Consider the following 144,179-nt stretch of genomic DNA (forward strand, 5'->3'; position numbering starts at 1 on the left):
ATTGCGCACCCGTGCCCGGTTGCTTAGCTCTTGACATTTGCCATCTTTTTAACGCACGGTTCGCTGAGCTACACAACCCCCAAAGTGGCGCGTCCTTGACCTAAGCCCGGGCGGGGTTTCCAGTGGCTAGCCGAGAACTCACGGAGCGCTGAGCGACGAAGCTGCCGCCACCGCTGTTTGGGAGACGGCTGAGCTCCGGACCTCTCCCGCTGCTCAGTTCTGGTCGTCACTTTGCGGAGCTCGCGTGGGCCAGACGGGACCGGGAAAGGGACTGAAATGCAGCTCCGCGTCGCCTCCATCCACACCCCCACGGAGGGACGACTCGTCCCAGCCGCCCGGCTCCAGGCTCGCCGCTACCGTACCTCCCACCCTCCCACCTCCAAGGTATCGCCAGCTTTCCCCCATCTTCTGGTCTGTCTGTCTCTCCCTGGCCAGGAGGGCCCCGCATCACGGGGGAAAAATAATAGGTTGGCGAAGGAAGTCGAGTCCTTGAGAGCCCCGAGGAAGAAGACGAGGCTGGATGGAAGGGGTAGTAGGCATACCGGTAAGAGGAAGACGAATCAAATATCCTAAAGAGGAACAGGCCCGATCTTGCCCAGTAGGATGTTCCTCCGGGAAACGGCCTCTAGGCCACATCCAGAGGCGCTCTGGTTTTCCACGACTTCGTAGGGGCTCGGCGTGTTGCATCTTGGCGTCGAAAAGGGGCGAGGATGGAGAATCCAACAAAGCTTTTATCGTCTTATCACCATAGCCAGAGCATAGGAATTCACCCTTGTGGAACTCACGGCCACAAGGTACAGCGACAGCGCACGAGTTTGGGGTGGTGTTGGTGTTGGAATACAGATGCTGTAATGGCATCTAAGGTTAGGCCGGCGGCACTTTCCTCTCTGAATCACATTTGGCAGAGGAAATACAGACTACGGGGGTTTCCCCGACACTGTCCGAACGGCACTCCAGCAGACTTTACAGAGTTGGGCACGGGATCGGTAGACTTTTTGAGCCCAGGACTGCTCAAGGCGATCTTTCTTCTCTCCCACCTCCTTACGGATCACTCTGCCAAGCAACGGCGAAAGGGCCACTGGCAGAAACAGCCCTGGTGCAAAAGGGGGCTCTGGGAGCAGCAGGCGAAAGGGCCACTGGCAGAAACAGCCCTGGTGCAAAAGGGGGCTCTGGGAGCAGCACTCACGGATTCTCGTGATCTCGCAATGGGGGGCACCCGACATGCCCCTCCCAAACAGGAAAGTGCGGGGTGGGGGGCAGTGGTGTATTAACCATTAAGCAGACTAAGCAAGTGCTTAGGGCACCAGGCCCAAAGGAGGCACCATAAAGTTGAGAAATTAAAAAAAAATAAAAACAAAGCAGCTTTGTACAGTATGTACAAAGGAGGGGGACACCAAGATTTGTCAGTGTTTAGGGCACCAGTGAGCCTTAATCCGGGGGGGGGGAGGCGAGAGTGGAATATTGGGTAGGACAGAGGCGAAGACGCGCGGCTTCGCTTACTGTTCCTTCGCTCCGAACCATGAAAACGAATTTCACCTCGCGACGCCTTTCTCGGAACAAGGTCTTCTGAGATCTAGCTGTGGCACGTGTGGGGGAGAGAAACATAAAACATAAGGGAGACAGGGAACATATCCCGAAATGGCAATGCTCGGCTCAGAATTGTGTCGCCCAGGCTCAGAAGTTTGAATATAATTGTATATAGTATCCTATTAAAGGAGAGCTCGAAACAGGGCAGTGGGGGAGTGGGGGTAAGGGGTGGGGGAGAGCAAACGCTTTGAAAGCGGGGGAGGAGCTTGCTGGTCCCCTTGAATACTCTCCAAAAGGTAAATGTCCCTATTGACTGGCTTGGAAAAATTGCCCTGCGAATTGTATCCGGCTGCTTCTTTCCTGTCTCTTTGCTCAAATGCTGAAAATTCAGGACTGGTCAGATTCCAAAGGTAGAAGAAGCTCTAAATCGCTGATGGGAACTAACCTTTCAGGAGATCCGAGGGGATTCGGGACAGCATTTCTCCACCCCCAATCTGGGAGGAGAGGACTATCGATCAAAACATTAAGGATTTGGCCTATTTGTATCCAAAATCACACAATGAGGTTGTTCAGGATGAAGGTTGAAAGCTATACAACAACGAATAAATAATTACACCACAAAATTGTTAAGCTCTCAAAGCAAAGGGCTACCTGGTTACCCCAGGTAAATTTTATTTTTCTTTCCAGTTAATGTTAATTATTCTGGAATCACCCTTGGAGTCGCCTGTTCAGAGATCTACCAACAGATTTGGATCTCTCTTTTTCTAATGCCTGTGCTATTGAAATGTCCTCCAATCGCATTCACTCCAGATACATTGGATTACAGCCCCCATAACCCTCAACCAGTGCACACTTCAATTTTCCTGGAGGGCAGTAAATGGACTAACAGAGATGGCGGCCAAGCACCACTGGAAGCAGAATGCAATGCCATGCAGTTTCCTCCAGAAATATTGGGTTGAAGTCTGTTTTATGCTTTCCACAATCCCTACTCCTTTCCAAACCTTAAAGGAGCTAGTAGGAATGATGAATCAATGCATTTGGTGGGCTTCTGCAGCTGGAGAAGACGGTTTTGCCACTTCCAATGCAGACATATTCATTACACTCTCTTGGAAGCTGGTCCAGAAAAGAGAAATTTTGGCTTGGTTAGTGCTCCAGCAGAGAAAAACAAAAACAAAGGTCCACCAGCTAAAAAAATAAACTTGCTGCAGACAAATGAAAGTTAGAGGTGGGTGTGGGGTGAGCGGACTGATTACTGGTCCATTTGATCATTTTTCCCCCCCATTCCATCTTGATTTTCTTCTCTCTTTCTCTCTCTCTCCTGATCTATTTTCTAGTTCTGTTTTTAATAGAAAACATCATCTGTGATGAGAGAAGCAGCATGGTTGATACACAGAGAATTCTAAACAGTGACATTGAGGCACAGAAATGCCTTGCACAAGACAATTTCACTTACCTACCGTAGAAAATGAATTCAGACCTGTTATAAACCCGTGTTATTTCAGTCCAGAATGCCAAGAATAAAGAGTGACTCAGGGAATCATCCAAATTTCACATGTCCACAAACATGATAAAGTATGTTCCAGTCTGGATTTTCCTACTGTAGTAATGTCTGCGCCCGCATTACAGGAAGTAACCCTTTTGATTGTAATTAGATTTATTTCTGACTGCTGTGTACAGTATTATAGATTTGTTCCTAGTTGGTTATGACTTTGTGAACAGGAGAAGATGCAGGAAGTATTTGGTATTTGTTCTGTTCATAAAAAAGTGTTATAAAAAAGTGCGTTGTATGAATGGTGTACCAATTTTGCAGCCTGATTGATCATTTCTAATAAAATTGACTAAAAGTGCTCCACTAAAATTACTTTGTGACTGTTGGTTTGTTTTCAGTGTTTATTCTCTACTCCATACAAGGCACCGGAATTATACAGACCAGAAACATTAATATTCTAATAACTATTGGACCTCACTGCCTACTTTGTTGTCTGCCCTTGCCCTTCATCAAGGCAGTTCCTCGGAGAACCACTCAATGTCCAGTTGAGCTTTTTTTTCCCCCTCCACGTTTAGGAAAGTGGGCAGATAATTGCACCCTAAATCTAATGTTTTCAAGGTAACAAAGATTATCTCTTTATGATGAATTATTGGATCCCTGAAATCTTGCATATTAACATTTAAACCTTCCATTGCACTAATAAAAGTAATCTCTTAATCAATGGCCATTGATTTTCTCTTTTCCTTTTTCAGAGTGAACACCATGGATTTCACCTTTCCTCAGGTTTACAAACTTTTTCCAGCCCAAATTTTAATTCCTCCTTCTTCCTAAAGGCTGGAAGAGGAAAATTTCAGGCTCAGATTAGGAGTAATAAGAAACACATTTTCCTCACCTAATGCCTAAGACAACAGAGCCCCATTGACAATAAGGATAAAGCCTCAACCTCTACTGCAAAACTTGGAGGAGTTACCTCAAGCAAAGTACTGTTCAGATCTGGTGGAAAGCTCTCCCACACAAGATCAAAAGAATTTAAGAAGTCAGAAATCTGGAACATATACTATTTGGTATACTATTTGATATACTATTTGAAATATCCCCCCTCTCCCCTTGGTCTGATAACGTAGTGAAATTAGATTGTCCTGAAATACAACCATCTTCAGCGAACGTAGATGTGGATTGATTTCGGGGATAAGTGAAAGTCCAAGAAAATAAAAGAAGTACCGTACAGTATTAAATCCCTGCAGGTTAGAACAACCCTCTCTCGTCTTTTATTATTATTCTTTTGGGGCAATTTCGAAGTATCCCTCTGAGGCTTGCGATCAACAGCCTAGTTCTCCGGGAGAATCACCCGACCACTCGATGGAGACGGGGCTGCTGAGAAGTCTCCTTACCAAAAAACCCCCCACAACACAGAGACGCAGCCTGCCTCGCCAGGAAAGGTCGCTTCGGTAAGGAAGCGGCGCGGGTGATGCCTGCCCTGCCGATCCGCTTCCCAGCGGGGAAGCAGAGGCCGGGATCTGCCGAGGTATCTCGCTTTCTGGCCCCTCGACGCAGCCTTCGAGGAGCGACCAGTTTCTGGCGGTCCCACCGCGAAGAGAGCCGATAACGGGGGAAGCGGGGCGATCCGATGCGAGACCGAGTCCTTAAGGTCAGTCAGGCTTCAGCTCGGGACAAACGCCTTTCGCTCTCCAACCCAGGGACTCTTCCTGGGAGGGAGGGGGGGGGAAGAAGAGGCGGAGGAGGCTCTCGGGGCTATTTCACCCCAGCAGAGCAAGCAAAGCCGGCAAGGCTGATTTTAGCGCTGGGCTCTTTTCTTCGGAGCTGGGATCCGAGCTTGGGCACAAGGCCGCCCAGAGCGGCTCATAGGCGGGCCTAGGCCGGGCCGGGCCGAGCGTCCGGCTTCAGAAAGGGTGAGCTCCTCGACGCCGCCAGGACGCTTGCGTGCGTCCGTGCGTGCGTGCGCGCGCCTATTCCTCCCCCCCACCTCTCCTCCAATCCCCTCCCTTCCCCCTGACATCAAAAGCCCCGCCGCTGTATAAAGGCCGAGCTGAGGGGAAGGAACGGAGCAGGGCCGAGGCGGCGAGCTAAACGGAGCGGACAAGCCCGGTCGGGGACTGGTGTGTGGAGGCGGCCGCTCGCCCGCTCATGGCTTCGTAACGCCAGGCACTCGCCATGAACGTGGTGGGGAGCTACCAGGGCCACCACCACCCGCACCACCACCCGCACAGCGCTTTGCTGCACGAGCCGTTTCTCTTCGGGCCGCCCCCACCGCCGCCCCCGGCGCGATGTTTCCCGGCGGCAGCGGCAGCGTCCGACCGGCCCTTCGCGCAGGGCTGGCTGTTGAGCGCAGCGTCGGCCGAGCTGTCCCCGCCGCCTCAGCCTCCTCCTCCGCCGCCTCCGGAGCTGGTGTGCGCTGCGGCCGGGCTGGCTTCTTCGGCTTCTCCCTCTTCGTCCTACGGCAGCAGCCCCTCGGAGCTGGGCGGGCGTCTGGCTGGGCGCCGGAGGGCCGGGCCGGCGCCTGGAGCCCCGCGCAAGGAGCGGCGTCGCACCGAGAGCCTGAACAGCGCCTTCGCCGAGCTGCGCGAGTGCATCCCCAACGTGCCGGCCGACACCAAGCTCTCCAAGATCAAGACGCTGCGCTTGGCTACCAGCTACATCGCTTACCTCATGGAGGTGCTCGCCAAGGACGGGCCGGCCGCCGAGGGCTTCAAGGCCGAGCTCAAGAAGGCCGAGCCCCGCGACGCCAAGAGGAAGCGCGAGCAGCCGGTAAGAATCCGGGATTTTTTAATATTTTTTGGGGGGTGGGGGGTAGGGAGATGTATTTATATTGACTGTTTCCCTATGTCTATCATTAAGTGTTGTACCTTATGATTCTTGATGAATGTATCTTTTCTTTTATGTACACCGAGAGCGTATGCACCAAGACAAATTCCTTGTGTGTCTAATCACACTTGGCCAATAAAGAATTCTGTTCTATTCTATGTATGATGCTCACACGGAGCCTTGGAGGGAAGGGCGTTTTCTTAGGATCGGCAGGATGCAGACTTTGGTCGGCACTCTGCATACGCTTAGAGGAGATCGCGTCCTTAATTGTAGGTCAGAACGTGGGTACCTCGCCTCCAAATCGCTACCCGTCAAAGCAAGCGCATAAACAAGCCGCGGTTTGCCAAGAGCGGGTGTGTCCTCTGGTATCGGGATCTTGACACGTGTGCGGGAGGCACCTCTGCATTCACTCCTGTCTTGAAGAGGCCTCCCAAAATTCCAGATTTGATCCCCTGGCCTCGTTAAGACAAAGCTACAAAATTTGCTTAGTCTTTTTGAAAGAACTAATATCCCAACCAACACTTTGGCGGTGGAATGGCACTAGATATAACATTGTTTTAAAACAATATATTTATTTTTTTAAAGAGTGGAATCCCTTTTGTTATTTCCCGTGTGGCACCTTTGAGATGGAAATATCAGCATATGCTTCCTGCCCAGCTTCAGGTGGTTTGGCATTATCCACCCACAGATTTCCCCAAAGATGCTTTTTTCCCAGAAAGGCTATTGGACTTTCTTTGGTTTTTTTTCCTTCTTTCCTTTATAAACCTTTCCCTTTCAAAGAACTGAAGAAGCTTCTTGGATGAGAAAGGAAACGTTTTCAAAGGAGAGGGGGGAAAAACGCACACAAAGTCCAGTTGCCTTTTGGAAAAAGTATAGTTGGGACAACCATGATCTGGATGATTGAGAATCTCCATAAACAGCCATAGTATTGGCTATTGCAATAGTGGTGGCTGTGTCTGAATAGTACAGTTAAACCTGGTGCTTAGATACTGACTTTGTTTACAAAGCATGTAAATCCAAATTGTGATTTGCTTGTTTGAGATGCATTGTGTTTTGTAAACCAAGCTTTTTTAAAAAACATTCATTTAACAACTTGAGAATTTTGTAAAGATACTCAGCACCCCATCATTCTTCTGTTGTAGTTTGAAAGTAAACACTATGAAATTTTAATGGCCACCCAAATGAAACTGTGGTCCATTTATATGAAATTTACAGATGAGCAACCATAGAGAACTACACATTTCCAACAATAAAGGATGTCAGATCCCCGGAGTTCCAGGAGAAAGGGCAGAAGTGTGACTTTGGAGGTGGTTGGTGGTATTGTTTGGAGGTATGGGAACCAGCTACATAAATAAGCTAGTTATTTAATTGTGGATACACATATATTAGATTAACACAAGGGGAGACTGCGTTTGTCCAATAAGCCAAACATTAAAAGAAGTGACGCTAATCTTAACATTTACTACGTTTATCAAATACAACTGCTAGGTTTTTATTTCACCAGTTTTAACTGAATTGGATGAACTTAGACCATACATGTGATCTACAACCCTATAAAACCAGTAGTAAAGCTCACTCACACACATTTTTATCTTTGAAGGTTTTGAAGATGCAATAGAAAACCCATGAACTAATTTCCAAGTGAATATGGTTAAGCATTCTAATGACCTTGGAATGCTGATTTTTTTAAAGTCTTGGAGACCAATCCTATGCCCCCTATTTATGTTTCATGAGACATGACCCAGAAGAAAAGTTCTTCTTGAATTGAGGAATGATGTAGCTGGGAGATGTTCAGTGAGTGAAAAGACTGTAAGTGCAAAAGGAAAGCCAAAGAGACAGAAAGTCCATATATGAGGTTTATGCTCGTTCTTGAATTAACAATTTCCTACAATATGTTGGATTATAAAGTAGCTGATGCATCTGGGTTCCTGCAACATACTGTCATATTTTAAAAAAAGAAACATGTGGAAATGCAGTTTTCCACCACATTTAAGAGTCTTTAGCTCTGATTAAACTTGTTGTGTGAACACAGCCACAGAAGTCCTCTTCTCCAATTTCCTTTGTCTCTGGAAAGAATATTTCTGCAACCAGCAATATTTCTATGAGAATTCACCAGGCAAAGGTGCTCTCTTTCAGTCTTGGCAGGTTTTTGGTTTTGGTTTCCTTAAGACACGTACAAAAATTCCCCATCGCTTGGTGGTTTCATCCTGCCAGTAATCTCCTTAGGCACTGAAGGCTGTGCAGCACCAGTTCCTTCAACGGCCACCGAGGGTTCTTCAGCCCTGTTAGGCTACAGCTCCCAGGCACTTAGTGAAAGAGTGGCTCAAGAATGTAGGATTCTAAGGCCCTCTGGGTCAAACGTGGAGCAGTGGCAAGGAATATCTTCAAGGCAGAGGCTGAAAGTCCCGTTGAGTCCTGCGTCAGAGAAGTGATTCTGTAGTGGATGAATGCACTACAGTGGATTCATACTGCCAAATCAGCCCGGGGCCATTAGTTTACTATTCGGTATGTTGTACAAAACCTGAAAACTAGTTAAATCTAGGTGAGTGTATTGTGTGAGCCCCACTTATAGCCAAGTATGGCCCCAGTCCAGCACCCGCTTGCTCTGCAGTAAATCTGCTCCGTGGGAGCAGCCGGAAAGCCCTGGGCAGAGGATTACAGGACCAAAATTCTTTCCCCTGCCCGCTACAAGTTCCCCGCCTCGCCTCGCCTCACCTTATTAGATTTCGGGCTGCCAAAAACGTGACTACCCCAACCCCTCTGGGTCAGGTCTTTCAACCTCGATGCCCTTTGGGAAAGCCGAGGAAGCGGTAGCCGAGGTGGCGTGTTAAGAGGCGCTTGAAGCGCTCCAGGTTCGGGGCCGTCTAGCTAGAACCAGTGGCTCGTGCGCAGCCTTGGCTGAAACCAAGCGGCGCTTCTGTTCGTGAATTCCCTTCGAGAAGGAGCCGGACCTTCCAAGCTGCGCTAGCGCGACCAGGGTCCTTTTCTGCCGAACTGCCCCACATGGTTCGGGGCGGAAAAGGCGTCTCTTTCTTCCTCACAATCTGCGGTGAAGAGGCCGGAGCTGGTCCAACCTTGGCCCTTTTGCACGGAGCATCTGAAATCCCTGGGCTCAAGCGTGGCAAGCGGGAGCTCCTGAGACACTACTTTCCCTGCCCAAAGGCACTTTTCGGTGAATTGACCTCTGCAAGGTGGTTGATAAGCGCCTGACGGCTCCGCCTGCCTGAGCGCCCGAAGCCTCGGGCAGCGGAGCAAAGCCTTCTCCGTTCGAGAAAGGCGACGTCTCTTCCCCCACGCGAGGTGATTTCTTTGGGAACGAATTCTGTTCAAAATTACAGCCCGCACAAACCCGAGGGAGCTGGAGATGCCGATGTTTAGAGAGATGGGGGAACGGGACCGAAATGGAGGAGAATATTGAAGAGAACGGGATGAGGTTCCCAAAAGGCTGCAACAAAGCGTCCCCTTTTCTCCTTCTCTCTCTTGGAAGCTCCAACTCCCCACATTTTTTTCAGGGCGTCCTTTCCCATCGTCCTTAGACAGAAAACCGAGGAAACTAGGATTTATGATGCAGCACATTTGGCAACACAAAGCGTTGCCCGCCATCCTGCGATGCAGACACAGCATCTGCACAACAAATGCATTTGGGCCGGAAATACTGGGGATGATGTGCGGTTTTGAGGTTACTCCGAAAGCTTCCAGCGTACCTCAAATCCTTGTTCTCCAGTAAGACACCACAACACTCGGAAGGGAGACGGCGTTGCTGTATCTCTTGCTTGCGCGGAATTAAGTGGGGCTAGGCTCAGCCGGAGTCTCTGCCGAATAAGATGGGTAGAGAAGACTTAAAACTGCTAAGCTTTTGAAAACTCCTTTTGACAGATTGCGAAAAGCTTTTCTCTCCCGGGCTCTTCCTAAAGAATGGACCTCACTTTTAGTGGGGTTGGGGGTAGAGGGGAGGATTTTCTAGGTGGATTCCGAAGTCGGAAAGCTGTCAGATTTAACACGGGGGAGGGGGGAAACAAGATGTAATGCAATCCTTGAAGTTTTTTTAGCCAAACTTAAGACTTTTGGACCTCAACAATCGTTTACTCTTTTTTTGTACTTCTTCTTAAGCCATTGCATTTGCTTTACCCTTTTTTTTTTTTCCTGTGCGGCCGAAACTCCCCACTGTAGGACCCGCCACCAAGACTTTGTTTTAGTGCTTCAAAGGAGATTAAAAGTTTTAAAATTCGTCCAAAGTTCCCTGCATGGATTTTTTCCCCCGTTTTTGTTTTAAATGCTGCCGATATATTTTTCTGGAAAATCTCCCCCCCCCCCCCATATATATACACACATTGCAATTTGCGACCAACACTTATATGCTCACAGAAGTGGAGTCTTTCCAAGCAAAACAATAGTCGAAGCTCTCTGCGGATTTGATTTGATTTCTTTTTTTCCCCTCTCCCTCCGTTAAACAAAACAGACCCTGGTCCCGTGTTTTGCTAAACTGTTCTGTCCAATGTCTACGGCTGTCTATGGCTTTGCCGGAATGGTGAAAATGCAGCTTTTGACCTGGGATATGAAAGGCAACGATCAAACCTTTTCCTTTCCAGTTAGCTTGGCTGACTGAGGAGGATGAGATTCTAATACAAGCATCAAGTTCGAAACCCGCGATTGATTTTGTAAGTCTGTGTTGCCTGTTGTTGAGGTTGTATCACTCAAAGCTCATACAATTACGGAGAGATCAGTCCTAATCGCTCTTTCACCAGGTCTGCTTTTTGTGTATATTATTTATATACATTGTATACGTTTATAGTACGATAGTGTTTTATATACATACTTGAAGCGACTGTCACTTGTCCATTTCGGGATCCCGAGGCCTGGAGATTCCCAACTGAGGTATGCAACGGGTGAGAAGTATTTCGCCTCCCCCCACCCCTTTTAAATGAACTATATTCCGTTTGAGATCTCTTGAATTACCTTTGGGGGGAAAAATAAGGGGGAAGAAAGGACTGAAAAAGCACATTTCAAAATCCAGCAAATGAGTTGTTTAAAAATAAGCCTTTCTTTTTCTTTAAAAATTTAAACATATTCAACATTCTACGTTTACATTTTCCAAGAGCCTGTATAAACTTTCTTATTTATTCAGTGCTGTTGCCCAAACTTTTACTGAAACTGCCTTGGCAATTAGAGGCTTAATAAAGGAACATAATTTAGTAGGCCCAGTTGGGTTTACCAAACACGGCCTTCGATATTTATAAAAAGGCAGTTAATAAAGGCAAGGAATTTATTGCCTTCCTCCTGATAATCTAATACTCCAAAAGAGCGGGAGAGCGCTGGGTTCTTATTTACAGCCTCTCGAGGGAAAATTGCAAACAGAGGCATCAGGTAACCAAAAAGCAGTCAGGCGCTGCCTCCTGTTTTTGTAGCCTGCTAAGGTGCGGGCTTACTGTGTTTATACCGATTAAGGACGATGGGCCTCTGCTCCGGAGTTAAGCCTGGGTTTAAATGCCTCCCATTGGCGCCTTCGTTTGGGCTGGATCGAGGCTGAGAAAGACGGATCGCTTTTTCTTGTATTCCACCTCTCCGATTCCCACGTCTGATAATCATGGCGAAGCTTTCTTTTAAAATAACTGTTTTTTGTCTCTCTCTCCCCCCTCCCCCCTTTCACTTTTCTGCAGCAGCCCGTGGGATATTCTCATGTTTTAGGTCAAGGCGAAAAAAGGCTTAAGGGCAGGACTGGGTGGCCTCAGCAGGTCTGGGCGCTGGAACTGAATCAATGACCCTCCGGAATTCCCGTTTGCGACAAAGAAGAATCTAATAACTGCGGTGGCAAACCGAACCCGACGAGATGGCCCGGCGGGATTCTTCGCAGCTCGCCTTCTCCCTCTTTCCTGCCGTGCCAAAGAGCAGCCGTGCAGCTTTTCCCTTCATTTGCTATGGAAACGTCGGGAGGGCCTGTGCAATGTCGGAGCCGCGGTGGAGGATACTATAATAACCCTACAAAAGGAGGAGGCGAGGCCGAAAACTAGCATGCAAGCCCTTGGCTGAACTTGGATCCGAACCTATTCATACACACGTGATTCATTGTCTGTGGAACTCTCTACTTTCTGTGAAACTCGTCGGAAAGCCAAGCGTTTGTGTCTCCCACTCCCTGTTTTAAATTTGTCGGTACCAGGGTGCGTCTTCCTCCGCGTAGGTCCGAAGCGCCAGAGATGATTTCCCTTCTTTAAAACAAAACAAAACCCCACAGCCCTGGAAAAAGTGGATAGAAGCGGAGAGGCGACTTTCCAACGGTCTGCTTGGATTTCCGGGACGCCGCTGTGATTTCCGTGCTTGGAGAAGGAGAGGACTCTAACGAGCAACGGAAAAGCCGTCTAGGCACCTCTCCTCGGAAGGAAGGGAGAAGGGGGAGCAGCACGGGACCGCCGTTCCTCGGTCAGCAACGGGGCTCTTCGTCTGTCCCTGGATTTCGCCAAGCAGCGATCCAAACAGCTTCCCCCCCGTTTCGTCACCGCGGCAACCTCCTTCCCTACCACCCTCCCCAGCTACCACTGGCCGTGCCGCCCCGCGCATGATGAGGGGTCTATCCTTTTCTCTTCGGCCGGCCCAGGTAGGCGAAGAGTCTGGGTACCCGCCTCCGTTCCTTCCCTGCCTTCTTCAACCCTCCCTGCAGCCCCAGCGCCTCTGTGCAGAAGAAGCGCCGCCCGGAGCAGGTTCCCGTCAGGCTGTCGGTTCTGCAGCTGATCCAGCTAAAACCGGTACCGTCGTCGATCTGAGATTGGATCTGGGCGCTGTCGCGGGAACGGCAATGCCTTCCAGAAGTCACAGCGGCTGGTCGCTCGGAGGTTTCCGCTTTTCTGAAGGGGGCGGGAAACGTGCCCGGTCGGCCACCGTTAAGCACTTTCTAACCACCCATTGATTTCAGCGGGAGAGTTAAGCACATTACCATAACCCTCCCGTTGAAATCCATGGGACGTAGCCATGCTTCCCTTGGGCTGGACGGTGCTTATAGTGCTTTAAAAATATGTAAATAAACAATACATCGAAGTCCTCCTCTCTCCCTCCCCGTTTTTTTGCCCCCCCTCCCATCCCCTTTGTTTTTATGTTGGATGTATTTAAACTACCTATGTGGGTGAATTTGATACATTGTCTGTACCGGGTTTTCTACCTCAGATCTGTATGACCACTTCCTAAGAGACAGGTTTGCCAAGTCAAGTATTTATGAGGATTTTAAAATATTATTATTAATAATAATAAAGAAAAGCTTTATGGAAAAAGAACAACATACCACCTGGCCTCTCTCCCTTCTCTCATGACATGTTGGTGGAGTGCAGAGAGGCAAGCCTCATTTTTTAGGCCTGGCCATAGTTCTTGGGGTGTTTACTGGGGAACCCAGAAATTCGAATTATACAAGAAACCTTGGTTAGATTCAAGCAGCAGGGAAGGAAGCTGTAAAGATGCCAAAGCCAAACTAACTTAAAGAATTGGGTTTTCATGATTTGTGCAGGTTGTTAGCTCAGCTCCTTCTCTTCCTCCTCGGTGACCGATGCACCTATTTTTATGCTACTATAAACTATCCAGCAACATGAGGCTGAGGTATTTCAAAGAAATAAACATGATGTCAATTATATTTACACAAATATATACAGTACAGAACACAGATTTATTTGAAAGAAGCGTAATATTAAAAAAATGCTTCATATTTATTGATCTTACCAAATGCCAGCTTGGTATCTTAAGCGCATATGACAATCCTATGAAGGAAATTGTTTATAGTTGCTTGATAGTTTGCAGACCTAGCAGTATTTTTTTTTTTGAAAGCCCTAGGCAGCACCCCTCTCCCTCCTCCCCCCAGACATCACACAGACGCTGATTCACAACCTCCTTAAATGTTAGCATATAAAGAAGCTTTTGAGTTGTTCTCTTGCAGTTTTAACACAACCAGCACTAAGTTAAGCACTAAGTTTGGTCTAAGCTATTTAACACAGATTGTAACAAATGCCTAAACATATCTCACTGAAATGAGGGGAATTTAAAGTTATTTCAGTAGGAGAGATGTTTAGCATTCCAGAGGAATCAATAGGTTAATACAGAGTTTTGTCATGTTAAGACTACCCTTAAGTAATAATGGGCAACTAGAATCCCATTAACTTGTCTGGACTATTAAAAATGACTGGTGCTACCAGACTCCTGATTTATTGCTATCATAGATCGACATGACTCTCTTCCTGCAATTAATCCAATCCAGTGATTTTAGAAAAAGCAAACAAAATTAATTCATGCAACACCAATAATTTTATATAACTGGTTCCATAGCCTTGGCTGTCTTCCCCCACCCCTCTCCAGCACATCCCATGGCATAAATGGTGGAAATTAGAAGATACATTGTTGATTATAATATAAAACTTTACAGGAAAGTTTTGCCAGGACCAAAGTTCAGCAAATTGAACGTCTTTTTATTCCTGCAGAATCATGGTGTTCTGTTACAGGAATAATTTCTTAAAGGGTTTTTATGTGCCTCATCCTAAATAATCCTTTCCTAGCTCAGATGTATTGGGCTACTATTCCCCTCATCCCCAGTCAGCATCTGCTTTTCTGTATCCTGCTCTGCCTTTTCAGGAAATCCATTGCAGCTGCTTGGTTGATTGGCAGTTCTTGTTCTGTGATCAAGAGCTAACATTATAGGCATTTTGGAACTGCATCATTGTATTTGCCACAAACTTTCAGGGACCAGACCTCACACAACAGCAGTCTCCTCTAACTTTAGATGCAGATGTTTGATGCCACTCAAATGCTGACTACATGTGCATAACTATTACATGTAATCTGTTATCTATCACAGCTTTTCCCAGCCAAGAACCTTCCAGATTCAGAGAGTTAAAGCAATAGCAACAGCACTTAGACTTATATACCACTGCATAGTGCTTTACAGCACTCTCTGGGTGATTTTCAATGTCAGCATATTGTCCCCAACAATCTGGATCCTCATTTTATGACCTCGGAAGGCTGAGTCAACCTTGAACTATTGATTTTCAAAGAAATGTCAAGAGAGTGTATAGTAGGGGTCTGCCTTTTGTGTGTTTTGCATCAGACTCTGCCTAACCCCACCTATCCAAACCATGCATCTATCCAGGATTAGAAGAAGATGAAATAGCCAGGTCCAGTGTGAAACCCCTCCTTTGGAGTGACTATTGCATTGGGACCGCTGAGAATCCAAGATCCAGATCAGCTGTCTTATGTTATAGCTTTGTGGGGGGGAGGGGTTTATGAAAAGTGAGCTTGTAGTGAAGAAATTGCCATTGAAGTAAGGCTAATGTGGACTTCCACTGGATTCCGAGCTTTCAGAAACTTGTTGGGCATTAGCTCAGTAGTTTTCCATAAACGTGAGCATAATTTTCTCCTCCCTATGTAGCAAGTCTATCACTTCCCTGGAAAGCTATGCAGCCACTTTAAACATGCATTACACGGTCCAACTCAAGTAAACTTTGGAGAAGATAACCTCGAAGCAAACATGAAGAATGCTAGGTCTGATCATAACAGTCATCTTCTATGTCTCATAGCTTGGGAAAAAAATGGAGAATTGGGAGTTATGTATCAGGTGTCTGTGTCCTGTGTACATATAAAAAGTACAAATGTCTGGGATCTGGATCATTTCACATCTGTATATTCATGGAGACATACAGTAGCTCCACAGAACTTCAGGGGAAGAACAAAAAGAAAGAAAAGAAAATCCAGTTTACTGGTTTGGCCAAGAAAAACAGTCCCTTTAAATTGGTTTCTATGACACAGTAAGTAAGTTCCAAGACGTCTTTGCTATTTATTTTCCTCCTTCTCAAAAGTTAGTTTCCTAGTAAGAACAGACTTTTCCAATCTGAACACGATGGCAATATTGACTGGGAAATTCTGGATATTTTATGTTCAGCTTTCTAGAGGATAATCAGATGGAAGAACTGATTTCAAGAATGAGTCTTTCAAAAAGGCAGATATTTTCAATCATCCATTGCATGAAGACAGGAAGCATGCTGAGGCAGACAGACACCTGCACACACCATTAGGGTGCCTAACAGTGATTATCATCTTCTTTCTGTGTACAGGTAGTCCTGGACTTACACAAACAGTTCGTTTAGTAACTGTTCAAAGTTACAATGGCATTGAAAAAAGTGACTTATGGCCATTTTTTATACCTATGACAATTGGAGCCTCCCCATGGTCATGTGATCAAAATCCAGATGCTTGGCAACTGACTCATATTTATGATGGTTGCAGTGTTCTCGGATCATGTGATCACTTTTTGTGACCTAACAAGGAAAGGCAATGGGGAAGCCAGATTCAGTTACCATAACAAACATGTTACTAACTTAACAGCTGCAGTAATTCACTTTACAACTGTGGCAAGAAAGGTTGTAAAATCAGGCAAATCTCACTTAATGAATTTTTCACTTAACAACAGAAATTTTGGGTTCAATTCTGGTCATAAGCCGAGGATACCTGTACTGATTTTTTCCCCCTACTTTATCATTTGGAATTATATCGGGAGACCAGGATATTTGTTTAATCTACTGTACTCATTTTCCAGTGGTGCAAATACAGATCTTGCTCAGAAGCAAAAATATATAAAAGTGGTGTACAAATGCATAAGTAAGCACACTTCAGAATTTTTCTGTTAGTGCATTCGTTGCATTGATGTGAAGTTGCTGCTAATTTCATGATAGGGATTGCTGGCAAGGCATTCTCCTTAAAATGTAAATCCTTAAGAGAATTCATAAAAATATTAAGATACAGGAAATCAGTACGAATGTTATGCATTGGCTAAACTTTCAAGGAATTCAAAAATTCTGGAACCAACTGATACAGAATCCGTGGGCAGCTGCACTTTTCAAGTAACAAGCCCAATTGTTGTTGTGCTTGCTCAGTTCGGTGCTCCATTATTTTTCTTCTCTACAGCAACCTTAGAGGGAGGGTGACAAAGGTCCTAGGCATCATTTAGGCCAGAGATCTTCAACCTTGGCAACTTTAAGACTTGTGGACTTTGCTGGCTGAGAAATTCTGGGAGTTGAAGCCCACAAGTCTTAAAGTTGCCAAGGTTGGAGACCCCTGATTTAGGCAAACTACTAAAACAAGAGTGTCAAACTCAAGGCCCATGGGCTGGATATGGCCTGCAGGGTGCTTAGATCTGGCCCATGGGGCTGCTCCGGAAACAGCGAAGGACCAGCCCACGGTGTCTCTGACAGCAAAAAGAGGCTGGGAGGACCATGCGTAGCCCTCCTGAGCTCCGTTTTCACTGGCAGAGGGTTGCAAGAGGCTGTCGCAGCCAGAAACGGAGCTCAGGAGCCAGTTTTTGCTGGCAGAGCACTTGGGCCACCACAAGCACTCCTGACACAATGTCAAGCTGGCCAAACGTCCCCTCTCCCCTCTGAGGTCAAACACAACCCTGATGCGGCCCTCAACGAAATCAAATTTGACACCCCTATACTAAAACAACTAACAAGTGAAAGCTGTAGAAACATGCAGGTCTAGGAAGCATTCTCTTTTTCTCCTTCCCACCAAAGAAAAGGTGATCTATTTTGACTTTTGCAGTTGGCAGTGAGCTCTGGCATGGCCTAATGGTGGAACCGGGAATACAAAAACAGTTCAGACACCAGTAGGTCACCTTAAGCAAGCCTGTTTCTTTTAGTTTTAGTTCATTTGCTCCCTTGGATGTATCCTCCATACAGATTCCAGATTATATCGAGATAATACATACAAGCTGCACCTTGAAGTGTTACATGTTCATTTTTCCTCTAGAAGAGCACCCTCTCCACAGGTTGGCCTTGGAGTCCCCCCAGTCAATGGGTCCAGTTGAAAAAAGTCTTCTCTACAGTTCTAGTCAATATTTTTGCATTTTCTGCCTGAGCCTGAAAGACCTGGGGCAGGAGGGTGGGGGCAGAAGGAAATAGAAATAAAATCATATGGCTGGAAGGGATCTTGGAAGTCTTCTAGTCCAACCCCCTGCTCAAGACAGGAGTCTTATTCCATCCTGGACAAATGGTTGTTCAGTCTTTTGTAAAAAACCTCCATGTAGAGGTAGCTCCCTTGAAGGCCAAATGCTGAGTGTAATTGGTCAGCCAGCAGTGTATTCATCTGGAAGTGGTAGCATCAGATGGAGATGCAGTTGGTTGACCAACAGGACTCAGCATGTGGTTTGAGCTGCATTTCCAGAAGGGAAAAGTGCAAGACAAAATCCAATTGTGTTTCTGGTAAAAGTGCACAAACCAGACCTTAATGGTCTTCTGATCCTAATGGTTGTACACCAATGCTACCAGTATCAGGGCAAAAAGAGATAAAAGCCTAATATTTTTAGAATACTTTCTCCTGTTAAAATGCATCTCAGGATAGGATAACCACACGCTTAATTGGAAACTGGAAACTGAATTGGAAAGGGTTGGGGTTTTTTTTTTGTTGTTGTTGTTGTTGGACAGGAAAGAAAAATTACCTTTCCCTCTCCCTCATGCAGGAAAAGGGCAGAGGGATATGAGATGTGCTTCTTTGATCCTAAAGGCTAACCCTTGCCTTATATCATGTCAACACTTATCCCTGCACAGTTTAAAGACTTGTCACGGCATTTCTCAAAATCTTAGTAACCTTCTCCACCCATATTGCTTAATTCTCTATTGAGAAACTGGAGGGGGGGGAGTTCAGCTCTCTTCCTTCAGGTAGATTTGAGCTCTGCAGTGAGCTGTAGTTTAGGGATTACTTGTATGTTCGGAATTAAACGGACTGGTTTAAAAATAGCGGAAGGAGAGGCCATTGTTAACATCAATGAGATTAAATTTTGAAGATTCTGCTCCTCCTTTATGACTCTCACCTAATGCCATAGCACCTTACTGTACAAGATTAATGACTTCAATTAACCAATTACTTATTTATTATTTATTTGTTTATTAAAGTTTTATGCTGGTGAATTTATCAAACTCATAGCAGCTCACACCATATAACATGTGGTGTAAATGTGCCTAACATTTACAAAGTAACATATAATAAAGCATCTTCAGGGGAATAAACCAACTTTCAACTCAAATAATAGTACAGTTAATGGAAAAAGGCAGCTTTACTTGGAACAGCTTACATCCTGCAAGGATACCATTAACACCATCAAACATCCCAAGGATCTGTCTATCCCAGGTCCTTGGGAAACACTAGATAGGTGGATAAAAATACCAAATCCAGTCTGAACATCTGGTTGACTGTGCAACAAACCATAATATAATGTCATCAAACAGTAACTGCAGCCGGTAGCAAAAAACAGTAATAGCATCTGGTTCTGGATGGTACACAATCGGGAAAGCCTCTGAAAGTATTCAATTTTCAGGCTTAGCCTGACTTCTGGAGGAAGACTGTTCTAGTCATTTGAAATTGTTACTGAAAAATAGTATTTTCTGGCTATTGCCCCTTTATGCCATGAAAGGGGGTTGCTACACAGGGCTTCTCCATGAATATTTTGGAAGAAATAGTCCCCCACTCTTCAGAAATATAAAAGATGAAAGATGAGACATGAAGAAGCAAAAGTTGGTTTTGTGCAGCAGGGTATTTATAGTATTTAGAACATATATAAATGATACATAAAATTATAAATGATTTTATAATAAATAATTATAATTTATTATAACAATTTATTAATAATTTTGGAATAGAATAAAATGGAATATAATTTTTTATTGGCCAAGTGTGATTGGATACACAAGGAATTTGTCTTGGTGCATATGCTCTCAGTGTACATAAAAGAAAAGATACATTTAGTGCATTGCATTCTGAACTCCTGTATCTTCTTAAACTGAATGCCTCATGCTTCACATTCATTCCGCATTATATAAGAACAAAGGCAGCCTGAATATTTTGATAACTGCTGAACCAGATATTTGCCCTTTGACACAAATAGCATACAATAAACATATAAACCGGGTCTAATCTCTAGTACCTTTTCTCTCCACAATTCAAAACATTGCTGCTGCTTTCCTATTGTCACAGAGATTATTAGCAATTCTTCAACTTTATGTTAGTACCTCTATTCCTAAATTTGACTGTACTGCTTTTTGTGGAGCTGTGTCACATATTCTTATCATCACCTCCCCAACCTACTTTCTCTCTCTTTAGTAAAGGACAATGTCCCCAAGTCCTACTTTTAAGCACAAACTTTTATCCTGCTCCCATATAATATATTTTTGTTAGACGAATCTAAAAGTAGATTAGAAGATAAGAAAGTCAGTTTGATGTAGTGGCCACTAGGACATCAGTCTAGAACCCTGGACACTGTGAGTTCTAGTCCTGCCTGAGCCACAAAGCCAGCGGAATGACCATGGGCCAGTCATGTTCTCTCTGCCCTAGGAAGAAGGCAAGGCAAACCACTTCTGAAATCTTGCCACAAAAATTCTAGAGACTTGTCCAGGCAGTCACCAGGAGAAAAGGCTGATTTGATGACATACCAGAGGTCGGTTCTACTTACCTTTACTACCAGTTTGCAACAGGGCTGCTGATGACGTCAGGGTCGATGGGTGGAGCCTCCCACTGGTTTTACTACCGGTTCTATAGAACTGGTCCGAACCGGGGGCAACCCACACTGTGGCATAGCCCCCCAAACTCTTGGAACATACAAACGTTCCACATTGTATTTGTGATACTCTTCAATGTACTCATACGACTTTACGCATGTGATCAATAACAAAACTCTTACAGTCTTGTTTTAAGTAGGAGAAGGTTACTTTCCATACTACATATAGGAGGCCAAAATAACACAAGTGGGTTAAGGTCAGGGTGAGGAATCACTGAGTCTCGCAATCCCTAATTCATTATCTAGGCAATGAAAGCGCACGTCCTTATCCCTTAACACTACTACACCACAATGGGCTATTGTCAATTTTTCTACTGCAAGCCTGAAGGCAAAAAACTTAATTATTATTCCTTTAAACTGGAGCTGCGAATCTTCCCCCATCTAATGGTTCCACCGCATTGGCTAATCACTCATCCCTCTGCCCTGACAGTGTGCCTAAGCAATGTAGAGGTAAGCAGGGAGCCCTGCAGGGAGCTCCATGACTCATCTCTGCACTTATGCGTTTGGCCTTTTGGCAAATTATCTTGTCTGCCTCTTCCCCCTCTCCTCTCCCCCGCCCCCTCCCCGCCCATCCTTTACACTCCAGCACAGTGTCGTTCAAAAACCACAGGGCCTTCTTGTTGTTTTTCTTGGTATTTATGAGACTATTTATCTGATTTCAAGGGAGCCAATTCTTATCTTCGAGGCAGCAAGCAAAGGGTTAAGTAGGACCGCCCTGTAGACAGCACGGAGCCAAATAAAATACCAATCTGACAAAGTGGGGGGGCGGGGAATAGAAAGAAAAAGCAGGGGTGAAAAGGCACATGGAAATAAAGCTGAAATTAGAAGGGGAATGTTTGGCCTCTGAGAAAGCTGAAATCTCTGGGAAGGAGATATGGTTTCTTTTGCCTTTCTGCTCCTCCTGACTTAACAGAATAAAAGAGTTGGAAGGGACCTTGGAGGTCTTCTAATCCAATCCTTATGCACAGTCACTCATGCCCTCGTCACTTCCCGCCTAGACTACTGTAACGCTCTCTACATGGGGCTCCCCTTGAGGAGCACCCGGAGGCTCCAACTGGTCCAGAATGTGGCCGCGCGAGTGGTTATGGGAGCGACATGGCGCTCCCATGTAACACCTCTCCTGCGCAAGCTGCACTGGCTCCCGGTGGTCTTCCGGGTGCGCTTCAAGGTATTGCTTACCACCTTTAGAGCGTTCCATGGCTCAGGACCTGGGTACCTACGAGACCGCCTTCTGTCACCGGTAGCCTCTCGTGAGTTGGCAATAACACAAAATGAACATATAGAAAGAAGGTGAAGTTTCTTGGGTTTTAATTTTCCATTTTCTTCTCTTACATTAGACATATTTCAGGCAGGTTTTTGTATTTCCTGCTTCCACAGGCAAAGACATTTATCCACTCAGTTTTGACAGCCAAGGTCAGAAGGGACTTTTGGAACTGGATAATTAAAAAAAAAAGGTTGGAAGCCACAGATGTTCTTGAGTTTTTCATGGTTTAATCATTTATATGATCTTATTTGCCTGCTATTTGCCTTGCTAAGTGGAATCCTGAGGAAATTCTGGGAATTGAAGTCCACACATCTTAATATTGCTGAGGTTGAGAAAAACTTCTCAACTACCCTCTCCATAAACAAGCTACTAGGAAGTCACAGTAAAAGACATCTATGCTAGTCAGCTGACAGGATGCATTTTGTCTACCACTTGGATGACACCAAATGCTGGATGCCTTGGCCTGATGCTTATATGAATCCATATGATTGGTAACTTATCAGGATGGAAATGAAGAAATAGTGGTAACTCATCCCAAGATAAATGTAAGGATATTTTATATACCTTAAATTAAAAAAAATAAAATGGGGAAACCATTCCTTTATCACACCCAGCACAAAATGTAGAGTGGATGGAAAGTAATTTGAATTCATTCAATTTAAATCAGTTTATTTACTCCCATTTTTGTGGTTAATTTATTTCTGAGGGGAATTTTTCTGGAATGATATTGTATGTGCAAGCTTTTAGGAAATCTATCAGTTGTCGGTTTATATAATTTTTTTTAAAAAATAATCCAGCTATAATATTATATGCCACTTATAACAGGTTCTTCAAAATGGTTAATATCGGCCCACAAGGATCAATGGGACCATCTAAGGTAGAGTAAATCTATAGAAGAAAATGTTAAAATTTACTAGATTTAAACCCATTTTTATTTCACATACTTTTTTCATAAAAAGAAAAATCATTTGATTTATAGAAACCTGTTCCTAATGCTATTTGCCCATCTAGTTTTGATGAAGTTGCTGGAGCCTAGTCTAGTGTACATCTTTTTAAAAATTAGTAATACATTCTGATATGAAATTTCTGAGACACCAGGAGTTATAATATTGTTAGTTATCTGAATGGCTAGAACTATAGTTGTAGAAACTGAGAAACTTGAGTTTGGAGGTAGTATCATGTGGATTTTTATTAATGATTTGGTTGAGGGAGTTGAAGAGACAATCAAGAAGACATAAAACTAGGAAGGAGGTATTTGTATATAAAAGAGAAAATATTAAAAACAATGTCCACACAGGCTTGAACTGTGGACATCAGTGGCTTAGAATTTAACAAGTAGAAATGTATAATTTTACATCTGGGTGGGGTAAATGTAAAGCAATGTAAAAGACCTGACCTGTGAAGGTTCTCCACACTTCTCAAGGGAAGGACAAATTCTCAAACCACCTCCCAGGGTTGGGATTTCCCCTTAGCTATGACAACAGTAGGGTTCTTGAAAGTGATCTGTAAGAGGAGGCATTTCTCTTAAGATTTAACTGAAACATAAGGACCAAGGGAGTCTAGCTTGCCAGAGAAACTATTGGACAATGAAGGAGAAGACCTTTACATATACAGTATACACACTTTGCCCATCTCATGATTCAGTAAGTGCATGAACACCACTCTCAATTCACAATAAATTTTATTCTCCTTGAAATGCATTTTCCTTAAACCAGACTGAATGAAAACTAGAAAGAAATAATGTAGAAGATTTGTTGTTCTTCCTGACATTAGAATGAAGCAGATACAAAGGAATAGGCTAACCTCTTTGGAAACAGTATACTTCTTTTAATCTGTCAAGTTTTAATATGCTTCAGTTGAAAAGCTCCATCCCTCAATTACAAAAAAAGCAAGGATTGATAACTTGGTACCCTGCAGGGGTGGGTTCTACTTACCTTTACTACTGGTTTGCAACGGGGCCACGCGCGCACGCTTGCTTCGCTTGTGCGCATTTGCGCTCTTCTGCACAAGCACAGAAGCATCTGCGCATGCGCAGAAGCGTTTTCATCATGTCAGGGTCAGTGGGCAGAGCCTCCTGCCAGTTTTACTACCGGTTCTATAGAACTGGGGGCAATCCACCACTGGTGCCCTCCATAAATTTTCAATTCCTGTCATATCATACCATAAAGCCAGCAAAATTACCAGTGGGAGTTAGAGTCCAGAGCTTCTGAAGAACTGCAAGATGTCTACTTTGGGACTTTAGGAAGCATCTGAAAAGATAAATAGAACAGATTTGTTCTTGGGGACACATGGAGACTGCTTGAAATGATTGGAGACAGCAAGGCTACTGAGTATATGTGTATATGGATAGTTATGCCAAACTAGTTTTAGGATCATCATTGCATCATTGCTTTTCTTTCTTTACGTTGTCTTAAGGAGGTGCATGACAGTTCTTGTCATTTAAGGTGCCCCCACTCCTAACTTTTTGGATGGCTCCTTTGGTACTTGGGCCATAATTTGTTTTTTATGTCAAGATGGCGTCAAAGATAAGGAGTATGTTTCTGAGTTTGGGGTCTAAAGAGACTGGAGAAATCCTGACCTGGCTCTGACCTCAAAGTAATGGCTATAAGCTTTAGTAAGTAACAGTTCCAGGTGAAAGATTTACAATCAAAAGGTCTTTGATCGTAGTCCAGCCTGCCAATATTTCAAGTCCTTGGCTGGGTTTTAAAATAAAAACCACTTGAAGGCCTTTACTTTATCTGTCCAAACCTTTCCCATGTTTAAGGCTAATAGAATTTCCATGCATGACACTTCTCCTAGACTGAAGTTTTCAAAACTGTCCTCTCAGCTGCTGGATACAGCTGCAGAGTAATGAAATTAAAATCCAGTAAAGCATACATGTGTTCATATGTATTTATGTGTGTTTGGGTTTCCCTGTCTCTCTGTCGCTCTCTGTCGCTCTCTGTCTCTGTTTTTCTCTCTCTGTCTCTCTCTCATCAATCTATCATCTGTCATCACTATCTCTCTATCATTTATCTCTATCATATATCTCTCTATCTCTCAGAGATTAGATGGAGATGAGATAGAGATAATTTATCATCTTTCTAAACTCTCCTTCCTTTCAGCATGGAACCAAAGTTCTGTGAACCTAGTTGGCTAGTCTTCATGAAAATCAAATGATCTTGATTGGATCAGCATGGGACGTTCCATTGTGTTCTTAGTTTGACTAAAGGTTATATAATACCTTGGAGGTATTTTCCAAAATGAAGTAGACATTTCCCCTGTCACACACATATAAATAAATGCATTTCAAAGGTACAAAAGCTATTGCAGGAAGCCATTATTATTATTATAACCTTTGATTATTTGTAAAGGGTACGAGATTAATCTTGAGGAACAGCACCAGTCAAAGTACTAGTCAGATAGGACAAAACTGACTCCAAAGAAGAATTGTATTTTGAAAAAGTGACTCAGATTTTGCCCTCTATTTTTCACTTTAGAAAAACATGGGGGAGGGGGGAGCATGGATGAAACCCAGCAGGTTCTGACAGGTTCTGGAGAATCAGTAGCGGAAATTTTGAGCAGTTCGGAGAACTGGCAAATACCACCTCTGGCTGGCCCCAGAGTGGGGAAGGAATGGAGATTTTGCAATATTCTTCCCCCAGGAGTGGGGAGGGAATGGGGATTTTGCAGTATCCTTCCCCTGGAGTGGGGTGGGAATGGAGATTTTGCAGTACCCGTCCCCTTCCCCTGCCACGCCCACCAAGCCATGCCCACCAAGCCATACCATGCCCACCAAGCCACGCCCCCAGAACCGGTAGTAAAAAAAATTGGATTTCACTACTGGTGGTGGGGGAGGCATATTCAGAGTTCCAAAGTTTTTTTTACTGTAACTCTATAATAAAAGTAATTTTAGTATTCATGACTTTGGTATTCAACTGGTCTATCATGAAGGATTAACACTATTCTTTACGAATGACTAACCTCTGAAAGAGCAATTAATTAGCAGTAATGAAAATATTTTTGGGGGGGCGAGGAGGTCAAGTCAGTATTGACTCCTGGCAGCTGCCTGGACTGTAGTTTTCTTGGCAAGGTTTCAGAAATGTTTGCCATTATCTGTTTCCTAGAGTGGAAAGAATGACAGGCCCAAGATTAAGTTTTGTGTGTAATGCAGGACTAGAACTTATGGTGTTCCAGTTTCTAGTCTGGTTCCTTAACCAGACCAAATCAGGGCTCTTTAATATTAGTGGTGGGAATCATTTGAATACAAGCATCTCACTTTTATATGAGAATTATAGCTTCAAGCTTAAGATATAGTTAGTGAGGAGCACCATGAAATCAGAACCACTAAAAATGTATTAGGATCTAGAGCACTAAACCAATTATTTCTGCTAATTGGTGTATATGTTTGTGTGTAAGAGAGGTATAGATTTGTAAGTAAGTACTCGGTGCAGCAATCTTTAGCTACATGTTCATTAAGACTATCTTCATGTTATATTTTCAACTTATCTGTTGAAAAACTTAAATAATAAAATTCAATCTTACAGCTTCACTTAAATGTCCTCTTAACAATGAAAAAATCCATTTATTTTGGTTTTTCTTTCTCATTTTTATAAATTGTATGCTTGTTTGCATGTGTTACTTCTGTTCCTAGCACATATTTTGTCCCATTATATTAGCTGTAGCACTAGGATAGAGATACCAGCATTTTAGAACTAATAAACACATTGTAGCTAAAGATTGCTGCTCCGAGTTCAAGGATATATTTGCAAATGGCTGCCCTTGTAGGCATGTTCAATTTGTATATCAAAACGCAAAATATTGAGGTTTCTTTTCATTAATCTTCTTCTAACTCCCCTCTCTAGCTTTCTATCACCTCAATTTTTTTAATCTGGTGAGATGGGTAAACGTTCAAACAAAACATTGGGCTATCATGTTTTTTAAAACATTTCTAGAGTCTATGAAGGACCCAGAAGAATTTCTGGAAATGGAGCTGATATTTGAAGCTTAATCAATATATGCTTATTCTTTTTCTTTTACATTCACAGCATCTAAATGAAATAACATAAAATGTAGCCTAATGGGAACACCTGACAGCATATTGATTCCATGGCTTCTGAGGAAAAAAAGCCTGGAAAATAACTCTAAGCTAAGAATGCTAATTTTCCCTCAGTTCTAGAAAAACATTGTCAAGGACTATGTAACTTTAACCCCAGTTCACATATTAATGGTAAGAAAAGGTTAATTTCCCATTTATTTTGACCATTATCTTCTAATCTGTCATAAGAATGTTGAAAAATAAATCAAACCCTAGTTTTTATCAAATGTTATGGGATAGATGGAAGGGAAGAAAAATCTCTTTCAAGGGTCCAATCCACTAAAAGTGTTCCATTTTCAACCTGTTCATTAAAAAGTTAGCAAAACATTTTTTATAACATCTCCATCCCTTTATAGCGTACAAGCCTATTTCTGGAAACTGACAAGAATATTGTCTGTATAAGAGGGTGAGAGACAGGTACCTTGGTTCATATATTAAACAAATGGCCCATTGGGAACCCCATATTAAAACATCATACCTTAAGTGCTGCCAGAATTTGAAAACAACATTTAATACCGCACAGTACCTGAGTGAAATGGTTTGGTTTAGATTGGCATAGGTGGGACTGATTGGGGTAGATTGTAGGGGTGATACTGAAATATAATTTTATCTTATTTTACTTATCTACATATTAAATTATTGTATATTATTCCAGTTTCGTTTTGAATTTTTTTTATAGGATTTTAGTAATAATTTGTGTTTGGAACTCTATATTTTGATATGGCCTATGGGCTAATCAATAAACTAAACTAGACAAGAATATCCACTTCTAGAGAAGTAGCAGATCCCAGCAGAGCCTCCACAACTGAACACTTGTGACAGGGCTGTGGTCCTCTAACAGCTGTGAAAAATGTTCCTTATTCAATCAACAAATCATAGAAACACCAACCTGTTCTATTGCTTAGATTATACTGCCCTCTTACGGTCATAATGCATGCAGCAAAATTCTAACATTCAAGATGCTTGGAATAACTTCACAGTCATTAAAACTAAAAGAAGTTAGTTTTATCAATATTAACTAGGTTGACAACTGCCTATTTAGCACTTACTTGAGGAATCCCAGGGACTAATTTGCATTGGTGCAATTGTGAGAAAAACTACCTTGCAGGGGTGGGTTCTAAATTTTTTACTACCGGTTCTGTGGGCATGGCTTATTTTGTGGGCGTGGCTTGATGGTCATATGACAATTATTTAGGATTTAGCAGAGGTACTGGTCTACCAGGCTTTTAACTGCTTGCAGAGCTGTACCGATCTACCCATTTATTTTTGCATGCACTGATCTACTCATATATTTTTGCAGGCACCGGTCTACTCATTTGTTTTCTTTTAACACTAATCAGCTGTAGGGCGGCCCATTGAAGCCCCGCGGCAAGAGTTTAAACAGTTTTTTTTCCCTCTAGCCATCAGCTGGGACTCAGGAGGCAGCAATAGATTGGGGGTGGGGCCAAATAAAAGCTACAAATAACGCAGGGGGTGGCGGAGGGTGGAGGGTCCAGAACTGGTTCGGTGACATCATATCATCACCGCTACCGGCTTGGCGGAACCTGGCCAAACCGGGAGGAAGCCACCACAGTTGCAGTTTCATCACAGAATAACATTCTATGGTAGATGAACTGGAAGTGAAAGCTGATTATAAATTGGTTATGGAAAATCTTATTCAACTATTCCTACCAATTTTATTAAATTGCCCATCTTGTTACAAGGCGACTCATTCCTATTGATCTATGCATTTATATTCTGCCTTTTCTCTTGCAACTCAAAACAGCAAATATAATCTTTTCTCTCATTCCCCCCCCCCACCCAATAATTCAGAGATGGTTGACTGATGTCTAAAAGATGATTGATTCAAAATTACTCATATACCATATGGCTGACAGTAGACACAAACATCCTGTAGAATAGATCATACCTATGGTTAAAAGGTAGGCATTTCGTTTAAACAAAATGTTAAGTGTTGCCCCCTCATTCCCAAGTCCTGCTCTGCTGCCTCATTGTGGCAGGAGTGTATTCTTGGGAGGAAAGTGTGAAGAGCACCAGGAGGGTATGCCCAGAGCAGGGGTCAGCAACCTGCAGCCCTGGAGCTGCATGTGGCTCTTTCATCCCTCTGCTGCGGCTTCCTGTCACTCAAAATATGTGTCACAACCGCCAATGTGCAACACCCGCCGGCACGCAATTTATTGAGCTTTTCAACCCCCAGTAGACCAACCATGGATAAATCCAAAAATGTTTCAGAAGAAAACAGAATGTTTAATTCAATTACATATGCTAATTTTGTAGCCACTCAAGAAATAGTCAGGCATGGGAAGGGTTTTGTGGCTCCGGTGTTTTCTTTTCTGTGGGAAACGGGTCCAAATGGCTCTTTGAGTGTTTAAGGTTGCAGACCCCTGGCCCAGAGTATATATTCTTGGCAAGTCTATCCCAAGTGTGAAGGTCATTCCACTATCCATATAAAGCAAGAAGGCGCCTATTTTGAACAACAGTGATATAGGAAGATGTTGGAAGCATATTATCACTTTAGCGTCAGTGATGAGGGTATCAATTAATACTGTGCAAGAGAAGGCAATGATAAACCACTCCTGTAGTTTTACTAAGAAAACCACATGGATAGAAAACATAACATGACTGATGATATAGGGTTAGATGATGGGCCCCTTGGGTTAGGTGGCACTGAACATGCTACTGGGGAAGAGCTGAGGATCTTTTGAAGTACTCATGATGTTTATTTGGGATGTCTATTTATTTGCTGATGTTGCCATGCAGGGAAAGAAATCTGAATTGTAAAGCCTGAATTAGAGTAAGATCATGGAACATAAGCAGGATAAATACGGAAAAGCTCAACACAATGAGTGATGAAATGAAATGATTAGGCATCAGCAAATCAGGATGGACTGGACTAGACACTTTCAGTCAGCTATTCACACTGTTTCATTATCACATGAAAATCAAATTTAAAAAATATTCAAATGCTATGATGGGTTCATACCTATAAAAATCAGAATTGTACAAGACATGGTACGCCCTGTGACTCTCTATAGAAGCTAGAGTTGTACTTTGAGGAAGCAGAATAGGAAGAGTATTGATAATTTGGTGTTGCAGAAGACTCTTAAGAATTCTATAGACAGTTAAAAAACACATACACAAACAAATAGATAACTAAACACATCAATCCAGTGTTCTCACTTGAGGCACAAGTGAGCCTCAAATTCTATTATCCTACTTTGGGCACTTTATGTCTCCCATCTGGAGATGGGAATGTAATCCTGAGAAAGGTGGAAGGAAAGAGAAGAAGACAACCCACAGCAAGGTGTATGGATTCAGTTACAGTGGTGGTTGGGACACTACTGGAAGAGCTGAAGGACCAAGATATGGATAGATCATCATGGATAAAATTTATATGCGTTTGTTAAGAGTCGACAATGACTTATGGCACATATTCAATCAGGTGGTAGAATTTGTCTATGCATAAATTTAGCAACTATAAATGTATTAATCATTGTGGTCTGCTTCAGGGTTCAATTGCAGACACTCAAACAGGGTTGCTATGGAGATTAGCAATTTTATTTCAAGGCTGAAAAGATAACAGCAAATAAATAATAAACAAAACCGAAGTTTGCCTGAAGAGTTTGACTTTAATAGGAGCATACAGACAAATGGTCCAAATCCACTGTACGGTTCCAAGATCCAGGTTAGGTTTGTCAGCCTGTCCAGATTCAAGTTTTCTTAGATAAACAGTGGGACATCATGCAACAGCCAGAGATCAGATGTTGTCTCCAGCAAAGGGAACATGGATCAGAGCTGTTTCATAAATCAGGTTGAAATCAACTGTCATCAATCAAGAGATTTGTTTCCTTGCCGGGCAAGAAGCCTCATAGAATGACTGTGTTTTGCTCTCTCTTCTCCAGGTGGGGGGGCTGCGAAGCTACATCGTTATTTGACTGGTCTAGTTATCCAGGTGGTACCTGTGTTATTTGTCATCCGATTCTTGGCTTGACGTCTCCTGAGGCTGACATACCACAGGTTTAGTTGAACAGATTCTTCAGATTCAGAATCTGAGTCCTGAGCTTGGGTCTCAATGACACACTGGTTATTTCCAGTGCTTTGAATAATAGCGTTTAAACACTGTTTTATCATCTGTGCGACATGATATAGGACATTTTTATTATTGAGGAATTCATAAAATGGTCACTTCCTGACTGAATTGATTATATATAGCTGGGGCACAGGGGCAAATAGATTGCTCAAGAAAGGTAATTTGTATTGTGTGAAGACAGTCATTAACTTAATTTAGAAGCCACTCAAGGCGATATCAATTCCTGTTCTCCTCTCACTTTATGGCAAGTAGCTAGCTACAGTAGCCCTCGACTTTAAGACACAATTGAGCCCAAAATTATTATTGCTAAGTGAGGCATTTTAAGTGAGTTTTGCCCCATTTTACAACCTTGCTTGCCACAGTTAACTGAATCACTGTAGTTGTTAAGTAACATAATGGTTAAATGAATTTGGCTTCCCCATTGATTTTGCTTGTCAGAAATTTGCATAAGATGATCACATGACCCTGGATGTTACAACCATCATAAATATGAACCAGCTGCCAATCATCCAAATTTTGATCATGTGACCACAGGGATGCTACACCAGTTGTAAGTGTGAAAAATGGTCATAAGTCACTTTTTTCAGTGTCATTGTAACTTCGATCACTAGATGAATGGTTGTATGTTGGGGATCACCTGTAGTCCAAAGGAATGAATGCTTCTCCATCATCCAGTGAATTTAATCAAAGATTTTATATTCCTCATCTTCTGTTGCCAGTCAAATGAAATAATAGTAACTGCTTTAGGTAATAATTAAGCTATAGTTCTGTTATAAAACTGAGATGATTACACTTTTATCTGTTTTATTATACACTATCTCATCTGTTTTCACTACTATGATACTATTAAAGAGAGTGTAAGTTTGGTGTAATGGTTAAGGCATCAGGCTAGAAACTAGGAGACTTTCTCTTAGTTCTCTCTTGGGCATGAAGCCAACTGTGGCTAGGCTAATCACTCTCAGCCCTGGGAAACAGGCAATGGGAAATTGTTTCTGAAAAACTTACCCGAGAAAATAGTAGGGACTTGTCCAGGCAGTCTCTAAAAATATTTTGTGATTGAAAGGAAGGAGGAAAATAAGGATTAAACTTTTTTTAAAAGTAAATATTGAACTTGTCTTTGGTTGATGTAGTTATGTAAAACAGATTCAGCAAAGATACTATATATTTTTATACTGTATACAAAAGGTGAAATATGTTTGCGCTATTATGTACTGTATATTCTTACAGAGTTCTATTGCTGGTTGCAATACAATTTAGATCTCTACCATAGTCCAAAGTTCCAATCACAACACTGCTTTGGAATCCTACTACTAGTATCAGGTTCAATAAACTAGGGACTAATACTTCAGACAATGGGTGAGAAGAACGTCAACCCAGTAACAGTCTGTCAATGAGGCAGACTACCATTGCCTCCATTTATATCGTCAAATTACTGGGTTCTTTTCTACCCACTAACAAAGCAATAATGCAGGAATTTAATAATTCATTCAAAATATCAAAGCTCTGCTAATTACTAAAGTGTAATTTGAAATAAGCAGTTTGGAATTCATTCTGCTTAATCTATCACATGGATGATGCAGATAAGATTAACTAAAGTTCATACTAATCATGATAAGAGCATGTATAATTTGTCTTAATGGCTCTGGCTCTAGAGTTCTTAGTTTTGTCTCATACAGTTATTCAAAATCAATAGAAAGTAATGCAACTGATTGTTGAACTCATCATTTATTAGAAATTCAGGCATTTATAGTTTTTCCCAACAGTAAAAGATTTAACTATTATACATAGTGGAAGGAAGGATGCAAGCTATACATCTTGGAGAAAAGAACTCTAAAGTTGCACTATAAATTTACCAGATTGCTTCAGGATACACTGTTATAGTTTACAATTAAAATCAAGGTTCACCCAAAACATTTGCCTTAAGGATCAAGACTAGCCATGAAGATCCACAAGAATGAATGAGGAATAAAGAAAGTTGATTTTTTCATGGTAAGATTGTGCTCTTATAAGTCAAAAGGGAATAAAACACATTTGTCAATGTGTTGTTTAATTTTTTTAATATTCAGCAGGACAAAGCAGAGAGAATGAAGGCAATGTAATAAATGGCGATTTCTATATAAACCTCTGCTTGAAAAATGTACAAAAAAAAATCAACGGCAGAAAAAAACTATTGCTAAACATTTAATAACTACTTAATTGAAAATTGTGAGTTTAAGGCATGAGCCCTTTCCCTTATCAAAATTTTAAAAATTTAACACCCAATTAAGTGATGAATAAATGAAATTGGATAAATTATGTAAAAGGATTACCCTGCATCATTGAAAGAGAAAAAAATCATGCACGTAGAGCATGTTAGGTAGCACAAATGAAGGAACATAGATATATTATGCTTTCATAGCACCCTTTAAATCTGGTAGCACTGAAAGGCTTCTTTTGTGAGCAGCTATCTATCCCTCATCTTAATGTACAGGGTGAAGTGACAGTAGTGTGCTATTCACAACACTTTCCCTTAGAACAACATATTTATCAAAATGCTTTCTTTAATAATATCAAGAGTTTCCATTTTATTTACATTAGGATTTATCAACACAAGATAAAGTGCTAAGTTCCCAGTCTCTCCCTCCCTATCCTCAATATTGTATTTGGCTAATTTACATATTATAAAATTTGAATACTGCTTCATAAATGTCTCTGAAACAAGTCACCAGCTGCTTTGTTTCTTGAATACAACTTGCTCTTTTTATTCTTTTATCAAAGTATGAAAAATACTCTTGCCCTGGACTTTGGCTTTAAGATGTTTTCCTGACCCTTGCAGGAAATTTTTATTGGCAAATCTGTCAGGTGGCAAATTTACAGCATTCTGTAAGAACACTGAGGCCTCTTTTTTTCAACCATAATTTATGGCATTAGGTGCAAGAGAAAACATTAAATTTAATGTATGAATCTGATATGTAACATTTATATTACAGAACCACACTTGGAAGCTAAACCATCAGACTGAGACACCTCCAAAACACTCCAACTGCACCTTGCACCAGGAATTCATAAAAATGTTGTTCTAGTACTAATTGTCATTGCACTTCCCCTTCCCTTTGCTCTTTCCTTCATTCAAGGGATGAACAAAATTTCTTGTGCTATTACTACTATCATTACAACTACAACTAATGCACAGAGGACAACCATCTTTGATGAAGTTAACATCATTCTAGAAGATGTGCCATATTAAACTCTTCGGCTCTGATGCAAAGCCCATTTAACAAGTATAAATCTTCTCCTAGCTTTCAGTGGGTTTGAAGGCCTTTGGTTTTGAGTAAGCTTTATTCAGTACTGCTAAAGTCAGCAATATTATCTACAACTACTAGACAATATGGGAAGTCACTCCCAGGCCAAGATTTATTATTTAATAGCTTAAATCCAATGTAAAATTGATATTTAACAAGAGTCAATAAAATACCACCCACCAGTTTCTATGAATAAACATGCCAATCTGACTCTTTTTTCACATATACTATTAATGTTAGATACTGTTTTAGGATTCAAATCCTCTGAAGCTCAAAATGATGATCAAGGTTTTATTAAAACCACTAGGAATTTGAAAGTTTCCTTAAATGGCATGTAGCATAATTTGCCATTATTTTGAACTGCATGATGGTGTTTTTGGTGATGCAATACTAGATGTTCAAGAATCACAGGCAACTCCCTGACTACACACACACACCAGTGGTGGGTTGCAACCGGTTCGCCCCGATTTGGGCAAACCGGTAGCAGCAACGGCAGGAGGTTCTGCCCACCCGGCCGGACATAATCAAATATGCTCTGCGCATGCGCAGAAGCTTCTGCACATGTGCAGAAGTGGTGCAAGTGCATGTGAAGCAAGCATGCACATGTGAGTGAACCGGTAGCAAAGGTAAGTGAAACCCACCCGACAAACACACACACACACAATTGTATGTTTTTAAAATTAGCATCTAATACTAAATGTCATGAAAAACTAACCACCCTTTCCTTGTGCCAAGACATTTGTACAATTCTTGGTCTAGCTGAGAGTAAGGCAAATAAAGATATATCTAAAACACATGTCTCAAGGATTCTAAGTTATTCTTCACATCTTACATGAAAGTCTTCAATTTCCTCATATAATCTTTTGTTTTTATAAAGTATGACAGCAAACCTGTCATACTTTCCTTAATCTGATCTCCAAAGCAACTATTGAACAGATTGCTTGGTTAACAGCTAGTTGTTGCAATTTTTTGTAGTAATTTAGTTGCTGAAACTTTGTTATTTGCATTACAAGTCCTAACAATATAAAATTAAAAGGTTTACCTTTTTGATCTAGAAGGTGGTCATAGGATGCCAATCTCTATTGAGAAATTATGTCATGATCATTGTATTTCTAATGTGAATATTGAAGTTACAAATATTCAAAAAAAATTGTTACACATTCAGTTATAAAAACCATTTAGCATATTTGATTTCTGGTTTAGCCTTTTAGTGAAGGAAGCAGTGGGACTTGGTGAACTTTAAGATGCAAAGCAGCACTCTGAAATATTTTAGTTGTTTTCATTATATATCCATGTCTTTTTAAATCTAAAATGTGGATTAAAAGGACATATCGTATGATGAAACAGAAGTAGATGAAAATATCAACTTTTAAAGTGGCATTCAGTTAATTGGAGGAATATAAATTGGTGATCTATTTGCAACAAAAATAAAACATGGCTATATAAATGTACTTTTGCATTTGCTGAGATGTGCATTCTAGGTTTTCACATCATTAAATTTTGGAAAAAAAACTACCAAAACTTTGTCTCTTAGCATCTTATAGAACACATCTGATCTTTATTTGGAATTTTTAAAGAAAATGTTTTTAAACATTTTTAAACATTTTTTAAAATGTTTTTTTAGGACAGCAGGAAAGTACTAAGATTACCTTAATTCAATATTAATACTAAATGTAATGTGAAAACTGCTAATGTAGTGTAGTTCTATGCCTTACTTTAGACAACTGCTGAATAATGTCAAACTTATCCAGAACGTTTACTATATAAGGTACAGGACATTTTAAAATGTATTTATGTCTTTCGGCATTGCAAAATGTGGCAGTTAGAGACCAAAAAGATGTTAAACTCCAAGCAGATTAAGACTTATAGGAAGAACTATTTAGACTATAATGTCACCTTCCCCACATAAATAAATGAAGAACAAACTTTGTGCGTGCACACTGATTATCGGGTTCTGGACTGTGGGCGCAGATAGAGAGAACCTTATAGTTACTCTGCATTTTAAAACATGATACCTAGAACAAATAAATGGCCCAACATGGCATTTGTTCTCACTACCAAAATGAAAATAAATTGAAGCCACTGCCAACTTTATTCATTATTACTGTAAAGTGTTTGCTTTGTAGCCTCATCAGGACTAGACTGAGATTACAATTACTTAAAAAGAGCTCATAGCAACTTGAAATTATTTTTAGCTTCAATGTCTGTGTATGTCCAACCAATGTATCCAATGAATCCATCCATCCATCCATCCATCCATCCATCCATCCATCCATCTATCTATCTATCTATCTATCTATCTATCTATCTATCTATCTTCTCAGGTATATATATCTCCAACCTTACAAAAATCAGGAAATAGCATGAATCTGTGGCAAAAGCTCTCTATTCAAGTTTGTTTGAAAAACAGAAATATTGAAATATTTAACACATTAGAATTTGTGTAGTCATGACATTCTAATAAATATTAATAAATGGGCCAATTTCTGTTTCAATATAAAAACTGATTATATATGCAAAAATGCTAGGATTAGAAATGTTTAGCACCCATGAAAATCTGAGATATTTAGTTTCAAAACAAGTAATTTTATGTGGTTTAAATCAGAATTTAGAAGTTTTACCTGGTCTGTGCTATGCTAAATACTATGTGAGTATGATATGATTCTATTCAAGAATGCCAAACTCATGCATGGTTTATGTTACAATCTGCAACATAAGTCAATTTCTTAAAGTCATTGCTTTGGGCATCTTGAGTTTCTTTTGATCTTTCCTTCAGGTTAAAGACCATGCTTTGAAACTACAGAGGTTTTCATACACATTCTGAAATTAAGTATTATAATATGGGAATCAAACTTTGCTTCGTTTTCTTATGTATATTTTAATTTACAAAAAAAAATCTTAATTTTTTAAAAAAAGTATTTATAATACACCTGATGCTTTTTTAAATATTACACTTGTCTGAGTCCATAGTCTACCTAACTTTCATTCCAGTTTACTGCTTTCTGTTTTCTGATCCAATCTGCTCTTGTTGCTTTTTACCATGTAGATAAAGTAAGCAAGAGTTTCTTTTTCATTCACTGGGATGTTCCTGAAGTGACGACTGACAGTCTGAAAAAAAACAAATAATTTTTAAAAATAAAAATATTTTCCTAGCAGAAGGAAAATACATGTGAAAATCATAAAGTTTTCAATGACTTACTTCTGCCAACTGAGCTTTATTGAGACCAGGTCTGGTTTGTAATTTGTAATGTCTTTTGTAACGGCGCAAAGTGTTTACTTGAAGCTGAAACAAGTCAACCTAAAAAAAGTGGCACAATGAAAATATATATATTTAGTTTGACAACTGAAAAGAGTTAAACCTCTACAATGCATTGCATTTTAATAGCAAAAAGCTTCTTTACAATGTATATAAAGTTGCACATGTTAATCTTTTTCCAGGGTTATATGATAGGATAGCTATGTGACCCCAGGAGGACAATGCAGGTGTTTTAAGAAATTGCAGGGGCAACTTTAGTGACGTAATGTGCTTCAAAACACCTTTTCTTCAAAAGCACTGCATTCCTAAAAAACTATACAGCAAAAGCAAGATATGGCAAACCGTTTCCTTGAAATTCTTAAACACTTATTTGTATTAGGAAATGTGTAGATGATTACATGTATATAACATATAACATGTTTTCATAATACAACTGTTTTTGTTAAGTTTTTCTTCAGAATTTTGAATGTTACAAACTTAGAGAATGAAAGCAGGCATTTGTACAATATGTTAATACCTCAAAAGATTGTAGAACTGAACATTGGGAGAAAAGGACTATCAGATTAAGTGAGTTGTAACATTAAAAAAGCAAAGAAAGAGGACTTGCTAGAGGTACACAATGTAGAGTGAAAGATAGATGCTGACTAGTGAGAGATTCAGGACAAATAAAAGTAAGGATTTGCTCAAACTCTACATGTTTATTCAAGATATAGTAATGATCACCGATGTGATAACATAGAGTTCCTTTATAAGGGAAGATAGAAATTAGCAGAAAGCTGCTGTGGCTGTTCTTGAGCTGATAACCAGTGGAAAGTTAAAGCAATTCAGAGACAGTATCAAGACAGTTTTAATCTGCTGTATCCAAAGTTGCTCCATTTTCTAGGTGTCTTAATTCAGGCCTGAATTGTGACCAAAAATTGTGAGCCCTTCTGAATTCATGATTTACATTATTCACAGGTTTGTGATATGGAAAAAAGATACAGCAATAGCACTTAGACTTATATATTGCTTCACAGTGCTTTCCAGCCCTCTCTAAGCAGTTTACAGAGTCAGCATATTGCCCCCAACAACCTGGGTCCTCATTTATCCAACTTTGGAAGGATGGAAGGCCTTGAGCCTGGTGGGATTCGAATTGCCAAACTGCAGGCAGCTGGCAGTCAGGAGAAGTAGCCTGCAGTACTGCACTCTAACCACTGCACCACTGCAGCTCATATACTGCCCCAATGATTTATAAGCTTAAAATTGTATGAAATCAGAAAGTTCTGAGCACTAATGATTAGAGTACAATCGTAATAAATAAATATTATGCTACTTTTAGGAAGTGTAATTAAATTTACAAAAATATAATCTGAAAAGTAAATCTCAATTTTATTAGGTAATTCACCTCTGGAACATCTATTTCATGCTCTGGAGAATCTCCCCCATCATCACTGGTTTTCCTTTTTCTTTTATTTCGGACACTTTGAATGAAGTTCTTGTGGAAATCACATATATATAAGTGTCTTACCTAAAATTAAACAAGAAAAATATAAATAGCACAATGCTTACAACAGTAAAAACAATGATAAAAAGGAAATCTGAGAACTTTTAGTGCTACAAATTTGAGCTCTTTTTGAAAAATGGTTTTTATCTGTTCATTTAAGAGCCATTGCACATCAAAAAGGTATGACAGAAGAAGGGCTACTTTCTTTTTCAATTTTGATTCATTGTGTGGCAGATGACTTCATTTCACTAGAATACCAGCCCAAATTAAGTCTTTTTGCTCATCTGCTTTTTTCAAGTCTGACAGTGAAGAGGCTGTTTTAAAAACCAGACTTACTGGGGTAGTAAGTAAATATGTTTAAAACTAAAATTGTGGGCTACAATGTAAAACTGAACATTGAACAGCTGAATTTAGTTTTTAATGTCAAATTAAAGTCTTTCTTGTGGGGTTCATGGGTGTCTTGTAGGTCTGTGTGCACAAATAATATATCTTGACATAAAAATGGAAGTGCCATGAAAGCCAGTTGAATGACTTTGGGCCAGTTACACTTTCTCAGCCCAACTAGAGGAGCAGTTGTTGTGGTGAGGAAAATAGGAGGAGGAAGATGTGTTGGATGTGTTTACTGCCTTGAGTTATTTGTAAAAAATGAAGGCTGGATACAAATAAATAAGCAAAAATATTTTTCTGCCCTTATGTAATGATATTCTTACAAGTAAGAAAGAGAAGAAAAGTACATGATGACATTACAAAACACATTTTTTCATTTTATTTTAATCTCAGCTTGCTGTGGACAAGCTGCTAATAATCATGAAATCCCTTAAAATCAATTTTTCAAATTAAAACAATCAAGTGTGTTAGAATTTAATAGAGTTAACAAGCCCCACCCCCCCAAACCTAATGAGGAACTATTATGAAAGAAATTTAGGGAGACATGAAAAAGTTGGGGATGACAATATTGCTATTCAGTACCGAACTGTGACAAATTCCAATTATTATTAGCTCTAGGCTTGGATACTTCCTATAAACTGTCAAGAGCTGTTGGATTAAGTTGGGATATAAGTTAATAAATAAGCCAACACTCCCCAGGGATCATTGTCCATTGATAAAGGAATCGGATTGCTCCTGATTTATGCTATTTATGCTATTTCTCTTACACACACACACACACCACATAATACACATTTAGTAGACAACCTGTGACCCCTTGGCACATCATTTCACAGATACTACCTTCCAGATTCCTTGATGTGTTCAACAATGGCAGAGCTTCTTATATAACTGAACAATTCTTTAAAATTCAGGGAGATATTCAGAGATATATCTGCCTTGAAAGTAACCCATGTTGAGCTATATAGCGCAGTCAAGCATTAGGCATTGACTACAGCATATGCTTTATGACATGTTGTAATATGTCATAAAATGCTTTATGATAATTTTAGGTCATAAAATGCTTTATAAAATTTGTCAAATTTCAATTCCACAGGAATCATGGCTCATGAATGCATTCTATAAATTAGTTCATTTGAAGTATCTTGGTACAAGCATTTTGACCTATGATAAACTGTTTCACCCAATCACAGACACTAAAGTTTTAATAATATATATTTACGAACTTGGCAGAATATTGCAGAATTATAAGATGGTAGTTGTTGTATGCATGAAAGGGATTGAATGATGCAGCAGAAACCTCTAGTCACAAAACCTATTTCTGGAGCCTTACAGTTAGTATACTAATGAAATGTATCTAATGGAGTGAGTACTAGCTTAATTAAAATAACTCATTTAGTAGACAATTAACTAGGACTATTTTGGATATATATCTCTTCAGAAAACTAGCCCACAGTTAACTTTTTCTATTATTGCTTTCATATTTTTTTGGCAGTAATTGTGCTGAAAGAAATGAAATCATTAAAGTTTATTCTTCTCATTATATTTGATTCCGGTTAAAGGCGTTAACTATAGACTAACCTAATAGGTAACATAAACAGTCTTACTAGATATCCACTTATACTTTATGGATTTTTTATGTGGTGTGAAGGGGAAACTGCCTGGAAGTAATCTCATTGCAAGTTTTAATTTAGAATGTTTAAGTAAAGTACATTAAGAGACCTAGAAAAAATTCCTTCTCTTCCTTTAATTTCTCAATGAAGACAGGTTTAATTTGGATTATGCTTTATAGACAAATCCTAATATATAATCTGGATGAATACAAACAACCGTTACTACCATGTATAAGTTAAAAATGCCCAATGTGGCAGATGGCACAGTAACAATTGGTTGGCAGCACATTAATTTGTTTGATTCCAGCCAAGAAACATGCTTGCTACTTTCAATTTGACCGCAGTTCACTGCTGGAGATTTGACAGTTTTTAAGTGAATTATTTCAAGACTACTAACAATATAATACACCAATTAAGATGTCAAAAGGGACTTTGGTTTTAGTCTACCCTTAGACACAGAAGCACATGTGTGCATTACCCTGAAAATGAAAATACACATCTAATAAATAAAAAAACATTCTGAACTCTTTAGCTGGACATTTTATTGGTTAACTTACAAATATGTATATTAAATTCTTTATTAATATTAGCACCTGTAATATGAGATAACAGATACATCACTATATGGCTATTGATTACAAAGCAAACATTTTTTCTATTCTTAAATTACAAGTCATAAATAACTGGTCTCTAAAATACTTCTAGTATATTTTTATAGATGATAGCAGCATTCTCCCCCCAAAAAACAGAATTGGGTACAGCTTTTATTCTTCTAGCTATTTACTAGAAACATGCCTTTCCCAATCATACTTTAAGTACAGTTCAACAACAGCTACAATCCATGTACTTTTTCCCCAACAATATGAAGCTTCTATTTCCTTTTCCCCACCAAGTCTTTTTACCATTATGCAACCCTACAATTTCCAGGTAGTCTCCCATCCAAATATTTATCATTCCCAGTCCTGCTTAGCTTTATTTAAACCAGCTAGATGCTGCCACCTGCTGCGGCTTTGTGCTATTTTTGTCACTTCAGTCCTGAATGAAAAAGAGATTAACTTTGATACTATTGCTATTACGTTTATATGTAAGGCAATTATTTCACTCTGTAAAACAAATAACACCATTCTCTAAAAATATAATAGGATTTTAATGGTGGTTCCGTTTCAGGCACATGGCTATATACACTGGCTTCTTTACTAGGATCATAACCCAACATACTTTCATTTTAATGCTGCATCATTCAGATTGTTCCTATCACGTTTTCCCGGCATAGGAAAATATTGCTTTGCTGACGCAGGGAATTCACAACAGCCCAGTAGAATTCGATAAAAAAAAATGCTGCTCTAAAATTTTAGAGCCATGTAGTACAGCATGGCCACTATTATAACAACAGAAGAGACACCTTCGGTGCACAATTGCAGACAAGAGAGAGAAACGTGCAGTGGTAAAGCTTCTGCGGATGCCACTTACACTTTTGTCAATATCCAGTTTCAGCTTTTTCTGAGAGATGCTCTTTTGGATCCTCTTGCTGAAGGAGGCATTGCCAGCCGGGCGGACACAACGATCCCCGTCGTCGATGAGGCAACAACTTTGTCCGTAAAAAGGGGTGGTAGGAGGACCATCCCGGCTATCTTCCTCTGTGCTGAAACCATTCATCGCAGCCTCCCGCCGGCCTCGGTCGACGAAAGACAAACTTCGCCAGCCCTTTGCGCTCGCCAACCTCCGCCCTTCTCTCTCCGCCCGGCCTATCCCACCCTGGACTCGGCGGGCTTTTAAGGAAACATCTGGAGGGTCGCCGTCAAAGCAACGCTAACTTCGCCCGCCGCCTCCACGGGGCGGCTTTCCCAGGGGCCCCCGAGGAGCCCCTCACGCCGCCATCCCGCCCAGGGGCCCCCGGAAGCGGTCCTTCGGGGTGGCGGCTTCCCTCGCCTCCCCGAGGAATCGCTTTCCCGCTTCAGCCCGCGGACGCGCTCCGCCTGCCCCGACCCGGTGGGGACCCCAGCCTCGCAAGCAATCCTTCCGAGAGGCGGCGAAAGCAAAGAGGGTCCTTCTTCTCGCCTCCTCACGGCCTCCCGACCCCCCCACCCTAGCCTGGCAGCCGGCCGAGGACCGCGTCCCTTCGGCTGCCTAGGTCACAGCCCCCGGAGCCGGCAGCCCGGTACGGGTGGCTGTGCCCAGCTGCCGGCCCCTTCCGCGGAGCTCGTCAGGCGGACGCGACCCGTCGCTCCTGAGCCGCCGGAGAGGCCACCAGGCCACGGAGCCCACCGCCCGCACCCACTCGCTCCCTCGCCCGCCTCGCTCGTCTCTTTCCCACTCCCTCAAACACAAAACCTGCCCGCTCCGCCTCTTTCGCCTCCAAGCGGAAGTCCCGTCCCCGGGCAGCCAGTGGTTAGTACAGCTCGAGAGGCGGAGCTTGGGCTCCCGCTCAGACCAGGTATTGGCTGAGGCAGCTGCTCGTTGCCGATAGGCTCCTTCCTGCGCGAGGGGAGGCAAGCCGGAGAGCGTTTTGAAGTCCGTGCTCAGGGACGGGCTGGGAGAGCGGAGTGGGAGTTCGGAGGAGGCGGACGGGCAACTCCTGAGCTTCGGGGCCAACTTCTGCAGCGACACCCGAGAGGCCGTTAGCGAGAGGGCGGGGTGGGGCGGGGCGGGGGAGGGTGAGCGTTCGAAAACCAGCGGCTCTCGTGCACCTCAAAGGCGGAACTGCCTTGAGGCGCTCGGGCAACGCCGTTGAAGTGGACTTTTGACCAGGAGTGCTTTGGATCCTGCTCGGACCGCCTTTCGTGTCTGGTTGCTGAAAACTAATAGAGCGTCCCCTCCGGATGATTCGGAGCGCAGCGCTACCCGTGAAGAGGCAGCGGCGAGATACGGAGAAGAAAAAGAAAAGAAACCGGGAAACCAATAGGGTAGCAGAGGTCTTTAAACTTGGCAGCTTTAAGACTTGTGAACTTCAACTCCCAGAATTCTCCAGCCAGCTATGCTATGCTATGCTGGCTGGAGAATTCTGGGAGTTGAAGTCCACGAGTCTTAAAGCTGCCAAGTTTGAAGACCTCTGGGGTAGAGGGAACTTCGTGCGCCGCGGCATGCACCGCCCCAGAGGACTAGGGTAAAATGAAGGCCGGGAGCTGCCTGTATCCCATAGAGACTCCATTGCAAAAGGCAATGGACATCCAGGTCGCAGCTCCTACGGATTTTTGAGGCTAAGATCCAGTGATATAAATTCTTGTATGACTATCATTAAGTGTTGTACCTTATGATTCTTGACGAATGTATCTTTTCTTTTATGTACACTGAGAGCGTATGCACCAAAAAGAAATTCCTTGTGTGTCCAATCACACTTGGCCAATAAAGAATTATATTCTATTGTGAGAAACAAACTGGGAAGCAGGTGGATCTCTGGAAGTCCCAAAGATGCTTTTTCAATAGGCAACTGGACTTTCTGATTTTTCTTTGAAGACGTTTCGCTTCTCATCCAAGAAACTGCTTCAGCTCTGACTGAATCTCTAAACCTCCAGCTGTCTCAAGGAATATAAATTCTTCCATTCCCCACCATCCAATTAGAGCTGAAGCAGCTTCTTGGATGAGAAGTGAAATAGAATAGAATAGAATAGAATTCTTTTATGGGCCAAGTGTGATTAGACACACAAGGAATTTGTCTTGGTGCATACGCTCTCGGTGTACATAAAAGAAAAGATACATTCGTCAAGAATCATAAGGTACAACACTTAATGATAGACATAGGGAAACAGTCAATATAAATATTAAGGATACCAGCAACAAGGTTACAGTCATACAGTCATAAGTGGGAGGAGATGGGTGATAGGAACGATGAGAAGATTAATAGTAATGCAGACTTAGTAACTAGTTTGAAAACGTCTTCAAAGAAAAAAACAAAGTCCAGTTGCTGCTTGAAAAAGCACCTTTGGGACAACCATGACCTGGATGACTGAGAATCTCCATAGACATGGATCTCTGGAAGTTTTTACCTTACAATTATTCGGCCCTGAGTACTTTAGAGGTGTAGGTGTGTGGGTCCACATTGCATAAACTGGGTTAGTCTATTGAAGATGTGTCTAGAACTCATGACTGTGGAGCCATAAAAGGGTTAATTATGCTGCTCCTGGGTTGAATAGCTGATTATTAACAGAATGCAGTGATGCTTGGGCAATTTTGTTGAATATGTTTTTGTCAGCAATACATCTGCTCTGGCAGCCACACACTATGTACAAGGCTTCAAGTGTGGCTCCAAGGTCACTCTTCATAGAATACAATACTTACAAATGAACAATTAATAGATCATCAGAGTTCTCATCCCCCCTTGTATATAAATAATGAAAATGCACTTTGCTTTACTTTTGGAGCCAAAAGTAACTTAAATCTTTTTATGTTCTTAAGAGGCTTTTAACTGAAACTTTACAGAATTCTACAGAATTTTTTTTTGTTCATGATTTTTAGTTATATTCCATGTTTCTTTCTGCTGAAAAAATCTGTTAAGGAAGAAAACTATGCAACATATTTATCTTTAAGCAAGGAATGTGCAATCAGTGGCCCATGGGCCTCATGCAGCACTGGATAGCAGTGAGCAGGTTTTGACAGGTTCTGGAGAACCGGTAGTGGAAATTTTGAGCAGTTTGCAGAACCAGTAGTGGAAATTTTGAGCAGTTTGCAGAACTGGTAGCAGAAATTTTGAGTAGTTCGGAGAACTGGCAAATACCACCTCTGGCTGGCCCAAAGTGGGGTGGGAATGGAGATTTTGCAATATCCTTCCCCTGGAGTGGGGTGGGAATGGAGACTTTGCAGTATCCTTCCCCTGCCATGCCCATCAAGCCATACCACGCCCACCAAGCCACGTCCACAGAACCGGTAGTAAAAAAAATTGGATTTCACCACTGAATGAGGCCCACAATATTGTAACAGTATTTATTTGTACTTGAGTTTAATATTTTTACAAATAACTCAAGGCACTGAACATACCCAACACACCTTCCTCCTCTCATTTTCCCCACAACAACCCTATGAGGTAGGTTGGACTGAGAGAGAGTGACTGGCCCAAAGTCACCAGCTGGTTTTCATGGCTAAAACTTTACCATTCATGGTCTGTTGTTTCTAGCCTGGTACCTTAATCACTAGACCAAACTGGCGCTCACTTTTTATCACATATAATAATATACCTATATATAACACACATAACCCATAAATTATCACATTATTATACATTTTATATGCAGCCCAAAATAATTGTTTTTCATGGCGGCAAAGCTAGCAGATATTCATCTGGAAAAGCCCTCTATGTATTGCCTATAATCCTGCTACATATGTATCTTGGCTACCTCTGACTTCCACATGAAGTTGCCTTCATCTTTCAGCACATGTATGAGGCAGCCTTAGGTCATCCTTTGCTGTTCCACCTAAGTTTGTCCTCTTTAAGATAACAGCAGGCCAGATCCTTTCAAAATGTGTAAAATTAGATGGAACAGTTTGGTACCCTTTAGCCATTCCAAACTGGTGAGCATTCCGTCTCTTTGAGACCCTGAGCACTGTCTTCTGCCATCTTTCTATGCCATTCCTTCCAGCAAAGAAAGCTGCATACAGCTATTCAAAAGCCTACAGCTTTATCAGATATTTGGTGAATTTGAAGTTTTTGAATGGGTTCAGGAGTTGTGCTTTTTACCTTGTCAAATGCAACAAGCAAGAAAACTAGATCATCCACGTCAAAACACTACACCTTTCTTGGCCCCATATGTGCTGCCTTCCCACATTATTGTCCTGACTTTATAAAAGTGGACCCAGCAGAATTACATTATTTAGACTTGCGTTATTGAGATAGAGATGAGTTTGTTTTGCAAAACACCCATTGTAGATACCAATCCTTTCCAATCAGAGATGTGCACATAATTGTTCTGTCCCCGTCTCACACACGCACACAGACAGCCGGGGGTTAAATAAAGTGGCAGACAACCAATTCTTTCGATAAGAGGATTGGCAGCAACCCAGTAGCTGCTTGCCCAGTACTTTACTCATAAACAAGATACAGTTCAAGAATTGTCAAGTCCAGTCCGTAATTAAATCCAAGGCAGATAACATTGTTTCCAAAGATGCAATGTGACTCGATAGTAGTTAGTTTTGTCTGTCACAGAGTCTGAATGGCCACCTCACCCCCTTATATCCCCTGTGGGGTGTGGTCCAGTGACTCAGCTTAATCTCTGGCACGCCTCCTTTTCTGTTGCGTGCGCTTGTCTCTCTGATGCTGGCGTGGATCCAGCCGAGACTTATCTCCTTCACCGTCCGACTGTGAGGAGATATCTGGCTCCTGGCCAATCTCTTCTCCTACGGGAGACACCTGAGGCATTGCCAGAGGAGGGTCCTGGAGAGGGAGGCCTGGCCAACTCCTCTCCTTCATGTTCGGAGCCTTCTCCCTCCGATGTCGGCCTCGGGGATCGGAGCCACAACAATAATGTGCATGTGTAGGGGGATGTGAAGCACCAGAAAGCCTGCTCATGTCTGTCTCAAAGTATCTTGTTATGTCAGTGTAATCTTGTCATATATTTTCCAGAGCGAATGTTGCACAAGGAAACCCCCTTCCCCCAATATGACAGTGCTTCATAAGGAAACAGTTACAGCATGTGCACCTATGCCTAATTCAAAGCATCTTTTCATCCTTGTTCTTGTATTTCAGGATAGGAATAGATGTTAGGACTTGCTGTATTATATAACTGCTGGATTATTATCCAAGGATCCATTTATTGTCCTAATAAGCTTGGAAGTGCTACATTACAGTTTATGATATGAAATATAAAATCACAAGCCAATATAATTATTTTTCATGCATCCATAAGGAATATGACTAAATTAACCACTGATAAGAATGATGCAACATTTGAAAGAAAACAGCCTGAATAGCTCGTTTAAAGAAATGCTGCCATCTTAGTAGTATCCAGACATCTTCACCAAAAGCCAGGCTGTCCTGTTGTATGAAAAAACAATTAGATTAATAATTTAGATAATTGTACCACACCCACCCCACATGGAGAGCCAATTTGATTTAGGGATTAAGACACCAAGCTAGAAACCAGGAGACTGTAAATTCTAGTTCTGCCTTGGGCATGAAGTCAACTGGATGACCTTGGGCCAGTCGCTTTCTCAGAAAGCAGGCAATGGCAGACCACTTCTGAAATCTTGCCAAGAAATCCACAGGAACTTGCCCAGGCAGTCTCTAAGAATCCGACCTGATTGAATGGAAGAAAAACAAACTGGACAATTAAAACATTTTTTCTTTTCTATCTTTGTTTTAATATTTTCATTAAGGATGATATGTAAGGGCCTAATTCTGTTTAAGATAAATGATCTTTAATAAAAAGAAAAGCTTCAAATGGCCCAAACACAGCAAATTTACACTATAAGAAAATGATCTTGATACAAATCTTAAACTTACACCAGCACTAGATATTAAATACAACTTTTCTTTATACTGTTATAATTTTAAAAAGCTTAGACTTCTGAGAGGAGGAAAAGGAAATTTAAGAGTTATTACTTCAAAAATTAAAGCAATGCTATCAAGAAAAAGCATTAACCTTCTGGTTAATATTACCTCCCCTTTATTTTTCTCTGAATAGAGGGAAGTGAATTAGACTTAGAATAACTTTGTCACTTTCAATGTATATAAAGTATCAGGACTTGCTGCAAACAGTAATGGGAAACTAGTTATCTTCTGTGAGATTGCTGGGATGAAACCCCCCACCCCCATCCCGCCGTCTCTCTCATCTTCCTAACAGTAATCCACCTCAACATTGCAGGAAACCAGCAATTATTGAGCAACTGTCTGACAGAATTAGAAGTAGTGGAGGCAGGGTGATTTTTTTTCTTGGAGTAATTCTTCTGTAGAAATAGATGTCTTCTTTGTACATGCTGAAATGACCACCTACTTGCAAACATGCTGGCAACTACTGCAGGCTTCCAGCATATAAAGGTTGTCTTTTTTCCTTTATGCGCTAAAACAGGCTCCAGGACACTGACATCAGCCAAATGTACTGCTGGTCATGGATCTTTTGAGTAGATATTTACCAGTTGAAGACATTATTAAAGGCAGGAGATAATTGTATATCTTTTATCAATTATAAAATTCATAGTTACTGTAGAGTATTAAAATGTTGTCTAGAAGCTAGGAACGACTTTAGCACCACTTGCCATGTTTTAATTATACCTACTGTAATGCATTATATTTGAAGCTGCCTTTATGTTAAATTTATCTTTTACCAACAAAGAAATAAAGGGAGACTAGTATAGATCTATTTCAAGTTATTGCCCTGTAGACCGGTCCCACCATAGAAAAAACACTCAAAGCTGACTTTAGTTATACAAGCAATACCACAAACTAGCCAATTGCATTTTATCTAGCAAGTTACATGAACAAAATCAGTGATTCTAGTTTTGTGCATACCCATAAAACTGGGTTAATTCCATCAACAATGGTTAATTTAAGCATGTCATGAATACATCTGGATTTTCCTTCTTCCATTCCAGATTTTTTTCCAATGTAACTAGACAGCCTTTTCTCATTTTTTAAGCTATTGTCATTAATATTTAAATATTTAAATGTTGTATTTAACTATACTAGTGAGTTCATAGAAATATTCACTAGACAAGATTATTTCAGGAGAGTATTCTATACTTATTTCTAGTAATATTATTTACCTGCACAATGCTTAATAACAGGAGTGTTTTCAAATTGTAACATTGGCACTTCTATAATCCCTTTACTTTGAAATCTTTTAACTCAAACATCCAAAATATTATTCCCTGCTAGGCTTTAAAAGATGGGAGATAAACTGAGGTACCCCATGCTATTCTTCATCTTTTAGAATTTATTGCTCTTATAACTGCTCATTGCTCCTTCAGTTTTGGTACTTATATTGCAGTGATAGCTAACCTTTTTGCTGTAGCGCGCCAAAAATGGAGGGAGCGCAGAGGGGTCGCACGGACACGTGCCTACACCCATAATTCAATTCCCTCTGCCCCCAAACATGCACGTGACCCCCATGTGACCCCTGCTTTTCGCACATGATGGCTTGGTGAACCCGGTTGGCCCGTTTTTTTGCCCTCCCCAGGCTCCAGAGGCTTTCTTGGAGCCCGGAGAGGGCAAAAACGGCTCCCCCCGAGGCCAGAAATGGCCCGTTTCCCAACTTCCAGTGGGCCTGGAAGGCCCGAAAATTAGCTGGCCGGTGCGCACATGTGCACTGGAGCTGAGCTAGGGCAACACTTGTGTGCCCACAGATATGGCTCCATGTGTCACCTGTGGCATGTATGCCATAGGTTCGCCATCACGGTTATATTGTATCTCAACTTTCCTCTGATATCTAAGGGAATGCATTCAAACTCAGTAACATAATATAGTTTAAAATGATTTTGGTTCATGGTCACATAGTGTGGTTTAGGACTTAAGACAGTAAACCTAAATCATGCCAATTCTATCCTAACATGCTTATCATCACATTCCCTTTTTCGTCTGCCCTGTAAAACATTCCAGTTGGAGGCAAATTTTTATGAGTATTTAAATTTTGTGGAAATTTAAAGTATGAAAATGTATGCAAACATTTTGTGTCCTATACCAAGAGAAGGGGATTGAGAGGTATTAGGGGGGAACTGTCAAAACACTTTTTAAAAATGTATAAAAATTAATATGATCATTCAGCCCAACATTCCACTAAAAAGAGCTTTTTTAAAGAGACCTCTAAGATTTTATTCTTTTCTCCAATAGTAAACATTTATCATGATTGCCTAGTAAGATAAAGGGATATGATTATGGACATCTTGCTTTTCATGTTCAAGATTTTCTGTAAAAGAAATTCATAGAAATGAGCATTTGACAAATATTTCTTACAAAAATGTAATATAAAGGTGATGGTCAATAGCTATTACAAGTTAAAGATGACAATACAATATGACCAAATGGCATTTTTGGTTTATAATATTGGTAAGTCCTCACTTAATACTAAGTGAAGAATTTTGGTTGCTAGGTAATGAAGTCATAAAGCGCAATGTCATGACCACATTAATAAGCAACAGCAACCCAGGCAGTTCCCTAGTTGCCATTGTTATGTAAATCACTGCAGATTGTTAAGTGAGGATCTCATGTGATTGTTACTTCTGACTTTCTGCTGGCTTCCCCATTGACTTTGCTTGCAGGAAGTGGCAGAGAAGTTGGAAATTGCAACCATGTGACAAGGGGATCCTGCAACAATAAGTTTGAGCCACTTGCCAAGTGCTTGGATTGCAATCACATGACTATCGGAGAGTTGCATGGTAGGAACTACCACTATTGCAAATTTAAGCAGTCGCTGAAGGAGTGGTAGTTAAGCGAGGATTACTTGTATTATTTCATGTAATTGGTCTCTCCTCCCTTTACAAATGCTTTGGCTGTTACAAAACAGAATACTTATACAAGTTTTCAGAAAAAGGACACAATAAAAATTTATTTTAAATATATTATAAAAGAAAGACCATTCAATTCGTAAAAATACTAAACTTGACATCCAAATGATTTCCAGTTAATCAGAGATACTACATTAAAGTGCTAGACATCCTTGATCTCTCCCAACTTAAGATATTGTCCCAAGATGCACAAAATAAATACACAATTTGTGGCAACATCCAATTTAAAAGAAACTGTTAAGCATGCATTACAAAGAGGGAAACTGTTTAAGAATCCCTGAAGACTTTCTACATATGAGCTGCATTTTTCCTGTTTCTTTCCCCTTAAATCTTTAGCTGCTTAATAGCATTGTTGGAAGAGCTAATGTTATACTTACTTTGGTTACGTATAATGCAATGTTGTGAATTTAGTGCATATAATTTTCTTCATGATAAAAAAATTCTACCTACCACAACATATGTTTGTATGCTTTTAAATTTGTTCAAATTAAAACCCCTTTTACCTACTAGAATGTGAAGGTATCTCTAATTGATGACAAATCTATTGGAGAGCTTAGAACAGAATGTAGTTCAAAAACACTATTGTAAGTAGACCTCAAATTGGCTATTTTTTTAAAATGGTTATCTTGATCTAAAAATGATATTTAAGGATGATAAAGTTTGTGTAAAACTTGTTTTTAACTATCCAAATACAACTGCAACAGTGTCTCTTAATTTAAAGCTTTTATGTACTCTATTTTAATTTAAGAACAAAAAAGACATTCTGTTAAAAAAAAAAAAAGCGGAACTTATCTTTTATACTGCCTGTAATATATTTCCTTGGAGGCTCCACTTCCTATGTTGGAGCCCAGCTGAGATTAAAACCTAGCTGGGAGAAAAGCACCTGTAGGAAGTCTCTATAGGAAGGTACAATAAATCCTTTACTTGGGGAAGACTTGCTTGGTTCTTTTAAGATCAGTTATGAATTCAGAGTATTTAAAAATCTCTAGCAATATTTGTTTAAAATCTAGTTCACTGTGATTTTTCACTAAGATACTACAATTTCTGGAAAAAGTCTATGTACTTTGAGCATGTTAAGGACATTTAGAAATAGGATGCCTAGATTTCTAAACAATTAGTGGCATAAATTTATATGCAGTAATAATGGGAGGCATAGTATCAGGCTGCACTAAAAGTAATCCAAGACACAGAAACTTTGTGCAGCTCTTCAACCAGAAATTTTGATTTTGTTACATATTAAAGGAGAAATTACTCTCTTTATGCTAGTTTAAATTATGTCAAACTAGCAATTTTATATCAATGTCAGCACTCTGTGAATAGTTCTATAAAACATTTCCCCCAAGATGTGAATATTTTTATATTGCAGATCATAATAGAAACTTAATCCAATCAATGAATTTACTGTTTGTATGGTAAAAAGAAATCTTGTATGGCCTACTAATCTTCTACAGATAGCCTCTGACTTATGACAGTTGGGACTGGAATTTTGGTTGCAAAGCAATATGGTTGTTAAGCAAATCATCACATGACTGAATCAGATTTTCCAGCCATTTTTATCACAGTTTTTAAGCAAATTACCAAAGTGAATCACACAGTTGTTTAGCAAATACAGTTTCCCCAATTGACTTTCCTTGTTGAAGCCAGCTGGGAAGGTTGCAAATCGCAGTCGTGATTACAAGATCCCGCAACTGTTGTAAATGTGATTGCCAAGCATTCAAATTCAATCATGTGATCATGGAAGGTGGTGCGTCATAATTTTGAGGTCAGGTTGAAAGTCACTTTTTTTGAGGCTGTCATAACTTTGAACCATCAGTTAAATGAATGATCATAAGTCAAGTACTACAAGTACTACAGTACTTGACTTCATCATTATTTTTATCTAGAGCAATATGATCAGAAAATGGCCTGACAGTATCAATAAATAGCAACCACTTAACAGATTTTGTTGTACTCTTCATATTTCTGGTATAGAAGCTATCAGATCCTGAAGATGACTAAAACAAATACCACTGTGAAAAAGTATTCAAGCATATATGAAGATGTAAACAGTTTTCTTTTACCACAGCCCTATTATTAATTAAATTTATATGCCACCCATCTCGTGTTTCGAGGCAACTAGGTATTGGGAAGGATGCCTAATAGCACATATAATTAGTTATATTTTGATAGGCTTGGAAATTCACTGGAGAAATTGGGGTTAACACTTTCATATTTGTGTGCCACCATCTAGGACTAATAGTCAGTCAGGACGTCCTGTGAAGATTAATACTTCCCAATACTAAATGTCAGAACCCAGAGATTCTCAGGTTTTCTAAATTATCCATCGTCCTTCCATCTTGCAATCTGAACTTAAAATAAAATCATACCCTCAAAATATCAATAACAGCACATAGTACATAAGTCTTGTACATTTCATACCTATTTTACTCTTGTCCAGCAAGGCACTAGGAAATTGTTCAAGTTTAAGCTTTTGTTGTACATTTGCATTTTAAAAGGCACTTCTTTATTTTAATGATGCTGTTATGTTCAATTTTACTGACACTCTAAGGGGACAAGCATATGCAGAAGTTTTCTAAAACAAACAGTTCCCTGCAATTAAGATCTGTAATTGGCTTCCAAAAATTCACATAGCATCACAACTGGCCACGATAGTTCACTTCATAAACGTAAACAGTCAAAATGGTGAGTTAAAACTATACTGAATCACTACAACTAAGTGAGGAACCATCTATTTACAATAATTTAGAATGCCTTATGGAACAGCATATAAAATAGTAACATTGTAACAATTTTATAATTTTGTAAGCTGTCTCTAGACTCAAAAGTGGTGTGTGTTTGTGTGATGATCTATAAAGTCCTACACAACTTGGAATGAAGCTATCTGAAGGACTGTTCTTTCTGAATCTTCCTTGCCTTTTAGATCTTTGATAAATGTCTTCTTTCACTCCACCACCAAGAGAGAGATGTTTGATGGGAATTCAAGAAAAGGCCTTGTTGATGTCTGCTACCAGAGTTTGGAGTTGCCTGTCCCAAAAAGTCATCCTTTCAATCAGTGGGTAAAAATACTGTTACTTAGGCTGACCTTTAAGTATATTTTGACTGCTAAATTAGGCATATATGCTATTGTTTTCATCATAAAGCTTTAATTATGTTTTACATTTTAAATGTAATATTTGTGTAAATCGTTAACTTCCTGGAAAGTTTTTATGCAGGATTTAAGTCTAATAAATGACTAAATATAAGGTCACAGTACCCACTATTGTTCTGTAGACTTAGCACCGATAGATCTGATCCTCATGTAAAGTATGCTTGCTACTTGAGGTCAAGTAGTGTGACTATTAATCTTTATAGTATGTCCTAGTAAAATTGGGAAGCTAAATTTTTATTTTTAACACAACTAGTTGATAAATTTCCAGAGGGAGTATTGACATACACGCAGTCTGGAAAGTTTATAGTTCATATGTTTTTATGATTATAAATAAACATGAATGTCGACTAGTTATTTACAAACACAGTAAAATGAATGTTCATTTCTCAACTAGTCAACTGTTACTATAACAAAACTTTCAAGAGTTCTAAAAGAATAATTAGTATTAGAAATCAAGAAATACTAATCTGTCAGTTTATTTGGCAAAAAAATGACAAATATTATATTGCTGCAGAGAAGTCAAAAATGTTCACTGTCCTCTTAAGATTTAATTATCGTTAGTTTCCAATGGACTGGCAGTATTGCCATATTAGATGTAAGGGCCATCATTATAATCTGATTAGGAGTATATACTTTAGGAAATTCATAGTTAAAATCTGACTTTATTCTTAAACCTGCCACATATGGCTTGTCCAATGCCTACCCGTTATCACAGATATCTGGCATTCATATTTGTGAACTTTGTGTGAACATATACCAATCGTTATATATTATTTAATCAGGGCCATAATGAAAAATCAAACATCAAGTTAAAATGGCAACTCTTCATGTACCCCAGCAGCCTCCAACCTTTTGGGCACCAAGGACTGGTTCTATGGAGAAGATTTTTCTGTGGACCGGATGGGGCTGGTTTTCCATGCTGCCTGCATCCCACAGATGGGGCTTCGCTTGTTTGTGCAGCATGGTTTCTGGCATGACGCAGACCAATGCCAGTCCACAGATTGGGAGTTGGGGATCCCTGATGTAAAGTATTTACTGCTACTAATACTATAAGTTATTGTATGCAAGAATAACACTAATAGATTTATTCTTGTCGTCATTGATATTTTACTGTAATCTACATGTTTCTTAATGTTTAGTTATTTATTTAGAAATTTTCAATGATGTTTCATTCTTGCAGCTTCTTAACTAAGAACCGAAAAATGAAAGAAATTGGATAATTAAACTTGAATAAAAGACATTTTCACATGAATTCATTTTTGAATTTAGCTGTGTCCCCCTATACACTTCACAGGTTGTCACTGTTTCCAAATCTATAATTATAACAATGCAGATTTCTAGACTTCTTGCTAATGGGGATGAATTATCCAGAGACATAGATGCAGCATCATCAAAGTAAAGACTGGCCTGATAGTCACTCTCTCCTGAGATTCTCCCTTTTTCATTTTTTAGAAAATTATTTTTTTAAAAATTGTCATATCCCCTGTAAAAATTATGACTAATATTTACATATAAATAATGTCTTTAAAGATCAAGATTCTTATTAAAGGTTTCCAAGACTGTTGAATTTGTATGTTCAAATATCCATTGTTGTGTTGGAGACGAAGGATTACACATGTTCATGAAGATTTTTCGATCACTTTCATTACAGTCCATGCAGCTGCCACTTACTGGGTGATAAAGTGTCTTGTCCTGAAGATGAAAGTTAAAATTAATCTCACTACGTGTACTGTTTTATTGTTTAAATAAGCTTTCTAAACACGTTTTGCATAAATAACTTTTTTCATATCAAAAGTTAATATATTATCCAACAGACTTTATTTGGAAACATGTTGCAAAGAGGCATATTGTTAAATTTTTGAAATTATGATGGTATTTGCTCCTTGAATCTCTTCTTCTGAACAACATATTAATAATAGCTCCTTTTGTTTTTTTCTATTATCTAAGCAAAAAATAAAGTATTATTCAAAATGTTACAACATGATCACACCATTTGATTCAACTACATGTACTTACTTTTCGGTATTTCCATAGCTGATTTCCTTTCATTCCATGACAGTCATAAAGGGTGACTGGGCTATTGTGGGAAATAGCATCAAAACAATATTTTTTTGCGTGTTGAGGGTCTCCTGGACGGATATCCTCTCGCCAGCTGAATGTGAATATCTGTTTAATAAACATATGCTATCAGAAATAAATGAGAAAAAAATCATATTTTTCTTCAGATAGTTACTTAATTTTTAATTATTTATTTTGGGGCAAGAAATTAGACATGTATTAGAATAAAAGGCTGCCATTATGTGGTCAAAGATGAGCATATTAAGGTTTTGTATAATGCTATGAGTCTTTCAAACATTGTCATTATATATCATAGAGAGGAATTATTCAATTGATGCCTTAAGTCATCAAAAATTAGAAGCCAATCTAGTTGATATATTTATGTCTTATGCCACTTGACAGTCATAGACAGTCCTGTGGATTGGGTCATGGCCACTAAGATGGTCTCTTCCAGCAATGGTAAGAAGAGTCGTGTAATTATGATTATCATTAAGAGCAATTATTTTCCATTGTTTTGATAATATGCAGCATTTTGATTCAGTATTTAGAAAGTGCTTTGGAGTATGTGCCAACACAAAAACACTCTTAAACCCATTGGCCTATTAGCACTCATTGGTCTGTGATAAATGATTTTACATTTTGTGACAGAATCAGTCATTGTAATTCATTTTTCAAGAATAGCTGCTTTGAGATCCATGAAAGAATATTCTGCAAAGCCTTCATTGGTGAAATACTTACTTGTTGATTTTTGAAAGATTTCTGAACTGTATTCACCTACATTTTGCAAAGATTTGCCGATTTCTAATGGTAAATGCTACAATGAAGGTAACATAAGTGTGCTTTATTGGTGTCTAGGTGGCATTTATTGCATGAACTGATCAAGACTTGCAGTGAAAGTGAGGTGAAAATGACAGACGTCTGATGGCAATTGTCCATAACTGTATAATAAAAATATCATCCACAAATCTTAGTTTTAGAAGACAATTTAGGGAGCAGGAATTGAGGAAGTATTGTTCTAAATAGTAATATTGCCATAATGTGATGACATATATTTTCCAAGTTAAAGTAATTTTTAATCCTCTTCCAACTGCTCTCTATATATTATGTGTATATATGTATACTATGTGAACATAATACTGTATTTATCTCTTCGTATTATATTCAATTTGATTGATTTTTTTAAATTCTGCTTTTATTACTTTATAACTTAAGGTGGCAAACATACTTGATACTTCTTCCTCCAATTTTCCCCACAACGACCCTGCAAAGTGGACTGAGCCGACAGAATAACTACCCAAAGTCACCCAGTTGGCTTTCATGCTTAAAATGGGTGGAACTAGTCTGATAAAGTAGGCAACAATATAAGGAATTTAAACTGATTTATTACTACACTATTTAAAAGATCACAAAACTGTTCCATTAAAGAAGCTGTTACATTATATCAACATTTGCATAAAATGTTAGCTTTGTGACTAATTCTGAAACCTCAAAAAATGTTTAGCACTCAGTTATTTAAGACAGTTGAGTTGTGATTACTGCCACTTATTTATTGATTTTATTTTTAAAATTTTTATATTTGACTTTACCCTTTACAAATATATTTTGTAAAATATGTGTTTATTTTTCAAGTTTTGTTATTAATATTGTGTACTAGATGTTTTAATTTACTGGATGATTTTATAAATTGCCAAGAATCATTTGACTATAGTAAGTATTCAGGTAGCAAATTTAGTAAAATAAGTAAATACGTAAACAAGTTCATTTTTAAAAAATGCAATTACCTGCACATTGTTCCATGCAGCTTCTCCTCTACCTTTCACACAGGTTTCAACTCTGAGTGGTGAACCTAAGGCCCCATGCTTTGTATCTACACAAAGACTGGTCCCTACATTATGGATCTGAGAAACAAAATCAGAGATGAGGGCAGCAGCTTAATAAGCAGCAGCTTCACTGGATGAATTTTGTGATGCAATTCTTAGTTTAAAAATGCATCCAAAAATATGTATGCCAAGAAAACTGCAATACGTTCAGGATTTATACAACCTTAAAAATAACAAGAAACAGGATAGAATAAATTTACGACTGAACTGAATGACTGACTACATTTATTAAACTGACATGAATCAGAAATATCACAGAATCATTTATTTTTGAGCCATGATGGTGCAGTGGTTAGAATGCAGTATTGCAGGCTGACTCTGCTTTCTGCCAGGAGTTCGATCCTGATTGGCTCAAGGTTGACTCAGCCTTCCATCCTTCAGGTAAAATGAGGACCCAGATTATCGGGGGCAATATGCTGACTCTGTAAACCACTTAGAGTGTGTGCTGTAAATAACTACGAAGTGGTATATAAATTGTGCTGTTGAGATTGCTTTATTTCAAAACAGCTCTTGGGGATGACATATAAGTTTTGATAGCTCTCCTTAACATTACAATTGAGGTTACCTTCTGTCAATTCACTCCTTCTAACTAAACCTTCAAAATCTTTCTTCGGTTCCTCCCCCCTGTATAATTTAAAGAGAGAGAGAAGAGGAACCCTGTATTACCATTCTGTGGGTGTTCTAATTTCCAATCATCATAGAAACTAATATTGCAACTTCCGGTTGACAGATATACATGTACTGTTCAATTCCTATAGGTAATTCTGTAACACTGAAATTAAAAACACATACATTAAAACGTGTTGACCAGCCTTGGGAATGTAATCAGAGGGACCAGAAATTCTGTGGTTATTACAGTATCTGCAATTGTATGCTAAAGTGTAGATAAATGGGCTGAGTGACTTGAATAAACTAACCTCTCCCCAGGCAGCTGCTGGAGGTTCCACAGGTGGGTAGAACTTTCCCAAGTCCCAAGCAACTTCATTCATAAACCACTTGAAATTTTTGCAGTTGAGTTTATTGCGAAGTTCTTTCTGAGCAGTCACATCCCCTGCAGACAGATGTCGATATTCGGGTCTCCTTTGATAAATGTATTCTGCATATTCATCCATCCATACTTCAGCCACCCGTTTCAAGTTCTACAAGATTCCAATATTTTTAAATGAAAATGAAAATAAAAAATTATCTTGATAAATAGGAAGGAAAGGAAAATAAAAAAATGGCTAATGGTAACGGACAGAATCAGAACAACTAGTGATAAGCAACTCTTCTCAACTTAATATTTCTTTACTATTGGCACATACAGGAGAGTGATTATGTTAAAAGGTTAAATAATGTATTTTAGATAGATGCTGATCTTACCACAGTACTTGGCTGATGTATACATTGCCAGCTTGACTCAAAGGCAACTTCATTTTGTACAATTCAAGATACACTATTTCATAATGAAATTATAAAAATGAGTAAATCCACTAAAATTGATTAAAATTTAATACTTAACTCTTCAACAGATAAAATATTTTAAAGCTAGGCTTGTAATATAGGGAGTCAAATAAGAGAATGTATAATATTTTAAGTTATTAAAGGAATTTTCCCATTACTTCTTTTCCCACAAGAGGGAGCCTCTAACCACATTTTAAGATATGTTAATTTTGAACAGGAAGTAAAATATTTTTTAAAATGAATATTTACAAACTGAAAAGGAAATCTTGAATTTATAGTTAGGTAGTAACTAAATTTCTTATTGGAGCATATTTTCAAATATTCTAAAAACTGGTAAGTTCTTCATTTTAGTTGTGGATTTAAACACTTAATAATGATAGGAATTTTGCATGCGTTTAACAGTAGCTTCAAACCTCTTACTAATGCATTTTCCTTAACCTACCTACCTTCTGCTTACAGGGACATGAATTTTTAAAATAAAAGGCACAAGAACAGGTTTCCTGTGTTAACAATAACAGTTTTTACCACAGTTCAAGTGGGTGATTTTTTTAAAAAAAATGCTCCATTGTGAAGATGTAACAGCACAGCAAGAATAGAATAGAATAGAATAGAATAGAATAGAATAGAATAGAATAGAATAGAATAGAATAGAATAGAATAGAATAGAATAGAATATTGGCCAAGTGTGATTGGACACACAAGGAATTTGTCTTGGTGCATATGCTCTCAGTGTACATAAAAGAAAAGATACATTCATCAAGAATCATAAGGCACAGCACTTAATGATAGTCATAGGGTACAAATAAGCTTCTTACCCTAGCTAAGCTGACTCCTGTTGGAACCTTATAAGGGACGTATTTTCTATAAATGTGACCAACTCGAGAACAAGGTATATCTTCCATGCGACCTCCACACATCCAGACCTGTGAAATAGGAGAAAGAATATGTACAATTCAATTTTTTTACTATGATGGGAATAAAAGCTTTTGAAAGCAGAGATATTTTTATTCCAGCAAAATACATTTAGACCTTATATATTGTTCTGTACCCTTTCAGAGTAGTATGTACTGCATCTATAATTATTTAAGCCAACAGTGTATTATAAAGATATCAAGCTATAACACATACTCCTAAACTAATTGGAAAATAAGGTTTCTAATGTGCAATTTGCCTTATGTCTGAAAATGAATAAACTAGTACAAGAACTTTTAAACAAGCTTGCAGATTGCTGCTTGACTGCATGTTTCTTCATTCTGCTATCACCAGTTGTTGTTTCCCATTGAAAATCTTATCCTAAGTAGTCTTATATATGTTCATTTTATTTAATATTAAGGTGAACTTTTCTTTTTGAAAATCTGACATTTTATAAGTTTTGAGAATTCAATGTAGTTAAAAAAAAACGCTTAAGATGATTCTTATAGGATCAGATTGGAATGAAAATTATTTTATTTCTAGGGTCTATTAATGTCCCACTTGGTGCAGTGCTGTGGAGTCGGAGTCGGAGTCGGAGTCGAGGAGTCGGAGTCGGAGGAAATTTTGGGTACCTGGAGTCGGAGTCGGAGTCGGCAAACAATGCACCGACTCCGACTCCGACTCCTACTAAATTTAGATTGGAATTTTAAAAAAAGCAAGTTTAAATGTCCCAATTCACAAAAAGTTATAATTAATGACTTCTCTACTGTAAGAATAAAGACCAATGCATGCAGTGCCTCACGTAACCGCAAAATGAACACGTTAAGTGACCGTGAAGAAGCATGCTTTTCATGTGCTTCACTATAAGGCACGCAACGCACAATTAGGAGTGGCAATACTTATACTTTCCATAGTGTTGTGTTCTGCTGTTACAGGGAACGCAGCGCCCATGGGTAACCTAGCCTCTCACTGATAAGGGATTAAGTAAATATGTTTTTTGCAGGACTAGAGACACTTGCATAAGTGAAGGGAATGGAGGGTCAATAGTTCAAGACTGAAGCTGTAAACCATTGGAAAAACTGCTGTCATTCAGCTAAGGCTATAAAAACTTGTAAACTCTGATTGTTAGCTTAAACTTTAAACATGACTATGGGATTCTACTAGGGAAATCATGTTTTATAATAAATGCCCCTTCCTGGATCCTCCCACTGCCCTATCTTCAGCAGCAGATCAGCACACAAAAAGGAGAAGGCAGCAGCTTCTGCCCAACTACCTGTTTTGCTCAGTGCTCTTTTGCTTGCTTGGAAAGACTGCAGATTTCCCCCCCCCTAGCTATACTGAAAAACGAAAGAGAAAGTAAAGCAGGCTGTTGGTTTTGCATGTTAGAAAATTAGGCAGGCAGATTTCTTTTCTTTTTCCTCACCAAAAAAGGTAGGTGCAAACAACGGGAAATTTAGGGAAAAAAGGAGATTTTAAAACACAAAAGAAAAAAAGCTCTATTTAACTAGGGAATTGTAATAATTGAGATACTATTAATTGTATATTGTGTTGAAAGCAGAAATGGTTAAGTTGTGGTTTGGAGGAATATATGGGGGAAATTATTTGGTTTATTATTATTGGTAAATATAATTAATTGATTTGTAAGAAATTGGATTGCATGGAAATAATTGGAATATTCATGTTCATATTGATTAATATACAAAAAAGGTAGTTATATAACTAATTGATTTATATTAAAATGTTGAATTCATATTAAACAACTGTAATATTACATAATTAACCAATGTGAGGATGGATATAAAAATAGATGACAATGGGAAGGGGTATAATATAGAATAGAAGGGAAAAATTGAATTTGATTAAGATTAGAGATGAGGATGAAGGGTAATATTGGTTTTTTACAAAAATAGATGAGGAATAAATATGGCAAAAAGGAAATATAGAAATTGTAAATTTAATTGAAATGACTAAACACTGTTTAAATTTATGAACCGGCCGAATACTCTGTTCAAAGAAAATACATTGTATGTTTGTATGTGTGTTTCTAATTATTGTTATTTATTCATATTTGTTCTCTTTTATTCTTTAAAGTTTAACAATTCATTCTTTATCTTAATATCTTTATATTTGTTTGGGGTTGGCTTTCTTCCCTTTCATCTTTTTTATTGTACAGCAATCTTTCTCCTCAAACCTACCACCTCTCTCTTTTCTTTCCTTCTTACTTTCTCTTCCTCACCCTCTTCTTCTCCTCCCTACTTCCTCTTCCTTTCTCCTTCTCCTCCTCTCTTCCTCCCTCTCTTACCCTCACTCCTACTCTAATTTCCCTTCCCTTCCTTCATCCCTCTCTATTGCTGTATCCTTTTATGTATATGGACTACTCAGAGGGCTGAAAAAGTTATTTCTGACTGGTCCTCTCCCTTTTGACCAGTCCTCGAACTTACGACTGTCCTCACATTTTACGTTTTTGCCCTATCTTGTCACCATGGTGAAGAGAAGCAGTTGTGAAATGAGTGACATGGTTGTTAAAAATGCTGCACGGGCATAAATGTGAGGATGGTCATAAGTGTGAGGACCAGTCAAAAGTGCGAGGACCTGTCAGAAATGACTTTTTTCAGCCCTCTATACACATAGCCATGGCCACCCGGTCACATGACCAGCTAGCCACACCCACCCAGTCACATAACCTCCAAGCCATGCCCACAAAATAAGCCACGCCCACAGAACCGGTAGTAAAAAAATTTAGAACCCACCCCTGGTTGGGGGTCACCACAACATGAGGAACTGTATTAAAGGGTCGCGGCATTAGGAAGGTTGAGAACCACTGGCTTAGAAGAACTTGGTGGAACAGCTTCTTGGATTCAACTGTAAGTGTTTATATTGTATAGGACAAATCATGTCTAGATTTAGTGCTGGGATATATAGCTTATTTGTTTGTATAAAGCCATGTACGTACAACTTACAAGACTGTGTATGTTGATATTAAAAATCTAATTATATGCCAGTTAGTATAACATATTTTATATTTTAGGGAAAGAGGCATCCTAAACAATGGCAAAAAGACTGCTAACAACAAACACAACAAAGTCTACTGTTTATGAGCACTTTGCATTATCAAGTGATGGAAAACATTACGTGTGCCAATGTATTAGAAAAGATGATGATGGTGAAAAACAATGTGATGCAAAAATTAGCAGTTTCAGTGGGCCTGATAAAAATGCACCTACAAGAGCATCAAATTTGAAAAGACACTTACAGCGTTTTCATCCCAAAGTGTTAGAAGCCGTGAATGAGAAAGATAGCAATGAAAACATTGCATCTACTTCTGTGACAAAAAACGTTCAGAAATCTACTGGAGAACAATCACAAATAAGAAAATTCTTTATATCTGACAAAGTTACCATAAGGATGACACCAGAAAAATTCAAACACCACATTATTGAAATGGTAGTAAAGAATAGTGTACCACTATCCTTCTTTTCACAGACAGCCTTTTTAGGCCTAAATGGAGAAATGGCAAAAAAACTTGGTGTTTCTCTGGAAAGAGAAAGTATAAGGAAACTTATAATTGAGGAGGCCAAATGTAAAAAGGAAGAACTACAGAAAGTTATGAAAGGACGTTTTGTCTTCCTTAAAATGGATGCATGCACACGTCACAGAGTCAATTATTTCGCTATTAATGTTAGATTTGTGGATGAAAATAACAAAACAATAACACGGACCCTCGGAGTAAAGGACACTCAGGCACATCACACCAGTGATTACCTTCAGAAGTTAGTGGAGGGTGTTCTAGAAGATTTTGAAATTAAAAAGGAACAGATTTTATGTGTTGTGACAGATAACGCTTCTAACATGTTGAGCACAATTGAGAAGATGAAGGCAGATGAAGAAGGTATCAAACAGATATTAGACTTAGAGGAAGACAGCTCTGCAAGTATTAGAGAAAGTTTAGAAACTGAAGAGAATGCTGACATTTTTTTAGACAACTTTGTTGAAGAAGCATTGAAGCTTGCTACTATTCATCATATGCGATGTGCTGTTCATACACTGCAACTTGCCATAAGAGATGGATTAAAAGATCGCCATGCAGCTACATTAATTGGCAAATTACGGCAAGTAACTGTTGCAGCCAGGGCCCCAAAAACAGATGCAATTTTGAAAAGACGTGCAGGAAAAGGAGCCATTTTGGATCAAACAACTCGCTGGGGAAGCACTTATTTAATGGTGAAGCGTTTGCTTGAACTTAAAGACTTCATAGAAGAAATGGACAATGAAAATCTTGCATTAACTGCAAGCCAGTGGACACAAACAAAAGAGCTGGAGAACCTTCTTTCTCACCCCTTCACTGTCACCAAGAGGTTGCAATGTGATGATCTAACCCCGGGTAAATTCCTCTTGGAATGGAAGAGCCTGTTATATCGCCTGAACAAAAATGGAGGGTTAATAGCTGAGGGCATTGCATCTTCAATGATGAAAAGAGAGAGTCTTTTGCTGGAAAATGAAATCTTGTTAGCGGCTATTTATGTCGACCCAATGAGCCGACTTTTATTGAACAGTAAACAGATTGCTACTGGGAAAAAGGCCCTCTATGATGTAGCAGTTCGCATGAAGGGATTACGACCTGAAATACCTCCACAGGAGGATGGAGTTCTTTTAAGCAATAGTGGTAACTCAGAATCATCTTCTTCAAACGAAGAATTAGACTTTGATTCCTTCTTAGACAAAATGGAAGTTGCTAAAGGAAAGCGACGTCGCATAAGCGTTACAGAACCAGTAAATGTCCAAATAAAAAAATTCCAACAGGAGTTTTATAAAGCACTAAAAGAAGTTGAAAAGTATGATCGCTCATCAAAACTTACTGTTGAAGAAGCCATCCTTGTTTATCCAGAGATCGTTAGTGATGTGGCCAGAATAGTTACTGCAATGCCACCCACCCAAGTCAGTGTCGAAAGATTATTTTCAGCCCTAAAAATAATAAAGTCTGACTTAAGAGCCTCTATGAAAGAGGATCTGGCAGAGGCAATTCTCTTCCTTAGAACTCTACATTGAATTGATTTGCATTTGCTAAGCCTATAACTACATTTCAAGATTAATATAAACCATTTCTAGGTTTTACAGATTTTGTTTTTGGTTCATATAGATAAGCTTTGTTTTTGTTCTAAAACAACCAAATAATGTGGTTTGTATTTTTGAACTGGTAAAGTTCCTGTTCCTGATGTTTATGCCTGCTGCTACTATCCAGCAACTTGATTAATTAAATTAATAAAAAAAAATTAATAAAACTTTGTTGTTTTCATTGTGTTTGTCTTTTGCTTAAACTGTTCAATACAGTAGACTGTTGGCTTCCCAGCCAGTAGTCCTGTGGTAATGACATGTATGTTGCCTTTCTTTCCTTCAAGGAATGTATAAAATACATTCGCATATTAATACAGAGGAGTCGGAGTCGGGGAGTCGGAGTCGGAGTCGGAGTCGGAAGTACAAAAAACTGAGGAGTCGGAGTCGGAGTCGGAACATTTATCTCCCGACTCCACAGCTCTGACTTGGTGTTCCAAATTCATATTCAAAGCATGTAATTTAAACAAAGAAACTACCATAACAGGAAAACCCCAAGATTTGGGAACATAAATTTCAGAAATAAATCCTACATAAATCCACAATTCAGTTGTGGACAATAGTATCGGAGCTGGTTAGGGAATCTGGTGTATAAAAGTAGAACTTATGCCCATAAGCATATATCCATTCTTGAAAAATAAAGATGGCCTTTGGCTGTGGTCAAGCATGTTAACTGATAACCTCCCACAAAAAAAGTAGTAGTAGAATAGTAAATTGCAGCTTGGGGTTTATATGTTATTTACTAAGTTTATATGCCTCTCCAATTTTAACTATGATCAGTTTATGGAGCTACAAATAGTAAAAGGATCAAAGCAATCCACAATACCACCAGTAATACCTGACAATGAGGAACAGCTCTAATATATATATATATAAGTATTCTTCCTCAGACCCAAAAGCACATTGAAACAGATCTTATTTGCCTACAGAAAGCCAGAAGAGTTGGGGCTACTCTAGTGTTTAGGGGAATGTTCTTCACAGAAAGAATGCAAGCCCAGAGATGGCGGCTCTTAGGAATCTTCCAGATGGCATTCCCTAGAGGTCAAAATCAGACAGTCTTTCAGGAGGTAATAGTATGTGGAAAAGAGCTTGGGAGACAAGGGGAAGATCCTCAGCCAAGTAAAATTCAGATTAAATGGCAATTTAGCTTGTAGAACAAGCCCACACTTAAACACCTGTCTGCCATTAATTTATAAGCTAGGTGAATTATAAATTCATGCTAAAATATTACAAATCTCTTTACTTCACTCTTAACTAGCTAAATGGTTTCTACTGTTGACGTAGCATATATAAATACAATTTCAAAAGCAGGCTTCCTATTCATTTTTATTGCTGCTTTGTCTGATGACAAATTTCATTACAAGAAAATGAGCAGCTCCTTAAAAACAACAACTGGAAATGAGTATCACGTTACATTACTGTAGAAGGAAAAAAAAACAAAAGGCTGAATTAAACATTACTGAAGAAGAAAAAGATCAAGTATCAGACAAACAGTAGTTCTTGAAATAAGTCTCCTTTGTACCTTTCCACGAAGCAGCATGCTATTCACTGAAGCATTCAAAATTAATCTTCTATTTCACAAAATTGTTTGCGCCTCATAATCGGAAAGCTATCCTCAGACAATATATTAATCATTTTTTGACATTTCCTTTTTACACAAAAGTAAACATTACAAGGTGGTATTGGATTCTATTGCAAAGCCGACAATACAAGAGATAAATACAATAATAGCAGCTCCTCTCTGAAAGCTTAGGAAATATAAATAAACAGGGTTGTTGTTGTTAGTTGTGAAGTCGTATCCAACCCATTGCGACCCCATGATCAATTTTCCTCCAGGCCTTCCTGTCCTCTACCATCCCCCGGAGACCATTTAAGCTCATGCCGACTGCTTTAGTGACTCTATCCAGCCACCTCATTCTCTACTGTCACCTTCTTCTTTTGCCCTCAATCGTTTCCAGCATTAGGCTCTTCTCCAGTGAGTACTTCTTTCTCATTAAGTGGCCAAAGTGTTTGAGTTTCATCTTCAGGATCTGGCCTTCTAAAGAACAATCAGGATTGATCTCTTCTAGGACTGACTGGTTTGATCGCCTTGCAGTCCAAGGGACTCACAGGAGTCTTCGCCAGGACCATAGTTCAAAGGCCTCAATTCTTTGATGCTCAACCTTCCTTATGGTCCAACTTTCACAACCATACATTGCAACTGGGAAAACCATAGCCTTTACTATACGCACTTTTGTTGACAAGGTGATGTCTCTAATTTTTGGTATGCTATCTAACTTTGCCATAACTTTCCTCCCCAGGAGCAAGCTTCTTTTAATTTCCTGGCTGTAGTCCCCATATGCAGTGATCTTGGAGCCCAGGAAAATAAAATCTGTCACTACCTTCATTTCTTCCCAATCTATTTGCCAGGAATTGAGAGGGCCGGGAGCAATGATCTTAGTTTTCTTAATGTTGAGTTTCAAGCCAACTTTTGCACTCTCCTCCTTCACCTGCATCAGAAGGCTCCTTAGTTCCTCTTCACTTTCTGCCATTAGAGTGGTATCATCTGCATATCTGAGGTTGTTGATATTTCTCCTGGCAATCTTAATTCCAACTTGTGATTCATCTAGCCCTGCCTTTCTCATGATGTACTCTGCATATAAGTTAAATAGGCAGGGTGACAGTATGCAGGCTTGCCGGACTCCTTTCCCAATTTTGAACCAATCAGTGGTTCTGTGTCCAGTTCAGTAATATTGTATCTCTAAAATCTATTTTTAGCAGTTTTACTGTAATCGTCGTACTAACTGGCAAAATGGCATGTAATGCTTTAATTTTGTTTTTAGTGCAACAGACTATAGTTGAATGCACAGTTTTCTAGTTAATTATTCTTAAGTAAAACTATATTTTTGAGGTCATCATACAAGGGAGTAAGCTGATGTATACAAGAACAAGAATCAAAGATGGTAAGTTGGTATATCTTGATAAGAAATTATAAATCAGGATAAGATTGCAAGTTATAGTTGTACAATAACTATTGTTCTGTGTCAATGTTTCCCAACTTTGACAATTTTCAAAGAGGGAGAATTCTAAAAGCTGCCAGATTTGGGAAACAATGTTCTACTTTATTATGTGGTTTAGAATAAGTCACATAATATAATTTTCTTTTTTTTTTTAGCCATTATTATTATTATTCAAACCAGTTTTTGGAAGGGTGAGACCATGAAACTGTCTTTACCCATTTAAAAGTCTGAGGATGGATCTTTGCTGTATGAAAACCAAGCAAAGTGAATAGCAAACAGAACTCAGAGAACCTATTTCTCTTGCTATATATAGCCCAGTATTCATGGTGAAGGCAAAATAAGAAGCAAAAGAGAACATGATTCTGATCCATTTGTTTTTCTTATGTTAAAACTGACAGGTTTTTTTCCCTAACAGGTGTATGCATTAAGTAATATGAATTCTAGCTCATCTCAGTCTAATTTTCCTATTTTTCAAAAGATAATGATTCTAAGATTATTACATTTGTTCAATAGATCGCAGGACATAGAGGAAGACAATGAGCATGTCTTCCTTCCTTATTTTCCAGAAGTCTCTCAAAACCTTGCTTTGCCATTAGTGTGAGGGACTCAGGGGACTGGTGAATTCTTGAGGTGACTCCATTGCTGATCAAATTCTGTATGCTTTTTTTTTTTAAAAAAAATGTTTAATGTGATTGTGTGACACAAAGAAATATTTTATATTTCTTTAGCTGTACAACATGCTGAATGGGCACTCCTATAAATTTGATAAACAAACAAACAAACATATGTTAATACTGATTTCTCCTTGAGTATTAATGTATGGTTAAGGAAGAAATCAAATTAATAGAAAACTTTCCAAGATATAATATTTGAAATGTATATAGAGCAATCTTCAATATTTTTTGTACAGAAATGCTGTAGCATTATTATTCAACCAGCAAGCTGAGCAGGATCACTTGGGATAGGTATCCTACTAAAATGCTGATAGTTGGTGGGTATCATCAACTTCTCACATAACTAAGATTTTCTCCATTTACATTCGAAATTACTGAAACGATTAAATGTAGGCTTATTCCAGAATTATTTCCTCCAAAAATACTTATAATTTTTATCTTAAAATCATTTCACATATAAAAGTATTAAAAGGGTGGATTGTCAACCTTTCATATTTTTATTTTATTTAAACATTTTTATTTCTGCAAAGTAATGCTTTGCTGAGCTGTTACAATGTTTGCTTCAAGTATAAACTGCCTAAAATAGAAATTTGAAGCAACTTTATAGAAGGCGGCTATACTTGGTTTTATTAACAACTTTTTTTTTAATGAAGTATAAGAAAATCAGATCTAGAGGCAAAAAATACAACTGACTGTAACAAAAAATACTTTTAAGGATGTGTTTACACAACACACTTGCACAGTTCAGCAACTATTTAAGATGTAAGTGTAATTATGAATGCACTACGTACATATTTGCTTAGTTTATGGTTCATTAGTTTCTAGAAAATTTGTGTTTTATGAATCCAATCTAAAAGTCAAAAGTCATTAAGAAACAATGTGTCATCATCAGGGACTGTATGGGCATGTTGATAACTATAACAGTAGGAGAAAGTGATCCATAAAGAGATTGAGGACTGGCTAAAGATAAACATTAAATTGTAATTTTAAAAAAACCCTAAAATTGTTTAATACAAAGATGAAAGAATAAAATAAGAATGATGAATTGAAGCATCCTCCTTAGGCCTGGGTATTTATGGAACTGCCTATCACCAACATCATCTATTACAAATATACATTCTTGATTCTTTGACTGGGGTGCATCAAAGGTAATACAAGAAATAATCATGACAAGTCTTTTTTTGAATCAGACTTTCAAAAATCTATTTGTCTTCATGCCTGTAGAAAGTTTAATATTCACCCCAATGATTGAGGGAATACCAGCAAACAATGGAAATAATGTTGGAAAAACCAAGATAATAATCACAGTGATTGTCAGCTGGAAGTTTTGTAAATTTCTAAGAAAAAATGAGTTGATGGCAATGAGGTTTTTTTCTTCTGAAACTGATGATATACACTTGTGAAGCAACAGCAGTGACCAAACTCTAAGATGGTTTTTGTTCCTCATCACAGATTTCTTAGGGTGGTAGGAATCTGACTTGGAAGACAGATGGTCAGTTTAAGATCTCAACATTACTTTAAAAAGAGGACACATGTATGTGAACCAAATGGTTAAATATTTTCCTTGCAAGTTTTGGATTGTTATTGCGTCTTAAAATGAATTTTGCCACCTATCCATCAACATTTACATCCACCATGTGAATTTAAAATAATTTTTAAAAGCAATATTAACTCGATAATCCATTAGCACTCTCTATTTAGTGTTTGCCAGTGGTATTTTATGATAGAAAATTCCTTTATTATTCCCCCCTCCCCCCGGTAGTTTCCAGAGATCTTGAACAGAGGGAGCTACAGTAGGGGTTCAGAGAAAGGCAATTGTGGAAATTAGAAGGCATCTTTATAAAAAGATTGGAAGTTCTGCACATGTATCCCATCCCCTCCTTGAAAAGAAAAGGGTGAACCTTTCAGCCCCCTTTTCTATTATGGGTGCTTGGTGGTATTAAGGGGCAAAATTCTCTATAATTTTGCTTCTTAAAACCTGACTGAGGCTCACATTTTTGGCCAAACATTTAGTTAATTTAAAAGATTTGTATAATCTCCCATCTTAAACAGAACTATGGGTAGCTCACAATAATAGAGCTTATGGGGATGACCTACCAATGAAGAGGATCCTGACCTACCTACAGTAGTTGAGTCTTTGGATGAAGCAATAAGTTGAGAGAAACAATACTGGAAAGTCCATATATCAAGTAATTACTGTATATTAATGCTGTTGGGTAGTTCATTGTGTACCTGAAGTAGTTGATTATTTCGAGGTTCTTTGAGGACCTGGAAGAATTAAAGTTTAAAATGAATGTGGTTTCAGACATTCAGAAAGTGGAACTGGATCAAGCCACTAGTAGTCTATGTAAGATTTGTGATTTTCTTGAAGATGAAGGTGAACTATAAGAACTGTTATTCACTTGATAAAAACTGGTTCAGCAGAAAGGGTCGAAGTTAGTACCTGGTACTAGTAGAAAGAGCTGTCGGAGACTAAAAGTCCTAGACCCAACTAGACCAATTATAAAAACACAGTAGATGCTGAAGAATGTAACTGTGAATTTTTAGAGAGAAATGGAAATTTGGCGTTAAATACAATTAATGTTTTTGTTCTGCTGCTCCCATTCAAGTATAGCATTGTAATATGCAACTAAGCAAATACACATTCATATATAAACTTACTTCTGCTTGTTACAATCAAGTTATATATTTTAATTTTTAAATTCTTTTTCTTGTTTCTTTGTATCCTTATCCATTTGAACAATAACATGCTATTCATTTCCTGAAGGAGAAAGATTTGAATTAATTAGATTTTTATCTAATTTTTATTACTTTATAAGGAAGTCAAAGTGGCAAACATACTTAATATTCCTTCCTCCTATTTCTCCCACAACAACAACAACCATAAAAGGTGGGTTGAGATGAGAGAAAGTGACTGGTCCAAAGAGCCAGCTCCCATGACTAGAACCTACAGTCTCCTGGTTTCTAGGCCAGCACTTGAACCACTACATGAAACTGGCTGTTTCATAATATTAATAGTGAATACTGTGTTTTAAAATAAAAGAGAGTTTTTATTCTCCAGTATATATATATAAGGAAATAAGATGATTCCTAAAGGCATGGATTAGGTATCCACATCTGACTAGAGCATTGCCACAGTCAGATTCTTCCTGCTGGCTATGTAGGTCCCCTAACATCATTCATACATGCTTCAATGATGATACTATTTCAATAGGAATGAATGATATTTAAATACATAAACTCTGCATTGGGGGTCTTCTGCCATTCTAAGTGCAATACAAATATTATCAATCTGAACTGAATGAAAAAGCACAAAAAATCTTAACACTTATTTAAAATTAAAAAAAGATTAAACCTGTATAAATAAAAAAACAGAGAAGTGGATTTAAGTGCAGATACATATTTGAATAAGACAGCAACAAATACTATGTTAAAGGCGGAAAAAAAGGAATGGAAGAAAGAAAATGAGCTGCCTGGACAAAGTAGATAAGGATTTACTTTCTAACTTTCTCTTCTTTATACTGATTTATAAACATTAAGACTCCCCTTAAAAACCATACTGTAAGTGTAAATCTATTTTTTACTTTCAGTAAAATCAGGGGCTCAGAATAACCACTCTTCAATAGCGTAGCTTTTTTATGGTGTCTTATTCAGATATTATCACTTTGCAACTAAATTCATAGTCATACACCACTCAATATCAAGGATGCAGCTATAGAAGTGGTCAACAGTATTATGTATCTGGGGGTGCAGATAACTAATGATCTGATCTCTCCACACATCATCCTTAGTGAAGCGTGCAAACCAGCATCTACATTTCCTATGTCAGATGAGGAGAGCACATCTTTTGCCTTCTGTCCTGGCCACTTTTTACAGATGCACGATTGAGAGCGTTTTAACAAATAGCAGCAATACTTGGTTTGGTAGTAGCAGTACCTCAGATAGAAAGTCCATACAGAGAGTGATAAGGACAGCTGAGAAGATTTTAGGAAGCTTGCTTCCTGTTATTCAGGATACTGTTTATAAGCGCTATGTGCCTAGAGTTCAAAGCATTGTTAGAGCCCTCACACACAGTGGTGGGTTGCTACCAGTTCGGTCTGGATCTTGCGAACTGGTAGTAAGTAGCGGGAGGTCATCACTGACACTCTGCGCATGCGCAGAAACTTCTGTGCATGTGCACACCCTGCACATCCCTTAGAAGGCAGGGCGGAGGATTTCGGACAATACCTGTATGACAAAATCGCTCAGATCCGGGGGGATTTGGACTCTGACTGGGTAGATCAGGGCAGGGTGACGAGGAACAGTCTTGAGAATGTTATCTGGGAGGAGTTTGATGCTGTGACTCCCGATGATGTGGAGAGGATTTTGGGGAGACTTAGTGCGGCCACATGTTTACTGGACCCGTGTCCCTCCTGGTTGGTACTGGCTTCCCGGGAGGTTACACGAGGCTGGCTCCAGGGCGTCATTAATGCTTCGTTGAGTGAGGGTCACTTCCCCGCTGCCCTGAAAGAGGCGGTGGTGAGGCCTCTCTTCAAGAAGCCGTCCCTGGATCCAGCAATATTGGCTAACTATCGTCCTGTCTCCAACCTTCACTTCATTGCGAAGGTTGTTGAGAGTGTGGTCGCGCAACAGTTTCCGCAATTCCTGGAGGAAACATCCTATCTAGATCCGTTCCAGTCGGGTTTCAGGTCTGGGCACAGCACGGAAACGGCATTGGTCGCGTTGGTGGATGATCTCTGGAGGGCTCGGGACAGGGGTTATTCCTCTGTTCTGGTCCTATTAGATCTCTCAGCGGCTTTTGATACCATCGACCATGGTATCATGCTGCACCAGCTGGAAGAGTTGGGGGTGGGAGGTATTGTGTTGCGGTGGTTCTCCTCCTTTCTCTCCGACCGGTCGCAGTTTGTGTTGGCAGGGGGGCAGAGGTCGACCTCGAGGCCTCTCATTTGTGGAGTGCCGCAGGGATCGGTCCTCTCGCCCCTTCTGTTCAACATTTATGTGAAGCCGCTGGGCGAGATCATCCGTGGCTTTGGGGTGAGATACCACCAGTACGCTGATGACACCCAGCTGTACATCTCCACCCCAGGTCACCCCAACGATGCCCTTGAAGTGATGTCCCAGTGCCTGGAGGCTGTGCGGATCTGGATGGGGAGAAACAGGCTCAAGCTCAACCCTTCCAAGACTGAGTGGCTGTGGCTCCCGGCATCCCGATATAGTCAGTTGACTCCATCACTGACTATTGGGGGCGAGTCTTTGGCCCCCACTGAAAGGGCTCACAATCTGGGAGTCCTCCTGGATAGGCAGCTGTCTTTGGAAGAACATCTGACGGCTGTTACCAGGGGGACCTTTTATCAGGTTCGCCTGATTCGCCAGTTGCGGCCCTTTCTTGATCGGGATTCCTTGTGCACAGTCACTCACGCCCTCGTCACCTCTCGCCTTGACTACTGTAACGCTCTCTACATGGGGCTCCCCTTGAAGAGCACCCGGAGGCTCCAGCTGGTCCAGAATGCAGCAGCGCGGGTAGTGATGGGAGCAACATGGCGCTCCCATGTAACACCGCTCCTGCGCGAGCTGCACTGGCTCCCGGTGGTCTTCTGGGTGCGCTTCAAGGTGTTGGTTATCACCTTTAAAGCGCTCCATGGCATAGGGCCTAGCTATCTTCGAGACCGCCTGCTGCTACCGACGACCTCCCATCGACCTGTGCGCTCCCACAGAGAGGGCCTCCTCAGGGTGCCATCAGCCAATCAATGTAGGCTGGTGGCCCCCAGGGGGAGGGCCTTCTCTGTGGGGGCTCCCACCCTCTGGAATCAGTTGCCTCCGGAGATAAGAAGAATCCATGACCTCAATGCCTTCCGTCGTTCCCTGAAAACCCATCTTTTTCAGCAAGCCGGGTTGGCTTAAGAAGAAATTTTTAAATTCTTTTAATTAGTCTGTGATTCTTAACTTTCGGGCCAAAATTTATATATATTTTTAAATGTTTTAATATTTGTATTCTATGTTTTTTATCTTGGCTGTATACCGCCCCGGAGAAGGGCGGTATATAAATTGGAAATTAAATTAAATTAAATTAAATTTCTTTCTTTCTTTCATCTATCAATGTATCATTAATTATTTTTGATCTTGACTAAATCAAGTTTGAAGAGGATAATGAACATAAACTTACTAATAAACATAATTTACCCTAAGGAGAATGTTAACTAGGACAAATAACTGAATAATTTGGTTTAACACACATTGCAAATTTGGTCTTTAAAATACAGAAAACATTATTTTGGAAGTTATTCAAACTTAATTTATTCTGTTCTTCAGAGGCCGATTTTTTTGTGTCATTTTATATGTCAATGAATCCTTAAAACAAGATGATGGAGTTTCATAGTTTAAAATAGGGTTTTTGGACATTCTTCTGTTATAATTTCATCAAAATAGTGACTTCTATCAACCACAGTTGAATGCATTAATTGATCTTAATTTCTGAAAGTATACCCTTTCAGTTAAGTGTCATTTTCTATTGCACAAAGGAAGAGAAATAGAAAGGACCTTAACTGAGATTAATTAGAGTGAATATAACCCACCATAAATTATCATTTCTGGCATGAAACAAAACTCTTTGAAATATTGTGTATAACTAGTCAAATGAATAAAGTAGCTTTATTTCCTGAATATCAAGCAGTGAATACCTACTGTAGCATTTCAGAAACAAAGAACTTTCATAGAAACTGTCATCACTCTTGGAAACTACTATTTTAGAAAAGATCCAACTAGAAATGATGAATGTTGTTTGTACCTCTCCCACAGAGAGTTACACTGTTATACCGTTTCATTATACACAATAGTAAAATGGATAAATGGAACCAAAGGGGAAATAAGAAACCCCCAGAATGTCTTTATTACTGTTTTTGGAGATAAACAATGGGAAGAACATTTCATTTATTACATATTAATTGCCAAATGAATGTAGTTTGATAGAATCCTAACAACACTAAGCAGTTTATATTCAGAAAAACTATTCAGACAAAACAGAAGACAAGAAATTATAATTATCAAGGGAGCTACATCTTGTGGTTAGTAAGACTGAATTATCTACAGTGCAATGTTTTTGCTAGTCTCCCACTGGATTCATGCTGAAACTGTCTCTTCAAATGGATAAAGGACTTATTAAAGTAGACATACTAATAATTTTCTGAAGTAATCTCAAACATAGAGAAAAATAAAGTTATATTTGTAAAATATTTATATTCTTAATTAAATAATGATGTTTGTCGAACCAATAGTTAACTTTTAGTAACTAATCAAGTAGGCCAATAGTAATTTCAATTACTATAAACAAGTAAATTTACAAATCATATAGACCAATTCATCTATTAAAATATTTATCTGGTATTTAATTGGTTACTGTCCAAAGCTTTTTATCTTTACTGTAAAACAGTGATAAGAATTTAACCATTTGCTTTAGCTTTGCCTTCCTTTACAAATATATTCTTATTAGTTGGTGGATCAATGATACATGAAAAAACTCTTTAAAGTGAAGTAATAGCATGAATATTATTTCATTTCCTTGATGACTCAAACACTTACTGCTTTAAAACCATGATTAATAGTAAAAGTACATCAGTATGATCTCTTACAGTATATTTAGATAACATGCTCACTAAGAAAAAAAGTTAAATAGCAAATGTGCTACAGTTAGTCCCTGCACATATCCATTGGCTTTTCCATGGATGGACAAAATACTGTATTTTATGCCACCTGGCTCTGTCACACTATTTTGTACTGCCATAAAATACCCAGAGTATATTCAAGGTTTGTAATAGATTAGTTTATGTTAGATAATGTGTAATAATTGCATTGCCCGAAATTTAGAAAATACAGTTAACTATAAACCAGTCACAGATGAATAATTTATCTCTCTGTGAGAAGAGCCGAGGGAACATGTGGAAGACGAGTGGTGTGGCGTGGCGTGGCATAGCGTGGAACGGAACAGAACACTTTATTGGCCAAGTGTGATTAGACACACAAGGAATTTCTCTCAAATAAGCTCTCAGTGTACATGCAATAACATTATTACAAAGTAATAATAATCATAATAACAAAGGATAACAATCATAATAATGATACCAACAGAGAAGGTAGTGGAACAGATGAGAAGGATAAAAGTAATATAGCAATACTACATGGAAATATACTTAGACATAAGACAGAACTATGGAAATTAAGTGTTCAGCACAAGGAAGAGAACTGTCTTTGTGTCTAGTTATTTTGGCATGTAATGCCCTATAGCAGTGTCTCAAGGGGAGGAATTGAAATAGTTTATGTCCAGGATGTGAGGGATCTGTAGATATTTTCTCAACCTTCTTTCTCACCCATGCAGTATACAGGCCCTCAATGGACGGGAGGCTGGTTGAAATAGGTTTTTTTGCAGACCTAACTATCTATTGAATATCTGTACCTATCTTATTTGATTGCTGTATCAAACCAGACAATTATAGAAGAATGAATCACAGACTTAGTATTTAAGATATTTACCATTATCCATGTTTTGTTAAGCATATTACCCAAATGAAATGCACCCAGTACACTGTATCCATTAAGACATAAATAATACTTTGGCTTGGAAACAAGGATAAAGTATTTGTTAAGACTTTTTTTTCTAGTAGGGATTGAGTACTCAAAATTCTACTCTTACCTATCAAACCAGAGCTCAGTTGGCATTTAAAATAATGAAAATCCCAGTACACTTAACTAATTTAGTCTGATATTTATGTAAAACATTTAGTTTCAGGAAAATTGATCTCTCATATACTAACAATCAGATACCATAAATTAAGGGTCATTAGGCAATTCAACAGAAGCATTAAATTCTTAACAAGATTTTTAATTATTTTAACAAGTATTTTTAAATTGCTTAAATTCTACAAACACAAGATTTTTTTTACAAAGTCATACTCTATTAAAAATATTATACAATATCTTTTCAATAACTCACCTTAAATGATATTTCATACTGCTCTCCTCCCCATATTTCTAGGCCTGCATCATATCCTCCAAGTTCCCAGAACCATCTTCTATCAACTGCAAACAATCCTCCAGCCATAACTGGAGACCTTAAGAGAAAAATTAAATTCCATATTATAAATATTTAAGTAAAGTCTGCCCAAATTACATGTACAACTCTAACTTTGCATTTTACTTCTATTTTTTTTAACTTCCCACTTTGGCTACATTGCACTTTGATTACAGTGTCATTTATACTATACAGCAACTACTGGAACACAAGAGGAACTTTGGGGGAAGTCAAAGAAACTATAGGAGTCTGATATTGTTAACAACCTGATGACAAAGGGATGCTAAGAAACAGGCTGGATGATTCTTGCAAGCCTGTTCAGTAACTGTTTGACATCACCTACTAGAGTCTATGGCATCATTTTCTTCCCAAGGTAGAATGGTAAAGACTGCCTATATGAGGACGGAAGTTTGTTCCTGCTAACTTGGTACTTGTGGAATGGAGCCTTTAAGATACAGAGCTGAGGCCAGAAGATTTAGAAGGAAAGGAAGAGGGACATCTCATCTGAAAACAAATGTGTTAAAACATCTAAAACAAAACAAATTAAAATGAAGGAAAGAAAAAATGTAGAACAGTTTGTTGTGACCCTGGCCTCAGAGGCTGATTTATCTTCGCATGCTGATTTGGAGGATGATATGGAGGAGGAGGAAGCTGTCACGAGCTCTGTGCCGGAGGGGCCGTCTTCACTGGTGAGTCAGCAAGAACTGACAGTTGCTGACGTGCCTATGGACCCCAGCCAAATTGAGGAGGAAACAGAGGCCGGTAACGACGAGGGGGAGCCCCTTTTGGATGCAAGAGAGAGACGTAGGAGACGTCGTAGAGAACAGCTATTGCCACATCCCAAGAAGTGTGGTCAGGAGACGTAGGGCCACACCCTACAAAGTATAAAAGGGGTGTGACTGGACTGGAAAGGCGTGGTGAACAATTTGTTGGTGTTTTGGATGCAGTGGAGTTACAACTGTTAATTTGGAGTTTTTGACAAGAGTCTGCATTCCTGCATTAGCCTGCTGGCCGTCTGCCAAGACCTTTGGAACATTGCCCGGTAACTATTGGCCTGATATACGCTTTGGAAGAGAACTACTGATTAAAGGGCCAGCTTCAGTCTCTCTAGCCTGCGTTTGTTACTGCCGGGCTATTTGAGCCTCTGCAAGGCCACTCGTGGGAGGGGACAGAACATAGTTATTGGTATGACAGTTGAAAACAAACCTAGAAAAACTAGTCGCATGAAGTATGTGAAGAAAGGGGGAACATAAATCAAGAATTCTTTAAGCTGTAGAAGTTGTTGAACAAGTTCTATGCAGGTGCACACCTAGAAAAACAAATGTTCAGAATTTTTTCTATAAGAAAATAAAGATCCCTCAGGGTAAATCTATATTGTTCTTTTTTATCACCACTCTTTTTGCTTTTTTCTCTTTAACAGCTTCATGTAGAAAAAGGATAATGTTGCCAGAACCTTGAAATAATTTTCTTCAGACTTAATTCAAACCAGAGTGATATACATAACTTTGAGAGATCCCTCAGAAAACTGGTATTCACTGATGGAAGAAAAGGCAATTATATTTCAGAAAAGCTAAATATGCACTATAGCAGAAACAGCAGAAAACAGAATGGCAAGACCATGTGTTCATAAAGCAGAGAAGAAAGCACTGAGTCTATTGAAGTCTCTTGCTATTCTCTGAATATAGAAAATTAAGGCCCCCTGAACTTTCAAAGAATGAAGGACATAATAAATGGAGAAGAGAAAATTACTGGAAAAATGAAAAAAATTAACAGCTAGATGCCGTTCAAAAATTTTTTTATTAAGTGTCTATGCACATAATATATGAAGTATGTTATATAAACATGTGTTATAATGTGTGTAAACCGTTGGTATAGAGCCAGTTTATTGTAATGGTTAAAGCATCAGGCTAGGAATTGGGAGACCGTGACTTCTAGTCTTACTTAGGCACAAAGCTGGCTGGGTGACCTTGGGCTAGTCCTGTCGTCCCAGCCTCAGGAAGGAGGCAATAGCAAACCACTTCTGAAAAACCTTGCTAAGGAAACTGCAGAGACTTGTCTAGACAGTATCCAAGAATTGATATGATTGAATAGAACTAAAAAAAAGCTGCTGGTCCTCTCTTAGCACACAGAATTTGCTGACACAGTAGTTGGAACTGCAACAAGGAATGCAATTTTCAATATAAATATTGGAAAATGAAGTAGATGGCAACATAGCTGGCCATTAAAAAACTGTAGAGGTAAAATTGTAAGCATTAAAATATTTTATGTTTAACATTATTTTAGTACATAAAATAAAACATAATTGTACTTCCAACAGTGTATCTACAGGCAGTCCTCATTTAAGGATGGTTCAAAGCAGTGGTGAAATCCAAATTTTTTTACTACCAGTTCTGTGGGTGTGGCTTGGTGGATGTGGTGTGGCTTGGTGGGCGTGGCAGGGGAAGGACACTGCAAAATCCCCATTCCCTCCCCACTCTGGGGCTAGCCAGAAGTGGTATTTGCCGGTTCTCCGAACTGCTCAAAATTTCCGCTACCGGTTCTCCAGAACCTGTCAGAACCTGCTGGATTTCACCCCTGGTTCAAAGTTACTATGATCCACCCCCAAAAAAGTTACTCATAACCCGTCCTTGAAGTTATGACTACTGCAGCCACCACACAGTCACATGATCATATTTTGGGTACTTGGCCACTGGCTTGGATTTATAATCAGTTGCAACGTCCTGCAATCATGTGATTTGTGACTTTTTTGCCAGTTTCTGGGAAGAAACACCTATTTGGGAGAACATATTACTTAACAACCACATGATTTGCTTAACAACCACTGTGACTCACTTTATAACCATAATAAAAATGGTTCTAAAATCAAATCAGATCACATGATGATCTGCTTAATGACTGCGGGGATTTACTATATGACAAAACCTCCAAAGAGCTCTGTTGTTTCTGATAAGGGAGGACTATATATTGAGATCACTGTGAATACTGTGAATTGAGATCACTGTATTTTAATATTTTGGATAGTAGCTCTGTAATCCTGTACCCAGCAAGAAATATTAGACCTTTATTTTTCAAAATTTCCCTCTTACAAGCACACGAACTGTAGCTATAGAGATAGAACTCAGATCAAGGGAATTAGAAGAATTGTTGCTGTAAGTATCTGTACCTGAAAAACATGTAACATGTAACAATGCCACCTAATACAAATGTACATTCTTAATGGTATGTTCTTGATTGGAGTACTTTCTTGACTACAGTAGAAGGAAAAATGACAGTGACAGTATTTTTGACACTTTCAAACTTCTATTTTCATGCTTAGTAGAAAGTGTAATCTTCACCCCAATAATTGAGGGAATACCAACAGACAATGGAAATAATGTTTTTAGAGACAGAGACTACTTCTGCTACAAGACTTTTGTGCCAACTGTATAGAAACAAAAAGAAACCAATTTGAAAACAAATTATTTTGATAACTGGAAGGGGATGTTATTTCAAGGAACAGTAGTCTATGATATAATTACATGATTTAGTTTGTCTATTTTGTGATTGACCTTCATTTTTTTTACCTTTGTTGATTTCCTTTCTTTTTAGAGGAGAGAGAAGAAAGAACATGTAGCAATTATATCTGTCTGAAAACCTACAACCTCTTAGCTTGTTAAGCAAGTATTCACTCTGTCTCATGAACTTACTCAAAAGGGTCACTGGGATCAGGTTTCTGTAATTCAGGAGGAATTGGGATTCGCTTATAATACATCTCCCAGTCAAATGCTCCTCGCATTGCATCTCCAGCTTGTGTTTCATAGCCAAAATGATCATGATCAATGACATCAATCATTGGACAAACAATAGTTTTGCGATTTCGAGCAATGCGGTCTGGGGAATAAAAAAAATTGTATTTTATACTTTCATTTGTAACAATATAACTCTCTTACAGAAGAACATAAAAAAGAATCTTAGAAAAAGAACACAGGCAGTCCTTGGTTAATGATGCTGATTGGGACTGGAATTTCTATCACTAAGCAATGTGATTGTAAAGCACAACACCACTTGATTGCTGTCATTAATGTTGTCATTAAGCAAGGTTTGCAGATGGTTAACTGAGAATGTGGGTGCTTGGCAATCAATTCGCACTTAGCACCAGTTGCCAAGCACCCACAATCACAAGATCACCATTTGCAACCTTCCCTTCTAGCTTCCCCAGAAAGTCAATGGGGAGGCCGGCAGAAAAGGTTGCAAGTTACTGGAAAAAGTTCCCCCATCTGTGTCCTCTTCCTCACCTCCTCTGTGTTTCCATTGGCTATTCACTGACCCTGTGCACCTTCAACCTTCACTGTATCTATTTTGCAACCTTGCACACCCTCCCTAACCCATCCAGTGTTTGTCATGCATCTTCTTGTATCCTCGTACGTCCTTGACCCACATAGTGCCTCTTGCACATTCCCTTTTTACTATACTATACTATACTATACTATACTATACTATACTATACTATACTATACTATACTATACTATACTATACTATACTATAATGCACTTTACATGGTGCTACTCTTGAAGAGTATTTGGAAGCTTCAGTTTGTGCAAGATGTCATGGAATGAGCAATTATGTGGGCACCTAGACTTACACACATTACACCTCTGCTCTACGAGCTGAATTGATTATCAACTTGTTTCCCAGTCCAATTCAAGCTTTATAGCTTACAATGTAATGCAACTTAATATTGTATTATAAATATCAATATAATATACAGTAATATAATGATATAACTTAGATATTAACTTTGGAACTTATAAAGCCCTTCATGGCATGGGGCCAAATTACTTAAGGGACTGCCTCTCCCCAGTGACATCAGGTCCAGCAGAAGAAGATTGTTGTGGGTTTCATCCACTAGAAAGTCTCATTTGGTGGAACCCTGAAGGAGGAACATTTCTGCTGCTGAGGTCAGGCTGGCCCTGATCTGGATGGCCTTCAGAAGAGTCTGATTTGGCTTTGCCATCTGGTCTGGGGATTAGTGAGGAGTGTGAAGTCATAATACTGTTCCTCTCTCCTGGTGATTATGCTGTATAGATTTTAATCATTTAACTGTTTTAATGTTTGCATGGTTTGTATGGCTGTTTTATTTTTTTTTAATTTTGACTATATACTGTAAATCAAATGAATAATTGTGAAAATGAAATGTGATTGAAGAGCAGCCTTCAATTGAGCGCAAAAGAAATAATTGATTATCCTAGTATTTCCCATCCTGAATTGGAAAAAACATAGCAATTTGAATGCTAGAATACTAACGAGTATGTGGGTATTCTAATGTTAAGTCAACAAAATCTTACTCTGCCACTGGAAGGCTTGGATAATGTCAGATTCTGGTTGTTCAGAAAGGCATTGCATCTGCAATTGATCATTCAGAAATGCATTTCAAATAGGATTCTTACCTAGAAGGGGTGGCAACCAGTTCACATTTGCTTCACAGTGGGAATCTAAGAAGGTAATAACATCTCCTATTGCTGCAGAAGCTCCGAGCATTCGAGTTCTTATTAGCCCTTCTCTCTTCTTAGTTCGAAGAATCCTAACTTTCGGAAAATGGGCCATATAATCCTCCAAGCGCTTTTTGAGATGCTCTGCATGGAACAAAATGAAGGTAAAAGATGCATTAAAAATGAAACTATGAAGTTTAAAAAGGGGATTCTACCTCAGCTTTAGAAGCTGAACAGCAACAACATAACGTTTAGAAAATGCAGGTAGTCTTTGATCTCTGACCGTAATTGAGCCAGGCAAGTCATGTCAGTCAAAAAACGGGTCATGTGCCCAAATCAATTTGATGACTTTTTGCAGTGTTTGTTAAGCAAACACCATGGCCATTAAGCAATTGTTCACTATGGACGGCTTTTACAGGGAAATTGGAATTAAACTCCAGTTTGGGCAGAAATGCTATATAATATGGTCATATGACTGTGGGATTCTGCAAATGGCAATAAACGTAGGCCACTTGCTGAGTATCCAAAATGCAGTTACATGATTATGGGGAACCCCAGCCATTGGAATTTTGGAACTGCATTGCAAGCACCTTTTAGGGGGTCTATTTTTATTTTAAACACTCACTAAGCAACTGATCATACTAAGCAAGTTGTCGTTTCTAAGATTATTAGGAAGCATAAAGGCAGAAGTGATCCTATAATAATGTGCATTTGTACTTTCAAATTGTTTGATAAAGTTTCTCACCAAACACTCCTAAACAATTTCAGCAGCAACTAAGTAAGAGAGCAAACATTTTTTGGTCTGAAAATAAGGCTATAAAACAAGAAAGAGTTGACACAAATGACAAATTGAGGACATTCTCAAAGTAGGGTTGTTGTTGGGACAAAGACTATTTCATTTGTTCATGGGCAAGAAGAAAACATTTGATGCCAAACTGTTTAGGACAATAAAAGAGAGTTCAAAGAGTTCCAAAGGGTCTTTCCAATATGGATGAGGGCATCAAGTTAATTAATTTTTTGATAAAATATATACTTATCAATTTCCTTAACAGTTCTGGGAGTCTTAGAGGTTATTATGTAAATAGCCATTAAAAACTTACATGTGTTTTTGTAATTCCCCTAGGTTTAAGCTGTGCATAGTTGGGTGCAAACAAATGCAAAGTAATGCAAAGTGTCCCAGAAACCACATTTCATATATATATTAATGGGATCTGAACTGTTAGTGATTGAGCAAGAAAGGGATTTTGGAATCATGATGGATAGTTCAATGAAAATGTCACTTCACTGCACAGTAGCTGTAAAGATATAAATTCTAAGCTTGAAATCATTATGAAAGGAACAGGAAATAAAAAAGTCGATATAGTTTTGCCCCTATATCAATCATATATTCCATAGCATGTGGAATACTATGTACAGTTCTGTCCACCATATCTCAGAAAGATTAATGTGGTACTGGGAAAGGTTTAGAAAATGTAATGAAAACAGTTAGAGGGCTTGAGCAGCTATCTACGAGACCACAGTGGTTATGGCTTTTTAATTCAGAATATTAAAGGTCAGTAAGGGGAGACAAATGCATATTAAAATATGCATCGTATGGACAATTGGAATAGGGAATTTTCTCCTTTCCTTACAAAGTTAAAAGTGGGATTATTTATTAAAACTAAATGGGAGAAATTTAGGAATAGTAAAAGAAGGTGCCTTTCATACATACATCCACAAATGATACACAATCTTTGGAATGTGATACTATCAAATTAGAAAGGGAACTGAATAAATTTATGGAGAATTGGGCTATCAATGACCACTGATCTTAATGGCTGTTTGCTACTTCTATGCTCATGAAGGTCTACCTTGAATATGAGCTGCTACTGAGTAATAGAGGAAAAGGAGTATAATTCTTCTGTCCATGCTTGTCAACATTCTGCCTGCCACATGGCATAGAACATGGGCTACATGTGTGTGCTTGTCCTGATCCAGCGAGATTCTTAAACAACTCAAAATTAGAAAAGCCATTTACTATGTTAAATTACAATATATAATTCAATAATACACATCTGCCCATTAAAACACACATATAATTTATCTAATTCAGAAATTTTGATTCTGCATGGTTCATCTGTCTTACTTAATTCTGCAACTCTTTTTAAAAAAGTTTTAACTCAAGTAAGAGAAATGTTTTCCTTAGCATTAAAAAATGAATGTGTGGCACATAAGATACATTAATATTTTTTTTAGAAAAACAACAGAGGAAGTACTTAAAAGCCCAACATTAAAATGTATTTTATGTATTGTATGTGCAAAACAATCCAATATATACTATTGTTTTGGCTGAGTCATGAATGTATGAGCAAATATATTATACATTGGATGTACCTCTATCACTGAAATCATCCACCAGCACAATCTCAGCTATCAGTTCAGGAGGAGAGCGATTGAAAACACTATGCACTGTTCGAAGAAGTGAGGACCATCCTTCATTGTGGAATGGGATTATTATACTGGTGTTGGGAAGTTGTTCCAGATATATCTTGCTATTGCAGCTTAAAGATGAAGAGAATTACCATCTTGATCAGTATTTATAAAATATTACCACTGCTCCAGCACCTAAAGAAATCACTTCTATTATCTCATGTAAATATTAAACATCCAGTTAACTAACAGCATATTATTTCAATTCATAAAGAACAATTGATAACTATGGCAATTGGTGCATATTACACAATATCTTGTGTTATTGAATTTGCAAATGTGCAAAATTTTTCATATCTGAAACACCCATACCGACTGCAAATTGCTCCATCTCAAATATGGAACAGGTTGTTTTGAATATTCTGAGATTGTTTTTATCTTGAAAGAGTGTTTCAAGTAAATATGTTTGTTTTACACTTAGAGTGTTTAAAATACAAATAGGTCTGTTTCGTACATGACACTATTTAAATTTTAAAAAATTAAGTAACCCTAGTTGACATGCTACTAGATATCATATTTAATACATCAGCTAAAACTTACTTTGACAACAAAAAATGTTAGTGTTAGCTGGAATGGAATTTAAAGGAAAATGCAGGAAAATAAATGATAGAAATAAGAAAACTCATACATTCAACCGTAAGAAAATTCTATACTTACTTTGGATGTCGTATATCTGGTAGAGAACGGTTTAAAGAAATTTTATCACTCACAAAAATATTAAAACCATTTTCCCTGTATGCCTGGTCCACTTGCTCAGCATCAGTCATAGGATATGGTTTTCCTTGTTCTCCATTTCCTGCAGAGATAAGCAAAGCAAGGAGTAATCTTAAAACATTCCACATCTCAACTGCAGAGAGTTAACAGAGCAATAATTTCATCCATGTTCAAAATTCAAGAAGTCCTTTTATCAGCCTTCTCATTCGTCACAGCTCTAGGCAATATTTGTTATGCTATATTTTAGGACTGCAGCTGAGATTTCTTAATAATATGCCCCAAATTGTTAAACTCCCTAGTTAAGAAGAAGATTATACAGTTTATGAATATTGAATAATGCTAAAGAGACATCTAGGTAATTTTCTCTTTTTGAAAAAGGTCACAATAGACTTATTAGATTTTTGTCCTGATGAATCAACATGCCTTATAATTTGTAATTTAAATTTATAAGGCTGCTCAACTCACAGTGATTCTGGGTGGTATTAAATCAATTCAGAAAATAGCTACAGCTTGACAAAAAGACACACCACAAACATACCAAACACAATCCTATTCAGATGGATGCACCACCCCACCCTCACCTAGAACCTGGAGAAAAATTCAGATTTTCAAGGCACCATTTACCATGTTCATGAAATTCCCTCTCTCCTCTCCATTTTGACATACAAATAATCATACATTTTTAATTTCTACCATAATATTGAAACATCATTTGTTTGTTTTCCTGCTATAGCACATAAGGGAGACCAATTGTTTATTTTTTTACAAAACTGAATGGGAATCTTTTTACTCTATGTTGTCTAATGCACAAACTTTTTTTTTCTTTATCACTAAATACATTTTTTATTAAAACCGACACAACTAAATTGGATATGATTGTTTTATACTGTCAGACTAAAATAGTGCTTTTGGCATGGCTACTGGAGCTTCACTCATATTTTTGTCCCCTCTGTTCCTCTCTCTACAAATCTCTTTCCTTCCATTTATATTCTCCTCCTTCACATCACATCCCTTTTTATGTTTGATAACAGTTAAGTTCAGTTTAATTTTTAAAATTTTAATCTATGTAGTTTTAATGTTTTAATATTTCAATTACTTTTTAGGCCTTTTAAACTCATATTATTTCTCCTTCTTATCACCCGTCTCTTCCAGTACTACAGTCAAATCTAGAATTGTTACTACTAGAATTTACTACTGGCACAGCTGGTGCATTTCCACATTGTTTTTATTTGTTGAAACACGGAGATACTAGAGGCACATATTGGTTTGTTACAAATTGTTTTGAAATATCTGCTTATCACATTCGCTGTTTTGCTTAACAATGTTTACCATTTCTTCTCTTCCTTCCAAATGTTATGTATAGTGCTAAGGCTTATGCAGTGGAGTATTGGGCACTTAAGCCTTCTAAGAAACACTGTCCTTATGTCAGCACTGGCAAGTATGACTTACAGATTTTTCTTTTCCTGCTACCCCGTTTACCGTGCCTGCATTTCCATTCAACTAGTTAGACATGGGATGCACTAACAAAAGCAGATACAGAAATGGCTTCCTAGGGACCTATGCCATGCTTTTTGCTGTTATTTCCAAAACTTGGAAACAATGAGAACCTTGGTTTGGCATTTTTCCTGTCTTCTGGAATAAACAAGGCTCTGTGGGGGTTTCGTCTGTGGTCAGTGACATAAGGCATTAGGAACTGAGGGAAGTCTTGTTCAATTTCTATTCTGGACTACTAACTTGCTGATGACTTGCTGATTTTTTAAAAAGTGTAACAATGGTAATTTCTTTTGAGTTACATGAACATATCCACTAGTATGCTGCGTTTAGTACTATTTTGCCTTCATGAGTTAAGACTGAGTGAGTTATACAGACCTGTTCTCTGCAAATCATTCTTTATAGCCTCTCTGTCATGCCAATCTTTTTTTCTTTGTCGGTTACCAAGGTAGGCTTCATTCCTTTGTCTTGCATGGAAGCCCTTTAAAAAATATGATTGCTGTTATACTTTTGTAAACACACACAAAATCCATACTGAATATCTGATAAGCCACATTTCTAAGTTATATTTTATGTTTTATGAAATTTTAATATTCGTAATATTTTATTTGATATTTCATATAAGAACTCCAGAATAAAAAAGTGATTATTTGCTGGGTTTCAAGTTTCAAACCACACTCTATGAGTGTACTAGATACCGTTAATGAAGATATTATTTAATATACCAGCCTCTACAGCTACACTATGAGCATATTTTTGATTCCTGATAAAAGGTATTATTTTTAAGGCAACTTAAAAAAGCGATTTAACACTAGGCACTGCATGAATCAGTAATATTACTATTTACTTGGAGTGCTATCTTAGTTGATGAGGATTTGTAAAAAGTCAAAAGCTTACAGACTATATTGCAAAATTATTGTCTTAATATGAAAATTTGAGCACATTATTAGACAAATGATTTTTGAAATCCTAAAATTCTACTTGCTTGTAAAATCTTCAGAGCTTTCTTTCTCCTATTTTTTTCATGTAGAGATGGATATCCTTCTAAGCTTATCATAGGCCATTCACAGAGAACAGGGGAAAGAATTATAGTCATAACTCTTGGTTTCCTGGAGAAGGCATAAGGTCTTAAAAAACTGTAACCTTTGGTATCCTGTTTCTATATAATGGTTTTGCAGACTTACTGAAATTCTTGCTATCTGCTTGGGAAAATGATCTGAACCATCTCATAGAAGGGTCAATTCATCTTAGAGCCGATGCTGCTATCCAAAACCATTTCTACTATTGTTGCCATAAATAAGAGTCATAAAAGGCAGCAGAAACACATTTACAGACTGTGATATTTCTTCTTCGCAAAAGAAAGAAGGGAGCATGAGACATAAAAAAGAGGAGAGCCATAATACAACTGCTCCATGCCTAGAATGCCCATCTCCATTTCCTTCTACTCCTATGACGCTTTGATTACATAGAGGGTTGTGAGAGAGATGAATGCACATGTACCTTGGCTCCCTTTGAAAATAACAACAAAACAATATGGATAAAAATGCCAAATCCATCCTGAATATTTGGCTATGTGACCAACCATAATAATGTATTAAATTTATAACTCCTAAATCTTTGAAAGCAGACAAATTATACAGATTTACAGTAGAAGATATCAAATTAGAAAAAAAAATCAGAATGTTTCCATTTAAGTGTTATCTAATTAAGAACATGTTGACCTTATACAAAAGTAGAACGTCTTGGCTTATATATAATCCAATTTCTTTTTTTTAAACAAGTACAGTATGCAGAAATAAAGATTACACAATTATTACTATTGTTTTTGAGCCAAGATCCTGGAAGTATGTAGGGTATCAAAGCTCTAACAATCCTAGGAGGGAAAAAGCACAATTATTTAATATCTGTTGCCTCTAATCCTTTCCTCAGTAAATACAAGCCAAAGATCAAAAATATACGTTTTAAAAACTCCAGAAGTTGTATTTATGAATTTAGGTGTAAGGATGGCATATTTTTTTTAATGCTAAACCTTGGATATTTGCATACATTGTCTTGTTTACTATTATAAATACTAAGTATGAAATAGAAAAAAAGAGATGGGCTAATTGGATGTATACCAATTTATGTTTGAAATAAAGATTAAATTTCTATTCCAGATGATGTTTTTTAATTGATTTCCTTACAAAGCGAAATAATTTCCAAAATCTGAAGGTATTTTGCAAATATTTTCAAGGAGCTAGTTTTAATGTTTTTTCCTTCAACATGATTTTGCTACTTTGTTGTCACTATAGTCAAGACTAAATATGGTACATTTGATTTAAACCTTTATTAACAAATCTTAGTCCAGTAATCAATCAGATATGTTCCAATGTGCAAACATATAACTCCATTAAAATTTAGAATCAATGTCTTGATTTTTGCTTTTTGGCAAGTTTATCTGCACCCAAACCACCCTGGTTTCCCACTGGTTATCTAAACTCACACAGGATTTGCTTTTCCTGCCTTTTTGGACTCCCCACCCCCAAATCTTCTACTACTCTGTATCCAATGGATTCTTTCTTTTTCCAACTATTTCTTCCTTGTGTTCTACTTTCTCCCAAAGCCCCTCTCAGTTAACTGATTGTACATCCTTGGGAATCAGCTGCTTAATTGGCTATCAGAGCAATTATATCAGATTCTTATTAGTATTAAAGGCCAGCTTGGGCATCTTATTGAATTGGCTTAGAACTTCAGGATTCTAATGTTTGGAATATCTTCATAGGACTGAGTGTGAAGCCCTACAGCTGATGCACTCTTCAACACTGTTGCTCTTCTGGTAATTATCTCTCAAAGAATGCTGACTCCACTGTAATATCAGTATTAACAGAATAACTATTTTAAATAATATGAAATCCCCACACAGAGCAAGTATGTACTTAGTTATTTGAGATTCTTAAGAGCCTTTATTGATTTCAAAATTAATATAGATAGGTCCTCTTTGTTTGCCAGATGTTGATTAAATCAAGTACAATAACTTTTTTTATTATTTGAGGTACATCACACTTTTTAAGCACAGCTTTAACAGCAGATAATGCTATACTATAAAGAATCAGGTGTTATGCAGCTTCAAAAATGTGAAAAAAATTAATTTATGAGGAAAGTGAGTTTTGGAGACAGAGAAACAGATGAAAGCAGCAACATTTTAGAATTTCTAAAAAAAAAAAAAAAGGAATTGGATAAGAGTCCAGATTTATTATCTCTTGCTTCAATATGGAATATCTAACTTTATGAAGGAGAACATTCAAAGCAATTTTACCAGTGCAGGGATTCATACAGATTGCAAGATTTACTTATTAATAAAACAAAATTCAAGTCCTTAGAAATTCTCTTCAGAACATTCAGAGCCTCATCATTGGTTTCAATATCTACTGATCAGTTATATGTTCCTAAATGAATTACAAAAGCAAGGTAGAACACTAAGAGATTTGATTGAATTAAAAAAAAACCAATGAAACAAAACTCAGGTAATTTATTGGAATTTATCTATATGGCTGGTGAGGAAGGATTCAGAAAGTGAATAAACTAAGCACTGTATAATACAGAAACTGAGTATACAACTAATATGCTACAATGGGAATATCAATGGAAGAAAAGTATCAATTTTACCATTAGTATTAGAGAAAATCAGTATAAAATGTTCTGCTGATTGTGTGTTATTCTAGTACTGATTGCTAAAATAGACAATTCATTTTCTTAAAACTACTGGAAATGCAATATTGTAGCCAGATTGGATCATTCTTTCCCATTTGGTGGCATCACTTTAAGTCACAACAATTCTGGAAAATGATTTATTATACAACAAAAACAGATTTGAAATGTGGGTTTTTCTTTTTAGCTCATCATGGTTTTACTAAATTATTACAAAACCTTATATTCCTATAAAATATACTGAACTGTTTTTATATATAGTAACAGCTACTATAATATTCAAGGCTTCTGATCAGTAAGCAAGAACAATTCCTTCCATAGAAAAACAATTAAATAAGTTATAGAAGTATGTAGCAATATCAAAATTAACACTTACTTAAAAACACTTTTGGTATAGTAGTTAACACCAACTTATTTTGCAGTATTATTTTATAAACAATTTCATACTATATCCGAAGTTTGACCTTCTCTAAATGTTGAGATTATAATATTCCACAAGTGTGACAATTTGTATCCCATTAGGTCATCGTTTCAGAGATATTTCCTTGCCTTAACAAACAGAATGATTATGGGTGGACAAAAAAGCAGCAGGAATCAGAGTGAATTCCAACTTCCTGCCGTCTTCCTCACTGATTTCCTTGTAGGAAGCTGGCAGGGAGTGTCAGAAATCATATGACCGCAGCTGACCGTGGCAACATAGTAATGCAGTAGTGTAGTATTACTGAAATAGCCACGACTTTGTCAAATTTCAATCCCACTGGATTGAAGTCATGGGTCCTGGATTTTAGAAGCATTCTATAAATTAGTGTATTTGAGACACTTTGGTTCAAAGATTGCTGCACTATGATGCACCATTTTTCCCAAATGAAGATTACAGTCAGTCAAAATGACACAAGAGTTTTAGTAGAAGATAAATAATTCAAAAAATAAAGATGGCTATTTTATAAGATATTGTCAATTTATATGTAAAAAAATCTGTTTGGTAAAAGCCCACTAAATTCAATGGGATTACTCTTTCATAAATCTGTTTAGGATTATCGCCAACTCTTTCTTCTTCTTACACTGCAATTACTTGTACTCCAATTTTCAGGATAATAATCCTTCTAGCAATATACGAGCATTGTAAATAATTGTGTATAATGTAATAACATTTACCAGTACTTAAAAATGAATTTATAGTATGACTACAGTAGCAGCAATGGCCCTATATGGAGGGAAGAATCCTATAAAGGAGGTTTCTGGTCTTGACCCACTTTCCTCCTCCTCTCAACACTGCATGTTTTTATTACAGCTGTTGAATTATCCGTTCAATGGTATAGCTAGGTAAATATAAATCCACATTTTTTGAGTATGCAAAATAGAAATAAAATATCTATATATCTCTATCTCTATCTCGCCTCCCTGCGATGGAGGAGTGGCGTCTTAAAGTCCAACCTCAACAGGAAGTGTTCGGAGACTACAGTTGGTCCAGAATGCAGCCGCGCGAGTTATACTGGGTGTACCTAAATACCCCCACATTACACCAATTCTCCGTGAGCTGCACTGGCTCCCTATTGGTCCCAATTCAAGGTGTTGGTTATTACCTTTAAAGCCCTACATGGCTCAGGACCAGGCTATCTTCGAGACCGCCTTCTACCACATAGCTCCCAGCAACCGGTAAGATCCCACAGAGTCGGTCTCCTCCGGGTCCTGTCAGCTAAACAATGTCGGCTGGCGGACCCGCAGGGAAGGGCTTTCTCTGTGGCTGCCCCGGCTCTCTGGAACCAATTACCTCCTGAAGTCCGGACCACCCCCACCCTATTGGCCTTCCGGAAAGCGGTGAAGACCTGGCTCTTCCGGCAGGCCTGGGGCCGTTGATTTCGTTATAGTGATCTTGCGAGACCCGGCCACAAATTGGAGTGTATGTGTTTTAACGTTTTAATGTTTTAATGTTTTCTTTTAACTTTTGTATGGGATATTGTTGCATTGTTTTATTCTCTGTTGTAAGCTGCCCAGAGTCCCTTGGGAGTTGGGCGTCATAGAAATGCAACAAAATAAGATAAATAATAAATAAATATCTATCTATCTATTAATATCACCCATGTTAACTATATCATATTGACCTAATTTAGTTAAGGCAGGGATCTTAAAAATGCTCACTATGCTCAATTTTAAGCTCTAGCCCTGTGATGGCGAACCTATGGCACGAGTGCCACAGGTGGCACGCGGAGCTGTATCTGAGGGCACACAAGCATTGCCCTAGCACACATGTGCCCGCTGGCCAGCTGATTTTCGGGCCTTCCGGGCCCACCGGAAGTTGGGAAATGGGCTGTTTCTGCCTCCGGGGGGGGTGTTGAGGAAGGCCGTTTTTGCCCTCCCTGGGCTCCTAGAAAGCCTCTGGAGCCTGGGGAGAATGAAAAATGGCCCCACTGTGCCATCGCATGCCAAAAGCGAGGGGAGCGCGGGGGGAGCATGCACACGTGTGCAGGAGGGTGGAGCACGGGTGGGCATTGAATTATGGGTGTGGGCACGCATGCGCACAATCCCCCCACTCTCCTGCTTTTGGCACGCGACGGCAAAAAGGTTAGCCATCACTGCTCTAGCCTAAAACACTGAGCCATTTTCAAATTTACGGGACCGCCTACTACCACAAACAGCCTCCCACCGGCCGGTACGCTCTCATAGAGAGGGGCTCCTCCGGGTGCCGTCAGCCAAGCAGTGTCGACTGGCGGCCCGCAGGGGGAGGGCCTTCTCTGTGGGGGCACCCACTATCTTGAATGAGTTCCCCTCGGAGATACGGAGGATCCCGGATCTGCGCACTTTCCGCCGTGCTCTTAAGACCCTCCTATTCCAGCAAGCCGGCCTGGCCTAATTTTCTCCCCTTTCTTTTAAATTTTTAAATTGAAATTTTAATTTGTTTTAAATTATTGGGATTTTTAATTGTCTTGGGCTAAATTATTTAATTTGGTTTTAATTATGTTTCTAACTTTTGTATTTATGTATTTTATTTTGTGCCTGTTCACCGCCCTGAGTCCTTCAGGAGTAGGGCGGTATATAAATTTAATAAAACAAACATAATAAAACATAAAACAAATGTTGAAATAATCCCTATTGGACAGCCCTGTCATTTTGTTTTAAACAGATTTAAACCAGTTAAACTTGAAAATGATTTAAAATAAAAATCAGATTTTATTTCAGTTTAATAATTATTAATTACCAGTTCTTTCTTGATCTACTTTCATGCATTTAGATATGATCTGAGGGCACTGACACATAAAATTCTTAATTTTTATACAAATGAATATTTACCCCATTGTTTTCATTCTGTTTATATAAACAGACATAAATGGTCCTCTCTATGCAACTGTCAGCTGAACTGCAATCACTCCCTGGAATAAATCAAGGTTGATCATCCTGTATTGCCCAATGTTATTGGTAGATGTTCCTAAGGAAGAGGCGTTGGACTTACCGTGAACGCTCTTTCTCCAGAGGATGCGGAGTGGGTCAGAAGTGGGATGATCCAGCCCGTCTGGCCAATCACTGAGTCGGATAATCTTGGCCACGCCTACTCAGGCCTCCCTTCCATCCAGTTTGTTCGACGAAGGCAGATCTGCAAAACAGTCTCAAGCCTAGAAAATACAAGAGAAATCGCAGACGGGAGGGGCTGACCCACTCCGCAACCTCTGGAGAAAGAGCGTTCACGGTAAGTCCAACGCCTCTTCTCCCACTAGGATGCGGAGTGGGTCAGAAGTGGGACATACCCAAGCTTGTTAATTCGTCGGGCGGGAAGTCTGTGAAGGTCGATGTCGAGGTGCCAGGTGAACCTGTTGGAGGACCCTCCTTCCGAAGGCTGCCTTGGCAGAGGCAAAGGTGTCCAAACGGTAATGCTTGATGAATGGAACAGGAGAAGCCCAGGTAGCTGCCCGGCAAATTTCCTCGAGGGAGGCCTGCGTGGCCCAAGCAGCGGTAGTAGCTGCACTCCGTGTGGAGTGAGCTGTAATATGACGTGGAATGGGGAGAGATCGTGAGTCATAAGCTTCGGAAATGCAAGCTCGGATCCAACGCCCTATGGTGACTGAAGAAACCTTGGATCCCAAAGATGAGGGTTGAAAAGAAATAAATAGGGCTTCGGAGCGTCTCGAGGATGCGGTCCGAGAAATATATATCTTTAAAGCCCTGCGAACATCAAGGGTGCGCCATTTGCGTTCCAGGGGTTGAGATGGATTTGGACAAAAGTTAGGCAGGATAACTTCCTGCTCACGATGGAACCGTGAGTTAATTTTTGGCACGAATGCCGGGTCCAGTCTAAGAATTACCCTATCTGGGTGTATCACGCATAAATCTGGCCTGATAGAGCTGCCAGCTCAGAAATGCGGTGAGCCGAAGTCACCGCCACCAGGAAGGCCACTTTCATGGTTAGAAATCCAAGGGACGCAGTCCAGAGAGGTTCGATGGATGCTAGAAAATCTCCGGGCCTTATTCCCTCCAGAATAGATTTTAGCGTACTCATTTTGAACTTGCGGTACACTAAATGAGTATTCAGAGATTTTAGGTTTAGAATCGCTCTCCAGCCCCTCGAGCGCTTCGGTACCACGAAAAGGATCGAGTAAAATCCCTGTCTCCATTGCTCCCGAGGGACCTCCTCCACAGCGTTGATCTCCAGGAGGTGCTGAATGGCGAGCTCCATCAGGTGGCGCTTGCTGAGAGAACTGGAGACAGGGCAAGGTATGAAACGGCTCGGAGGGCGAGAGAGGAACTCAAATGGGAGGCCAAATTCGATGATATGAAGAACCCATTGGTCGGTGGTACTGCGAGCCCATTTGGAGAGGAACAGGCTCAACCGACCCCCTATGGGCGCTGTCAAGGGCCAGTCATTTTTGACGGCGGAACTGGCGTCCGCCAGTTCCACGAAAGGGCCGTTTCTGAGGGGCGAATGATCTGGGTTTATCCCTAAAGGGACCTCTATCCTGTGTGCGAAAGGAACCTTGTGAGTAAGGCCTCTGACTGTGACCCTCCTGGGGAAAATTACGAGCCGGTTGCCTACGGTAGTAGGGGGTAGCTCTACGATCAGCCCACCTAGTAATGGAAGGCAAAACCTTCCTTTTATCCCTATCCTCCACTAACAATGGTTCAAGGGAATCCCCAAATAATTTAGACCCAGAATATGGCGTAGATGCTAGGCGCCATTTGGCTTTGAGGTCAGCGTGCCAAGGTTTTAGCCACAAGAGTCGACGAGAAGTGACCGAAGAGGCCATAGCCCGCGAGGCAAATTTTGCCGCGTTTAACGTGGCATCAGACGCGAATTGTGTGGCAGCTATTATCTTATTCAAGTCCTGGTGGACTCTGGCATCCTGAGCTGGTAAGCGGGACTGTAGTTGTTGAAGCCATAACAAGGATGACCGGGAGAAGAATGAGGCCGAAGTGGCGGCCTGAATTGCCCAAGCTGAGGCTTGGTGGGCCTTCTTGAAAGAGGAATCAAACTTACGGTCCTCCGGCTTGAGGCCCTCTGAAGTATCCCCTGAGATGAAAGGAGATGACGAGGAAAGCGCTACCACAGGGTCATCAACATCAGGAACCTGTAAGAGGTTAGTCAAGGTAGGGTCCATGTTGTAATTTCTACGATCGTAGCCACTAGGAGTAGGAAGAGAAGTTGGATTAGTCCATTGTTTACGAACCACATCAGTGAAAAGTTTTGGTGCCGGGACAAACAGTTGCTCAGCTACTGGTTCAGAAAATATGCCCTGACTGGTGGAAGCAACAGAGGCTGATGGAACAGCAACAGTGTCAATTAGGCCCGAGGTGACTTTGGCCTTGTGAAGCAGTGACTTAAAAAGTCCCTGGGGAATAACCCCGTGAAGGCAGGCACATCTGGAGCAGTGGATTCATCATCGGATAAATCCACCTCCCTTTGAGGCTCATCCTCTAGGTCTATATCAGCACTGCCCCTAGATCTGACAGGTGAGTGGTCAGGAGACCCTGTGAGTCTGGCATCAGGGGAAACTCTCGATCTTCTCGAATGTAGGCTTTCAGAGACAAGAGAGGCAGAGCGATGCTCCCTGATGCCTGCTTGAATGCCATGAGAAATGGCCCTAGCAATTAACAGCTGTACTGATTCCGGAAGATTCTCCAGATCTGACTTAGGTGGATTACTTGGTGGAGGATTCTGAGTAGGGATAGAACAATCGAAGGGATCCCCCTTCTGTCTAATTGGAGAGCCCTGAAGGCTGTCCTGTTGTTCTGGAGAAAGGGTCCTGGTCAAATCAACCTCATCTGCAACCCCTGAATCCAGGCCTGATTCCAGAGTTGGCTTATCTCTATGGGTATGGACAATTGGATCAGAAGCATGCTGATGCGATTTCTTAACATGTCCTGATTTTGAAGAGGCCTTCCAGCCAGAATCGATCTTGCAAGATGACTGGTCTGCCATAGCGAAGGTCAGGCTGTGTTACAGCAGGAAATCTGCACACAAATGGACAATGACAAAGGTATCAATTATCAGGATATCAAATAATATTCAATAAATTAGTGAAAAAGGTAGACAATAATTTCCAAATTTTAGTTCCACAAAGTTCATACATAATCTGAAATCCAATCCAGGAGACCGCTGTAGTAAATAAACCAACCAAGGAAATTTATTTTCATGTTTAAGATAAAATGGCTGCCCGGGAAGAAGCCTCCAGGGACAGACAAAATGGCCGCCAAGGGTTTGAATTTAATCCCCGAAGGAAAAATAATTCCATTTGACCCAGGCCTGCTACTGTTTTCGTTCCTTTTCTTTTCTTTTTTTTTTAAATCCAGATAAATGCCAGCATTTGCATTATAAGTCAACAGAAGCTTACCAATTAAGAAGTTCAGGCAGGTCTCAGCAGCCGATTGAAAAGGGCGCGCAAAATGGCTGCTACAGTAACGGCTGCAAAATGGCGGCAACGAAAATGGCGGGGAAGTGTCAAAAACCTCCCACGCCAAGCCAACAGCAGTAAGAATTAAAACACCGTCTTCCCTGAGCTCTGGGAAGAACGGCGGCCACAAGCAGAGCCGGAAAGAAGCCCTGGACGAAGCCAGGCACTTTTCGGCTTTTCCGACCTCCAGCTGATTAGCGCTGAGGCGGAACTGACAGCAGAGCGGGGCGGCGATGTCAGAGGCTTGCAGAAATGAAGCGCCTGTCCCCCAAAGGTGATTCCAGTCTTTTCGCCCCTCAGCTGATGAGCGCTGAGGCGGCGGCTGTCAGGAGAGCGCGGCGGCGGCATTTCCAGCCTAGACTGAAATGGCCCGCTCGCACAGCGCTAAGAGGAATGGGGGCTGAAGAAAAAAATAAAGCACTCACATCCCTCTGAAGATTAGAAGGCAACGAGGCAGCGTTTGAATTGAAAACCCCCAACTGTAGAAAACACGATCTGAGTTTGGTTAGAAGTGAGAGACTCAGCGAAGCGACTGGTCAGAACCACTGAGTCGCATAAACTGGATGGAAGGGAGCCCTGAGTAGGCATGGCTAAGATTATCCGACTCAGTGATTGGCCAGACGGGCTGGATCATCCCACTTCTGACCCACTCCACATCCTAGTGGGAGAATAAGCATTTTCTTTTCTTCTCTTCACAGAAAGCTTTGTAGTTCCAAGGGGAATAAGAAAAAGAAGCAAATTAAAAAAGCAAGAGAAACAGGCATCAATGCCAAAACAAATAGATATTGGAAGAGATGCTGCTATTTGTACCATTTGTTCAAATTACTAGGGTCCAGGAGGCAAAGTTCCATGAAGACACATAATTGATAATTAGCAGGTTTCAAGGAAACATTATTAAGGCATGTTTGTCTCAAATAATACCAAGAATAAGCTTTAAAATGGTGTATCAAAATAGTGTAGTAAAGGAAATTAAAAATTTAGTTTATAATTTCCTTCAAAGATTTCTCCTATTTATTCTTTTTTTACAAAGCAACCTCTTATTAAGAAAACAGGGTTTCTTACTAACTGATGATTCAAGCTGGGTGAATCTGCCAGGGAGACAGCAAAGGAAACTCTGAAAACAGCAGGGGATGCATTAAAGCACTCGACCCAGAAGTTTGAAGAAAGGCTCAATTAGTTTCTGAAGTGTGCACATGCACGGATACAAGTGCATCGAAAAGGGGTGGAATTATCAAGATAGGATGTTGTGTAGAGAGTACAAAAATAGATTCATTTTTTTTTTCTTTTTAACAAGGGGCACTAAACCTTTCATGGGATGTTAGGTAAAGAATACAAATGTAGAAAAAATGATGGATGAGAAAAGTAGTGCCTGTCTGAACTGTTTCCACTTGCATTTACAAATCTTTCTCTTTGAAACTTGTAACCTTTCCCCCCCTCCCAAAAAAAAAAAGTCATGTTTTTTCTTCCAGAAAGAATTTAGACCTTTGATTATTCCCATCAATAATCAAGTAGCATATTGAAATAATTGTAACACAATATCTAAAAAGCAGGCTTGGGAAGCAAGAAATCTCTCGCTTAGTTCACTTTGCACTTATTATGTGAACTTAAAGCTTTGCCAGCCTCAATCACCAACAAAACCATAACACAAACCTACTTTAGGGCTTCACTTGAAAATTGCAACAGGTACCTTAGTACATATAAGTACACAGCAGTAATTCCAAATATTACTTTAAGGCAAAGTACAGCATAACTTTTAAGTTGTCTTCAAATAGAGTTTAATTCATGACTATGTGGATACAATCATGTAATTTTCTTGTATGATATGGAATCAATTTGCTATAGGGTTCTTGCAGGGTTTCCCCCAAACCCAACTTCCTATATATATCTTGGAATTATTTATTTCAACCACATAATATATTAAAGATCTTTGGGGGATTTTGTCTTTGTAAAGAAAAGCTAATAGGACTAAGAATAGTCATTTGACAGCAGAAATGCTTGGGCAGATAGATACACTATATATATATTCAACAAATGTTTCCCTCAACAAGCAGCCCAAAAGACATATAAAAATTACTCAGCTCTCTGACATCAGGTAGTGTAGGATATAGGCAATAGAAAGGAAATTCAATGAAAATGTGAATACATTAGAATTATCCTGAATTATGTTCCCAATGAGGTTAAATTCTCATGGGTATTTGAATGCATGGTCATTTAGTGACCATTTGAAGTTACAACGGACCAAAAAAGTGACTTATGACCATTTTCCACACTTATGACCACTGCAGCATCCCCATGGTCACATGATCAAAATTCAGATGCTTGACAACTGGTAAATATTAATGACGGTTGTAGTGTCCCGGGATCAGGCTTTTGTGACCTTCCAGCAAACGAAGTCAATGGGGAAGCCAGATTCACTTAACAACTGTGTACTCACTTAACAATTACAGTGATTCACTTAACAACTGTGGTAAGAAAGGTCATAAAATGGGGCAAAATTAACTTAATAACTGTCTCATTTAGCAAAAGAAATGTTGGGCTCAATTATAGTTGTAAGTCAAGGACTACTTGTTTTTCATTTTATTACATCATTTGTATTTCTTCAGTGAAATTTTACTTATATCTAGTAATTTTAAAAATTATTTATATCTAGTAATTTTTAAGCATTTACCATGAGGAAGAAGCTCTTTCCAACCAAAACCCACTCTATGCAGTTCTAAACATTCACTTACATAAAAACTGTAGATTCTGCAAGTTTGAAGATATATTAAAGTGGGAAAATAATCTAAACACTATCTACATTTTTAGTTGCTGAATAGGAAGACCAGAGCCAAGAAAAATTATACTGTATTCTCAAGTATCATTCTGGCTGTTACCTAGGATACCTATAGAAGTAATATAAATCACAACAACAATCCCCTTTATGTTAACCTAATACTGTACTGTAAATTCAGCTTGCTTTGAATTTTTAAATATTAAAATATAATGGGTTAGTGCAGACTTAATGATGAGCCAGTTTTAGTACCAATGTCTTGATTGTTTTTCCCTTGATCAAGATGGCATCGGTGTTCTGCGCAATATTCTATTTCTCCATAAAAGTACAGTACTTTTAATACTCTGAAATATGCTCCTTGTGCTTTGGAGATTCTTGGGATTTATAAAAATTAGCTGTTCCATGCTGCATGGGTGAACTTATTTTGATTTCTGTAAAACCCCAGGAGGTACAATCATTAAAATGTAAATTCACTCTGGTATCTTTCTTAATTTTAAATTAAATCATTTAGTAAATATTAAATATATACATTCTAGACGTATGCTGTTTATGCTTCTTAATTAGTGAGATGCAGGGAACAGAATGTTTGACATATAGCTACTGGATTAAGTTCTTAGTTTACGAGCATGCCTAGAGTAAAACTTGCCTTTGATAGTAATATATTGGAGAAAATGTGCTAAAAATGACTGACATTCTATCATTACCATTAACAGAGAATTGGACATAATTATAGGTAGTCTCTGACTTACAACATTTTAGAACTTAATAACTGTCTCGCTTAGCAACAGAAATTTTGGGCTCCCTTGCGGTTGTAAATCGAGAACTACCTATACAGCTTAGTCTGCACATGTATTAATCAATGAAATTGATTTATTTAACAAGTATTTATTTATTTATTTATTTATTTATTTTATTTTGAATTTGTATACCGCCCTTCTCCCTGAGGACTCAGGGCGGTGAACAGCCAAGTAAAAACATCAAGTACAAATATTAAAATACAGTTAAAATATACATATATAAATTTGGCCCCATTAATTAAAAACAATAAACAAAACACTTAAAAACACTTAAAAAAATTAGGCCAGCCCGGCTTGCTGGAAAAGGAAGGTTTTAAGGGCACGGCGGAAGGCACCGAGGTCTTGGATTCTCCTTATCTCTGGAGGCAATTGATTCCAGAGGGTAGGTGCCCCCACAGAGAAGGCCCTCCCCCTGGGGGTCACCAGCCTGCACTGTTTGGCTGATGGCACCCTGAGGAGGCCCTCTCTGTGGGAGCGCACGGGTCGATGGGAGATTGTCGGTGGCAGCAGGCGGTCTCGAAGATAGCTAGGCCCTATGCCATGGAGCGCTTTAAAGGTGATAACCAACACCTTGAAGCGCACCCGGAAGACCACTGGGAGCCAGTGCAGCTCGCGCAGGAGCGGTGTTACATGGGAGCGCCATTTATGCCCTACTTCAACACATACAGGTAGTCCTCAAATTACAATTGGTTTCGATGCCTCCCCCCTGCAAGGTACATATGACCCAATTCCAAAGTTTTGATGACTAGGGCCCTCCACTGCAGTCATGTGACACAATTTTGGGTGCTTGGACAGCTGGCTGGCATTCATGCCCATCTGCAGTGTCCTGCGGTCATCTGACCACATTTTCTGTTTTACACTTTCAGTTTTCAGCAAAAACATCCCAAAGCAAACATTGGGTTCACTTAACAGCAGTGACATTCAACTGCAGATTTACTGGTGATTTGCTTAACAACCATTAATAAAAAAAGGTTGTAAAATTGGGTCAGTCACATGAAGATCTGCTTTACAAGCACCATAACTTATGACTGTAACTGGTAGGATCCAGAATGGTCATAAATTGAGGACAATCTGTAATTTACAACTGCAATAAGAGAAAATTAATCAGCATAATCATAAATGGACATGGAAGAAAGGGAAAAAGTGAAAGTAGAATGACTCTATAAAGAGAAAATGTTTCATATGAAAAAAAACATTGTAAAGGTAACTTTGCAAGAGAATGTGTAGAAAGTGGAGACAAGGAAAAGTAGATATGAAAGCTGCTTGGAACAGAATGAAGAGCAGTTGGTACCAGAGATGTATGTGGAGATATGCTAATGGAAAGTATGAAAAAAATGATACAGTGGAACAATTAGGTGAAAAGGACTGAGGATGAGGGGAAAAATGCCTACGAGAGAATGACTGCAGCAAAAAATGAGATAAAAATGAGTATAACTTGCAGAGGAAAAGCTGCTTTTTGTGGGTGGCTGTAGAAATTCAACTTAATGAGTAAATAAAGTAAATAAGTAAAACATTTAAAATATATACAGAACAATCTGAGCAATTTTGATGACATAATACTGAGAACCAGTTTAGTGTCATGGTTAAGGCATCAAGGTAGAAGCTGCAAGACCATATTTTAGTCCTGCCTCATGCACAAAGCTTTGGGACAATAATTTTCTATCGACTCTCAAAAGGAGGCAATGGCAAGCCACTTCTAAAAAATCTTGCTAAGAAAACCACAGGGACTTGTCTAGGCAGTGTCAGAGAATTGGCTGCAAGATGACTGGCTAAATAAAAAAATAAGTAAGTAAGTAAATAAGTAAATAAGTAAAAGAAAATAAGGAAGGAAGGAAGGAAGGCAGGAAGGCAGGCATGGTTTAATGGAAGAAAAAAATCCCTACACACAATGAATTTAGCTAATTTTTTCTTTTTTCCTATCTCCTGCCTGTTCGTTCTCACAGGGAGGGACTACTCAGGGTACCGTCAGTCAAATTATGTCGACTGGCGACTCCCAGGGGGAGGGCCTTCTCTGTGAGGGCTCCAACCCTTTGGAATGAACTGCCCCCGGAGATACGGAATATCCCTGATCTCCGTGCTTTCCGCCGTGCCCTCAAGACCCTGATGTTCCAACAGGCGGGGCTAAACATATGAACATGTGAATGATTTTTTAAATCATAAATGATCTAATTCTGGGTTTTATTTAATTGACCAAACTAAGTAATAATTTTAATTAGCAATTTTATGATGTTTGTGTGTCTATATTTTTCTTGACTGTACACTGCCTTGAGTCCTACGGGAGAAAGGCGGTATAGAAATATAATAAATAAATAAATAAATAAATAAATAAATAAATAAATAAATAAATAAATAAATAAATAAATAATTTTTTTTTACTACTTCTTACATTTTGTTTGATAATATTCTTTACCCTAAAAGGAAATAGTGTGATGTTACATATTTCTGCATGAAAAAAAATATTATTAAAATCTTACAAGTAATTATTTTCGTAAATTAACTGTCTGGCTAAATATAAAATGTACATGTATACATATAAACATATAACGGCATCCAACAAAGCCTATTTTAGAACAAAAGACTGGTTTCAGTAGAAATCAGCAATTTAACATTTTGAAAGGAGGAGTAGGAAAAGAAACACAACTCATCCCAAATAGCACAAGAACAAACTCATACAATGAAAATGTCCAATACTTTTTCCTGATACTTTTTCAAAATCAGATTTGGCTTGGCCAAAATACCAATGTCTGATTTTTATCAGTTCTCACTCCTTTTTAGCTTGATTTTCTAGCTTGATTTTTCATTATTAAAACAACCGTTCAATATCTTCAAATATCTTAAAGAAGTTTAAAAACTTTGATCCAAGGGGAGCAATTTCAAACCAGACTATGAAGAAGATACTCTATTAGATCTAGGGTACCTTGTATGCTACTACAACTTACTCCACCTTAAAAAATTGAGTGGTTTCTTCCCCTTAAACATAGCTTTTCAGGATGTTGTAGTGAGAAAAGGGACAAAGAATTTGCATGAACATGATTTTGTTTATTTGCTTGTTAGATTGTATGCTCCCCATCTCACCTAGAAACTTAATTCACAAGGCTACAGAGGTAAGAACATTTCAATTTCAATTCCAATTCAAATATTTATAATTATTTTTTTAAAAGGCAATGTAAACTATGAAAGAAATAACACTTAACTAATGATAAATGAACATATCTATAACATATTAATCAGAGATGACTTTTTGCTTCAAACATAACTTTAAAATCCCAAAGTACAGTTATCTTTAACTGTAGGGTGAGCGACCCCACCCTTTGGAATCAACTTCCCTTGGGGCTCCGGTTGGCCCCTGACCTTCACACCTTCCGCCATGAATTGAAAACCTGGCTATTTATGTACCCCAGCCTGGACTGATGGGGTAGTATATTTTAAAATTTTTAAAACTTTTCATATTTTTGTGTATATTTGTTGATTTTAACAATTGCTTGATCGATTGTTGTTGTGAGCCGCCCTGAGTCCTTGGAGATAGGGCGGCATACAAATTTTATAAATAAATAATAAATAAATAAATAAATAAATAAAATAAGCAAAGAACCAACAGCTGTTTTGTCTTTCTCAAAGACATAAAATCTGAAGAAAAGCAACTATTAAAAATTATAATTTTTGAACTTTCTGCATTGTTACTCAACTTTGGAAAAAGGGTGGAAAATTATTTGCAGACTTTTCATATGAATTAGATTACTTCTCTCACTACAAGCAGAATTTATATGTTGAATTTTTAATTTAAAAACTTACTTTTTAAACCTATTATTGTTTTATTTTTTAATCTATTACTATCTAAGCATATTCTTTCTATATATTATTTTAAGCTTCTGGCCTTGGACTAGAGAATACCTACCTGTCTGCAGTTTTATTTCCATCTACTTGTCAGCAGCATTTTATGCTGCATTTTAATTCTTGATATTGTTTTTTGTTTTTTAGAAAAACACCTTGCTTTCTGGGTTAATTTCAGCCTGAGAATGTAGAGATGGTTTCTAATTTACATTGAAGGACCATTTTTGTGGAGATGTAGGTTTGGAACCAACTGACAGAGGTCCATTAAATTCCTAGCATTGCAAGTGGGTAATTTAGAAACATTTCCCCATCAGCAAATGTATGCAGAATATTCTTCTGACAGCACTTCTACATACTATTAAAGGATGATAATTAACCCAACAGTAACGTTAGAAATCTTCTTTGTCAATTTTTATTTATTCATAATGATGTAAATCACCTTTCAGGAATAACATAATCTTCTTTTGTGTTTGAACAATACTCCAAAGATGTTTTGACACTGGCAACTCATTCGTGCAGGATAACTATAATTTATTGCTGTGCTCTCCCCCCTCCACACACTGCCCTTTACAGTTTTTAAGTATATTTCCTTTCAGAAATGTCAGGCACTAAGTAGTAGTTTATCTTCCCTGCCAACAAAGTGGAAAAACATCTGGCCCTAAAGCATCCGTATGACTTTATACATGATACGGAAATGTTCTTTAGCACTAAATCTCTAGAAACAAAAAATGTGAATATAAAATCCTCGAGCTTAGTTCATGTAGTTTATTGTAATATCCTTTTCAAAACATATTTATAGCCCATTCAAATGTTGCCAAACAACTAGCTTTTAGAAGTGTTTGTTAAAATCCATAAAACAGTTATGTATTAAACATCTGGAGCTAAACCTTACAATACTCTCTGAAGCTAGAATTTCCTACTGTATTCATTTTTTGAAACTGAATCAAAATCAAATATTTAAAACTAGCTTCATTTACATCATTGCCTCTGATATAATCAATTAATAGGATTTTAGATATTAACAGCATCGGCCATAAAAGTCCTATTTCAAACATATATTATTGAAAAAAATAAATAAAACTACAGTGTTAAAACTTAAAGCTCTGAAAATCAGATTTTAAGTATATTATTATTTATAGAATGCAAATATAAGTCACAATGGATTTCAGAAGAATAACATAATAAGGAATGAGATATACACATTTGCAAATGTTGTAAGCTTTTATAATTTCGGGAACTGTTGATGCAAAAATTCAGGTTCCCCCTTCTCTAAATTTCTCCAGAACCTCCTATTCTTTACTATAAGCAAAATTAAATGATATCATATAAAATGCTAAGTAAAAACATAAATAAATTCAAATTTAGCTTTCTGCCTAGTATACAAGTCCTAAAAAGCATATTTTTTTTTCACATACTGTATTAGAGTCTTATCTACATTTAAATGCTGTCAGATCATTTTAGCTTGTTTTATACTTTAGTAATTTATTTATATTCAGGCAACATGAATTCATTATCATTCATACTGACTACTTTTCTACATTTGTTTAGGATTCAAGAGGAATAAATGTAAAACATCACTTTGACTTATACTTTTCTCTTGTCAGTATATATTTATCTACAACTACTTGAATAATCAGGAGTATGAATAATCTATAATGACAAATTTATGCCATAGGTTTATGCCATAAAGCTGTTATGGAGTGAATTGTCCAATTAATGTTTCCAGCCAGCAGTCATGCTCTTTCTTTCAAGACCACAGGTAGTCCTTGATGTAGGATCAGTCATTTAAGTCCAGAGTTACAATGGCTCAGCAAGGTGTTTTATGATCCATAAAGCAATTCTGGCCTTCGTGAAAGAATCACTCTCACAGTCATGTGATTGTGATCTGGTATTTGGCAACCTGCTTGGCACTTACTGGTTGCCAAACACCCTCAGAAAGTCAATGAGAAAGCTGGTAGAGAAGGTTGCAAGATGCTGCTGCCTGCCAAAGGATTTTCCCTCCCTTCCATGCATGGGGGAGGTGGGGCGGGAATCCTTCATTAGGCTGCAGAAATGAAGCTCAGATCTTCAGATCTTCACAAGCACTGCTTCATTTCTTCAGCTCAGTGCGGAGGGGAGAGGAACTCCTGCGGTGGGGCGGACAAACAAAGCAGGGACCTTCGTGATCTCCACTTCGTTTTTTCAGCCCAATGCAAGATGTCTATTTTGTGCCTGGAACCGAGTTGCCTGTCCACTTTCGGCAGGGCAGCTCTTTTGCCCAATGACCACAACTGAAAGATCTGGGATTGCAACAGTTGAGCGAAGCCTTACTTGGGCATCTCGCTTAATGACTGCTTTGTTTAACAACCAAGATCCCAATCCCAATTGTGCTCATAAGAATTGTACACTATTCCTCCAATACATCCCATTAGAGCAATTTAGTATCAGACTGTTCTTTTAAACAAAATGTCATTTTTATTGAAAATACTCAGTCCTTCTTATGCTTATTTAGGCTCCTCCTACCTAAGCTATTTGTTCTTGCAATGCTTTTAGGGACACTTTTGTTCCTAAAATACTGCAGTTGTGGTAGTGCACTTGAAGCCTGCTCCTTATGTTCAATATTGCACACAAAAATGATTGGAACTTGGATAATATTGCTGTACCCATCATCCTGTCTTTTTGACCCCCCCATGGACACAGATGTATGTCTCAGGAAAACTATACTCAATTCAAGCTCAGTCTTTGTTACATGGACACAGCAATATTTTCTTAGCAAAAGTATAGAACTGAATTCCCACTGCCTTTTCTAGCAGAGTTACAAAAGAGATACAGGTAGTCCTTAACTTACGACCATAAATGAGCCCAAAATTTCTGCTGTTGAGACATTTGTTAAGTGAATTTTGCCCCATTTTACAATCTTTCCTGACTCAGTTGTTAAGTGAAACACTGCAGTTGATAAGTTAGTAACCTGATTGTTAAGTGAATTGACTTACTTTGCTTATTGACTTTGCTTATAAGGTCGAAAAAGAGATCACATGACCTTGGGACCTGTCATAAAATTGAACCAGTTGCCAAACATCTGAATTTTGATTGTATGATCATAGAAATGCTGCAAAGGTCATAACTGTTTGAAAAAAGATCATACAGTACCGTTGTAACTCTGAATGGTCACTAAATGAACTGTTATAAATCAAGGAGTACCTGTACTTGCAAAACACACCATGGGAAATACATTCTAGTTTTTTAGTTAACATTTATGTGATTGTGTCAATGATTTTTTTAGATTTTTCATACAATCAATTTGCTAGCTTAATGAAACATTAACCATTTTATTTTTCATTATTTTTCTTTAATGAGGAGGTATTTCTTGGTGCAATCTTTGTGTATCATAAGCGTCTGATAAATAACTCTGAATTACCAATCCCTGTATACACAGAGTAGTAATTAATTTCATTCTTCTGAGTAATTCAATGGCATTCAAAATATTTCAGCTAATGCTAACCAAATTGGTCAGTGAGACCAATACTTGTGAACTATTACAGCAACCATAGTGGATTGTCTGTTAATCGCTAAAATGATTAGAGATTTAATGAAAGTCTCACTGCTTCTCTATGAATTTGTCCTACATCTAGGGGTATTATTGGAAGCCTTTCTTTGATTAACCTATTATACTGTCAGAAAACAAGAAGGCAAAAGGCATTTTCTATTATATTATTCTAATTTTGCAATGTTTTCCCTAGAGATCTTTCATCAAATACTGTCGTTGCATTTTGCAGGGGCCAGGTAAAGACTTATTATTTGCATAAATTTCAATCATTTTGCTGCAGCCATACACATTCATATGAGCTCATATGAACAAATTAAATATTCAGTTTCCAGAAAACATGGCTCAGATTCTAAGCCAAGGCGACCAGTTATCGCCTGTTTTGTAGACCAGGAAATCCTTGCAAGAGTGACTTGATCGTCATAGAAGTGAATTATTTTATGTGGAGTTGCCTTTGAGGTTCCCTAGAAAGTTGGAGTTCATGCAGAACAAAGCAACCACTATTATTTGAAAAGATTTGCTACTATGCCTATTCTGAGATTAATGCATCAAGTACCAATAGGTTTTTGGTCCCAATTCAAAATGCTGGTCACTAGCTATAAAACACTACAAGGCACAGCATCTATAAGGACCGTCTTGCCAAAAAGGATTCTGCCTATCTTGTCTGGCTAACTAGACATGTCCTTCTGGGAATTTGCCTCATTGGTGTAAAAGGTATCCAGTTGGTTTCAATGATCTCTCTTCTCTGCAACAGCCCTCAAATTTTGATCTACATTAGTAGCTGAAGAATAGTTGATCCTGACTTTTCTTTCATTTCTAAAGGTACTGAAGATAGTTTTATTTCAACAAGTTAGTATAAATTACTATATTTATAGCTAATATATCATGTTGTTTTAGTTGTATATTCCTTGTTGTGCATTGCCCAGACTTGTGACTGGGGGAGTATAGAAGTATTAAAATAAAATCAGGTAGAAGGCCTTTTAAGAAAATACGGGATTGGAAGCATTGCTCAAACCTATGTTAGGACACACAATGCATGTGGCAGATTAAACTACCGTATTTTTCGGACTGTAAGACACACCAGTGTATAAGATGCACCAAGATTTCGAAGAGGTAAGTAAGAAAAAAAAAAGGTTTTTGCCCTCCCCGGCCCCCAGGAGCACTTTGCAGGCCTCCCAAACAGTCTTTGCGCCCTGTTTTTCGCAAAAATGGGCAAAAAAGGGGCCCATTTTTGAAAAAAACGGGGTGCGCAGAGGGTTTGGGAAGCCTGCAGAGAGCTCCTGGGGGCCGGGGAGGGCAAAAATGCCCTTTTTGTGAAAAACGGGCCTGTTTTTTGCCAAAAATGGGGCATGCAGAGGGTTTGGGAGGCCTGCAGTGCGCTCCTGGGGGCTGGGGGAGGCCTGAAGAGTGCCCCCAGGAGCACTCTGTAGGCCTCCCAAACCCTCTGTGACCTGTTTTTTGCGAAAAACGGGCCCATTTTTTGCAAAAATGGGATGAGCAGGGTGGGGCTTCGTGAGGCCAAAAATGGCTATATTCGGTGTATAAGACGTACCAACATTTCCACCCTGTTTTTTTTGGGGGGGGGTTGTCTTATACTCCAAAAATATGGTATGTTGAACATCACTATATTATTTTGATTTTTAAAGATTGTATGTCTTAAGAGTCTACATGACTTATGCCAAAAGATAACTTTATCAGATGTACTTTTTGTAGGAATTATACTAATTAAGTGATCATCCCATGATAAATCATTCCATGATAAAGCATTTGTTTGAAATTTGAAACAACCTATATTTTGAGAAAAATATTACACAATTGGTTGTGGATTTTCATGGAAATTCTCCATAATTTTATCCAGTAATACCAAACCCTCCTAAAATAAATCCTGACAAAACAGATAAAGCAGCAAAAGGGAAAAAAATAATTTATTCAAAAATCCAGGTGCACAGTCTTTTCAAATGTGATTGCACTGACAAGTAACAAGTACTTTTCTAGTTCCAGGACACATTATGCAGAAATGCTTTCATTAATTTGTTCAAACATAAAAAGTTTGATAATAATATATGAAGCATATCCAAAATCTTCATTCATTGTTCTCTGCTTTTAGGTTTGTGGAGAATCAGTGGCCACAAATCTTTAGTAAAACTTTTAAATATCTTTCCATATATGAGATAATTATATCCTACAGCAGTTTATTTCACTCTTTTTATTTTGATATTTTTTAAGTGGTACTGGCTCAGATAACCATTACAGGTAGTTCTCAACTTATAAACAGTCATTTAGTGACTGTTACCATGGATTTCCCAAAAAGTACTTGTGACCCGGTTTTGAAGTTCTGAAGTCTGCACACCTTGCAGCCATGTGATTCATTTTGGGCTTTTGACAATCAGCCCATATTTACTGCCATTTGCAGCGTCCCATGGTTACACGACCTCAATTTATGACTTATTTTGCCTTCATTTACTTCCAGTTTTCAGTAAAATATGCCTATTGGCTAAAATGGGTCACTTAATGACTGTGGCATTCACTTAGTGACTGTGGCATTTTCTTAATATCTGCCACAAAAAAAGTCAAAATCAGTCATAGTCACTTGGTGATCCCTGCATGATTTACAGTCATAAAAACCAGGCTCATATAATCCTTCCATATAATAGAAAGACAAGTCCTAAAGTATTAATGTCATAATTTAAATGTTTATTTAAGAAATATTATATGAAAAATCTGAATTGCCAAATGATGTAACTTAATTGTATCTTGTTTATTAATACTATTACAATTACCATTAGAACCACAAAAAGTGCTTAAGATAAACTATCAAGATAATGTTTGAATTATTCATGATCCTGCACATTCAAGAAAATAATGCACCCTTTAGAAAAATGATAAAAATGATTTTTTAATACAAAACTCCCTGTAAACAATACATGACTACAAAATTTAATGTAAATATGCATTTCTTTCAAAGCACTTTATGAATATAAGCACATGATTAGATTCTAAACAGAATCAATTCTTCCTCGGATATATTAAGTTAAAAATTAACACAGTGTCAATAAGTAATAAATATATCATTTCTGAATATTGGGATTAACATTCTATGTACCAAAGAAATAAACTGCTCTAGTCTAAGATAATGGTAGTGTACCTTTTGGGCGCAGCATGCCTAACTTGATTCTGCTGGCATGACATCACCCTACAAACAAAAGAGACACAATTCTCTACATATTTATTTGAAAAAATAATGTGTGGCACTAGGTATTATATAAAGAAACATCAAATAATTACAAAAATAAAATAACAGTAAAATAAAGTCATTTTGGAGGGTTTAAAAAATAATTGCTGAATGTTGGGAAATGCTTGCATTGTGACCCAAAATGTCATGGCATGTGACACATATCATAGTTTTGACATCACTGATTCTAGAAAAATAAAAAAACAAAACTGTAGATTCTGACTTTTCTTTTGTTGCTGCTGCTTTATTTTGTGAGATTGGATGTTTTGGAAGACTAGAGTGAAAGGATCATCATTAGGAAAAAAAATCTATTCAGAATTCTAATTATTGTATTTCAAAACATAAATTTTCATACCTTCATAGCTGTAAATCCTAAGAAAGCTCCCACATGGGAATATTTTAGATAGAAAAGATGCTAACCTAGGTTTTAGGTTAAAACCTAAAAACAACTTTATAGGTGATCTTCCTGCAAAAAGTGTTAATACAGAGGAAGTGAAGTACTAAACTTGTTTTACTTTCTCTATCAATGTGTGTTCTAATGAGAATGACACTTGTATTATTAGTCTACCTTGCTTGGACCATGCAATTTATGAACCATATATTTTAGTAATTATGGTTTGCAAGTTTGTTGTAGATTTTCAACACTAATTCATTTTTATTTTAATGAAACTATGCAAATGCATTACTATTTGAGGCAATATAATACCTTTAAAACTGATTATCCACTACTCAATTACTTTATGCAGGAAATCAATAGTTAAAAGACAATAACTATTACCATTATTATCATACAAGAATAGTTTATGTATTTATTTATTTAAAAAAGAGTTTCTGGTTCCATTTTTATATTTAATAAGACATGACAAGGAAAGAGTCAAGCATATAAATAGTTGGACTTCCCAATCATTTTATTCTTATCTATGACTAGAACAAAACTGGGCCAGACAGTGCTTATAACTCTACAGAAATTGTGGAGTCCACATTATGCTGACTAATACTAATTTATCACTGAAATGTCTTATATATGAAACATGGTAATCTACATTCTCTTTCTTTCTCCTGGTGAGATTCAAAAGGCCCACATCTCTAAGTAAAACTGTTCTTTGTGGATGACAGGTATTATTTATTAGAAAATGTAGATGCCATTAACTTCTTTAACAATTCTTTAACAAACACAGTAAAATGAACAATCAACAGCTATAACTGATACTTTTATAAAACTCCACTCCAGCATTTGGAGTGGAGAAAGAAAAAGCATTTGTACATGAAAAATCCTATTAGAAAATTGCAAACCCAGTAGAAAGCCATCTTTACTCACTTCTATTGCAGCTCTAATTTAAAGATATAGCTAGGAAAATGTTTGAAATAAAATTTTGCATATTCATGATCTAAATTTGGAATAAACAGTCTTCCCCTTTCATATCTTCACAATTTTGCTATCTTCCTTAAATCCAGATGTATATAACAAATGCACTATTTCAATGACTGTTTCCTTCAGAAAATCATTAGTCCTTCTATTAGTTTGTAAATACTTTGCAAGGACTGGGTTTTCGCTGTCAAATGCCTGGTTTGAACATTAATACACCATTAATTCTGGTTTTATGAGGATAACACCTCCTCATAAAATGGCACAAACTCACATTTGATATTTTTGCAATTTTTACACTCTTTGCAGTTACACAAGCAAAACAATAAACCAGGAAGTCAGATTTAATTGAATGGAAAGGTAAAGTGACTTCAAACAAAGCATGCAGATACTCTGTTTAATGTCAGAACAGAGAATGACAATAAACACTCACATCAGACTCTTTCTCAGAAATACAAATTAATTCATTAGACTCTGGTTAATTTTACACATAGCATTTAGTTTAAAAATTATTTCTTAAAATTTGAAATATTGCATGAAAACAAGAAATAATGAAAGCTTGAGCTTCAATATGAAGTTTAGAGTACTGTAGTGCAATGAAATCATGGTGTGTGATCAGTGACACGTCCATAGAAATTTCCAGCACACATTGAATAGCCTTACTAAAATCCAGCATTCATTAATGTCAGTAGTTTCTATATACTTATATTTCACTGAATTTTGTCTTGTTAATTTCTGGAAGGCACAAAGGAGAACACCATTACCCTGGTTGTATCATACAGTATCAGAATGTTTTTAACTACATAAAGCATTTAGTTTCGGGAGGAAAAAAGAAGATTCATGTTTGCTTAAAGAAACCTTGAAGCCTACAGGATTGTAACAACATACTATTTCTCTAAGAGTTTCAATATTTAATTAGATAACCCCATCAAATCAATCTGATCTATATGTACAGTTTTATTCAAAAGTAAATCTAATTATTTTCTTGCAAATTAAAGAGGAATAAAAGGATGGCAAAATAAAACAAAATGATTTTATCGTAAGTGTGATGTTATTTCTCAGGTTCCTTATGGGCAGAACTGAAACCCTACATGGGACTCTTAATTGGCTTGTGTGACTTGAACAGAAGAGGCCTTAGGTATAAATGACATACTTCGTTTTGTTCTTCTGATATTTTTCTATAGGGTTATGGTCTCTTTTATTGTAAACTTCCCAGCATCATTTTATACAGTGAGATGGCATATCGATCTGGTTAATAAATAAATTAAAATAAAGCTGACAACCATATCTCAACTAAAAAGAAATATCAAAGGCATCAAGTACTGTAGTATGACTTTCAAATCCCAGGTCAGTTCTCTTCTGGAAAAACAAAAAAAACAAAACTGCTCCACAGAAGAGAAAAGCACCAGGGAATCACTATCAAGAGAAGTGAAATTAAAAGGATACTACAATTTCATTCAAAGCCAATGGGGCCAGGAGCGATGCAGTGGGAAATGGCTTTTGGAGACTAATTTGCGGATGGGGGGAGGAGGAACTGGATAGTCCCGCACACGGAACAGCTGCAAAACCCCTTAATTTCAGGGGCATTTATTGGTTCCCTAAAGTAAAAGAACTTCTCCCGCCACAAATAGTCATCAGTATTTGTGATGACTATTTGTGATGACTATTCCTCTCCAAGAGAGAGGAAACCAAGACCTCCAACTACGAAAATGCTCTCTCTCTCTCTTTTTCTCCTATGGGCCAAATACAAGCTTCTCACATCCCCTCAATTGCCTCCGCCCCCCCCCCCCCACCCTCCCCGGTTTCGTGTCCGCCTCCACCTCCCGGATCCTTCTTCTCTTCTTTCTATTGAGCGGTCGCTCGCCCCAAGGGAAGCCAGGCGTCCCCTTCCGTCCTTGGCCCACAGAAAGGGCGGAGGGCATAGCGAGCGGTCCGCGTTTTGCTGCGCCCCCCCTCCCCTCCGAAGGCTCTCCCCTCCCGTCCCTTTTCGGAGCGCAACAAGCCTTCCTTCAGACAGAGCATGCCGGAGGGCAGTAGAGGAAAGGCTCCACGCCGTCACCTTCTCACCTGCACCTCCTCTCGGGCTGCGGCGGCTCCTCCCGGCGGCGCTCCCCCGCGGGCTCCCCCCGCGGCGCCGCCTCCCGCTCCTCCTCGCCCATCGCCGCCGACGGCATCCAGCTGCCGCTCCCGGTACAGCGCCCAGAGCCCCACGTTGGGGAGGAAGACGAGGGCGGCCAGCGCCAGCCCCACCGCCTGCAGCAGCCGCTTCTGCTTCCGCCGCATCCGAGACGCCGCCTGCGAAAAGGGGTTCAAGCGCGAGCCCAACTTTCCTCCCCGCGCTGAAGCCGATGACAGCGACGCTCGAGCCCCGGCGCGAGGCAAACCAGCCGCCAGCTCAGCCCGTTCCCTCCGTTTGGCAAGGCACTTCCGCTCTGGGGGCGGGCACTCCCACTCCTACCGCGAGCGAGTGAGCGAGTGAGGAGGGTGGCCGCGCAAAGCCCCGCCCACACCTCGAGCTGGACCGCGTACCCTCGCTTAGTAAGCTCGTCGCGGGTGAGGCCACGGGAGCGCGGCGGTCCGCTGGCTTACCCCCTGTTGCAGGGCAAATGGTACCGGCCGCGCGGCTTTTTCCCTTGGGGGGGATACGAACGACCTGCCCGGCCCAAAGCAAGTCGAAGGGAAAGGAGGGGGGGGGGAGGAGATTTTTAAATTTCGTTTTTAACATTGGAATCGAGGGAGGCGGGTCGATTTCAGCAAAGCCCCGCTTCTCCCCGGGAAGCCACGAAGAAAGAGAGCGAAGGCAGCCAAAGAGGGGCGCAAAAGGAAAAGGGGGCGGGAAGGGGTCGCGTCTTTATACCTTGAGAAGAGGAATCGGGGAGGCGGTTTCTACTTTTACTGAGAGAGAGAAAAGAAAAAAGAAAAAAGGAGGAGGCTGGCTGGCTGTTCTAACGTGAATAGCGTTGCTGGAGAAAGAAAGAAAGAAAGAAAGAAAGACATCCAGACTTGGATGCTAGGACCCGAGGAGGGCGGTGAAATAAGTTGAATAAAGAAAAATCAGCAGAGCTTTTGTGCGTGGAATAAATCCAGCCTTTCGATTTTAGCCCCTGATTTATACGGTGTGCATAATAGTCTTATAAATATTCGCTGCACTTTCTTTCTTCTCCTCATCCTATTGTCTGGCTGCTAGGCTTCCTAGGTGAAGGTTTTCTTTTGCTTTCAATGCACTTGCATTCGAGGAATTATTGCAATAACAGGGATTTGATTTTATTTTTCTCCAAGTCACTCTTCTCTCTTGGTGACTGCCTGGACAAATCCTGGCAGTTTTGCTTGGCAAGGTTTTTGAGAAATGGTTTGCCTTTGCCTCCTTCCTAAGGACTTGCATCAAGGTCACCCAACTGGCTTTACAACTAGAAATCACAGTCTCCTGGTTTCTAGGTTGATGCTTTAACCCTTCCACCTTACTGATTGTCCCCTAAGATGTATAACTGGCTTTCATTCCCAGAAAACTGTAATAAAAGCAAAGCCGGTGACTTTGAATTTTAAAAAGTTTTGTAAAATGTGTGTGTGTGTGTGTGTGTGTAGGGAGAATAGATTCAAGAACACACCCAATGCTGATTTAGATTCCCAAAGCTAAGCAGTGTTAAGAGTATGTAAAATACATGTTTGTGTAGCTGTCATACTATTGATGTTGCACCAGTCTCTGCTGTATGTATTTGCAGCACTTGACCATTTTGTCAAGACTCAGAAACTAAACAAACTAAACAAAATCAGATCTAGTTAGTACTTGGATGAAGAACACAAGGGAATTCCAGGATTACAGAATAAATACAGAAGTCAAAAAGGTAACCCAGAAGAAGGGAATAGCAAGCTTCTTCCATACAGTTGCCAGTAAAATGCATGGATGTGGCCATATAGTCACTAAGGGTTGAATTCAAGGCAGGGTCATCTTTACCTATTAAGTAGTTTAAATGTTTGATTTCTGGCCTAGTTTCTGTATTAATTCCTATGTAGAACAAACAACTGTTGTCAGTTCTGAAATGATTTAGTTATTGGAACTCTGTGCACATTTTTTTAAAAATTCAAATTAAGCATTCATTAAACATGATCCATACAGCTGGATCAGAACTTTTAAGTGACAAGTTTTAGGATTTATTTTATAAACAGATAACTGAGAAGCATAACTCATATATGAGGATATTTTCAAATCTATGGCAGTTTGCATTTTTCTCTTACTCTTAGATTCTGACTGAACATGTAAGCTGTGTTACAAATATACTGTGTCATTTATTTACAGCAGAATACACAGCACAGCAGATAAAATCGAATATTCAAATTTTCTAAAGGTTTTTGAAACCAATCTAACAGCTGATTTCAAATTTCAGTCCCAAAGCAGTATAAAAGGCTACTTCATTACACATTTTTCCAAGAATGAGTTGTATAATGATTTAAGGCAGAACTGATATGAATAATTCATATTTGGTAACAGCAATATAGTTGGCTGAAAGCAAATAAACAATTTTCCCATAGGGATTGAGAAGGAAAGAGTGTGGCTGTACCACAGTGTATACTGATATTACTGGATGCATTTAATATGAATTGTGAGGCACCAATAAATAGTATTCTATAGTATGACAAAGATAATAAATATATAAGACATAATCAGCTTTCAGATGAGTAAGATTGACAGTTCAATACTGTATATCTCTGAGGAGGAGTAAATCCTATTAAACACAGTTCTGCTGCCTCTAAGTAGATAGGCCTGACATTGCACTATAATTTGTGTAAATTTTCCACAATTACTTTTGCCATTAATTCATTATTGGCATCTGTAGCCTGTGAATAACCATAATTAATATTGATGTTAATTGACTGGCAAATCATTTAAATATATTTTACCATATTGTGCACAATCAAAATAAGGCAATGTGGCACAAGAATTTATAATAATCATTCACTTTCCTTTGTCCCCATTTGATTAATTTCTTAATTTAAGAAGAAACCACCTACGATATATAATTGAGAAAAACCAGGCTGAGTAACAGCAGTAATGTTAAACTAAGCATTTTAAATAAATAGGTGTCTTGCATTGAGAATGTTAACTGTATAGTACTTTTCATTATGTTATGAAATTATATTTTTATTGGAATATTGTATTTTTTTTTTTTGCTTTCAGTGTATCTCTACTCACTATCAAGGGAAAAATACTATGCATATACTATATGCAATTATCACATAATCCACTAGGTGGCAAGCTTCCAGTAAATTCTGAATTAATCAACTCCAACTAAATTATCTAAAAACAACACTCAAATTGCAAAGGCTAGTTACAGTACTCAATTTGATATAACCTGCAATTCACTTTAGTTAGGCTTTTGAGTTTATTGATTTTATTTCATCCAGAAAAAAAATGTCACTACTTCTTGGCAGGCTAAAGGGAAAGATCATCACAGATTAAATCTTAGGATATTACAGTTGAAGACCATATTGGGTTGAATTTGATTCCTAGTTTTATGATTTTTAGTGTTCTACAATACGGATGGGTTTACATTGCTTTCTTCTCTTTGTGTGTCTATGTGTGTGTGTTTTATTTCCCTCTCTATACTAGAGCATTGAGGGTATTCCTTGGGTAGTGGTTAGGCATTTTTGGGGGGGATTGGGATAGTGATAAACCAATGGAACATCAAGCATACCAAACTAGATTTGATTTCACTCAAGGCATAAATGACCAGGCTCAGATTATTTATTAATCGTATTTAGCAAGTTTATAAATGTATTAATAAATACATAATTTGAACCTGGCCATTTGTTCCCTGAACGATATCAAACGTTCAATGATCCATTGGTTTACCACTATCCATACATTCTACTTCAAACACATTATCTGAAGATTAACCTCTGTCAGACCTAAAACCAAGAATAACATGTGATTCTTCCAAATCACTGAGTCATGTGGTTCTTCCAAATCACTGAGTTCTTTATTGTTTCATGCCCATAGACAAAATCTTGCCAGATTGAGCATTCCACTATTTTGCAGCTACAGTATAATCTATGAACTATTAGGGAGGGAGAGGCTATTTTCACCTTCTTTCTCTCACACATAATATCTGGGCTAAGTTGCCTCTTACTCCATGGAATGCACTCCTCCCTCCTGGGAATCCACCTCCTTACTACATTCCATCACATCTATGGAAAAAGCTGTGATGTTGGGAAAGAGGACAACCAGCAGCAAGATGGATGGATTCAGTTAGAGTGACGATGCCTGTACCATTAGAAAACCTGAAAGACCATGTTAGGGACAGATTCCTGGAGAAGATCTGTGTGGTTGCTAGGAGTTGAAAATGACTGGAAGGCACATTAAAAAAATCAGTGGTAATTCATATGTAGCCATTGTCTCAGCGTCTTATAAGAATCATGCCAATAAACAGAATATTTGGGCCTAGTGTGTTATATAAACACATTAACTGTGATTTATTAACCCAGGTATAGTGTTTAGTAAAACCAACTCATTTGGTTTGTTTGTTTTCTTTTGAACATTTCTATATTATCAAGGAGAATAGAAAACCTTGGTGACCCTTGGTGTATAATTTGTGCCCTCATCAATTATACAACAATAGATTCACATTTAATTTAAATTGTTGTGGAGGTTAATAACAAAACTGTATCAATAATTAACCACTAGAAGCTCCCTTACAAGTGTTTTGCAATGCTAATTTTTTTTCCTTAATCATTTTCCCTTTTTATTTCTGTGACTCCTATAGTTGTCTCTGAACTCAGCCATGATCTTCCTTTTTTATTCAGTCCCAGATTACATTCTTTTCTCTGACACTATCCTATTGTAGAAGGGATGTAGTACCTCGGTGGCTAAGACCCTGAGCTTGTCAATCTAAAGGTCAGCAGTTCAGCGGTTCGAATCCCTAGTGCTGCGTAACGAGGTGAGCTCCAGTTACTTGTCCCAGCTTCTGCCAACCTAGCAATTCAAAAGCACGTAAAAAAATGCAAGTAGAAAAATAGGGTCTACCTTTGGTGGGAAGGTAACAGCGTTCCATGCACCTTTGGCATTTAGTCATGACAGCCACATGATCACGGAAACGTCTTTGGACAGCACTGGCTCTTCGGCTTTGAAACAGAGATGAGCACCGCCCCCTAGAGTTGGGAAGGACTAGCACATATGTGCGAGGGGAACTTTTACCTTTACTTTATCCTATTGTATGCTTTGTCCTCTTCCATTTTTATTTCCTTCACGTATAACATCCTAAACTGCTACCCAGTACTTGATCTCCTTAAGTCTGTTTCTAAAGAGCCATTTCTTGCCTATCACCTGTGTCTCTCTGTGTTTCATATAACGATTCCTATCATCTTTCTATCACTGTACATATTTGCTGCTATCTCTTAGCCATTCCTCATTCCCTGTCAACAGTAGTAGTCTCTGCACTATCATACAGCTTTGCATTACTATCTTGTTTCTGTCCTCATTTCCTCCTTTCTCTGTTCGAAAGAATATAAATTTTTATTAAATTCAATGTGTGTGTGTGTGTTACAAAGAAGGAGAGTGGGAGGGGGAGGAGAGAGAGAGAAAAGGGAAAGGAGGAAGGCAACAGGAAAAAGAAAAAGCAAAATTGGGAATTGCAAACAAGATAAAAAAGCTATCAAAAAGAAAAATTTCCAATTTTCTTTGGTACTGATACAGGTTTAAAATACAATATCCCTTTGAGTTACAATAAATCATAACACACAGTACCTTTATAATCATAAAGAGATCTAATCATCAAATACCAAGGTTAAAGTTTAATTTCTTTCGGTTTTAAGCAAAAAATCCGAAAATGGTTTCCAAATAGAAACAAAGACAAAATCTTTTTCAATCGAAGAGGTCAATTTTGCCATCTCCACCAAATCCATTACTTTCAGCATCCATTCTTCCATTGTAGGTATTTGTGAGTCCTTCCATCTCAGCACATTAAAAAGCTATGCTGTTGTCAACAAGGCATCATGTTGTTGTTTGTCTTCTTTTCTGCTTGTCTATCAAGCCTGAAATAAAAGTCTGATGAAGTCTGATTTGAAAATTGTCTGAATTAAAATGCATACCTAATTCCATTATTTCTTAGCTTTTTTAATGTCCTCCAGAGATGATAAAAAGTGCCTTCAGATAGCTTATGTTTCCAATATACATTAGACATACCCTTATACATCTAAGACAATTTACCAGGTGTTAAATATAAATGATTCATCATTTATCCCACACAGATCTTCAAAACACAATGAGCTGCTCTCTGTCAGTACACCCTATGTTGTTAAGTCATGTCCTGGAGCACAAATGTGTAATCTTAAGAGCCATAGGAACCTTAGATTACAACAATGCTACAAGGAAATCATTTCTGATTTAAAGATTGTCCTTTGGTTTATGCTTCTAGTGCTGCCCTTTTTCTGTGTATGCAACTTGGCTTCAAAACAAGATAGTATATTTTTACTTTACAAAATTATGTGACAGGAACAACATTTCAGAGTTAGTTAATGTAGATGTGGTAGCTATTTTGACACTTGCCTAAGATTTAGGAACTTCTGTTCTGACTTGAATAGTTAAGCGAGTCTCCTAGAAATTCATAACATCAGGATTTATGCTGTGTGATTCTGGAATACTTTCATATGAATAATGGAACCAGTTATACAAACCTTTGTACAGAAAATCTGCTAATTTGTGGACTGTTATCAGAAAAATACAGAATAAATTTCTCCAAAACATTGCTACATCACATAGGGCCTGTTTACTTGAGGGGATTGTATATCTCCCATAACAACTGCTTAACCAATTTGATCCTGCAAGGTTACTACACTCTTAAGTTCCTTCAACAATTTTCCTTGGGATCCTGGAAAGACACCTCTTGATCTGCCTTCTGGAACAAGGTCCCCTCCCCCGCATTCTGGATGGGCCTCTGTTGTTGTTTAGAATGGTCATGAAGACTTGGCTCTTCACCCAGCCTTTGTCAAGGGAGAATAAGATCTTTTATTCTTATCTTTTTGTCATTTATTGTAATAATGATGATGTTTGATTGCATTTTGGCGGGTTTGATTCAGTGGTGGGATTCAAAAATGTTTACAATCGGTTCTGTGGGCATGGCTTGGTGGGCATGGCTTGGTAGGCGTAGCTTGGTGGGCATGGCAGGGGAAGGATACTATAAAATCTCCATTCCCACCCCACTCCAGGGGAAGAATACTGTAAAATCTCTATCCCCTCCCCACTTCAAGGGAAGGTTACTGCAAAATCCCCATTTCCTCCCGATCAGCTGGGATTCCAGAAGCAGAGAATAGATGGGGACAGGGCCAGTCAGAGGTGGTATTTACCGGTTCTCTGAACTACTCAAAATTTCTGCTACCAGTTCTCCAGAACTGGTCAGAACCTGCTGAATACCAACTCTGGTTGGTTTGTTTGTTTGTTTTTATTGAAATTTATTATAGTACAATACAAAACAATCAGTCAGACAGTGTTATTTTTCTACACAAGTTAGATTGATTCTTCCTTTATGTTTCATAGTTCCAAATTCCTATATATATCTTAAGATTTGTATTAACTTTCTTCTATTCTTTATTCGGTTATCAATCCGAATAAATGTCCAATCATCCCACACCGTATTCTTTTTCGTTTAGTTCTAATGTTAATTTGTTCATTTCGGCATATTCTGGTTTGATTATTGTGAGTCACCTAGAGTCATTGAGAGTCAGACAGTATATGAGTTTAATACATCATCATTATTAATGTAAATCAGATACCAATGGTACCGTTGGCTTGCTAGGGCCTAAATATTGTAGTCATAGAACCTTCATAAAATAATCCAGAGTATGACCAATATTACATTAAATATTTTTCACAGATAAATATTCTTCAGGCATCTGAAATAAATTAGATAAGGCAAGCCTAATTTGAAATGGGCTTAATTGTAGAATGGGCTGCATATGGCTGCACATGTCGCAAAATCAAATCTTCATTGCATTCAGTTATAAAATGTACTGAATAGTGATGTTTTAATTTCATTCATGAATACAAGTTAGTATATTCAGAACTTCTGACCTAAAAATCATTTAGGATTGTGCCTTTATTTTGATGGAGGAAAAATGTGGAATAGATTTTAACAATTAACAGAGTTGGAAGGGATCTTCTAGGTCTTCTAGTCCAACCCGCCACCCAAGCAGAAGGCCCTACACAATTTCTGACAAATGGCAGTCCAGTCTCTTCTTGTAAGCTTTCAATGATGAAGCTCCCACAACTTCTGAAGAGAAGCAGTTCCATTGGTTGATTGCTCTCTCTGTCAGAAAATTTCTCCTTATTTCTAGGTTGAATCTCTCTTTTATCAGTTTCCATCCATTATTCCTTGTCTGACCTTCAGGTGCCTTGGAAAATAGCTTGGCACCCTCCTCTCTATGGCAGCCCCTCAAATACTGGAACACTGCTATCATGTCTCCCCTGATTCTTCTCTTCACTGGACTAGCCATGCCGAGTATTTGCAACCGTTCATCATATGTTTTAGCATCCAGTCCCCTAATCATCTTGGTTGCTCTTCTCTGCACTTTTTCTAGAGTCTCAACCGGGGTAAAATCCAGCAGGTTCTAACAGGTTCTGGAGAACCGGTAGCAGAAACTTTGAGTAGTTTGGAGAACCGGCAAATACCACCTCTGGCTGGCTCCAGAGTAGGGTGGGAATGGAGATTTTGCAATATCTTTGCAAAATCCCTGCCCTGCCCACCAAGCCATGCCCACAGAACCAGTAGGGAAAAATTTTGGATTTCACCCCTCGTCTCAACATCTTTTTTATAGTGTGATGATCAAAATACTGTAGTTGTATCTTGGAAAAATGCTTAATTGTGTACTGAAAATTTTGCTGTTCCCAAAACTTGAAACAGATATTTAATTATTGCATGTGCTTTATTTCACATACCATTTTCCTGAATGGAAACTAGCTGTCAGTTTAGTTTCATTCCAGAGAGCTTCACTTAACCAGGAGTAAAATACCATAGGTTTCTTGGATTAGGGTAATTTTTGCAAATTTTGGCTTCCAACTGCATGTAACAGTTTTCCCTAAGGCAGGTATTCCAAAACAATAACTGACTAAAACCTTGTTTTACTTTTAAGCAAAAGCCACTACAGAAATTGTGGACACCAGACAGCAAACCTCTGTTCTTTAAATGTTACAGGTCCCCATCATCCTTAGCCACTGGGCATGTTAAATGGATCTGAAGGGAATCAAAGTATTATTGTCTGCCACACATTTTTTACCCTTGCAGTTGAGAATCATTATTTCTAAAAGGCACTTAGCAGTCTTCTGATTAAATGGGACATTTTTTAAAACACATCAAAGTTATTGCTAATTTATGACCCTATTAAATGTTAGATTTCTCAGTAAAGCTACACAATTACAGACTGAGAGTAGGATAAATGCATTTCATTTCAGCTTTCAAAGTGATTTCTCTTCCATTCAAATGATTTTTTTCCCCAATGTGTCAGACCTCCTTATATATGACATAATTTTTCTATTACTAAATCCTGGCCATATTTTTCTTGAATTGATAAATGCATCAATTTGCGAAGATTAAGTAAGAGTAGTCAGTAGATAAGCTGGAAAATGCAACAACCTTATTTGCAAAATTATTTGCTTTGTTAGTTGTTTTGTTAGCTTGAGTTTGCCTTACAAACCAATTAGCACTACAGGGAAATAAATTTCCTGTGCATTATTCCTGTAAGGTTAAGGAAGGTTTGTTACAAACTAGCCTGTCTATTGACTGTGTTTACATGACATGCTAAACCACAAAGCTTGGTTTATGAGTGTGTGTGTCATAAATCTTCCCTCCTCTATGTTGTATACCCTACTGCAGCCAGTTACAAGGCTTACCATATAGTTTAAATTTAGAACAGCCACAGTGGTAGGCTACTGGTTCAGACTGGTTCAGGTGAACTGGTAGTTCCGATGATCAGCTGGTCCCGCCCTATCCTGTCCTATATTTCCTTCTTTCTGGCTCAGCTGATTCATGTGGCACAGCTGATTTCCGTGCCTCCGCTGTTCTACTTACCAGGGCTGCCTTATAAAGTAAGCAGCTGAGCTTCAAATTGCTGTATTTTGAATGCTGCTCGCAAGCGTGTTAGGTGCACGCGCGTGCTCACCGGTTGTTAAACCGGTTGCAGCCCACCACTGAACAGCCATCGTTTGAAATATAAAAACCAGATTTATATAAAAACTCATATATTTTAAATTCTGGTTTCTATGACCGTGAATGGAAGTCTTGCCAGCTCAGGATTATGGTTTTGGTTAAAAAGCTGTATGTGATATGAGATAATGATGGTGGAAAGACTGCAGTGCACTTATATGCTTGTTAACCAGACCTTTTTTTTTTTTTTTTGCTTAATGTCCCCAACCAGGGGAACTCCAGATGTCATTAACAGCAGTAGCTAGAATTATAGATGTCCATCTCATCTCTTTTTCCATATGTGTCTGTATTTCTGCAAATTAAATAGGGGCAGATATCTGTACTATAAATGCTATTCCACAACAATCTTAAGTTCAGTGAAGAGCAGTTCACTAGCTTCCCTGGTTAGTTCCACTGTCTAACTACTCTTAAAGTTATGGTAAATTATCATGTTCAATGAAAATTTGCAGTTATTACTTTGCAAATTGCTATCAGTATTAAAATAGTGAGACAAGTCTGTTTTCATCTGCCCTACTTGTCATATGCTGCAGGTTTAGTCACCATTTATTATTTATTTATCATATTTATATGACCTCTCATTTTATGATGAGGGGATCATATAAATATGCTGATTCTGGACAGCAACTTAAAGCAGACAAAAACAGACAAAACAATTTTAAAAACATTTGGAAAGGCTAAGAGAAAGCATCGGATTATGAACAATAGAACCATCTCATCAGATCAACAGATCAACATTCGTTTATGATTCCAGGCCTGACAACACTACCAGGTTTTAAGGGACTTCCAGAAAATCATCAAAGATGGGGCCATCATTCAGTTTTTCATCTCGTCCTGGGAACACCACTACATTGGTATGAAAACTAGGTAGTGTTTGTATTAACATGAAATATAAAACACATTGGCCGGTATACGATTGTTCTTAGGGTTATTAGGACAAATGCTAAATCATAAATTATGGTTTTAAAAAAATGAAATGGTTGAATTCATACAATGGGAAAAATAAAAACCAAATGAATTATTTTATGGTTCAGTGTGCTTTATGACATAACTCTTAGAATAGAACTGTTGAAACAATGAATTGATTAGTTATATCTGGATTAAATTCTATCATTTTAGTAGGCCTCCACTTAGTAAGATCCCATTAATTAATTTGAACATTGTTCCCATGAATGGAGCAGAGTTTACATTCATGGGACAAGGTTTCCTTCCCTTTCTCTTTGTGTCTTCTGGATCCCCTGTTTATGGTGATGGGGTAGAAGAAGAATAAGGGATATAGTATGAAGAGGTAAGAGAGTGATTTATAATCACACACACAAATGGAGGGGGGTAATTTACAATGAGTTTATATTGTTCAATGATCTTTGTTCAGAATTGCACTATAATTTTAGTAACACTTTATCTCAAATAAATAAATCATGGATGGATTGATGGATGGCCAGATGTTAGGATAAAAATATAATTTACTCATCCATAAATTCAATGCTCAATTAAACTAGCCTTATCAAGTCAGATGTGGGGATAATTCCCAGAATTTCCAGCCATTATGATTTTGGGAGGAATACTGTTAGTTCTAGTTGGGACACATCAGAGAACAATGGATCGAGGAAAGTTGTTCTGAATGCTACTTGTTAGGTCTGCTGTTATTCCCTGTTCAGGAAGTGCTATTAATTCACAGTGGTGCGATTACATTTCTTACCTCCTACATAAGACATATGTCAAATCTTGGGCCTTTAATACTCACTATAATGAAATCTGCCTGTAAGTACTTTAGAAGTGAAAATGAATAATGTGTATTGATTGCTTGAGGGAATATTTTAGAAATAGGGCAACACAAAACTAGTTCTGACACAGGATGCATATTATTGCCAGATTGTCTTTGTAATCCTGCTAGCTTAAAAATATTTACACCCACAAATAATATTCCAAAAGTCAATGTTAGAAGCTGCCCTAACAAGCTCAAGATTAGATTGGGGAAAACTAATGCTCTGTTTGCTATAGCCACCTTTCCTCTTCTGAAGTCACATTTCTAAAGCTATATATTACTTGGCTTATGTGGTGAGAAAAATATGCTTTCCATTTAAAAAAAAAGATTTGTCTTGAGGTTACATTTTTTTGCGATATATCAAGATGAAAATAATCTCTATGTTAGAAGAGTCTCTTTTGTGTAAATCTTGAGCCTAATTCTATCCTTTGCATTAGCTAATGCATATGATGACTTCTATAGTAAGTAAAAATTACAGTTGCAAAGGCTTGGAATCAGCTGTTCAAAAGAAGTGATGTTACTACACTTGATGGTTAATTTTGAAAATGGAGCAGATGCCACTTTGGATTATCAATCAATCAATCAATGTAAGTATTTGCATCTTCTGACAAATTGATTTCTATTATTTTTTTTAATTTAGATATTCTTGATTGATATATTTTGCATTACTTGTACTAGATCTGCATACTTTCATTGCGTGTTCTACATTTATGTATAGATGGGCTTGCCAAATGGGTTACTCAGCTATGTTAGCACTACAGATTCCTGAAAAAGGAAATAAAAAGAAGTTGCAGAATGTATATCTATATATATAAAAGTGAAAACCACTCACGCATTAATCACGAAATCTCCAGAATCGTAAAGCCTACAAACTTGAAATTTGCTACATATGTTCCTCTTGGCTTCTAGGTGCTCACTAAGAAAGGATTTTTCAGAGCATTAGTATTTCTTATATTATTATTAACACCCTCTAATGCTAAGGAGTTCTATTCCCCCTCCCTACCTCAAAAGAAATCTATTCCAAATGCAAAACACAAGCAGAGGAGTTTCACTTTCAGTTTTACTTTCACAGCAGCAAGTAGCTTTACTACAGAACAGTTGAGCTAAGCCATGCCCAGCCTCCTTCCTGTCTCCTTCTTGCTCACACAGCAAATACTGTTTGAGTTTCCAAACACCCCTCAACTCTCTCACACACTGACAGGATGCTAGCCAGATGAATACTGATGGATGCTGCGGGCTGGGACATTCTACTACCCCTCCCACTCTGTTCCAACTGCCAGTTGCATTATATTAACACACTCTGATGCTACGGAGTTACAGTTTCAGGCTGCAAGGGTCAATTTATCAAGCCCAAGCCCATAGTTTTGTAGCAAAACACGGGTGTCCAGCTAGTTCTATATAGAATGTTCATTCTATAAATTATATTTTATAAGTAAACAATAGAATATGCCCATATGAAACCATTAAATTGGGGAAGATTTATATGAGCCAGAGGTCTTAAAATATTATGAGGACCATAGGAGACTAGATCCTTGGCCCAAGAGCTCAAGGGCTGCCCAACTCTCCAAGAATGAAGAAAAAGAAGAATCTGAATGCACTTTTATTCAGTAAGAAACTTAGTGATACAAAGCTACTTCTGAAACACAACCATTTTACTTTAGCCACTTAGCTGGCACAATTTTTCATTAATCAGAACAATATTTCATTTTAGCACTAGGTTGATTTTTTCAGCATTATATCAAGAATGATATACTCTATGAAATGCCTAAATCCTGCTTTTCTGTTTCATTTCTCTTGCTGACAGTAAAGATAAATCTTTCTTCAGTCTTGTTTGCTTTCTCTTCTTTCTTTTATACCTTGCATAAGATGCATGGTTGCCTGCTTGCTTGTTCATTGCCTTTCCAGGGACAGAGAACATTTGCATCCTCCAAATGTTTTGAGATTCTAGTTCCCTTCAGTTTTACTCATCGTGGCTCCTATCACTAGTGGTGATAGGAGATGTCGCTCAACGATATCTCTTTTTTGCCAACTGGGTACCCTACAAATTTTATTTATCAAATTTATAAATTTATCTGGATAGCATACAATAACCTCAAAAAATGAAGAAATAGAAACAAACCATTTTAATTACCAAGGTAACAACAACCATTAATAAGTGATCAGGGACCCATTTTATTATTTTTTTAACTTATTAGATCGATTTAAATAGTCACACAGCTTGTAACTGCAACTATAGAGGGTGACCACAGGAAAAAGTCAACAGAAGACAACCAATTAATAATAGCATAATAATGTGAGAGTAACATAATGATACTTAAGGGCAGTATAGGTTAAACCAGAGAAACACAGAATCAGTTGTCCCATTTAAAGTAAATCTCCAAGTGTGAAATTCAATCATCTTGGCTCCAAAATTCAAAGAATCAGCCAAGATTGTAAGTTATTTCTAAAGGCCAACAAGACCAGGGAACATCTCTATATGTTGGGGGTTGGGGGAAGGGTGAGAATATCATTCCAGGCACATAATCTTACATCTAAAGTAGAGCCTGACACACAATTTTTCAATTTGATTCCATGGCAACCAGAATGCTTGATAGAGCAGAAAGGCAAGGAATAAACCAAAACAAAGTACTTTTAGTTCCACTCCAACAGGTACATGATCAACTCTTTGACACTGAATTCTAATAATAAATTTATCACTTGTATATTTCAAAATACAAAAATATGTTGTCTTGTGAACAGGTGAGGGTTAAAGGTATTGAGTATGTATCTAAATTAGAAACTCATCTAAAGACTTGGAGAAATTATCAGGGTTAATAAGCTTAAGTTATAGCTCTGGGTTTTAACTCACTAACCAGTGGCTTCTGTGACAAGCCATGATATGTCACAACATCACAATATGGTGCATATGATGCAATAACATGGTGATGTAATAAATATGCAAGTCATACCATCTGTATCATGATGTTGTATATGTCATTATTTTCCTTCTCTTGTGCACGACCATATTCCCATTTGCATATTAGGCACAGGTTGAATTTTCAGTGAAAACTGGATAGGTCTAACTAAGCAAAAATTCTGATAGTTGATAAAACTATCAGAAAACCTTTAACAGGCTTTTATACTTATCTTTATTAACTGCTTCTTATGGAAAAATAATGATTTCTTACTGTTTTTGATCTGAGCAAAAATTTGATCTAAGTTGGTAAGCAATTAATTAGAAATAAACTATTTTTAAAATGATGAATTTATGGCTTCAACTATAAATAACAGCATATAGAAAGTTAAAGCAGAAAAAAGGGTTTACACTTCCTGTCTTCCAAAGGAAAAGCAATGACTGTGTCAATCAAAAAAACTTATAGTAAAATTTACACACAAATACCTGCTTCAACTCAGCAGCCACCAGCTGTGCCTATTCTCAGTTAACTGTACTGGGTTCCTCTTTTGCATGTCAACATCTAAAATGTCTAAAAATGTTTCCTTCTTATATAGAAGGTCCTAACAGAACTAAGGCTCTGCACTTAAACTGAACTGGTTGGATACCAAAAACTATTCATTCTCTTACTCTCCTTTCTTTCAGAAAGATGGTTCCTAGTGCAACTAGTCCAAAGATAATGTCCAACAATTATATCTTTCTCTCCTTAATTATTATTTTTTGTAAGAGGAAAAAGACAAAATAATGGAAGGAAAACATAGATCTTAACAACTTCTAGGAACCCTTGTAAAAGTCCATGAAAGAAGGTGCTTTCAGACTTAAAGCACCTAAAACTTCCTCCTTTAAGTAATTATTTAACTATCTCATCTTTTCTCCCATTAAACTTTTTCTTTCAAGAAGAATAATGGAACACAAGTGGTAGGAAAAGTCAGAAGTTATACATGAAAGAGGAGGACTATGTTTGAACCTTTGAACCATTTGTGGATGAGTCAGAATAATTTACACAAAAATCTTGCTTGGAAATACATTATAAATAGGAGGAGGAAGGTGTGTGGGGTATGTTTGCCACCTTGAGTTATTGTTAAAAATAATAAAGGTGGGATATAAATAAATATAAATAAATAAAAAAAAACAAGGTTTGTTATAAAACAGTGTTTTTCAAACTTGGCAACTTTAAGATGTTGGGACTTCAACTCCCTGAATTCCCCAGCCAGTGTGCTGGGAGTTGAGGTCCGTACACTTTAAAGTTTCCAAGTTTGAAAAACACTGTTATCAACCAACATCTGAAAGTACTATTGTTTTTTACTTTCACTCCTTTCATTGTGCTCACATGGTACTCTACTCATTGTGATAGTTTCTTTGGTTTTTACTTAGTGCATTGTTTGAATGCAACGCTAGTGGCTTCTAAACCAAATTCAATCACTTAGTATGATGTGAAAATGGAGCAAATAATAATTTATTTGATAAATCATAGTTAAACAAACATGGCTTAACATAGTATGTGAATCAAGCGCTGATTGAATTCACATAAAGCCATGGTTGATTAAATCAGGTTTGGGTAATTAAATAATTGATTAAATCAGGAGGGGAGCACAAAAAGAAAATAACACAGGCACCCTTTACAGTTTGAGCCAAAGTAGCAATAGCACTTAGACTTATATACCACTTTACAGTGCCCTCTAAGCAGTTTACAGAGTCAATACATTGCCCCCAACAATCTGGGTCCTCATTTTACTGACCTCGGAAGGATGGAAGGCTGAGTCAACCTTGAGCCTGGTGAGATTTGAACTGCCAAATTTCAGGCAGCCGGCAGTCAGCAGAAGCAGCCTGCAGTACTGCACTCTTAACCACTGCACCACCTCGCAACCTGGGGGAAAGGACATGCTTGCAATAGCCTAAAGTGGCCAATAGGTTCTCCCCATGACACGATTTGTGCAAGGAGAGGAGGGAAAATGCTACCTTAAAACAGAAACAAGTAAATATGAATTTAAACTGCCCACGCAGAGAACTGGGATGAAATATAGGCAAGTACCTGGGGACATGTCCTTTAAAAATGGTTAGAACTTAGCTCTGTAGTTCATGGAACAGCAGGATGAGCACTGAGGAAATACGAAGATTATGGAAATAGTTACTGACATAATTCTTTCCAGATACAGTAGCAAAACTGAGTTGCTTTTAAAAGTTATGTTGACTTCCAGTTTAAAATGTTCTAAGCATTTTGACTGAAAAGAAATACTCCTTAATGAACTATGGTGGCAGAAGATCCAGCTATAATCAAATTTTGTCTCCCACCCTCCTTCTTATTTTTAAAGCAAGGCATGAAGCCTCTGGTGGCCTTAAACCTTGCAGTGATCAATTTAGGGCAGGCGTGGAAATACTGGGGAGAAAAATTATTGATAGTTTTATCCTGCTAGGACTGGAGGAAAAATAAAAGCTACACCTACTATCTTCTCTCATCATACAAAACGGGTGGGCAGTGTACAAATCCTTGGACTTGAGTGCTGAATACCTTGTAAAGCAGATGGAGGTTTACTGTATATCCAAACAAAACGAAGCACTATATTTTTAGAAACACAACAAGAAGATGAGAAAGGACTGGATAGCCATGTGGCTACTATGGATGCTGGAAGCGCTTTTTAATTTTGGAAAGATTATGGATTGCCTTGTTAGAAGCTGATTTTTCTATAGAATAAGGAGCAGCATTCCTATGAACAACTTCTATGTAAAGCTGATTTGATACTATGTTATTGTCCAGAAATGGGCAGAGCAGTGGAAATTTTTCAGGAGAAAGTCAGAATATTAGCAGGTAACCCAGAAAATGGGATACATACCGTATCAGTGCAGGATTGTGAGAAAACATCTGACCCCAAAAATAAGAATGGTGCAGGCAGATGATAAGGTTTCTGTGTGTTGTGTGGATGATCTGAGATGGTGATGTTAGCAGCTCCATGATGTACACATGGTGAACAATACTGGAAAAACCAGACTGTGATTTGCAGAAATGTTAGTGAACAAGCAATATATTCATTTTCATTTGAATTCTGAGGCTACCTGCTGGGTGTTATCACAGACATACATTTTTCTCTTCTGGGACTCTTATTCTATGATGTCAAGTACAGTATTCTTACTGTGTAATAAAAATTCTCTCAAAAAATAAGGGATAAGTGCAGAATTCAAATTTATATCTTGAAAGAGCATATAAACACTATCAATTGATTTTTATATTTGTGGAATATAGACCTCTGCTGGGAAGCAGAGCAATGCAAGCTATGAAACTAATTGTAGTAAAAACTATTGTAATATGTTACATACATAACCTACCAAGGCAATAAAATAGCATTGCAAAACCAATCCAACAGTTGACCACTTGAGCATCTTAGTACTTCAAAAGCAACTATCCACATCAAATATTGATCAAATAATTATTTATTAGTAAAGTGATAAACTGCTCATCTTGCCGAGGCAACTCTCAATATATAGTGAGTTAAGATTAAATACTGCATCTTCACTTGGTTGCCCAGTGGGTAGGAAATGACCAGTTTATAAGCTAAAGGTATAATTGCACCAGTGGGCATCAGCATCAGGCTCCTAATCTATATCATGTCAAAATCCATTGGTGCAATTATACCTTTGGCTTATAAGCTTTGGCTTATATAAACACTTCGTATAGTCGTGGGGCTACTTGGAGGATGGATACAAAGCTGTAACAATCTGGGATATTTTTTTTTCAAGGAAAAGGAAATTTGACATGGAAATTGTCAAAGGTAGATTCTCGTTCAGATCTCTATGACAAGAGTTCTTTTGGCATGGGTAGAACTTCTGCAGTAGGTATTGGACAGTTTATTATAAGCCAAATATATAATTGCACTAATGGACATTGACCAAGGGTGAAATTCACTTACCTTCCCTACTGGTTCGCAAATATCCGCACATCGCACGTGCGTGCACTTTGCTCACACACACTGCCATCCACGCATGCGCAAAGCTGTCTCTGCATGCGCAGAGGCTTAAAATTGTTGCAAAAAAGTGACATCATGATGTCCGCACAGGTGGGTGGAGCCTCCCGCAGCTGCTGCTACCAGTTCGCCCAAGCCGGATAGAACCGGGTGAATTTCACCACTGATATTGACATGGTATGGATTAGGAGTCTGGTGCTGGGGTCCATTGGCAATGATCAGAATGATCTTTAGCTTATAAACTGGCCATTTCTTACCCATTAATGATACAGTATGTAATCTTAATATTTATTAAGAGTTGCCTTGACAAGATAAGCAGCTTATCAGTTTAGTAATACATAATTATTTGATCAATATTTGATATGGATAATTGGTTTCGATGTACTAAGTTGGCCAAGGGGTGAACTATTGGATCAGTTTTGCAATGCCATCTCATTGCCTTGGTAGGTTATGCATGCAAACAGAAAAGCAGCCTAGCACTCAAAGTATTTCTCTATAGATTATATCAAGAACTGGGAAACAATTCAGACATAAAAATAATTGCTCATGACCTCCTTATTGCTGGGGAAAGAGATATTGAAATAGAAACAATAATGGACCATGACAAAAAGTTATCTCTGTTTTTGGAATGGTGTAGAAAGTGAAACATATCACTGAATCCTAATGAGCTGTAGCTAAGACTGAAAAAATGCTTTATATAGGACATCTTTTGACAGCAGAGAGGCAACAAGCTGATCCTGGGAAAATTGAAACAATCTGGAGATGCTGAGATCAGTAGATGTGAAAGGAATCAAAATATTCTCAGGAATAGTTAACTCCTGGCAAAGTTTTGCAGATCACTGTGAGCCACTCTGACAGCTGACACCCAAGGAAATTGAGTGGCAATGATCAGAAAGTCATCAGTAAGCATTTGACAAGGTTGAAGATATAACCTCCTTATATCAGATATTACAATCCTGGAGAACAACTTGTGTTACACATCAGAGACAGGCCTCGAAGCTGCTTTATTACAGTGACAGAAACCTATTACAAATGCCACCCAAGCATTATCTGAAACTGAATGGAATTATGCAGAGATTTAAAAAAATGTACTGTCACCAGTGTTATTTGGTATGGAATGTTTCCATCAACTTACATTTGGCAATCAGCACAGACCCATTCAACCCATAAATCTATGGAAGCCATTATGATGAAACAACCGTTAAGTGCTTCCAAGAGCCTTCAGAAAATGTTAATGAGATTACAACATTACTGTATGTTACGCACATTGAATACCATCCAGGTAAATACTTTGTAATATATTGGCAAGTGAAGAAAGCTTTGTAGAAAGAAACATAGAGTCAGTAATTATGCTGAGGTGCTGACCAGTTTCCCAACAGTGTTTACAGACATATTAAACATTACTGTTACAGTATATGAATATGAAGTTATAGAGATATAACTCTCTATAACAGGGATATTGTCTTTCAGGTCGGCCTGAAGCAAACATGAAGTATCAGCTGAAGCACCGTATTTCTCATGGGAGAAGGGGGTGTCCAAGATGGAATCTATTCAAGGGCAGCAGGGCAATTGTCCTTGATGATTTATGACTTGTCATAATAAAAAGAAGATACTACTTTCACCTGGGAATTGAAAACTATTTGTGACAGAATGGGAAATTATATATACTATTATGAAATATTTGCAACCCATTGTAGGACTGGTCACAAAAGGAGCCCCTGCTTTTCCCAGAGGTACCAGTTGGCCCTGGGAAAAGATTTATTTATCCCGCAGGAGAAAATATATCTTATGTTGACTATTACTCTAATTTGGGAGAGACAAATTCGCTGCCAGTTACCAAAGTTAGAACGGTGATAAGAAAATTTAAGAGCCACTGGAATAGCTGTCATAGCATTCTCTATTAATATGTTGCAATTTGTATCAAAGGAATTTAAGACCAGAAATAGTGGGAGCATTGAATGTCCTCACTTGCCCTTCCCACAGCAATGAGAAAATGGAAATAGCTATCAAGGCTGTCAGGATAACATTGGAAAAGGCTAAGGAACCTGGGTCTGATCCTTATCATCTTGGATCATCAGAGTACCTTTTTACAAGAGTTGGGTCAGAATCTGATTAGACATTGTTGCACATAAGAGATAAATTATTATAAAGACCACAGCCAGTCTGCACTGACAAATAACAAACTGTAAGAAGCCAAATATTCTGATCAGTTAGCTAAAACCCTTCTAGCTTTGTGAGCAAGAAAGTCAAAGTCAAACTGATTAAGGGGTGGAAGGAACAACAGACTGATATCAAGTTTTCATGAGATTCTTTCAGGTGATAACCCAGGGGAACAATCTCTGAGAAGAAGTGCGACCAATTAACTGCTGAAAAGTAGCTGACAGAACAAGATGCTGTTTAACAACCTCTGGAGTCCACTAGAATTATTGCATGGCCAGATCCATGTTCCTGAGAAGTCTCTGACTGCCATCTACAATTAGCAAGGGTCAGCTTAGTTCTTCATAACCATTGGTAGAGATATCCAGCACCAATTAGCACCAGGAAATGACAGGAAATCTGCTTCGTTATAAATCAGAATGTGAACCAGCTGATATATGCAGCATCTCCATTATCTGAAAAATATGTTAAAGCTCAATGGGGTATACAAGTAAGTCCTTGTTAACCAACTGTCTCGTTTAGAGACTGTTCACAGTTACAAAAGTAATGGAAAAGTAACTTTATGAGCAATCCTTGTATTTATAACCTTTGTAGTTTGGTAAAGCAAGGAAAGCTGAAGTGAGATCATAAGCACATATGATGTTTTGCTTAGCGACTGCATCACAGAACAGCCAAGTTGCTGGTCCCAATTATGATTGCTAGATTATGGTTGTTAAACAAGGAGTATCTGTATAAGGAACTTTGAAATTGTACAGTTTTATTAAAGTTTATTAAAATTATAAAAGGGAAGTCATAATAATACAATGGAAAAAATAATATAAGTACCCAGAAGACTTAGGAAGTGCACAAGACAAATATACAGAATGAGAATATAATAGAATAATTACTTTGATTTAGGAGGTGAAGCCCAAAATTGCATTTCTTTGCTTTGCAGCCATGTAATACTGTCAATTTATATTCAGTCTGCATTCCAAGATTTGCTTCCCAAGCCAGATATAACTCGTCTTACAGAGATTGTTTTATTACCTAAATGCAGTGCTGAGTTTCAACCGGTGTCACAACCAGTTCGCTTCGTGCACGCGCTTTGCGTGCACCATGTAGGTGCATGCCACTTACACATGGCCCGGGGCTTGAATTATTTGAGGGACTGCCTCTCCCTGATTACATTGATCCATCCATCAGATCTGGCAGGAGGGGCACGTGGTGGGTCCAGTTGGCTAGGGTGTGTTGTCAGGTGGGACCTAGGAAGAAAGCCTTTTCTGCCTTAATCCTACCCAGTGGAACATTACTCACCACAAGATGAGGTTAACCCCCAACCCTGTTCATCCCTTCCCTGTTGGAAGGCCCTTAAAACATGGCTTTGTCAACTAGCTTGGGGAGAGGAAGAAAAATGTTCAACTCTGAAACATGACAGATGTTTGTGATTGGCTTAGCTACTCATTAACTCCTTTCAGGATGCACCTTACCATCACAGCTTATTTTCTTTTTTCTGAGAGGGGGGGGAGGGAGAGAGAGACAGAGAGACAGAGGAATCACTAATAGTTTTCTATGAATGTCTTATGAGCCCAGGCAACATATTGTTCCCAGAGGCTTTCTTGGAAATAAAGAGAATGCCATCATGTAGCCCTCCCATTTAATCAGTTTAATTAAAGGAATCTAAAAAAAAACAATTAAGTGGATGAGGACTCCTAGTGGGTACCACATTGGCTTAAGATGCCTAGAAAGCCCAAACAAAAGTTTAAATGTTGGATTCTGGTGTTTGTGAATAAGAGAGATGAGAAACCATCATGATTAAATCCAGTCATCCCCATTTAGCTTAGCCTCTTTAATGTAGCCTGGGCTGCCTTTGTGCATTTCAGTTGTTAAGATAACTGCAGTATCTCTGTAAATGGCACAGCATACAGACCGATGCAGCTGCAGGAAGAAAGCCTCCCTGGGCATTTCTGTTTCTCTGCCAGCGATTCATTTTTTGGCTATCACTGAAATTGAGCATATGCAGTGAGTAAGAAGGAAGGAGAGCAAAGCCTAATGGGGAAACAGTACTTCCAGAGCTATGGTAAAATGCGCAGGTATTTGCAAACTGGAGAAAGAGCAACCGATTGTCTCACGATATTTAGTACTGCACTTCCCAAAGTCCTTTGTAATTGACCATACTGGTTGTAAATATGGTAATAGGTTTATTTCAAAATGTCTGGAAGACACCAGGGGTGAAAACAGATGTCAAAGAGCTAGACATCTTTGGATCCTTCTGTTTTCCAAGAGATATGATTCTTCCCTTCCCAATTTGTCATGATCAAAAGATGCTCCCCAATTGAGTTAGCAAATAACAAATCTGATCTTCTCAGGACACTTTCAAGTTTGATTTCCAGGAGGATGTGCACAAAGTCTCCTAAAGAGCTTAATCAAGACAGGATGCCTATATCTCAGATTCACATTTTGTTGTGAAACAGATGCTAAGTGCAGCCTAGCTGCTTGAAAAGAAACTGGTTGACATCTATGGAAATTCTCAGTCAACCAGGTCATGGTTGTCCCAAAGGTGCTTTTTCAAGAGGCAACTGGACTTTCTGGTTTTTCTTTGAAGACGTTCTTCAGAGCTGAAGAAGCTTCTTGGACGAGAAGCAAAACGTCTTCAAAGAAAAACAAAGTCCTGTTGCCTCTTGAAAAAGAACCTTTGGGATAAACTGGTTGACATTTAAGTATTTGTATCACTATAAAATATGTAAAAATCACCATGTTTCTCCCACTATTTTATTTGGAGAACTCCAATAGTTTTCAAAGCATTTCTCTTTAAGCTATTTGTATCATTTTAGGACTCATCTAAATAACTTTAATATACTTTTCCTCCTATCTCCTTTGTTCCTGCTGTGGTTGATATTAAAGAGGACCATGAGTGTCTAGGATTTTGGAGTAACTTCCATGACACTCATGACATAGTCTATGTCACTCCTGCTATCACCTACTAGCCTTGCCATGCCTGATCTTAATAAACCGCAAGTCACAGAACAAAGAACCTCTTAAGATTTTCTGCCTCTTGGCTGAACTGGCTAAGTGTGTCTCCCACTAGGAAATTGGCAAATATCAGCAACTCAATAAAAACCACAAGAAATCCGTCAGGATGTGGAAATCCTTTACACTCACAAAGAGGATGAAACTGGCCAAAGGTGGCAGCCCTTCAGGTAAAGCTTCCTGATACAGAGATTACACTGATTCATAAGCAAAAGATCCCTTACTCTGTCTGCCACTTCAATGTTAATTAAGTCAGTTGATAGGGTAAATGAGTGGGAAACACACACACACACACACCCCACCCCACAAAAACAGCAGCCTAACCAGCAGGCATCCCCTTTTGGCCAAAGTATAAAGGTAAACACTTGAGAACAGTCCCAAAGGTGATTTTTCAAGAGGCAACTGGACTTTCTGGGGTTTTTTTGGAAAACGTTTCACTTCTCATCCAAGAAACTTCTTTGGCTCTGAATGGATGGTGAGAATGGAAGGAACGTCTTCAAAGAAACGTCTTCAAAGAAAAACCAGAAAGTCCAGTTGCATCTTGAAAAGCATCTTTGGGACAACCATGATGTTGTGACTCCGACCCCCAAGCCCGTCTTATCGGAGGGAGAAGACTCCGAAGGTGAAGGAGAGGAGTTGGCCAGGCCTCCCTCTCCAGGACCCTCCTCTCTGGCAGTGCCTCAGGTGTCTCCCAAAGGAGAAGAGATTGGCCAGGAGCCAGGTATCTCCGAACAGTCACAGTTGGACAGTGACGGAGATACGTCTTGGCTGGATCCACGCCAGTGTCAGAGAGACAAGCGCACGCAGCAGAAAAGGAGGCGTGCCAGAGATTAAGCTGAGTCACTGGACCACACCCCATAGGGGATAAAAGCGGGTGTGGTGGCCATTCAGGCTCTGTGACGGACAAAACTAAACAACTAGCGAGTCGCATTGTATCTCTGAAACTACGTTATCTGCCTGCCTTGGATTTAATACGGACTGGACTTGACAATTCTGTGGCTTTGTGTATTTGTTTTGGTTTATCTGACAGAGGAGGAACACCTCCCTCTGTGAGTAAAGTTCTTGGCAAGCAGCTACTGGGTTGCTGCCAATCCTGTTATCGAAGGAATTTATTGTCTGCAAGTTTTATTTAACTCCTGGCTGACTGTTTGTGTGCGTGTGTGAGCCGGGGACAGAACACATGAGCTGAATGACTGAGAATCTCCATAGACCATATGCTCTCTTGAATAAACTTCGGCTCTGCTCCAAATGACTTGCCTTGTGTGTTCTATGGAGAGCCTGGCTAGATTTGGACCCAGAATTTAATTCTAGCAGGAGCTTTGAGTAGGAATGGAAATACTGCAGTGAGTTCTTTTCTGGCCCCATAGCTAGCAGTGGTACTAGTTGGAAGGTCCAGTGGTAAGTGACCAACATGTCTTTCACATACACAACATGCCCCCATCAAATTAAAAATAGCATCCCTCATTGGCAGAAGCAACAGTGAAACTATGGGTATTAGAAACATTGTCTTTCAGGATGACATTGACTTTTTGTTCAGAAAGCTTAGTCTTGTTATTAATGGAACTAAACTGTTCTCTGTTCTTGTGACTGTACTGAGAGTAGGGAAGTGATCTGAGCAAAGATTATTGAAGCAATTTTCATGACTATTACAGAAAAGAGTTTATTTACAGGAAATATGTCAGGGTTATAACAAAGCCTACTATTATATCATAAAGTCAAAGAGGTTGCGCTATATGTCTACCTGAGAACAAAGACAGGTGAGATATGTCCTCAAATTAACATTTTGTTCTTATGAACACAGAGTAATCCTATAATTCTCTAGCTACATGCCACTGGCCCCCTTGTGGCTAATAAATCATGAGATTAATTAATAAAGAGTTAGTGCCATTAGATTCACACTTCCAATAATTGTTTTAATGATCCACTTTTTGCGCTTAAGGGAGCACTGTCTTATCAGTGGATTGAATGCATGTTCACATGTTTTGAAAAAAGTCTTCTTCTTTTTGTGCCATATCTGTCATCGGACATTGGAGATCATGTTGTCAATCCTATTTTTGTCAACAGCTGGATGAAAAAGTGCTGCTGAGTTTTGTCCAAACCAGTCCCTTAGGTTTTGAAGCCATGGTGTTCTTCTTCTGCCTGGACTTCATTTGCCTTCAATCTTTCCCTGGAGGATTAAGTGAAGGATGCCATATTTTTCTGGTTGTCATACCACATGTCCAAAATATTCTAACTTTCGCTTTTTAATGGCTTTGATGATTTCCCTTTGCTTTCTCAGATGGCTTATCACATCCTCATTTGTGATTTTGTTAACCCAGTTTATACATAACAGCCATATAAATGAAAAAAGTCTGGCACTGTTTTACAAGAGTAGAAGGATGAGGGAGTCAAGATGAGACCTGAGTTACCTATAGACAGTGGTGGGATTCAGCCAGTTCGCACCACTTCGGGAGAACCGGTTGTTAACTTTCTGAGCAGTTTGGTGAACTGGTTGTTGGAAGAAATCATTAGGGCAGAGAACCGATTGTTAAATTATTTGAATCCCACCACTGCCTATAGACCTAGGAACCTTTGAGCAGTTGTTCAAAGAAGCCATGTCAGGCAATGTCAGCCCCCAATGGCATTATCACTATAATTACCATTGAAAAGCCAGAAATTGTGAATAACTTAGCTTTGATTTAGGAGACTATAGAAAGCACCAATTTAATATTTTACTCCCTCCTGAAAATTTAAAGAAATTATTTTTTTTGGGGGGGGGGGCGGATCCTGCAAATCCTGGTAAGGCTCTTGGTGTAACAAAAGAATGCAGGTGGACCATGATTTTGTAAAAAAAAGAGACAATAGCTTCTGTCCTTCCAGTCCCCTTTTGAAGGAAACTCTTCCTAGTCTCAATGTACTGCTTGGTCTCTGTCCAATTAACAGAGATGAGTGTGCTTCTCCCCTCTTGTGCTTCTGTACTGTTAAGAAAAGGAGAAAAGAATGACCAAACCAATGAAAAGGCAGTATCATCAGCCTGAAAGATAGTGAAATGATTTGAACCAGCTTGATGTGCTATCTCAACCTAATGGCCTATGTAGAAAGGATAAATGAATTGCAGTCCTAAGCAGACTAGCTGTCTCTGAATGCATCACGCCTTGATACTTTGAAGACAGAAAACAAATAATCTAATTAAAATGGCAGTAAATCATTCTGTCATCCTCCATCAAAGGCGTGAATTACAACTGTGGGAGAGGTTTACATTCATGAGCCATAGAAAGCTTGCAAGACCTACTGGAAACTTTTCTTCTCTTTGCCTGAACTATGGAAAAAAGCAATTCCACTCTGAATAGGCGCATAATTTGTGCATTCCCAAATTTGGCTCCCTTACAGCCGTGAGCTTGCAGTTGGCT

General features: G+C 38.6%; 3 protein-coding genes across 5 annotated transcripts; 1 reads left to right on the plus strand and 2 right to left on the minus strand.

Annotated features, from left to right (window-relative positions):
• Positions 1-5,095: 5,095 nt before the first annotated feature.
• On the plus strand, positions 5,096-13,946 carry HAND1 (heart and neural crest derivatives expressed 1). Of its 2 annotated transcripts, none has more exons than XM_070937191.1 (2): positions 5,096-5,782; positions 11,497-13,946. In XM_070937191.1, exons 1-2 carry the CDS (start codon positions 5,189-5,191, stop codon positions 11,596-11,598), a joined length of 696 nt encoding a protein of 231 aa, XP_070793292.1. In that variant the 5' UTR covers positions 5,096-5,188; the 3' UTR covers positions 11,599-13,946. The 2 variants fall into 2 exon arrangements, with proteins under 2 accessions (XP_070793292.1, XP_070793293.1); XM_070937192.1 differs by having other exon boundaries at positions 11,500-13,946.
• Positions 13,947-36,716: 22,770 nt separating this feature from the next.
• SAP30L (SAP30 like) lies at positions 36,717-43,138 on the minus strand. The gene is made up of 4 exons (XM_070933854.1): positions 42,324-43,138; positions 38,755-38,877; positions 37,314-37,412; positions 36,717-37,222 (listed from the first exon to the last, which is right to left on the minus strand). The coding sequence occupies exons 1-4, from the start codon at positions 42,507-42,509 to the stop codon at positions 37,097-37,099; spliced, it is 534 nt and encodes a 177-aa protein (XP_070789955.1). The 5' UTR covers positions 42,510-43,138; the 3' UTR covers positions 36,717-37,096.
• A 12,569-nt stretch (positions 43,139-55,707) lies between these two features.
• GALNT10 (polypeptide N-acetylgalactosaminyltransferase 10) lies at positions 55,708-117,185 on the minus strand. Of its 2 annotated transcripts, none has more exons than XM_070937194.1 (12): positions 116,911-117,185; positions 89,084-89,186; positions 87,158-87,296; positions 86,405-86,571; positions 83,990-84,175; positions 82,249-82,432; positions 78,485-78,602; positions 60,623-60,730; positions 59,282-59,503; positions 58,266-58,382; positions 56,443-56,592; positions 55,708-56,118 (listed from the first exon to the last, which is right to left on the minus strand). In XM_070937194.1, exons 1-12 carry the CDS (start codon positions 117,070-117,072, stop codon positions 55,951-55,953), a joined length of 1,824 nt encoding a protein of 607 aa, XP_070793295.1. In that variant the 5' UTR covers positions 117,073-117,185; the 3' UTR covers positions 55,708-55,950. The 2 variants fall into 2 exon arrangements, with proteins under 2 accessions (XP_070793295.1, XP_070793294.1); XM_070937193.1 differs by having other exon boundaries at positions 116,857-117,185.
• Between the last annotated feature and the right edge of the window lie 26,994 nt (positions 117,186-144,179).

This window comes from Pituophis catenifer, unplaced genomic scaffold, assembly GCF_029215685.1.
Source record: "Pituophis catenifer annectens isolate HBS135680 unplaced genomic scaffold, rPitCat1.0.hap2 SCAF_2, whole genome shotgun sequence".
NCBI classification, from domain to species: Eukaryota; Metazoa; Chordata; class Lepidosauria; order Squamata; family Colubridae; genus Pituophis; species Pituophis catenifer.

Excerpts from the sequence above, each read along its gene's own strand:
- HAND1 (XM_070937191.1), top strand. The coding sequence starts at position 5,189 with ATGAACGTGGTGGGGAGCTACCAGGGCCACCACCACCCGCACCACCAC. Across the intron at positions 5,783-11,496 it reads AGAGGAAGCGCGAGCAGCCG|CAGCCCGTGGGATATTCTCA; the intron begins GTAAGAATCCGG and ends ACTTTTCTGCAG.
- SAP30L (XM_070933854.1), bottom strand. The coding sequence starts at position 42,509 with ATGAATGGTTTCAGCACAGAGGAAGATAGCCGGGATGGTCCTCCTACC. Across the intron at positions 38,878-42,323 it reads AACTGGATATTGACAAAAGT|GTAAGACACTTATATATATG; the intron begins GTAAGTGGCATC and ends GTTTAATTTTAG. Across the intron at positions 37,413-38,754 it reads ATGAAATAGATGTTCCAGAG|GTTGACTTGTTTCAGCTTCA; the intron begins GTGAATTACCTA and ends CACTTTTTTTAG.
- GALNT10 (XM_070937193.1), bottom strand. The coding sequence starts at position 117,072 with ATGCGGCGGAAGCAGAAGCGGCTGCTGCAGGCGGTGGGGCTGGCGCTG. Across the intron at positions 82,433-83,989 it reads CTGGTTGCCACCCCTTCTAG|ACCGCATTGCTCGAAATCGC; the intron begins GTAAGAATCCTA and ends TTTATTCCCCAG. Across the intron at positions 58,383-59,281 it reads CAGCAGCTGCCTGGGGAGAG|ATCCATAATGTAGGGACCAG; the intron begins GTTAGTTTATTC and ends TTTGTTTCTCAG.